General features: G+C 38.8%; 8 protein-coding genes and 1 long non-coding RNA gene across 11 annotated transcripts in view; 7 read left to right on the forward strand and 2 right to left on the reverse strand.

Annotated features, from left to right (window-relative positions):
- The window catches only part of LOC103481871 (uncharacterized), a 31,016-nt gene extending 16,654 nt beyond the window's left edge, over positions 1–14,362 (forward strand). Inside the window, exons 9-36 of the mRNA XM_008437692.2 lie at positions 2,372–2,490; positions 2,599–2,754; positions 2,877–3,091; positions 3,300–3,385; positions 3,695–3,822; positions 3,907–4,032; positions 4,114–4,304; positions 4,388–4,476; positions 5,114–5,238; positions 5,330–5,457; positions 5,548–5,665; positions 6,340–6,552; positions 6,640–6,810; positions 7,545–7,688; positions 7,790–7,854; positions 7,947–8,076; positions 8,422–8,507; positions 8,586–8,715; positions 9,698–9,888; positions 9,984–10,074; positions 10,177–10,306; positions 10,393–10,583; positions 11,314–11,469; positions 11,556–11,692; positions 11,951–12,090; positions 12,198–12,292; positions 12,374–12,590; positions 13,884–14,362. Coding sequence (XP_008435914.1) covers positions 2,372–2,490; positions 2,599–2,754; positions 2,877–3,091; positions 3,300–3,385; positions 3,695–3,822; positions 3,907–4,032; positions 4,114–4,304; positions 4,388–4,476; positions 5,114–5,238; positions 5,330–5,457; positions 5,548–5,665; positions 6,340–6,552; positions 6,640–6,810; positions 7,545–7,688; positions 7,790–7,854; positions 7,947–8,076; positions 8,422–8,507; positions 8,586–8,715; positions 9,698–9,888; positions 9,984–10,074; positions 10,177–10,306; positions 10,393–10,583; positions 11,314–11,469; positions 11,556–11,692; positions 11,951–12,090; positions 12,198–12,292; positions 12,374–12,590; positions 13,884–13,975 — 3,860 coding nt within the window. The 3' untranslated portion in view covers positions 13,976–14,362. The remainder of the gene's footprint in view (positions 1–2,371; positions 2,491–2,598; positions 2,755–2,876; positions 3,092–3,299; positions 3,386–3,694; positions 3,823–3,906; positions 4,033–4,113; positions 4,305–4,387; positions 4,477–5,113; positions 5,239–5,329; positions 5,458–5,547; positions 5,666–6,339; positions 6,553–6,639; positions 6,811–7,544; positions 7,689–7,789; positions 7,855–7,946; positions 8,077–8,421; positions 8,508–8,585; positions 8,716–9,697; positions 9,889–9,983; positions 10,075–10,176; positions 10,307–10,392; positions 10,584–11,313; positions 11,470–11,555; positions 11,693–11,950; positions 12,091–12,197; positions 12,293–12,373; positions 12,591–13,883) is intronic.
- A 381-nt stretch (positions 14,363–14,743) lies between these two features.
- Positions 14,744–16,718, reverse strand: LOC103481791 (lipopolysaccharide-induced tumor necrosis factor-alpha factor homolog). The gene is made up of 4 exons (XM_008437585.2): positions 16,604–16,718; positions 16,272–16,300; positions 16,046–16,178; positions 14,744–15,061 (listed from the first exon to the last, which is right to left on the reverse strand). Exons 2-4 carry the CDS (start codon positions 16,294–16,296, stop codon positions 14,953–14,955), a joined length of 267 nt encoding a protein of 88 aa, XP_008435807.1. The 5' UTR covers positions 16,297–16,300; positions 16,604–16,718; the 3' UTR covers positions 14,744–14,952.
- A 1,528-nt stretch (positions 16,719–18,246) lies between these two features.
- LOC103481721 (bifunctional apoptosis regulator) lies at positions 18,247–26,468 on the forward strand. Its single transcript, XM_008437469.2, has 10 exons — positions 18,247–18,404; positions 18,529–18,727; positions 20,233–20,532; positions 21,054–21,152; positions 21,500–21,593; positions 22,819–22,991; positions 23,185–23,329; positions 23,498–23,677; positions 24,190–24,386; positions 25,282–26,468. The coding sequence occupies exons 3-10, from the start codon at positions 20,240–20,242 to the stop codon at positions 25,472–25,474; spliced, it is 1,374 nt and encodes a 457-aa protein (XP_008435691.1). The 5' UTR covers positions 18,247–18,404; positions 18,529–18,727; positions 20,233–20,239; the 3' UTR covers positions 25,475–26,468.
- A 1,052-nt stretch (positions 26,469–27,520) lies between these two features.
- txndc11 (thioredoxin domain containing 11) lies at positions 27,521–40,029 on the forward strand. The gene is made up of 13 exons (XM_008437335.2): positions 27,521–27,865; positions 30,624–30,720; positions 30,867–30,986; positions 31,602–31,699; positions 32,279–32,408; positions 32,547–32,640; positions 33,754–33,866; positions 33,970–34,173; positions 34,995–35,694; positions 36,122–36,312; positions 36,672–36,784; positions 36,881–36,961; positions 37,831–40,029. Exons 1-13 carry the CDS (start codon positions 27,741–27,743, stop codon positions 38,336–38,338), a joined length of 2,574 nt encoding a protein of 857 aa, XP_008435557.1. The 5' UTR covers positions 27,521–27,740; the 3' UTR covers positions 38,339–40,029.
- Positions 40,030–41,660: 1,631 nt separating this feature from the next.
- LOC103481360 (zinc finger protein 37-like) lies at positions 41,661–55,742 on the forward strand. 2 transcript variants are annotated; one of them, XM_008436796.2, is made up of 12 exons: positions 41,661–41,887; positions 43,825–43,999; positions 44,177–44,592; positions 46,162–46,321; positions 47,161–47,213; positions 47,967–48,114; positions 48,201–48,287; positions 48,402–48,476; positions 48,909–48,995; positions 49,298–49,366; positions 54,087–54,329; positions 54,650–55,742. In XM_008436796.2, the coding sequence occupies exons 1-12, from the start codon at positions 41,879–41,881 to the stop codon at positions 55,426–55,428; spliced, it is 2,301 nt and encodes a 766-aa protein (XP_008435018.1). In that variant the 5' UTR covers positions 41,661–41,878; the 3' UTR covers positions 55,429–55,742. The 2 variants fall into 2 exon arrangements, with proteins under 2 accessions (XP_008435018.1, XP_008435099.1); XM_008436877.2 differs by lacking the exon at positions 41,661–41,887 and having other exon boundaries at positions 43,898–43,986.
- An 836-nt stretch (positions 55,743–56,578) lies between these two features.
- On the forward strand, positions 56,579–70,696 carry LOC103481484 (zinc finger protein 771-like). Of its 2 annotated transcripts, XM_008437082.2 has the most exons (7): positions 56,579–56,775; positions 58,636–58,769; positions 59,433–60,385; positions 60,471–60,654; positions 61,352–61,480; positions 62,181–62,258; positions 62,418–62,705. In XM_008437082.2, the coding sequence occupies exons 2-7, from the start codon at positions 58,652–58,654 to the stop codon at positions 62,627–62,629; spliced, it is 1,674 nt and encodes a 557-aa protein (XP_008435304.1). In that variant the 5' UTR covers positions 56,579–56,775; positions 58,636–58,651; the 3' UTR covers positions 62,630–62,705. The 2 variants fall into 2 exon arrangements, with proteins under 2 accessions (XP_008435304.1, XP_008435219.1); XM_008436997.2 differs by lacking the exons at positions 62,181–62,258; positions 62,418–62,705 and adding an exon at positions 67,681–70,696.
- LOC103481592 (uncharacterized) lies at positions 60,287–67,686 on the reverse strand. Its single transcript, XR_536326.2, has 4 exons — positions 67,584–67,686; positions 61,344–61,413; positions 60,475–60,590; positions 60,287–60,378 (listed from the first exon to the last, which is right to left on the reverse strand). It is a non-coding gene; the product is annotated as an uncharacterized LOC103481592 (long non-coding RNA).
- A 2,938-nt stretch (positions 70,697–73,634) lies between the features above and the next one.
- On the forward strand, positions 73,635–88,557 carry gaa2 (alpha glucosidase 2). Its single transcript, XM_008436697.2, has 21 exons — positions 73,635–73,795; positions 74,272–74,382; positions 74,955–75,518; positions 76,485–76,630; positions 77,558–77,723; positions 77,910–78,006; positions 79,268–79,387; positions 79,562–79,680; positions 80,672–80,803; positions 80,878–80,988; positions 81,598–81,711; positions 82,846–82,930; positions 83,005–83,122; positions 83,209–83,342; positions 84,351–84,502; positions 85,078–85,226; positions 85,312–85,453; positions 85,539–85,637; positions 86,723–86,887; positions 87,018–87,164; positions 87,461–88,557. The coding sequence occupies exons 2-21, from the start codon at positions 74,287–74,289 to the stop codon at positions 87,521–87,523; spliced, it is 2,919 nt and encodes a 972-aa protein (XP_008434919.1). The 5' UTR covers positions 73,635–73,795; positions 74,272–74,286; the 3' UTR covers positions 87,524–88,557.
- Positions 88,558–99,292: 10,735 nt separating this feature from the next.
- Positions 99,293–114,555, forward strand: micall2b (mical-like 2b). Its single transcript, XM_008436569.2, has 16 exons — positions 99,293–99,677; positions 101,577–101,625; positions 103,059–103,200; positions 103,283–103,470; positions 104,139–104,263; positions 105,042–105,722; positions 107,046–107,242; positions 109,496–109,559; positions 110,068–110,180; positions 110,286–110,350; positions 110,508–110,631; positions 110,725–110,824; positions 112,085–112,158; positions 112,239–112,353; positions 112,540–112,586; positions 113,138–114,555. Exons 1-16 carry the CDS (start codon positions 99,535–99,537, stop codon positions 113,212–113,214), a joined length of 2,304 nt encoding a protein of 767 aa, XP_008434791.1. The 5' UTR covers positions 99,293–99,534; the 3' UTR covers positions 113,215–114,555.
- Positions 114,556–124,421: the final 9,866 nt, after the last annotated feature.

Here is a 124,421-nt window from a genome sequence, read left to right on the forward strand (position 1 = left end):
AGCCTCATGACATTAACACTGACATGAAAAATAATATTGAAGAAATAAATATATCAAATCTAATTAAAAACATAACTGATCAGTTCTTTACTGTTATGGTCTGTAAGATATATTTATTCTCAGTACTAGATGTGGTCTCACCACCCCATGGCACTTTAACAATATTATTTTACCTTTTATCTGGAAATAGTGTCTGTTTATTCTTGCCATACAGTCTCTGTATTAATTATTGATCGAAAGGTCTTGCCATACCAGTTTATTCCTCTGTATTTACTTTAGTTTCTTAGTTTATTCTTGCATGTTGTTCTTCATTCATTTACATTTAGTTTCCTTTGATTAGTATTATCCTCTCGGTTTATTTCTATGTCCACTTTAGTTTCTTTCCTGTTGCTAGATTTATTTGATCGTTTATTGACGCTCAGTTATCTTCACTCATCACCTGCTGCGCCGCCTAATCGTCATGTGTTTCAYATCATGTGTTGATTTTTCACTGTTCAGCGTCGGATTCTCTGTTTTTATGCCATAATTCACATCTAGTTCGTCGCTCCGTTTTATATCCCGCTTCTCCTGTTTCAGAGTTTTGCGCAATGTGCTGCATCGGTTTTTTTTTTGGTTTTTTTTTAACCCCCTAAAGTGCAGGGCGTATCGATGGGGTAAAGGCAGACTGACATAAACCTTTTAAAACTACGGAAATAATTTCTGCATTCTGATTATTGAAATTTAAAAGTGCTGCGGTACCTTTGTTCAATCACCCCCGTTTCATACCGGACCACTTACAGCGCCGGTGTTAACGCTATAAAATGAACGCCCTCACCTATGAAGGGATTTCTTTATTTACATGGGTTCATTTTTTTCAGAGGGATACAAAGTCAGGGTATCGTGATTTTAGTAATTACATGCTTATAAGAGCGATTTTCTGTTGTCCTTCCAGGGAAGCTGGCAGCTTTCAAACGGAAATAAAACACTTTTTAATATAAGTTGCTGCTTAACATGATCACAGAACTGCCAAAACATGTGTGCAAAAATACCAGACAAAGTGAATCACAGCAGCTTCATCAGCCGGTGTAACGCTGAAATGATGAAGCTACCAGTAGCAGGAGCGGAACTGCGCCTTAAACTACTAACACTGAAGAGAAGAAGAGGAAGAGCTGCCATCGATACAGTTGCAGCCAAGCATGTTTTAATGTTACACAATACTGTTTTACCAAGTTGCTCAAAGTCTAAACTGTTATTGTGCATTTAAGGTGTAAAGTTTACCTTCAACCAAACGCCCCCGAAAGGACTCCCAGCGCCCCCCTTTTGTAAAAATGTCCGCCAGCGCCCCCTGCCGTCCTCTGAACGCACCCCCGGGGGGCTGTACCGCCCACGTTGAGAACCGCTTTTGTAAAGGAAAACCAGGAAACATATGAGTAAAATTGCAAGTGACCATAACATTCAACTGAGAAATTGTGGTCTTAGAGAAACTGGTAGAATTATTTCTGAAAGATAGCTCTATTTAGTATTGTCTTGTGACAGAACGTCTATGAAAAGTATTTATTTTAATATTTTCAGGGACAAAATTATGAAATTGTTTAAAAATGAACAGAAGCAGAGTAAAAACAATTAATTAAAGAAGCCCAACACCAATCAGATCTAAAAAAAACCATGAAAACGAAGACCAGTTTTTCAGTCCATGCAAGTAATTACACCATGAATATAAAAACTTTGTAATTCTTCTGCTTTTTAGGTAGCGTGAAGGAGGGTGGGGAGCTAAATACATTTTGAAAACAGTCAATGAGTAAAAGATTTTAAATCACTAAATTTAGCTCAACCTACTTACGAACTAAATAAGTAGGCAGATGCAAGACAAGACAATTTTCTTTGTGCAGCACATTTCCAGCAGTGATGGACCCAAAGTGATTTACATAAAGCATTGTTATGAATTCAAAGTGACTAAGATAATATCAGGTCGTTGCAGAATGGTACAGTTAATGAATTGTTAAGTATTACCGCTATATATTTTTTTCTTAAACTTTTGGAAATTAAAATTAATATGAATAACTGCTATATTATGCCATAATGACAGTTATTATTACAGTGGTAATTTTTTCCTAATTTCATCTTCAATTAAAACAATAGTTTGTTTTGTTTCAAGTAAAGTCAATAAGACCATGATTTTCATGTTTGTGAAATCATTTGTCAATTTTGTGAAACTTGTACTTTTGCCCAAGTCAAGTCCCATCAAATCTATCATTTTGCAAGTTGACACTGAAAACTTTTTGAACATCTTTCTTGTCTTACGTGATGGAATATGAGAGCATATAGAAGTAGTCGGCGTTTCCTCAGAAGGGTAACGATTAGCTTAGCATGTGTGTTTGTTTGTGTGGCTCAGATCCATCCTGCAGCTCCAACATAGTCGGCAGCAGCGACTGGCTGCAGAAGAACCTGGGAGGCTTTTCTGTTTTCATCTCCATCGAGGAACTGCAGAAGCTCTACCCCAACTTTTCACCAGTGAGTTCTGTCACATGGCTTCTTGTCGTGTTATTTCAAGGCTTTTTCGTTGCTGTCTTTATAGTCAAAACTCTGGCTGTAAACATGGATGCATTTGTTTGTGTGCAGATGGAAGCACTGGCCTCTCTGTCTGTCGGACAGCTGGTGGCCTTATCCACCATACCTGGGCTGCTCACGACTCCTGACCAGGTTGCCATGGTGATGAAATACGTCCCAGACCCAATGTTGGCCTTCTTCTTTGATGAGTTCTCAGTCGCCATTAGGGTACGTAAAACATCTTACCTTAACAGCAAAGTGTTGACTGGTGTAATTTAATCTGTATTAAAAATGTTTGTTTGTAGATAGTCCATGATTTTCAGTTTTTTTGTTTGTTTTTTTTCCTGCAGGGAAATGAACACATGATGCCCTCCGCAGTGAGGTCCGCCATGCTGGAGGTTGTGTTCGATCGTGCAAACCTGTCCCATCCCTCAGTGGAGGACTCGGTGGTATCCCAGTGGCTCAATAATCGACTGCCTCCCCTGGTCATAAGCTTGATCCCCTCCCAAGTCAACCCATACTTCCAGATACTGGCAGGAAGGAACTGCAGCATTGGACAGCAGGGGTGAGTGGAAAGGCAACAAGCACTAGCAGTTGTTTTAGTTGATAGCATAAATTACATTCAATACCATGGTTGCAACGGGAGAATGTGTAAAAAAAAAATTTTCAAGGAAGGGTACTTTCACCCATTGGTGCTGTGTTTCAGTAAAATTTTTTATTTTGATTCAAATCTTCTCCGAAAATTCTTAGAATTTTTGTTTTGTCTGTTTCAGTGTAACGCTTCTCAATTCGACAATCCCAACACTCACTGCGGATTCCCAGAAAGAAATCTACAACCACATCATTCTGGCACTGAAAGGTAAAGAAACTGCTTGTTGAAATTCAGCTGAGCAGCAAAGCTCGAGCATATATGTATGTAAAGATCTTTGTTAAATCTTTACAGTAAGCTTGCTTCATATCTGCAAAGTCAGAAGTGTTTTGTGGTCCAACACAGACTGCAAGCCGTTTATCTGAGTGCTACATTGAGGCTGCAGGGAAATAGACTTGAATAGTCAGAGTGAACAAACTACAGCGAATCATTGAAAATCAATTTATATAAATTGATATTAGACATATGTCTCCAAAAACAAAGCCTACACGTCACCTGAAAATCTTGTTTTGTTGATAGCCCCTCCAGCTCTCCGTTGCTACCGTGACAGCAGCTTCTACAGCTTCGTCGAGGACTCGTTCTTGGGATTCCAGTTCCCCAACCTGACCACCTTCCTGTCCCTCATGCCTCGTGACCAAAAGCATCTGGTGTGTTGAGATAAAAGCTTTCGGGTATTGGCAGAGCAAAGGACGACCAAATCGACTTTATTTATGTGACTTCTGATCTTCCAGCTGGTGAACTCCATGCCTCCGTCACATCTGGGGAACCTGCTGCGTCGGCCAGACGTCATCGATGACGAAGCACTGCTCTGTGGTCTCTACAGCAGCTATGTTCAGACACCAGTGTTTTTGGAAACCGTATGTAACACACTTGTTGGAATCTAAAACACAACATCGGGATGATGTGTGCAAACACAACAACCTGTTAATTCACTGCAGGAGTTCCTGCCGGTAGACGTCAGGCGTCCCACCCTGCCCTGCGTTTGGCCCATGGCCCTCAGCAGCACCAACAGGTCAGAGGTCAACGCTTGGTTTGACCGAAGCCTCCAGAACTACTTGGTCTTCCTTTCAAAGAGTCTGATCAGTCCAGCTGTTACACACAACACCGCGTGTCTGGCCTTCCAGAAACTGTATGTTTCCAAGCAGCTGTTTTCTTTCCTCTCTTTTTGAAGTTTTTGTTTCTGTGTCATGATTGAACCTTGTGCCGTTTCAGTGTCTCGGTTCTTGGTCAATACAACTACACCGGGGTGGACTTTGTGCGGGAAGATGTGTTCAACACCATCAGGGATTACCTCCAATCAGGTGAGTTCGAACGCAGCAACAAAGTAACCTTAAATTCATACTTATTTTGCTTTGTTTTTTAATCATTTCACTTTTAAATTGTCAATTTGTAATTCTGATACCTACAAAGGGTGCATGTAGGGTAGATATGAGGAATACTGTATAAGGTAACAAGTCTTCTGATAGTACAGCCAGGTCAATATTAATCACCTTATCAGTATTAAGTTTTTATATATATAGCTATGCTATAGGTATCGCCATGGATACTTGTTAAATGCAGATGGAGAAAGTTCCCTCTGTGAGAACTTGCTGAATACAAGCAAGTTCTCAGAAATGCCTGTTAGTCAAACCCAACCTGTAACTCTTGTAACAACCCTACAGACAAGCTCAATTACCCTGCAAAAATATATTCCATAAGTTTTTCCTGTAAGTACCCTTAATGTTTTTCATAAATACCCCTCTCAGTACCCAAAAAGTATAAATGTTTTTATAAACAGGTAGAACCTTGTAAGTACACACCAGTATCTCAAAAGTACCTCATAAGTATCCTGTGGGCACACACTCTTGGCACCTTGCTAGTACTCTGTCGATGAATTACTCTTCATTTGTCATAAATATAAAACCCTTGAACCTAAACATTTTTAACCTGTCACCGTAGCAACACCAAGATGTTACGACCCCAAAGACCCAGAGCTGAACTCTACGGCTTGGTTTGCTGAGTACATCGGCCCTTTCATGCCGTTCCTCACTCTTGAGATTCTTCAGACCTTCGGATCGGATCAGGTACTGAATCTGGAATTGATCTCTTAAATTAGAAATAATAAGAGACACAGATTTTTATTGTCCCTGTTTTTATTGTTCCTGCTCCTTATAGACCCTGCAGGTGTTCACGGTGAACCCCCTGAACATTGCACTCCTCAACCACTCGGTTTTGCCTCAGAACCTCACTAATTACTACACTGGACTAGTCTACAAACAAGACAGTAACTTCAACCCCCTTCTGTGCGTTTATTACCAATTACTAAGATGTTGCAAAGGTGTTTTTTTCTTTTTTTTTGTCTTTATTGTGTTATTTTGATATATTTTCTGCAGCCTTCCTATATTGTGCCGGTGCGTCGCTCCGGGCACGGCATTCACCCAGCTGACTCCAGGAGAAAGTTTGTTCGTGTTGCCGAACCTTACCGTTGTCTGCCAAGATCTCAATCCACAGGTAACAGGAATACAGAGGGAAAACAAAAACACGAGAGCCGATGTGAAGAACTTAAAAACGTGAATAGTAGTTTCATTTCCTTTACAAAGGTACTGAAAGCTTTGTGGATCTTCCACTTACGTTGAAAAAACACAATTTTGCAATTGGGGTGTTTCCATTAAATAAGTCTTTTCCGGCAGTAGAAACATCTGGTTGTTGATCACGACTCGTGTGATGCAAAAAAAAGTGTCTCCGTTGCGGTTTTGCGAAATACGCAGAAGCCAAAAATCCACTTGGCGCAAAATTGTTTTTCAAAATTGACATGTTTCTATTTAGCAAATTTATTTTGGTAATTCCAAAAGGCGCAATTATATGATTAATGGGAAGATAGCTACTGTCCAGCACTTGCTCTTTTCTATCGCAATAGTTTCTGAGAGTTTTTGTTTTTCTGAGAAATAAACGTTGCATAGTGTTTGTCTGTCTCCTCAAATGGGGATCCACATTAGTCCAATAGCTTAAAAAGTTTCTCTCGAAGGAAACCCAGCAAAATGCATTGAGTCAATTATGAATAATATTATTGTGTACCAAAATAGGAATTAAACCAGAAAAATCTACTGCACAATACAACTTTCTGTCAAAGACATGAAAAATAATACTTAAAAAGTTTTTGTTTTTCTTTTCCTTTGTATCTGTAGATTTCTGCTGCTCTGACGAGCAACTTGGGTGATAACATCGACTCCAACGCCATCTCTGCTCTCGGCAATGAGAGCACCAGCTTGTCCAAGGGGCAGATCAAGGCCATCCAGCCACAGCAGCTGGTCAACGCCCTGTTCACACTCAGCAACGTGATGGGCTGGAATGGAGGACAGGCAAAGAGCATTATCGAGTCTCTCTTGACCGTGACGCAGGTATAGATTCTCCCTTCGCCTATTTCATCTTGCTCATGACCAATTTTCATGCTTAACACTCTCCGATTGCTTCCTTTATCCCACCAGATCAACAGCTCTTCGTCACTTTTTACGCTGGGTACTCTCATCATTGGTGTGCCCTCCAGAGTTTTCAGGACAATCCAGGGCTCTGAGATTTTGGTCGCCTCCAGAAATCCCTCGCTTGTGGGACACATGATGTCTGCTCCAAAGGTTGTCCAGCAGATTTTTGTCACACAGGTATGTCTGCGTGATTTATGGTTTTCATTATTGGGGAAAAAATGAAAGGGGCAGAATTATGTAAAATGAACTTTTTTGAACTTTGCATCATGTTACATTGTTATTCTGTCATCAGTAACATACCTGGAGTATTGCCTTGATTCTTTCTGAAATTTGAATGAATGTTTGAGAAAATCCTTGAATCTCCATGGCAACAATTCAGATGTGCAAAACGCCTGGGTGTACGTAGCTCCGCCTTTGAGGATGAAGCTTCACTTTCCAAGCTTCCAAGTTTCCGCCTCACAGAGCAGCCCTCCACCACAACTCCCCCACTCAGCTCCTTCAAACTAGCCAGCAGCAATTAGCAAACATCTGGTGGAACTGTATGTCATCTCACCTCATTGTAGGAGCTACTTCTCTGCTAAAAGGGTTGTTAAAAGGGTTAATAGAGGAGCCATGTTGTGATGGCTTCCTGAAAGCGGAGTTTCTTAAAGAGACAGAGGCCCAATTTCAGTTACAAAGTCAAATTTCTTTTTAAGTCATATTTGAAATAATACAGCATTTTTTATAACAACTGAAATTAACAGAAGTACTTGATTGTGCAATGAAATGGTGTTATGTGGCTGGAAAATACATAATCTTCTCCCTTTAAATGAATATACAATGGATTAAAACAAAGTTTGATTTGAATCTTAATTTTGGATTTAGCTAAGTTTGAATAACCTACAACTGGATGCTCACCATTCTTCTGCCAGATTTTATCGATGAACAGCACCGGAGAGGCGATCATCCAGAACGTTCCGGACGAAATGGCCACTGAGATCCCTCGAGCTTTCCTGCAGAGCTTTACAGCCGACAGCGTCACAAAACTCAACAAGAAGAAATGGAAACCCCAGCAGGTAGAGGAGATCTTTCTTCGCTAAAAACCTGTAGTTTTTTTTCTCTCATTTGTATGTTACCAGAAGAACAACTCCTTGAGTTTACAACTTTGTTTCGTCAGGCTGAGCTGTTCTTTGACGTAATCGCAGTGGAAAGCTCCACGGCTGTCCTGGGAAGTGCGAACGAGTAGGTTTAAACAAACAGTCTGGTGTGAAAACATGTGGTCTTTTCTCTGCGTGTGTTAAGTGATCCCAACATGTATTTATGTGTTTGTGTAGCCTGTCTTCCTCTGTGCTGCAAGGATTCACATGCACAAGTGTGAGAACGATTCAGAAGGCGCAGGTCAAGAATCTGATCAAAGCCTGTCGGCGCAAAGGCACAGGCAAAGTCAAACTGGAGGAGTCTCAGGTGAGAGTCTGGGAGTGTAATTGTATTGATGGTGTTAAGAGAAAAACCTACTATAGTTCTGCTATTGTACAAGACTATAGCAGAAAATAATGTACAGTTATTAGAAACAGGCATATCAGACCCACAGCCCCAGGGATTTTCCAGTGGGTCAAATTATTTTTCCATAAATGTTCATATTTTTTCTAGAACTATAAGAACAGAGCATTGACAACTCTACATATCTTTGCAGACATTGTACGCAGGTGTTTAATGCTGTAATACCTCCAAATTAACTTAGTTTCTGTTTCTGGTGAAGGGAATATGCAACACGAGTTGGTAACGGGTAAATGCATTTTGTCTCATCAGTTGACCTGCATGTTCAACCACATCAGAGGAGAACCAGACATCACCAGCTTTGATCTTTTCCCTCCAGATGTCCTGCTATACTATGAGTAAGTCCTCTTGCAATATCTAATGTTGGACTCCTGATTAAATGCTGACTTGTTGATGTCCTTCTCTCTGAACACCAGCTACACTCTGGTGCCCCAGAGCAACTGCAGCCGCTACTTTGAACAGCTCAGCGACGCCGACTTCTCGGTGTTCTCCTCAGAACTCAGCTACAAGCGGACCGCTCTGTTCGAAAACGCCAAGAGTTGCCTGGTAAGGTCACCCAAAAACTATCGTTGATCACAAGAATCAATGTCTTCATAATTTATTCCTCTGTAATTCTAAAAAAAAGAAAATGGAGAGATTTAAAAGAAAATCATGTTAAAAGATATTACAAATCACAACTATATTGATTTTAAAAGCCAAAACTGTTTAAAATTGTTGTGGATTCTCAACAGGGGCGTGGCCATAGACAGTTGGGGTTGAAAAATGTGATTTTGTCCCCCACTACCACCAAAAGTCAAAAGTCATTTTTGGTTTAAAAAAAAAAACAAAACAAAGACTTTGGCCATTGTTTTAGGGGGTGATAATATCATACATACATAGATTAGCATTATGTCGACACTGCATATCTGCAGATGACAGAAATGCTCCTTTTGTTGTTTTACAGCTGCCATTAATAGAAAATTTTTTGTTCATTGTTTCAAGTTTATTTAGTCAGAAATTGGATATTATCTATCAATTGATATTTAAATCTGAATACATGATATACATGATAACAGGCAAATTGTGTGGCTAGAAAAATTAGCCTGCGTCCATGCCGTGGCCTCACAAACAACATTAGCTTCTAACTTTGCTAACGTATATAGCATTTTTTACAAATGTGTAAAAATAAACTTTTGAATAATTTTTCTCATTTTCATTCTGCACTTTCAATAATTAACAAAAATGCGGCCTCTTAACAGTTTGATGTTAATAAGCTATGCTATGCTAGCTTGAGTAGCAAAGCCTCTTGATAAAATTTACTGGCAGCCAGTCAGAAAGATGAATATGCCAAAGAACATTTCAATACATTATCTTAATTTTATAATAATGATTACAAATAGGTTGGATTTGGTGATTGAAACATTTATTAGATTACATTTATTTATTTTTCCTCATCTTCCCCCAATTTTCTGAGGCCCACCTTAGCACCCCTTGTAGGTTTATTTAATGTTCTAATTTTATTGTGCTCATGTCTGACTTTTCATCTCAGGGCATAACAACCACAAACCTGACTAAAGATCAAGTAACAGTTCTGGGAAACATGTGCTGCTACCTGAGCCCCTCTTACATCCTGAACTCTGATGAATCCATCTTGGAGAAACTGAAGACCTGCCCGGATCTGTCTGCCGCTCAGGCGACCGCAGTGGAGACCCGTCTGATCGGTGGGACCACTAGATATCGGTAAAGATCTGTCTTTGGCAGAAATTTTTGGCCTTTTTCGACCTGTAAAAAAATAACTTTTTTTTTTGGTTTTGTTTTGTTTTTTTCATAACCAGACTTGCTCCGACATGGACTGAAACAACGCTGAGGAACCTCGATACATTTCCTCTGTATATGTCTTCAGGTTTCTATGACTACTTTGACGAAGTAAGTCACTGCTTCAAAAAAATGATCTTTTGTATGCAGATGAAAGAACATGAATGATTAAATTTTTTTCTCTCTTGATTTTCCTGTTTTTCCTGCTTGCAGACCACGAAGCGCTCATTCTTAAAATACTACCTGAAAGTCCTCAAAACTGATGGAGTCAACAGAGCGAAGATAGGGGCAATGATAGAACAAATAAGACAATCAATTGGAAGGAGACTTAAGCAACAGACAGGTCAGTTGATAATCGTTTCATAAGTTTTTTTCTATGCTTGTTCATCCAGCAATGATTGATTTTCATATTTCTTCCTCTTGTTTCAGTCACTGAATGCACAGTAGGAAACATCACCCTGGTCACCATCAGTGATGACACCTTCCCCTTCGACTACAGCGACATCAATCAGTTCAACAGCTGTCTCAGTTCTGCGGTTGTCAGGGACAACCTGGAGATTATCACCCAGAAGGTGGATCAAAGGGATTACCTCAAGATTGTTCTCGCCAAGCTGCAGGAGGTGAGCACATGGAGCATGATGATGCATCCACTGGACCAGTTTACTGATGTGCTAGGCTAACATTAGCATGCTTGCTCTTCATTTTGATATGACTTGTTGAATTGCAGCATATTTCAGTGCAGTCCAGGTTAAACTGTGGCAAAAAAAAAAGTTCTAATACTTTTCTGTATTGCATATTTTCTACCCTACGTGGGTCCCAAACGAGTATTAAGAAAATAAAAATCCAATTTTTATCCACTGGGTCTATTTGAAACTCATTGATAATACCATCTGAAGTGAATTTTCCCATCCATTTCCTACTCACATGGGTCACACTGTAGATGTTTGGCAGCAATTTTTAATTTGAACAGATTCTCTTTGGTGGGGGAAGAGGAATTCAGCTAGTGGTTGTTTAGGTTACATTTTGTGTACTTTTTGATTTGTGTCTAATTTAATAACTCATCTGTTGCTCATCTATGTCTCTATACAGTGCTGAGTCTGTCATCAATATTTCCTTAACCATTTGTGCTGTTCAAAAATAAATGTTTACCATTTAAATTTTGTTCACTGTGATGAAAACTGACACACCGTGGAAACAAAACCTGAGTATTTTCATCTTAACTTTTAATAAGAGCACAATCAAAGCCATTAAGTTATATTGATTATTCAGAGACAAAGATAAACCCATCCTCAGTCTGTGTCTTAATTTAATGTTTCTCCTTTAGTTATTTGTACAACTTTCTGTATCTAGGCGTACAGCACCACCGTCCCTGAAGACCAGGTCCAGATCTTGGGCCCGGCATCGCGCGTTGCCTCGATAGATCAGATCAATACATGGACCATCACTCAGGTGGACACGCTCGCATCTCTGATGGACACAACATACGGAGCGTGGGATCCAAGCTTGGTGGGCAAACGGTTAAATATGTTGTGCTGGTATTTGCTGTAGGTACGTCTGTTTGTTCACATCAGTGCTCGTTTCTGCTGCTTCAGGCTAAAGCTATCATCTCTAAGTATCTGAGCGTGGGAGGCAACAAACTTGAGAGCGCCGAGCTTAATGCTATCGGAGGACCAAACCTGTGCTCTGTGGACGTTACGGTTCTTAGCAACATCTCTCAGCAGAGCTTGAGGTAAGTACTCTTTGTTTTGGGTTTGTTCTACTCTTAATCTCACTGGATTATCAGGGTTAGGTTGAGGTAAAACTGATATGGAAGTTCTCTTCCGCTTGCTGGTTATTCTGGCGAACAAAAAGCATTTTAAAAACATTTACCAAAATATTGTCACTCTGATTAATTTCATTTTTGGACTTGTTTAAGTCAGATTTATTGAAAATCTAATGTTTCATTGACACATTTCAAACATATTTTTTGCTTTTTTTGCTGTCTCAGAGATGCCGATGCTTTGGATGTGTCCAACTGCACCACTGACAAACTCAAAGTGCTCTTCAACATCGCCCTTCCAGGGTTTCAATCTACCTCCAGATCAAACGTTCCATTGTACTTGTACCAGCTCATAAAGCCATACCTGGGTAAGCAGACACACACGCACGCACGCACACACAAACCTGCAGCAGTAAATAGAAAAAGTCTCTTAAAGATTGAGCTAAAAGTCAGCACCATTTTTTTTGTCCTGTAGGAGGCGCACCTTATGCTTTTGTTCAAAGTTTGGCAGCCTCCAACGTCAATATGGACCTGCGGACATTTATTAACATGGACACGAGTGTGATACAGGTCAGTGTCATCTTTTTTTTTAAATGTAAGTTCCTTTTTATGTCCCAAGTATGAAATTTTGACCTGCTTTTCTCTCCATAGAGTCTGAGTGTTAGCGAAGTTAAAGCTCTTCTTGGCGACAACCTGCTTGATTTAAAGAGCTTTGAAAATACGCCGATAGTAAGAAGCTGGATCTCAAGCAAGCTACAATCAGAACTCGACACACTGGGTATTGGGCTTACAGGAGGCCGAGTAAGCAGCACCACCTCTGCTGCAAAAACAACTACAACACCCACAACAACTGTCAAAACCACCAAAGGTGAGTCTAACTCGAGGACGTTCTCAGTGGAAACAATATTCAGAACAAATGATTTAATCGACAGAAAACTGTCGTTGGCATCGATGGAAGGATGTTGCAACAAACTTAACAGTAGCTGGGTTTCCATTACAGACTAGCGCAAAGCTTTGCCAATATTCCACTAATGTAAAAAAAAAAACCCAAAAAACAGTGGAATATTGCAATTGCGGTGTCTCCATTAAGTGAGAAACGCAATTAAAATCACATGTGTCCACTTCAGTGGGATAGAAACCAACAGTAGCTATAACTACTCCTTAGCCGTACTGGAATCTCCGGAGATTGTCGCACACTATCTGCAGTTTCATTAAACATATAATTCCACAAATTCAAATTATCAAAGTAAATTTACTGAATGGACCCATAGCAATAAAAAAAGAATAAAAAATACTTTTTGATAAAGCTCTTTGTGCTAGGATGAGGTGAATTTTCGTCTGTATGAATTTTTTTTCCACGTCATACGAGTCATGATCAACAACCGGATGTTACTACTGGTGGAACAGATGAAGAAGATGGCAGGAAGTGGTGGGAGGATGATGGCGTGGCATGTTTTTTTTTTTTTTTCCAAGAATCAACATATTCACAAGTGACTTTAACTGCGTTTCTTGTCAAACGGAAACACTGCAATTGCAAAATTGTTTATTCGACATTAGCAGAATATTAACAAAGTTGTGCGCACATTGGTCAACATAAAAAATAGTAACTAATCTTTAACATTTTTATTCATATTAAATAGTGAAACACAAAATATTGCATGTCATTAAACACAAACCTTGCCACAAAAATATATACACTGCTCAAAAAAATAAAGGGAACATTTGAACATTTAAGTGAACACTGAAGTGTTCCCTTTATTTTTTTAGCAGTATATTTTTGTCAACCTATATTTCTAATAAAAAGCAAAAGCAGACTTTAGTTGCAAATCTCTAGCTATAGGCATTCCATTACTTTTTTTAAATCATGCTTTGAATCTTTTTGAGTGGTAAGTAAAAGATTTGACAAGCTGCCCAGATGTTTATTGAAAAGCATAAAGCGGTTCCCAAATGTTCAGACTGACCTTTTGAGCCCCAAAACTGGCTCAGCATTTCACCAAACGACATAGCAGATGGTTTTGTTTTTTTAATCAAACGGTTCCCAGGAAACACTTTTTATATGGGATATTTTCTGGTTAAAATGAGGCTATTAGTATTTTTTTTGTGTAACCATTAGAGGTAAATTTTAACTGTTCTGAGAGTCTAAAACCTGTTTCTGTTTTAGGTGCCGGGGCCCGGATCCATGGAGACGTCGCCGGCCTCACCTTCTTTGTTTTCCTCGCGCTCCTCGTCTCGTCCAATCGGATTGCGATCTGAAGAAACGCGCGGCTGTTTATCAAACACGGACTGTAGGCCAAAATCAATGCTTGAATTAACGGGTGAAATCATTTTTAGATTTATGTGTAATTGAAAACAAATACTGTGCTGATTACGTTGTTTATAATGAACAAAAATATTTCCTGAACAAAAATGGGTGCAAATATTGTGCTTGTGATTACTTAATACTTTGCTATAAAACCTTTTATGTCTTATCTATAATACCAGATGTACTTCTTATACTACAATTTGCTGTAGGTATTTGTGAAGGGAGAGATATTCTGTATTTTTGCTCTCCATATTTTACTTCTGATACCTCATATGAAGGATGCTTCTGTTAACACTTATTGAAATAAAATGCTTTTCTTGAGTAAACTCTCCACTTTATTCATTATGATGCTTCGTCTTTGCATTTGATATATTTAGCATTTTTATAACTGAAGTTAACATTTATTTGATCGTGCTATAAAAGGACACTATATTCCTGGTAAATGTATAACACTGCCACTTAAAAAAATCTAATCAAATGAGTTGGAAAGAAGAAAGAAGACAACTATCTGCTTGTGGCAAATGGAGATCCAAAGAAATATCAAAACTAGAATAAAAGAATGTTGAGCATAAATATGGCTGAGCAACAGCCATTTACCTCCATTCCTAATGATTTACTTAAAAAACATCAAGGTGACTAAACCACATCACACTGTCCTCAACGACACACAACTCAATGGTTCATTCTGTGATTGATAAATGAATGAATGCAGAAAACCGTTCATTGCGCCCGGTTTACTTGCGGTCGAAAGAGTGAACATTTGTAGCTATCACATTAATTGTTGCTCAGATAAGAATAAAAAAAGGACAAGCATTTAACACCATCTAAAATTCTCTGTTGATTAGAAAGAAAAAAAAAGTTGTTGCAGATTAGTTTCATTTAGGATTAGATGACGCATCAATGAGCCGCCAACGTAGAGCTGCGGCGGCTATAAGCGTCTGTAAACTCCCAGGACGGTCTTGCAGGTGGGACAGGTGTGCTTGGCATCTTTCAGTCTGTCCACGCAGAACGGGATGAGGCAGCATCCGAACACAAACCTGGAGGAGAAAGTGGACGCATTCAGAACCTCCGACTCACAGAAAATTCACAATCACCACCTGACACGGATATTTAAACCCGCTGATTTTATATCCAGGCCCAGAAACTTTTAATCATTTTATTTTTAACAATCTGTAAACCTGTAAATCCTCTGGAGCTGCAGAAGTGGCATTCAAATTATCATCGATTACTAATTTCTAAAACAAATATGAAAAATCCTATAAAATAACAACTAGGTATCAACATATAAATCTCCGAAGGAAAATGTGGCCTTGGATGTGCTCCTGTGGATTTTTCAATGTGTTGCTTGTATAGAAAAATAATTGTAAAAAATGTTAATGGCTCCTCATGGAATAAGGATGTACATATGAAAATCTGTAATTTGGAAACATTCTTTTTTTTTTTTATTCAAAGTTTTTTACAAAATAACACACACACACACACACACACACACACACACACACACACACACACACACACACACACACACACACATATATGATTTTGAAATTTGGCTTTTTATATGCGCTGAGATTGTTAATTTGAAAACTAAAAAGATACAAATGTTGGGAAAATGTGTTTTGTTTTTTTCTTCTGTGAGAAGCACTGAAAAATGAATCATTTTACACTAATTCAATCTTCCTGCAGCTTTAGCGTGATGCTCAGGAGGGGCGCGGCAAATGTCACGGCCAGACAGGGGGACAGGGATAGAGGTTGTTCCGTCATACCGCCAGTTCCAGAACCACACACAAAAAATACTAGTAAAAGCGTGCGCAGGGGCAGTGTGATCCCACCTGACTGCGCACAAGGTGAAAAACTGACCTTATCTCTTAAGACTGCAGGAAAGCTAAACTACAATTAAATAATTGCTGCTAATATTAAAGTTCCTTAAACAATCAGTATGCCCAAGTTGTGTCTCTCAGCAATTTTATACTTCAAGTCCCACCTCCCACCAACCAAAACTACAGTAGAGTTCCCCTTACCCACAGAGGAAGAGTCCTCCACAGAAAAGGTAGGTGAGTAATCCAGAGGAATATTTCACCTCAGAGACGACAGTCCGATGGCACTTTGGGCACATAATCTGAGCTGGATTCTCTGGTAAAGGGCCGACAGTCGCTGTATACAAAAAGCCATTTTAAGGACATGATGGTGTGAATAAAAAAACAATGAGACATCTTTTAGGATCTCTCAGAAAATGAACTTACTCACCAACAGCCACTTCTGGGTTTGACATGTTCCTGTATAATGTGAACACTATTAGCCACACCAAACGGTAAATATTGAAAAGCAATACAAAAACGAGATTTAACAAATGTCATAAAACTGAATAAAGAGAGAAACCATATCTCATTTTAAAACACTTTCAAATGAAATCGGTCTCATTTCAGTGAAATTAGTCTCATAAACAGTGGCATTTGTTGAATCGTCAGCATTCATGTGTTCATATCCAAAGTTGTTTTTGCAAATAAACAGAGCCCTGAAATCTAAGTGATGGGGACATCTTACAATATTATAAAATATGAATCTGATCTACTACTTACAGTCTGTGTTGGTTGACTTTTGGCTTGAGAGTGGCCGGGTTTCCCACAGAGATGACATTCTGCAGTGCAGCGCCTCGCCTCCTCTTTATTAGAATCACAAGACGCTCAGGAGGAACATGTTAAAAATTCCATTTTTTTTTTTTTTTTACACGTTTTCTTCACTAATCTCCATTCAAATGTGCATGGATTTTTTTTTTATTATCTATTGGCTGTAAAACATGTAAAACTTTTGCACATGATGGCCAACTGGTGTTTTGTGAGATGCAAAAAAATTCACTTATAGAAACAACTTTCATTAACCGGCTTGATCCTTGATTTTTATTTTTAGGGTTATTTATTATACTTTAATGTATAGAGGAAATCAAGTTGGTGATTAACATCGGTCCAGCAGCTTCTGCCCCTATACATTAAATAAAATATAAATAAATAACCCTAAACAAATTACAAAGCAATAGCTCCCAATGAGCAGTTGGCAGCAGTTGATAACAGTTAGCTACAGCATTTGTCAAATTAAACATAGCTAAAATGGACATAACAGTTAAAACCTATACAAAGTAAAAATTACTCATCCTTGTGAAAAAACCCTTTATAACTAACTCAACATTCATTTTAAAATGCAAATATACAAAATTTCTACATTTGAGGTAATAGCTTTGAGGAGTCACATACAGTCATATGAAAAAGTTTGGGCACCCCTATTAATCTTAATCATTTTTATTTCTAGATATTTGGGTGTTTGCAACAGCTATTTCAGTTTGATATATCTAATAATTGATGGACACAGTAATATTTCAGTATTGAAATGAGGTTTATTGTACTAACAGAAAATATGCAATATGCATTAAAACAAAATTTGACAGGTGCAAAAATTTGGGTACCCTTATCATTTTATTGATTTGAATACTCCTAACTACTTTTCACTGACTTACTGAAGCACAAAATTGGTTTGGTAACCTCATTAAGCTTTGAACTTCATAGCCAGGTGTAGCCAATCATGAGAAAAGGTATTTAATGTGGCCAAATCCAAGTTGTTCTCCTATTTGAATCTCCTCTGAAAAGTCATGGGCTCCTCAAAACAGCTTTCAAATGATCTGAAGGATCATTTGAAAGATAGATAGATAGATAGAGATGTGTGTAACACATAAAAACTTGTATGTACGTATAAGATGATTGGATTAAACCGAAAATAATAATAGTAATAATAATAAGAGTATGTATTTCGTGAGATTTTGAGAAACACAGGTGCGAGTGCTTACGGCTTGACGGCTTTTGTACACATATTTGGACACAAAAGTAAGAACTTATCATTTTGAAAGTCTTTTTATTTTGAAATTATACATCAGATCTAGTTGCCACTTTCTGGTTCTGTTCTAGAGGTGTCCCTCCCTCTGTCATCCAGAAGTGGTAGCACTGCAGGCCAATAAAAACTGGCCCGCGGGCCGTAGTTTGGACACCCCTGTTTTAAGGTAATGCAGTTTCATTACAATGTTGTGTGATGAAAGTCTACCAGCTGATTCTGGTTATCAAAAAGAAGGAAAACACAGCAGCACATTTCCGGTCCAACTTTCCTAAAAGCAATAGGAAGTAACCTTTTTTTTTTTTTTTTTTTTACTTAGCTCTCAAACAATAATTACGCACCTCTAGACCTGGCATAGAGCAGCAAACACTGACTTCATGCACCGTCAAGCCGTAAGCACTCCCCTGCATTATGCGGGCCTACGTGTAAGGTAATAGGTTACTTTCATTATCATCACCGAGGGAAGTAGTCACAGGTTACTCCAGGCCAGGAGCTTCACTTACGGTAACACCTGCACTTTGATCTGATCTCAGGCAACTTTTTTAAAAGCTCCAGAGATCAGATCAGATGTGACGCAAGCTTTTATCTTTGGAAAAGATACGCACGGAACTGAACTTTTCTTTTTCAGGTGCTCCACATTTGACGCTAAGAACGCAAGGGGAGGCTTTCCTCGGCAACAGGAGCTATGGCGACGGCTGTTCTCGCAGAAATATCTCTGTGCTGGCTGGACGCTGAGTTTCATTGACTACAGGAGCTCACAGGACAGTTAGCCGGGCAGTCATGTCACCCTTCAGCTGATCACCGACCCCAAGCCGAGAAAGAAGAGGGTTAGTCTTCTTAACTCCTGTAGTAAGGGGTTAGGTTACCACGTTAGCTTCGCCGTTAGCTTCTTTAAAGTTATGACAAACAGGCTAACTAACGTATCCAAACGACAGCTAATTTTGACATATTTTTTCGTGTATAATCATTTGTTGTGAGTTGTTTTGCGGGACACGACAAAATGTTATTACTAATTTACCTCGTACACAATCAGTTGTTTGCTAGCTACAACTAGCAGTACTATTAGCTAAGGAATTTAGCTAACGTGCAGTTGTGGATGTGACAGTTAACGTCACAAAGTGTAAATATTTTTGTTTAAACTGTTTTCTTTTTGAATATAGAACTCCGAACAGATAGTGTTTATTCTGCCCCACAGGTGTGCTAAGTGTGCATAACCTCACTGTAAAGACTTTCCATTTAAATTAGAACTGAACCAATTAGCTCGAATTTCTGTACATATAAATTGCTGTGACAAAGTCGCAAGTCTGTTTTTTTTCTCGTATATTTTACAAAGGTCGAACTTTATTGTCTTTTCCAAACTGGTTAGTCTATCTTAAAGACTTCAATAGTTTTATTTGGACTTGAGCTACATTTAAACTTATTTCAATTCAGTTGTAGTTTAAATAAGGTCTTTTGGTATTTTCCTTTTAGTTTAAGTTTGTTTAAAAATATCAGTGGATACCACACAATTAGAATGGTACTTTGTATGCAAAGTACCATTTGCTGTGCATTAGCTGTTGGTTAATATATTCCAAGTATTATGATCTTTCATATAAAATGCTACATAGTCTAACGGCTATGGATGCTTACACTGGACTCAAATGACATTGTCCAAAATGCTGAAGGTCACAGAGTTTAGGAAAAAAAAAATGCAGTGAATCTTTTAAGTGGTTTGAATAGATTTTGGGACCCCATACAATTTTTACTTGGGTGAACAAAAATAATAAATGTAGAAATATTTGGGTTGTATTACATATTTTCTAGGAACATAGTGCCAATCAGGTAACTATTTAAAACAACTTCAGACATAAACTGAAATTGCTGTACATATAAAAAATAAGTAAAAAAAAAAATTGGACTTTGCAGACAATTTCTGTCTTAAAGAGACAGAAATTCTCTCTCTCCATAATGCCATTCACAACCGTTCTTGGAGCTATGCTGTTGTTTGTGTGCACCGATAATTATCGACATCGACTGATGCGAAACATTTATATCATGATACGTTTTCAGCCATGTCGTCCAGCCCTACACTCCAGGAGTATGTTTGGTGAATAAATGGAATTATAACATGATATGAAACCTTTTTTTAAAGTCAATTTTATATAGTGCCTCCTCCTTCAACAGCATAGGACTGTTTCAATAGTCTGCGTGTGTAGTTGTATTTTAAAAGACAAAAAAAAATAAAAAGCAACTTTTGAAAAAAACTTTGTAACAAAGATAACAGTTCCAGTGATAAGGTTTCCATTCTACAGCAAATTCTTTCCTTCACAATCACGTGCTTGCTTTTCTCCAGTTTGGATATGTTGCCCCACATGGAGTGGGACCCAGCAGATGAAGGCCTGGAACTGCTGGCGGACGAGCCTCCTCTCGCTTTGGAATCTCTTCAGTCAAAGCCCAGAACGAGCAACATCTCAGAGAATGAGTTCTCATGTCACTGTTGCTACGACATCTTGGTCAACCCAACCACCTTGACCTGCGGCCACAACTTCTGCCGCCACTGCCTGGCCCTGTGGTGGGAGTCTTCACGCAAGAACGAATGCCCAGAGTGCCGGCAGATGTGGGAAGGCTTTCCTAAGATCAACATACTGCTAAGGTATGCTTTTAGTAGCTCAAGGCTTGCTCTGTTTGATATAGGGGCACTTTAAGCTTTGTTTTTGTGATGTTTTGGGGGTACCTGAGAGTCTGTATACTTTCGCATCACGTAGTAACCCAATGATACTAGTGGTGGAAAAGTTGAAGAAGACAGAGTGTTAGGAGGGTGATGGCGCAGCTTGTGTTTTAATGACTTAAAATCACTTATTTTCATGCGTTTGTAACAGTGTTTCTTATTCAATGGAAACACTGCAATTGCAAATGTTTTATTTTTTTTGCTCTTGACAGTTTTTTTTTCTTTTTTTTTTTCTTTTTTTGCATCATTTGTAATGGAAACACAGCTGGTGTTACTGCCATTAAAAATTAATTTATTTGAATAGTTTTTCCTCATCATTTCCAGGGAGGCCAATAACTGTTGAGGGTGTTTATACATATATTTTATATTATAAAAAAAATACTGCAGTTTAAAAAAAAAGCATCTTCCTGTTTGTGCTCGGTTTCACTATCTCTTTCTCTACTTAGGGATGCAATAGAAAAGATTTTCCGAGAGGTTGTACACAGGAGGAGAGCAGAGATCCAGGAAAACTCCCAAGTCTCCCGGAGCTTGTTGGCTTTTCAGAGGTCATTTTAGTTTTTCCTCATACAGAACTCTGTCTTTCTTTTTTTTTCTTGTATCCAAAGGATTTGTCTGTAAGTTAATTAACTCTCAAGAAGCTATAACATAATCTATACTGTTTTGACTCTTGAACTGTTGCTTTTTGTTGCATTACGTACAACTTATGTGTTTTGGTGGATTCTAGTATTTTGTGCTAGCTGTGCCTAAAAAATTAGATTTTCTGTTTGTTGGGAATTTATTTTAGACTTTAAGTCCTCACAATATTTAGGGGCTTAGCTTGACAATTATTGCTTTGTGTTTTAAATAGTAATTAAAAAAAACTTTCGTTTTTGCTTTTGCTTATCTTCCTTAGGTATGGTGACAAGTTGGGTAGACGCAGGACGAGGCAGCACAAAGGAGCAGGTTTCTTCTTCTCTGGAGTCTTAACTGCACTGACATGTGTGGCTGTAAGTACAACATGTCAACTCTTTCCTGTTTGCGTGTTTAAGGTGGCAACAAGCAAAGCATGAGGGTTTTTCTCACATTTTGCTGTTATGCATAAATATGATCTTATTTCCTACTGACTTACAACGTTAAATTCTTAAATGCATGTTATGCTATTTAACTACATTAGACATTTGTAAGCTATGCTGCTCCATCTAATACTTGAATGTTATCACAGCAGTCGCTCTAAGGATCAGCTGTTAATTTTTTTTATTTTTTTTTATTTTGCTGACAGACGAACATGTTTGTTTTGTCCATGTGGCACCTGGGAGCAATGTCACTGTGTGCCTTGCCACATGGCAGTAAAACTGTTTGTATATTTGAGTATTCACTAGTATTATGCAAATAAAGGTCCTTGTAAATAGATGACATCACAAGGACAGACTTCAGTCAGGTTATGTAGAGACAGATCAGTGTTGATGTGTATGCAGATTTTTAGGTAGTTGAGGTTTCCTTTTGTTTCCTCTATTTTTCAGTTTTCAGCTCTTTTCTGTCTTTAGTTTTGTAATTGAAAGGGAACTTTCCCTGCAAACGGTGGTGCATCTCTATCAATAATAGCACTTGACCAAGTCTTATGTTTGTTTTAATCAAGCAACTGTAATGACATTCCAGGTACAGATGCACTGAATAGATTTGTATGACTTTTCTAAACACTTTGCCTTGCCATTGTAAACTTTATGCTTCTCTGATTAGTCCTTAAAGGTATCCAATATGAAATTGCATAAAAATAATTGCATCCATAATATTTTTTTCTAGTCCTGTCTATGAACCTGCTATATTTGTTGTGTTTGTTTCTGCAAGCATATTAATGAAATCAGAAAACACAACGTGTAGATTTTAAAAAATAGTCTTTACCACACCACCATACACTGTATTTAAAACATGCAATAACAAACACGATTTCATTTTTTCATAATGGAGATTATTTGTATTGCACATTTTTAGCAACAAGGTAATTCAAACTACTTTACATGATACTGAAGAAAATAAAATGACAATCTAAACATGCTATGTTTAATGACTGCGGCATTAATTCCTTATGTTTTAAATTTGCCCTTAGTGTACAGTCTGGCTGTATTGTTTTCTGCTTTCACTTTGCTTCTTACATATTCTTTTTATTCCCCTGTGTTGAACAATAAATATTTCTGTTGTGATTCTAGTGTTTTTGTAATTTCCTATTGTGTCCAGGTGATGGTGCTGGTGTACCACTGGGGCAGCGGAGTATTGGAGCAGCACGACTTGTTGATTAGTAAGCCGGTGTCTAATTGGACACCAGAAGAGGTCGGTTCATGGCTGGAGCAGCTGGGTCCGTGGACCGAGAACTACAGAAGAGTTTTCCAGGTGGAGAATGTCAATGGAAGGTAGAAACATTGGACTGATTGGTTTTCTTTATTTATTTCAGTGTCGTAACAGTTTAACGCAGACACATTTAAACCCAGACGGCCCAGTTTGCTCCCAGCAGCTAATACTCGATATAAATGCGCATTAGAAGATTTTAGCTTGTTGTCTCCTGTCAGTTTTTTCACCGTTGTGATGCTAATTCCTGTGTTTCAGGTTACTTTTGATGCTGGGAGATGAAGATCTGGTAAAACCGCCGTTCAACATGGAGAACCAGACACACAGACGTGCTGTTTTAGCAGAACTGGAGCGAGTTAAAGCGCTGGGGGTCAAACCTCCGCAGAACCTCTGGGAGTACAAAGTAAGCTTCATGTTTGAACAACATACAGCTACATGCAAAAAAAAAAGGAAAGGAAAAAAAAGATTTGATGACATTGCAGATTGCTTCTTGCAGTAGTAGAGATGATGTTGTTTTCAGTTATTAACATGAACAACTTGTCCTCTCGCTGCTTTTCTTGGTCTCTTCCAGGCGGCCAATGCAGGAAAATCTCTGTTCTTGCTGTACGCACTGAAGCGTTCCCCACGTCTCACCATTTTTTATTTGTATTTATTCGATTATTCTGAGACCTTTCTGCCCTTCCTACACACCTGCTGTCCGGCCATCACACACATCAACAACACTGTGGAGAGCAGATTCCTCCACACACAGGTAACACACTTCATCCAGTCAGAAGTAATGAGTTTAAAAGCAGTTGGTAAACGGATGCTTGTCTGTTTACCCCTACTGTTTAATGATAGCACTGTGAATATTGATATACTATGTTGTATATAAATCAACCTAAAATAATGCATTATTGTTTTCTGTTGACACGAGATTGAACTGAAAACCGTAAACAAACGTGGTTATAATTTGAAATTAGGAATTTTGGACCCAGCGTTTGAGGCGAACGGAGAAAACTGATGTATTGTTGAGATAAAAACATTAGTTTGCTGAGTAGTTTTGGATTAAACGAACTGATCGTCTGTTTTAAGTTGTCTGAATGTCACACAATGTCAGTCAGAAGTTGACACACATTGTGTCTCTGGTCACACATTCCTCATGGGCAAGATAAACGTTATTGAAAAAAATAAATATTTAATAATATTCACTTAGTTCCACGGGTTTTATTGATGTCAAACTGCCTGTGTAGTCAGCTTCTGCCGTGTCCCTGTGTGTGTTAGGTGGAGCCCAGCTGGCAGCAGTGGGGGGAGTTTCTCGTGAAGTACTTCATGCTTCCATACCAGCTGATCGCAGAGTTCGCCTGGGACTGGTTGGCGGTCCACTACTGGACGTCCCGCTTCATCATCGTCAACGCCATGCTGCTCACTATGCTGGAGGCTTTCTCTCTGTGGAGGCTCTGGACCGCAGCCCCATTCAGGTACTGTTCTGTCTGTCTGCTCCTTGACACTTTGTTCTTACCATGGAATGGAAAAGTTTTGGTTTCATGACACCACTTGTCCTTTTTATTTATCGGTGCCAATTTCCTTAATTTTGAGAGATTGGTGATTGGCCGATTTTACATATGTAGCCAATCTTATCCACAGATCTTATCTAGCTTGGCAAAAGTCTTAAGAATCAACCTGTGTAATTTTTTGCTCTCCGGTGAGAGGTTTGACTGAGACCGACCCACCAAGTTATGTCTGCATGTTTATAATTACCACAACTTTCTTGCTATATTGAGCAACATTTCAGACAAAAAAAATTGGTATTGGCCAAAATCGGAATCGGCAGGTTAAGCTTTTTAAAAGATCGGTGATCGGCCAGAAAACTGCAATTGGTGTGCCCATACTTTTTATTGTTGGCTTGATGGCACAATTTCTCATTTCCCACATGCTTCTTCTTGGATCACGTTTGGATTTGCATGGCACGGAGCATAAATCAGGGTTGATCAGTAACGACTTTGCTCCGCCAGTGAAATGTGCTGCGCAGCAGAGCAGAGAAGTGTGTAGTGTAAATCTTGGGTGAAAGTCAAGATGCAGAAGAGAATCTGTATGAATTCTCTTCTTTTGGCACAAAAGGGGAAAGTGCTGGTTGGGTCTGCCTAATGTGATATAGTAGCAGTTCCCCACAGCTGTGTGGCTCTTCATTCATTTAGCTTTCACACACACCTGGACTGGTGCTTTGGTTGGTCACTTTATTTTTCAGATTTAGGTTACAAAGAGAACATGCTCAAAACAAAGGGGGCCTAACCACCTGCCCAGGAAAAGAAAGTTACTTTAAAAATGATGCTAGCATTCTAGCTAATTTGTACCATTTTTTGTTTTTTTTTGCAGGACTCTGCCACAGAAGATGTGGAACCACCTGTGGAAGATGCTCTCTCAGGGATTCGCCTTTGCCCTCCTGTGGCCTTTTATCCCACAGTTTGTGTGCAACTGCTTTTTTTACTGGGCCCTCTACTTCAGCCCCATCATTAACATAGACCTGGTGGTGCAGCAGCTGATGCACCCTGAGACACGGGCCCGATAACAGACTGCATATGTCAGTGCCTACGCTATGCTGTAGAGTTGACAGCAACCTAAATAAAGCCCCGTCTGAAGTCCAAGTTGCAGGACCGAAGGGTTCTTTTTGGGTTTTTTTTTTTTATCCATAATTTCAGATAAGTGTTTCTTATCTGAAGTTTGAAAGGTTTTCTGTCTTCCTGTCTTTAGTCTCTGCAGTTTGGAACAAGAGGGACTCCAAGCCGTTTTTGGAGAAACGACTGATCACTGCTGCGATATCTGGACGTCTTCTGTGTATTAAAAACCACAATGCCTATCGGATCCCAGTGACAATACCATGAAGGAAAGTCAGGACTGAACACTGATGGTATTAAAGAGTTGAGCATGACTAGCTGGATGGTCACTATTGAGGACTCAAAACAAGATTTTTTTTTTCATTATGATTCTTTGACTTCTGTAGTCAAAGGCTTTTGTTGGCGAGCTTCTAATCATTGAGGAAATGCACAGCTACTTCATCAAGATCAAAATATTTTATTTGAAGTTTGAGTTACTCTGGTCCACTTGCTACAAATCTATTCCAAAACTCCATATTATGAGATTTGGTGAAATTACGTGGTGTTAACTATTGCAGTTTATAGTTTAGCATTCGCTCTGTTCAGAGTTTTCAACAATCCGTTGAAGGCTTCTTTAACAGATTGCTTTGCTGCAAGATGTGTAACACTGAATTTAAAGATAAAATCTTGAAATTTGTTGAGATGTTGATAGAAATTGATATTTTAAAATGTTTAATATGCTTTTTTTAGTTGCCTATACTGCTGATAAATACAGTTGCACATCTTTTATTGTTCAGAGGTTCAGAGAAAAGCTGTTGCAGTGTCTTTCCATTTCTTTTTACTGTTGGACCAAGCCAATTGAATAATTTAGTTGTTTTTTTTTTACTATGTTTATTTGCACTTAAAATTTGACACTGTGACTGAGCTCTTTTATGTTCTTGAATGAATAAAATAGTTTTTTTTAAGGCATTCAATTGTTTTCAGTTTTTTTTCTGATCTTATGAAAAATATCCCAGGAATACAAACATTTGATATTTTCACTCCCACAAGAATAGGTTAGGTAAAGAAAAATAGAGGGTTGATTAAAAATATTTAAAGCTCAAGCCCTTATATAATATGTATCATTATTTTTTTATAATTTACTGCATTTAGGCCAGTTAACTCCTAACCTGTTTTAAAGGCATCTGTCTTTGCCCCCCATTTTTTAGCATTTCAGGATCATTTTCAGACGCATATTTTTTTTCTTTAAGACCGTAAACTTTGTTTATGTTTTTCGTATAGTTGCCTTCTTTTATATTTTTGCTCTACCTGATTATTTTCAGATATCTTGTTTGTTTGAGTCCATTAACTTTTGAAGGCAAATGCAATTTTAACTATTCTTATGAGGGAATTTCTCGGCCATAAGCATACATTTTCAGTCTGAAAGCAGGATTTCATATCTTTTGTATGGGGAAAATTCCCCCGTATATTCTGTCAAGCAGGAATTTGCTGTAAAACAGTAAATTATGCCGAGCCATGTCCAATTTCTTTTAATCTTTTCCTGTTAAAAAAATAAAATATTTTTTAGTTACTCTTCTTTTATAGATCTTTATTTTTTGTTTGGGTAAACCAGTTAAATCTGAATCTGAAGCATTCAGACATGAAGCTTCTAAAGAAATTAAGAGTGGATTTAAAAAAATTCAAACTGCCACTGTCTGTTAAATTCCATATCATAAATTGCTGATTTTAATCTGGTTTTAAAACCACCGCCCCCTAGTGGTTAAACATTTTAGCGAGCATAGCAGCAACGTCACTGACGTCAAAACCATTGAAGGGACTTTCATAAAGAAACAGATTCGAGCTTTTACGCAAAAAATACACAAACGTGCTTACGCAGAAGGGATAAAAATAATTTTGTTCATAAAATGGTCGACATATCTTCGACGTTTTTTGTCGTGAGTTTTGATGTCGCTTTTAATCCGTAATAAAAAAAAACCTTCAGGGTATTTCACGTTTTATCCAACGTAATGAGCTTTGTAGACTCTCCCTGACACCTTTGTCGCGGAAGTAAAAAGTCTACGTGGGGAAGAAAGGTTGGACTGGCTGTGTTTGAATACCTTAAACACTAACAGCACCAATGTCCAATCCAGCTCCACTCTGTCCCTGGTCGAACCAGTCACCCTCCTACCCTGGGAGGCAAATGAACGATTTGAGCGGCATCCGGGGAGTATAAATGGTGCGGAGAGCAGACCTGAGGCGGTAATGCTGCGCCGGGTGCGGCAGTCTCTCCGGCAGGTGCTGTTACTGATGGCCCGGAGACCAGACATTCTCTGCGGGGCCGTCGTGCTCAGCGTCCTGCTTATACTGGCGGTCAAGTTCACATGCAGGTACTCGAAACTTTCTGCTTCTGTGGAGGAGGTTTGTGCTTTGTGCTAATTTCAGCCCAAACTCCGAACAGCAGAGATAGGGACGTCTTTGTTTAGCTGAGTTGTGATACAGTTTGCTTGTAATGAGCTACTATTATCCGGTGTTATTGCAGCTAATCTGACGTGTGCTGACAGACAAAAGGATTAACCATCGAGTTTATCCATTTTAAACAGCTGGTGTCTCTGGTTCTTTTGTTCATAACTTCATTTGTTTGGGATTATTATTCCTTGTTTGTGTTATTCATCTGATTCGAGCAGAGCCGAATATTAAAGCTTTGGCTGTTTTGTAAGACAGTTTCTTTTTCATTCTGCTGTAAAACGCCAGTAACTTAAGATAAAATCTGACCGGTAAAAACAAGCGTTAAGAGGTCGTGAGTTCAAATCCCCATCAGGTTCATTCTGCATAATCTCTTCTCGAATGAACGACTTCTCACCGGGTACTACTCTGGTGTTCTGTCTGTGTAAATTCGTATCTTTGTCATTTATCGCGATAAATGTCTTAGTATTATAACAATTCTGATTTATTGTTGTCACAATAAATTCCAGCTAATCATGTTTACTTCCCGAAATAAAACTACCGGGATTATTAGTTTGATTATTTTCTCCACTGTTTGTTCAGTGAGAGCATCAATGTGTATTCATCTGAAAACATAATTATATGCAGGGTCTCTGTGTAGTTTAGTGATACAAAAAGACAATACTTTTTGTGACTAGTGTTCTAAAGAAGTGTATTCCAGTTGGGAATGTTTTCTAAAGTAGTATTTGTGTTTTTGTGGGGCTATGATTGGTGTGTCATGCAATCACAGCTATAGAGTAATCTAAAACAGCAATAAGAAATGGTTATTATAGTCACTTTTATTATTACTACAATATTGCCACAAAAAAAAAAATATTGTGATAAATCTTTAAGTTGTGTGTGTGTGTGTGTGTGTGTGTGTGTGTGTGTGTGTGTGTGTGTGTGTGTGTGTGTGTGTGAGAGGGACTGGCGACCTGTCTGTGGTATACTCTGCCTCTGTCCCATTGACTGCTTAAGATGGACACAAGCACTGCTAGTTTATCATGGCTTGGGGGTGACAGAATCCAAACCGTGAGATTGGACACCTTGTAACTAAAGTCCACCCTGAGGTCTGCAGAATTCGTAGAAAACTCTTGGAACGTTCTCATATAATTGCTTACCTGTGCTCTATAATTCATTTCTTTGTGAATCAGCACAGATATTTGTATTCCCAGCCCAGTATGGAGTAATTCCTGTCATTTCCTGATCAGTTGATGCCGTACTGACCGACTGGAACATGGGGAGCCGAAGTTGTCAGGCTTTTCTTGGTCTGATGGTGAAAGATAACAGGATAAATGTTCAGAAAGAGAATGCCAAAATAATAATAATTTAAAAAAAAAAGAATAACAACGTTTCCTCTAGTACAGGGTTGTCCAGACACAGTTCTGGATTTACTGCTGTCTCCCAGCTTTTAGCTCCATCTTGGGCTGGGCAGCACGGCTAAAAAAAATACAATCTCAGATTTTTTATTTATTTATATTTTCTACAATAGTTATCAGGATCTGATTCAACTAACTGGATTTGTTTGGTTCTTTTTTTTTGTTCAAAGTCTTGCTATGATAATTTGATGTTGATATGTTAAAAGATTAGGTAATTCTATAAAAGTGTAAAACTTATACCAAACGTGTCACTTCACAAGAGGCTCAACATTCCTCATTTTGATGTTTTAAATATTTTTCGTGGAGAGGCTCTCATGAAGTTATGACTTCATTGTCCTAATATTGCAACTCTATTGTAACTTTATCACTTTATTCTCGTAATTTAAAAAATAAATAAATAAATATATATATATCTTATCGTGGCTCTAATGCAAGGTTCAGGTGGTAGAAGTGACCTGAAGGGTTGTGTCATAAACCGTGGTGGTCTGTGCTCTTTCATTTCTAGAATTGCAGTGAGTTTGTTACCATTTATCTACAAATTCCATGTTCTTGTACATCTTGATGGAGACATTACCGCACACGGCTACCAGAAGAAAGACCTGAGTATAAGACAAGTCAAGTAATTATTCTTATTAATAATGATGACAATGAGGCCAATCTTCACTCGTTGTGTTCAAGAAAGGGTGCTCTGATGGGTTTTTTGGTCTTGTATTACCAATATTTCGTGTGATGTTATGTGGCTGCATATAACTAATGATGGAACAAAGAAATATTTAAATTGAAGCAAAAAAATGCAAGAAATGTAATTAATGCCAGATGATTAGTTGCAATAAGATTTCCAAAGAAAATATGTTTGTATTAAATTGTGTTTTTTTTACAATACCAAAGACGAGAGTGACTTGCTAACATTGCTGAGATCCTTTTACAAGCATAACGTTAAAAAACAATTTACGTTGAACTGCAGGTGAAAAACCATTTTTTTCATTTTGTTTTTAATGTTAAAGACATAAAAACTGAAAATCCTCACTTTTTCTAGTCTGTAAATGCATCAATGAATAGCATATTATTTATGCACTTTGTTTTCAATTTAATAAAGTCTACAAATTAACCCGCAGTGTACTTTCTGCTGGTCAATGTTTACATTTATATATTGAATTAAACCCAGTTGCTATGTGCCACTGACCAATTCTGACCTATGCAGATTTGCTGTGTTACTAATAAAGAACTACAACCAGTTATTGATCATCATTCCTCACACTCCTCCTTTCATTATTTCCATGTGTAGCCGCGCTAAGGATGTGGTGGCGGCGGCGCGGCCTCCAGTCCGGTTCTTCTCTGCCGATGCCCCAGTAGTGGACCTCTACTTGGGTCAGCTAGACCAGGTGAGGATCAGTAACGCCGTGTGGCGACTGGAGCACAAAAATAAGGCTCGCTTTATTAAATATATCGGATCCTGCTCCGTGTTTAGATTTGAGACTAGCATCACGTGATAAATTCCTTAGATAAATTCCTGCCTTATTTTCTGCAGGTGGAACGTCTCAAGAGCATGGCCGAGGTCTCTTTTATTTTCTTCTATGCTCCCTGGTGTGCTCACTCCATGGCTGCTCGACAGGAAGTGACACAGGTTGCTAAGAAGCTGGCCAGACAGGTATGGAGGCACAAACCACTGAAAGCAGGAGGGTTTAAGTAGGAACCAGCTGTTAAAACAGCCAGTGGAGGGGCAGCTTCAAGCTGTGGCCCTTTCTGTCATAATGTACTGTCAGCATCTACAGGGATAAATATATCTGTAAAGATATAAATATACCAATATATCTAAAAAAATATGAAGGCGGAGTATCAGAAAGAGCAGGAGTTTCTTAAGGAGACAGAGGCCCAATTTCATAGTCAATTTTTTTTTTGAAGTCATATTCGATACATACATCGTTTGTATAAAAACTGAAGGCACCATAGTTACTTGATTGTGCCTTTACTTTATGCCTGGAAAATATATAATTGCCATTTTAAATTTGACCTGATCACCCTGTATAGCAACTTAGACACAGTGTAATTTGCCATCATAAAAGAAAAGCAGTAAAGTTTGTAAAGAATATAAATTTGCCAGTCTCAAAACGTTTGGCAGTGGCTGCGCATTAGAAAAAAATTCAGACTCCTTCATTTGGTGAACCAAGTGAAGGAGTCCTTTCAGCACGACTGGAGAAATTTGCATCAAAAACTTCATTTGGTTTAGTTTCTCTGGTGCAGTTTGTTGGTTTCTGTGCTGCAGGTGCAGTTTGTGGCTGTTAACTGCTGGTGGAGTCAAGGGAAATGCAGGAGGCAGAAACGTTTCTATCACTACCCCATCATCTATCTGTTCTACAGAAAGTAAGGAAGAACCCTGGTTTGGGATGTGAAAACACAAACTAGTGATGAGAGCGAATGACTAGTTTGTGTTTTCACATCACAAACTAGTGATGAGAGCGAATGACTTAAACATTTTTTATCTAAACAACTTTTATTGCATTATTTTTATGTATGTCAATTAACTAAGTACTTGATATTTTGATGAAACAAAGATGTTTGAAACATCATTAGACAAAAACAATTATGGCCTAATTCTATTTTTTTATTTTTTTTGTCAAAATATTTTTTGTGTGAATTTTCTTTAACTAGAACAGGATATGGGACAGTCTTTCTCCAAAACCTCTTCCTTTAATTAGCCACGTTTAATGGTCGGAGCGCCTGTTTGTAAGCGAAGCATGTCATTAGTTTGTGTTTCCCATTTTAGGAAGATTTTAATTGTATTCGTTTTCAAAAAGCCAAGCCAAGCTCTTTAATTGTAGGCTAGGAACACTTTGGACACTCCGTCCTTGGCAATAGAAATAAATGACCAATAAGGTATATTTTATTTAACTGTCCAAATTGTACCTGTGAGTTGTTCATGTGTTGCTTCTGTTGCTGCAGGTTTGGGCCAATCGAGTACAGAGGACCGTTTGTGGCTCCATATATTGAAAGTTTCACCCTCAGAGTCATCACACCACTGACTTACCTCCCGACCAGAGCGCACCTCAAAAACTTCCTGACCAAGCATGAGGTATCCTATGGCTATAGGTTTAGTCTCTGCAAACATGGGAGCTTCAGCAATGCTGTTGACTATTGTATTAAACCTTCTGTTTGTCCAGTTGTACATTGGCTCCTGTTCTCTAACCGGCTGTGTCTTGTGTTTTGGCAGTCTGGTGTGGTGGGTTTCTTCCAGTTCAATTCCTCTCCACAGCCTCCAGGGTACGTCACCTACCTGTCCTCTGCCCTGCAGACCCTAAGGAGAGGTAAAGGTTTTACGATCAATATCACATTTCGTAGACATTTTCTGTACAGTCACAAGGAAAAAGCAAAGTTTAAATGATTGTCAACACAGTAAAGTGAAAGCTTCAGAGCTGGGTGGGCCACCTTCAGAAGCAATAATTTATCAACTGTTTTACAAACTGAATGTCTTTATCAATAACAAAACATTATTGCGGTTATTGGAGGCTCATGACAAAACCACTGTTTCTACAGTCATTTACAAACTGTTTTTTGTTGATTCCCTCTAATTGAAGTTGGTCCTTGAATGCTAACATTTAGCATATTAACAGACCTCTAGCGACTCTGCATTGTACAGCCTGACTTTGGGAGGGATTTGCCGAGTCCTTTACGCCTGGGAATATAAGCACCTGTCTTTTTATTCTACTTCTGACTTTCTCAGATAGTTTAGAAGAAGCCCTCTAACTCTTCCTATGTGAATAAATAACTTGGTCATTAGTCATGTCTTTGCACCTCCTCATTATGTTAAACACTTGTATGCTCCAGAGTTTCTTCAGTTGACGAGCAGTAAATCAAGTGTATTTGTTCAGCAGTGCCTGGAAAAAGTAGCTGTAAAAACATCACTTTGTGAATTTACCTGTGTTAGATAAATTAACTTGTTCAATTGACGTTTTCAACAAATTTAAGTCAAAAATAACCAATCAGAGCCTTGAGGAGTGTCTTGGCGCTCTCAGTCATTCTAGGGTATGTGCTGCTCAGTGTGTTAATGGTGGAAAAACAACTCACCATTACAGAACCGCCATCATTGGTGGTCATGCTAACTACTTAGCATTCATGACGGGCTCCTTTGTGGTGAACGAGAAAACAGGAGGACTTGAGCGGGCGCGTACATGAGGGTCATTGACAGCGCTAATCCCCTCCTCCTGGCTCTGATTGGTTGTTTCTGATTTAGCTCTGTGTTGGGTCAGATGGCAGCAGGAATTTAGAGAAAAGACAGCGAAGCTTTTTTTTCTCCTCACAGATTATCTGTCTCATGTTACATAGTAATAATTTTAACAAATATGTAAAAAATAAAAATAAAAAAAAAAACGTTTTGTAAAAGTTGCAGACTGTGGCTTTAGCGGTTTTACTCTGTGCAGATTTCCATGGTGTTGTGCGGTTTGGAGTTGTGACCAGCAAACACGTGGCAGAGGCCGTCTCACTCGGAGAGGATGAAACGGTTTACCTGCACAGAAGATTCAACTCTTCTTTGGTAGGCAGCGTCACTGGGCCAGCAGAATCTTGTTTGAAACACAAACATTGAATGTTGATCATGTTCACAGTTGTTCACACTGGGGGTATGTTTTCCCACCCAGATTTTTCCAAGAAAGAAGCTAAACTTCACATCGGAGGCCGTCTGTAAGTGGGTGTTTGAGCACTACGAGACGGTCGTCCAGTGGCTGGTGCCTCCGGGGACGAAGTCCCGCCTGCTGGAGGACGAGTTGACGAAAGGCCCTGCACTGCTTCTGTTTATGCCTCATGACCCCCTGCAGTCTGAGCCAAGTGCCATACTGCAGCAGGTGAACACTCATGCAGCAAATGAATTCAGTAGGAGTTGGCATGCTTTCTGCAATGAAACGGTTTCCCAGACTAGATGCAGTGGGTAGTCACCTAGCAGTCTAAAACTTGTTGGTTTAATTCCAGCTTCATGTTTGTGTGTGGGTGAATGTGACCCTTGTGTGAAGTGCTTTGAGTGGTTGCTATGACTAATGAAACATCCTATATGATTTCAGTCCATTTACCATTCTGTATCACCTGTGTTATACAGGATTCACTGTTGGTTACCTTCTGATTAGATTTTTTGGTTTCAAGTTTTAACCTCGTCTCTTTCAAAGACAGCTGTGATAGAGACATTCTAGTGTATTTTAAACCATGGATCAGTTTTGACTGGTTTTCAAAGAATTATGTTCTTGGTTTCTAAACAATATTGCAGTTAATTTAGGATGTTTGTTTTGTTTTTTGTTAATTTTTTCTCTACGTTTTCCCCTCCATGTAGAAACAAGTAGTTAGGGTTGTTAATTAAAGGGCCGGGACATAATGCGCGTTTTCCAGCCAGACAGTGACATTTTATATCCTAATCAAGTAACTGTCATCTTCAGATGTTATGTTATGAAAATGCTGTATATTTCAATGATTATGGATAATTTCAGAATCATCAAAATTTGAAAGGGGTGTACAAATTACTACTTTTTTTAGGTTACTGAATGGTTGCAACAGAGTGGCAGAGCATTCGTACCTCCACAACACCGATACTGCTCTTGAAAAACACACCACCATAAATAATTGTGATTTTATCACGATTCAGTTCATGATTAACTTCTTCTTTCTTTTTGTATTTCAGTTTGCAGACATTGCTGTACGTTATCATTCCTGCGAGCGTTCCAGCGTAGACGACCGTCTCCCCTTCTACACCTCGCTGTGCTGCCGATCCGTTTCCGTTCCGGAGTCCAGAACCAGCGCGTGCGAGGTCTGCCTCAGGCTGTCCGGGCCGAGCCTCCCCGTCTCCTCAGCTCGCTGCTCGTTTCCCTCCGCTTCGCGAGAAGGAGACCGATTCGGGACTTATCTGAACCACTGCTGCCTTCACCAGCCACCCTCTCCCATATCCATGAAAAGCGCGACCTCACAGGGCTGCAGCCACTACGTGAGCAGCTACAGTCCCTTTACTCAGTTCAGTGCCTGCTGTAAAACAGTAGAACCTCAGCTTAATGAATCACAAGCCAAAGAAGAGCCAGGACTTCCTCCTCCTCTGTCTGTCCCTCCATCCTCTGCTCCCATCCAGGAGGAGGAGAACGACGGCATCACGGGGCTCCATTGTCGGACTAACAGGACTCTCAGGTTTTATGTGCTGGACATTGGCCTCAACTGGCCTCTGGCAGAGCGGCTTGGAGCGTCGAGCCAAAAAAACTCTTCTGTTCACAAAGGGGCTTCCACAGAGGGCGACGGCAACCGGGACTGGTCGTTTGTGGCCATCGTCAACCTGAAATACGAGGTTCATTACGTTCTTCAGCACAACCCAGACGCCACGCTGACAGAGTCTCTAGGTAAGGCTGATTGTTGGCTGTAGCTTTTTGATGTCTTAAAAACGGGTCAGGTGGAGTTTTAACAAAACAAAAAGCAAAAGCGATGAAGAAGTGCCTTGAAGAGGCTCAGTTATTCTCTTTTTCAGGGCTGCGCAATAAATCAATAGCGATGTATATCGTGATTAGACAGGTGATCAATATCAATAGAGAACACATCCAGTTCTGGGGGATGTAGGCCAAGGAAAGACTTTAGCTGCTCAATCTCTCACAGCTAGCTTAGCAAGGCTAACTCACTTTATGGTAGCCTAGCAACAGCCTGTTGAGTCATTTGTGGAGCAGCATTTTCAGGTTTCGCCTCATAACTGCTGAAAAATAAACAGTAATTTGTTGTCTTTTTATTTTGTGTTTTTAATAAGACCCAATGTGTAATTCTTTTGTCACACCGAAGAGACGTTCATCAGGAACTTCAGCTCACCGCACAGCCATCTGCAGAGACATTTGGTCGGAGAGGATGACAGGAAGGAGGGCGGAGGCGGAGGTGGAGCCGATCCTTTGGAGGAACAGCACCAGAAGCAGCGCCGCCTCATCACCGAGTTGACCACTTCCTCTTTCGTGTCTTCCATCATGGACCATCAAAAGGTTTAAAAAATTAAATACTCGGATTGCCTGGAATAATTTTTTGTTATGGAACTTGAGCCATCCGCACAGTGGAATATTATTTTTTGCTCTAAACTTAAATCAAAATATCAAGGGAGAGAAGTTGGATCATTAGCTGCATTTCCTTTTTCTATATAATTGCACAATTTGACATTTTGAAAATAAATTTGCTTGATGGAAACAAGTCAGTTTCAAAAACTTTGTCCTGGAAATGCAAGAATAAAGCAAGAAATTTAAAAAAAATGGCAACTCTCGAAGAAACAACTGAGACGTTAAATAAACAAATAAAGATCAAGGTTTTTTTTTTTTGTAAATGTGGTGATGTGAGCTTGTCCTTGCAGGATGTGTTGCTGTTCTACTACACTCACTGGTGCGGCTTCTGCTCCGTTCTCAACCACGTCCTCATCCAGCTGGCCCGACTGCTGCAGGGGAACCACACCATCACGGTGGCCAGGTGCCCTTTCTCTGACCGTTTCCCTGTCAGCGCTGCTGTCAGAGGCTCGTTCCACGTGGAAATGAAAACACTGTAAGCTCCCTGTTCTGTGTCCAGGGTGAATGTGGCTCGTAACGACCTTCCGTGGGAGTTCATGGTGGATCACGTCCCTTCCATCCTGCTGTTCCCCAGACACAGGTGAGGGTCTAAAATAAACAACAATATTTAATTTCTGCTGAATGCAGGTTGTCCCTTTCAGAGTGGGAGAGTTGTGACCTTTTGTTTCTGGTAGTAAATCTGTGTTTTAATAATCAAAAGGATGGTATGATGTGTTTTCCAACCACAAAGTGCCATTTTACAGCAGAATGAAGTAACAATATCAAGTTAAGTTGGTATAAACTGCTGCATGTATTAAATATGACTTAAGAAAAATTTTACTTTGTAATTTAACATCTTCAAATTGTGTGTCTGCCTTTTTAAAAACTCCTATTTATGAAACTCCACCTTCAGGAAGTCATCACAACATGGCTCCTCTATTAGCCCTTTAACAATGTTTTTACTGAGCAGTAGCTCCTATAATGAGCTCAGCAGATGTTCAGTCCCACCAGCTGTTTGCTAATTGCTCCTGGCTAGTCTGAAGGAGCTGAGTGGTGGGTTATGAAAGGGGCACTTTGTGAAGCGGAAGCTTGGAATCTGTAGTTCTCAAGTGGAGCTGCGTCTTGAAGGCGGAGCTAAGGCCTCCCAGGCATTTTGTACAGCTGAATGGTTGCCACGGGAGATTAAAGGATTTGTCAAACATGCATGAAAGAGTCTAAACAACATTCCAGGTGTGTTTTTGATGAGGGAATAACATAATATAAAGCTCAAAAAAGTTGATTTTACATAATTCTGCCCCTTGAACAGAAAATTTGTGATTTGGCATTAGTCAATCTCTCTATCTGTGGCATGTTTTAGGAAAGATGGGAGGAAAATAAATAAAATTACTTAAATGAAAATGTAAAGTAAAATGTAAAGTGACCCCTTGTCTCCAACAGAGGTCATTAACTAGCTTTCTATTTCTCTATTAGGAAGCACCTCAGTATGAAATATCCCACCGACCTTCCCATCACCTTGCCAAACCTCCTCCGCTTCATCATGCAGCACTCCGACTCTCTGCGTCAGGCCAACGGGTCATCCGCCGCCGTGCCAGGATCCGCCTCCGGGTCCGGCTCCAGCTCCAGCGCCGTCCTCCACGCAGAGTTCCTGGCCCTCCAGCACGAAGTCCAGGCCCTGCACCACGCCCGCCAGCGGCTCTCGCAACAGCTTGCACAACTGTGGCGCGAGAACCGCCAGCTGAAGTTCGACATCCGCGGCATCGAGCAGAGCCTGGAGAGGCAGATGCAGGAGAAGAGCCGGCAGCTGGCCGAGGCGCTGAAGCGTCTGCAGGAGCTGGCGGACGCCTCGGAGACCCTGCTGAACGAGAACGTGCTGCTCAAAGTCCTGCTGAGGGCGCTGAGGGACCAGACGGAGGCCGGCGAGCAGGCCGAGGCGGACGGAGAGGAGGCGGGACAGGAAGACGGCCGCAGAGCTTCCTGATGACAGAGCTGCGACTCAGGAAGAGGACATGAAGGACAGACTGAAGGCGGAGGGAGTAAAAGCTGTGATTAGACTTTAAAAAAGTGCAGAAAGAAGAGGAATGTACGCTTCTACAAACAGGATGTCATGTTTAACCTAAACTTAAAAAAAGGTTATTGGTATGTTGTTAACACTGAGATTAACCTGGACTCTTTAAAAAGAAAAGAGGAAAAGATGGAAACATGATGTGAGGAGCAGGACAAGTTTTACAAAGTGCTTTGAATTCAGCCATTTGTGGAAACACCAGTTTATTTCTGATGAATTGTTCTCAGCCAAATCTGTCATTTTTGATTCCTGTACAATTTAAAGCGGTAGTAGGTAACTTTTATTTAAAACAAAAAACAAATGTCTTTTGTTTGCACATTTGTTAAAACTTTCACCATTTCATGAATTTAGTTTGAGACATAAAACCTCAGAAAATCAGGAAAAACTGATCTACTCTGGTGTCTCCAATACTAATTGTAAAAATACACCACTCAGTCAGAAACAACCAATCAGAGCTTGGAGGAGTGTCTTGGCGCTGTCAATCACGCTCATGTAGGATTGTGATGACAACAGAGCCAGTTGTGAATGTGAAGGCTTGTTAGTGTTGCCACTGATGATGGAAGATAAAGGGTGTGAATTTTTTCAGCTATTTAGCAGCATGTACACAGCATTGATTGACATCGCTAACACCTGGCTCTGATTGGTTGTTTTTGAACGGGGAACACAGCTTTTTTTTACTACACAGCAATAGCAAATTATCTGTCTTTTATATTACAACGTGGTGACAATTTTAACAAATGTTATATATATATATATATATATATTTTTTTTTTATCAAAGTTACACACTGCAGCTTTAATGATGGCATTAAAGCTAAACACTAGTACCCAACAATAACTACATGTGTGGAAATGGACATCAAAGGTTTGGCTGAGATGGGAAAGAACCAGCTTGTTGGCTCCGATAAAACCAGTCCAACTGGGATGAATTCCAGTTGCTTCCTTTCACCTTTCACAATAAAAGCCATGTTATAAACAAAGACTGTTAATTTCTATTAAAAGGATTAGAGGAGCTGTCATGGTTCAGTCGTGGAGGACTTTTCTTTAGTCTTGCTGATGGAGGAATGATCTGTGAGATTAATGAAGGGCCTTTTGTTTTCCACCTCTGCTGTGTGAACTCATCTGCTATCCAAGTGTCAAATGTAAAATCATCTTTTACTTCAGTTTGTGTTGAAGTGTGAACTTTTTAACTTTTTCATGAGGAATTGCAACCTAAATATAATTAATAATATAAAAACTTTATTTTTCTACAAATTTTCCAGCTTTTTTTTTTTTTTTGCATTAATTCGATACTTCCATGTTTCTTACACAATCAAGTGTGTTTTCTTAAAATCCACAGATTATGAGCAAAGCGTTGCTGTATTTACCAGAGGAGAGAAATTCCTTGTCTCATCCTACCTATCTTTTCTTTTTTTTTTTTTTTATAATTTAATTTGAATGGTGGTTGTAATGATGGGTTTGCTACACTGATTTATTTTTACAGAAATCTTTGACTCGCTAAGATATTTCTACGTAACTATTCAGGTATTCAGAATGAGATGCTGCAGTTGTTTACATGTGAAAATATTGCACCGGTTTTTACTGATTAAACGTCTCGGTCTTTCTTGCTCTGCTGTTTGTGCTTCATTTTTGATCGGGCATCACTAAAGACAATCCTCATTCCTGACCTGTTTGTCTGTCAGAAGACTACAAATTAAACGTTATCTGGTACAGATTTATTTAAAGAAATAATCCACATTTGTGAAAAAGTATTTTACCTTTGCAGGTGTTTTGTCAGGATGAGTACAGCATAAACGGTTTTCCTGGACTTTTTTGTGCCCGGAGAAAGAATTAGATGCCTCCTCGTCTAATATGGGTCAGCAGGAACATGCACTGCTAATTCCAGACCAAATAAAGCTGCTTCTGTCTTTTCTAAGAGTCACAAGCCTGTCAGAAACAGAGTGAGCCTAAACTTAATGACATTTCCACTCTGGCCTTATTTGTGGGTGATGTTAATAGATTATCTTTGTTTGATACAGAAGATCAAAATGTTATCCTGTTGTGTATTTCTGATTATTTCTTTGCTGAACTCTCTGAGTGGCTTCTATATTTTGGGCTGTGGTGAGTTTTTTTTTTCTTGGACAAATTGAATTGAATCATTTAATTTCACAGGCTTCTGATAGATAAGCAGCAGGCCTGTTTTCTCCTACGATGAAAGCGTTATTATGGAATCATGCTATCCTTGATTTCATGCTATATTGTTTCGTTATCTCCAGAACCTCCAGAAAGTGTGTCAATCAGTTTAAACCCCTCTGGACCTCCTACTGAGGGCTCAGAGGTCACCCTGCAGTGGGTTGTACTGAACGTCGCTTCTGCTGAAAACCTCACTGTGACCTTTTACAGAGGTCAGATGCCTCTGGGTCACGTGAAAGGCAACCATAACTGAAACGAACCAGTTTAGTGAGACATTTTCTTTGAGACAATGCAGCCCAGTTCTGGTGTGAAGCAAAGCTGGAATTGGTAGTTGAAGGACCACAGCCCCCTCTAGTGGTGAAATCAGATAATCTCTGCTACAATTTATTGTAAATTCAGAGATACAAATGCTGTACATGTTACTGAAACGTTTGTTTATTTCAGGAACCCAATTCATTAAGTGACACAATATATCGGTTAATTACACACAGACCGATTATTCAAGTTTTGGTTAATTATGATAATTTTCTTTTCAGTTAATGAAAACAACACATTTAGTAGAATATTACATCAGACTAATAAAAAAGAAAACCTTTGCAATACTAACCTTAGCTTGATCAAAACTACTAAGGTTTTAAGTATTAAAAATACTTTTAATCTGACAAATCACTTCAAAACAATTTGCAATTTGTTAAATATAACGGCATTATTTGTCTTCAGATAACTTCAGTTAAAACATCCAAATAGAATTATGTTTTTTTCAGTCTTTGGGTACATGGCAAATTTTTAATCGGAAGAAATCCACTCATAATGTTGATTCTTAAAGTCTTAAAATACATTTTAACCAAAAACAGCCAACTTTTTAACAAACGCCAAAAAATAAGAGATATTTTTAAAACAAATATTAATAATTTCATTGACTTCATTACATGGACCTAAATTTACTTCTTCACGTGTAGAACAAAGGAGACAGGTGACTAAATCTGCCAGACAGAAGGATGCAAATCTGGCTGAAATGATGCGTTCAAACAAACCTCGGAAGACTAAAAGCAGGAGGCAGTAAGCAGTGATAAAGATACCTAAAGCCTCGAAGAAGAGGAGGGAGCTGAAGAGGAAGGCCGACTTAAAATAAATAAATAAATAAAAAAGCAAGCAGCACAGACTAGTTCATGGGACCTGACAGCTGCTGCTTACATCTGACACACCGCTCCAATCTGGCTCTAACCCCCGTTTATATCCCGGGTTTTCCTATGACGTCCTCCGTCGCTGACTCCCACAGCGCAGCATGTTCGAGGTAACGTCGCGAGCGGAGCTGTGGTTTGTTTGGAATTAGCCAAACAGTTACAGTTAACTAGCTTGGTTAACCATGTAGAAAGATGAGAAATATGTTGCTTCTGTTGTCAACCTGGATTCATTCATTCAGCAGAGTTAAACAGTAAGCTTCAAAGTGATAATTAGTGTTATTTAGGAAGTCCAGGCTGCAGGCGAACTAATGAGGCCGTAAAGAATGTCGCTAATTTAATCTAAATCCGATGTAAATGTAACACCTGAAGCAATATAGTCACAGAATAAAGCTCGGTCACTTTGTAAATGGTATCTAGATTATGATTAGTGAGTAATTCGCATGTCATATTATAAGACAAATATTTATTTTACTTCACTTTTTTTCAATATACAAGTGCACATTTTCATCACTTCACCCAAACTAAAAATATGCCAGACGTTTAGACTTATAAGACTTAAACTTTGTCAGGGACGGTAATGATTATAGAGGCTAAGGCCATACTTCCAGAAACCGTAACTTTTTTTTTTGGCACTGCCCTTTCACACAGCAGGTTTTGGAAGGAGGTTAACAGGTTTGTTCATAATAATTTCAGGGATGTATTTTTTTTTTAATGGGAAAATATTTTGTATAACTAAATTCCCCAGAAAGAATGCTAAATGTTTATTTGTAATAATAAATGTGATAATTTTTTTAACAAATTTTTTTCTCATAAATGTATTGATGAAATGCCATGTTTTCTTCACTTTGTTAAAGATATGGAACTATATGTTAAATCAATAACAAACTCTACCTCACGACAATTTCCATAAGTAAATATTTGCAAGTATTTGTCTAATTGACTCACCTGGTTATTCATGTAAATGCTGTGTTCTTGTTTACTTATTTATTTTGTGTGTTGTGTACTTGCCATTGGTTTAAATAAAGCCAAAAAAAGATTAAAATGAAAATGTTAGTGTATCAGTTCTGAGAAATATTGCAACTCAGTTAACTGATATTTATTGTAACCCCTGACAAACGTAGAATATTCATAGAAGAAAAATTGCAAAATGCTTAATGGCAATATCTAAATATGAAATTATGCTGTTTGTGATTTTTTGTGAAAGTTGTTCATGTTTTAATGCAAACCCAGAATTATAAAGTTCTTCAATATTTGAGGTTTTAAAATTCTGTTCCTCTTCATAATTTCCTACACAATCTTGGTTTGTGTTAAGTTTTTTTTATTATGTAAAAACAGCTTTCATGTTATGTTATTCTCTCATCAAAACATACCTGGAGTGTATTCTTTGCTCTTTCATGAAAGTCTCAGAAATCCTTTAATCTCCAGCTCTGTAAAACACCAAGGTAGACATAGCTCCGCCTTCAAGGAAGAACCTCCTCCTTCAAACTAGTTTCCAAGCTTCTGCCTCAGACCAGGCTTCCTCCACAACTCCCTATTTAGCTCCTTCAGACAAGCCAGCAGCAATTGGCAAATACCTGGTGGAACTGCGCCTCTGTTGAGCTCATTATAAGAGTTATTTCTCAGTTCAACGCTGGTAAAAATGTGATATAAGGATTAATAGATGAGCCATGTTCTGATGACTTCCTCAAAAAAGAGGTTTTTAAAAGACGCAGGCCCAATTTCAAGGGGTTAAATTACAATGTAAAATTTCTTTAGTCATATTTGATATGTAGAATTTGTTATATAAAAACTGCAGTAAACATAGTTGCTTGACTGCTATAAAAAAGTCAGTATGTGGCTGGAAAACACGATGCACATGATGCTGCCTCTTTAATGCACTTTGAAATGAAATCCTTGGTTTTGACATGAATCTCTTGAAAATGTTGCTAACATCTCTATTTGCAATAGCAGTATTACTCCTTTCTGTCCACCAATAGGTGGACAGAAACATTTGATTGAAAAATGTTTTTTTTTTCTTTTCAATAATTGTTTTTCCTGGTTCAATTAGGATCCTGGACTTCAAGATCCATTGTCGCTCGGCCTGAATGAAAACCGTTGTGGGCAGACGGCTAGGCAGCAGCAGGAGAGAGAAGCGGCAGGAAGCCCCGGCTACACTTGTAACACGCCAGAGATCCAAGTCATCATCAAAGAGGAAGAGGACAGCTGGACTGTGAGTGAAAACTGTGAGTGGGAAAGCCAGAAATGTATATATTCTTATTTAAGCGGGGTGCTATGGAGAAGGCATTAGCTGTCGACATCTTATCATCTTCCTTTTGATTAGCTAAGCTAAAGTCTTTACTCTGAACACGCAGTTGCTTACTGTTACTTTTTCTTCTTCTGATGCCCTTTATGAAATCCAGATGAGAGCCTCGGTTCAGAGGAAGGGAAGAATAGAAACTCTCCAAGCGCTGGTTTTCCTCACCTTATGGCACTTGGGAAGGAGAGTCGTGCTCCATACGGAGTAAAGGCGCATCAGAGTGAACATCCAGACCAGCTGGACAATCAGAGTCCTGAGCCACATGACGGAGAGCAGAGACGCACGTTCACAGCCTCTAACCAGAAACTCTGTCGTTCTGATGGGGATGAAGGAGAAAATGTCTGTCGGTGCCAAAACGCCAGAGAGAAGCCGTTCTGCCGCCTAGTACGGGACGTCTCGCAGAGTTCCAAACCCGACATGAAATCCAGCCTGAGAACATCTGAGGAAGAGGAGGGTAGCACGTCTTCAAATGCGACAGAAGAACTACATCGTCCAGAAAAATCAGCACCTTACCAAACTGTATGAAACCAGATTTTTAGAATAATTTAACACTGGGCCTCATTCAATTTATACATTTATTGTTTTAGAATGATAGTTTTATAGCACTGGTTTGAGTTTATAGAAACAATAACATTTAAACAGGATGTGATAAGATCCACCACTGCAGTTATATATTCACAGTAATCTTAGAAAACTTGGGAGTCACAGAGTGCAAAAAAAACCTAAGTATTCAATCTTTTTTTTTTTTCTTCCTTTGTCAAACATTCTCATACTACTTTTTTAGGAATGGATGATATGGCTGAAAAAACATCACGATATAAGTGTTTCACATCAGTCGTTATCAATATTTATCAATTAGTTTTTTCTTTTAAATATCTGAAATGCTACCAAATGGGTAAATGGGTGGTGTGTCATTTCATGTTTTATCCATAGTTTTCTCTCCAAGCTGTTTTTTTTTAAATTTTTTTAAGCACTTATGAAGCATAGTGACAAAACCTGAAACTGCTGCTGCGCAAGTTACTCAACAGATTGTTGCTAGGTAACCAGAGAGCAAGTGAAATGATGCCATCAATCTAGCTTAGCTGGTCCGGAGAGGTTGAGTGGCCTTTCCTCTGCCTACATGTCCCAGAATGCTGTGCGGTTCCAGTGCAGAGTTCAGAGAAATGATTGAAAATTCAATCAGGTGTAATATCTATAGATACTGATCACCTGTCTATTGTGATAAATATTGAATTATTGTGCAGCTATACCCTTTTTATAGAAAGAATATATTAAAATGCTTAATTATCTGAACATCACCTTTGTTCAGATAATTTTATAAAAAGTCTTACATGTTCTGTACAGCACAAAATGTAAAATATCCCAATGTTAGTTTCTCCACTGGTTGTAGGTTGAAATCAATCCTCATTGAGTGCTGAAATGTTTTTTATTTTTAAGCTGCTCTGGGATGTATTTAGTTTGATACAAGCAGAGCAAAATATTATTTGACAAAGTCATGACTTCATTTAAAATGTCATTTGTATTTCCAGTGTTTGACTGTGTGTCACGGTTTACTAGAAAAGTCCAGGCCTGCAACCGTTTTTTATAACGTCACAGTAACATAAAGACTGAGTTTGGATTGTTTGCAGCCTCACAAGGGAGTTTTATTTTTGCTTTCAGTGTCTGATAAGGACAAATTAAAGTATCATTATATCAAAGTGTATGAAAGAATATCTGTAGTTATAGACGATTTTATTTTCATATAAAACTCCCAAGTAATTGATGGATTGGGAGTTATATAGTCAATATTTTGCAAATTATTGACTATTTTCTAACTGAAGTTTTTAGTATCAGGAACAAAACGTAAAAGTCAAGTTTCAGTGATTACATTAATGATAGTAAAGCTCTATCGTCTTGAGTAGCTGCCAATATAAAAGCATTTTACAAAGAAGAGTGTTGAAATCATTTCATAGCTAAATAAAACATGACATACAAATATAAAAATAACTTTCTGCAGAAGTCCCGTTGATGAATTGCATTAAGTTTTGTAATTGTCTAAAGATGACATTTTGGCTTCACTTCTTGATGCTACATGTGTTCTGTGCTCAGTATTCCTCTGACCCGAAGATGGCCTCTGCAAGACTGAATGACCGAACACTCCACTTCACAGTCAGGCTTCAGACCGGACCAAAGGAGGATGAGCAGGAGCCGGCAGAAGAAATCGGAGGCTTAATTAACTCGGACGGAGAAGAGGTGACATGGGATGGAAGTAAGTTGATTTGCAAGTTCGCTACACACATAGCACCCAGTTTGCTGCGTATGTGAATTTTCTGAAACATTTTGAAAGTCGCAGTGGACGTCTGTTGGTACCAAACGTGGAAAACACCCCCAATATTCTCCCAATATTCTGTGGACCCACATCTGGGGCCGTCACAGAGCAGCTGGATTTGTAGCGGGATCAGATTACACACAGGTGGACTCTGTGTGTCGTCATTAGCAGTCATCAGGCGACTTCTGAATGCTGTTGGTTGTACGCGGAGAAAAGGGGGATGAATACTTTTGCACACCACACTTTTTAGTTTTTTATTTTGTAGAAAATGTTTTGAGTCGTATAATTTTCTTTCTACTTCACAATTGTATACCACCTTATGTGGGTCTTTCATATTGAATTCCAATGAAATATATTTATTGGAATTTAATATGAATTCAAAAAGATAAAAGATCAGTCGATTTTTTATCTTTTTAGTTCCTTCCTTCATAGAAAATGTTGATGCAGTTGACATACTATTCTGCAGTATATTCAGAATCGTATAATAGTGATGAGCTTCCCTGTCGCCACAATAACCACTATAAACAATAGTGGTTATTTTTTATTATGGAACTAGTTAGTTTCACTTTAGTTTTAAGTTTCTTCTAAAAGACGCAACATTTAACACCAGTTAGTTTCACCAACTAACTTTCATGCTGAGGACTTCCTGTTTGGTAAACTGTTTACCAAAGCGATCCCTCTTATTCCAACACAAAAGGCCAGGACCCAGGGTTAATCTCGCAAATACTTTAGTTTTCCTCTAAATCCCTTGTATGTCTCTTCTTTATCCATCTTTGCAGGAAACGTTTCTGACCAAGAGTCTGATTGCACAGAGGTTTCTCAGTCTGAGAAGGTAACTTTTTAACACCAGAACGTCCAGGGCTGCATGGACAGACAGACAGACAGACATAATGTGAAGTTAGTGAAAAGAATCATTTCACCAACTGTTCTGGCTTTTCATAAAACTAAACGACCTAAATTGAGAAGCATCCAGTCTGATTTAAAGAGGCGGTATTATGTATTTTCCAGTCATATAGGATCATTTTATTGCACAATCAAGCAACAATATTACTACCTTTGGTTGTTATGAAAATGCTATATATCAAATATCACTTAAAAGAAATTTGGGTATCTAATTTATCGACTTGAAATTGGGCCTGTCTCTTTAAGAAACCCCTGCTCTTTCTGAATCTCCGCCCTCAGGACGTTATCACAACATGGCTGCCCAATTAACCCTTTAATAACGTTTTTACCAGCGTTAAGTATAATGAGCTCAGCAGATGCAGCTCCACCAGCTAATTTCTGCTGACTAGTTTGAAGAAACAAAGAACACTCCAGGTATGTTTTTGATTAGGGAATACAATTATAACATGATGTAGAGCTCAAAAAAAGACTGACATACTTTTACATAATGCTTCTCCTATAATGTCAGAGAGGAAGGAAAAAAGTTTTGTTTTTTTTATAACTGAGGATGTAGATATTTGGTTTCAACTGCCACTTGTCTTCCACCATCATAATTTAATATTGTGTTCAGACAAATATAAAATGCACTTTTGTGCTCTGATAACAAACTGTGATGTTTTTTTTTAATGATTGTGCCAAACAGGAAGTCATCCTGGTGGATTCTCTAAACTCCAGGGACTGCGGCAGTCCAACTCTCATCATGGAAGTTGTTGGAGACGAGGAAGAAAACGAGGAAGAGGAGCAGAAAGAGGGAAGCATGAGGACGACAAAGATCTCTACTTCACATCCCGGTAAACACGACATTAGGTCAAAATGCATAAACGTGCCGAAAGAAAACTTGATTTGGCTTTGATGTTGTTCTCTTCTTAATTTTTAGCAAGAACGCGACGGAGACGAGCAAAAAAGGTCAGAGGGCGACCTTTGGCTAACCCAGACAAAGCAGAGCGTGTTCCTTTTAACTGTGGTAGGTGATTGGAAACAGGAAAGTGGCACAAGTGCAAATGGATGTTGAGATACTGTTTTATTTAAATTGACATGCAGTGTAAAAGTGTGTGATTTTTGTCTGTCTTTGTTACAGCGAGGAGAAGAGTCCGAAGACAGGTTTCTCAATCTCCACTGCTGTGTGAGGGACACTCAGAGACGCGTGAAGGAGGTGAATCTTTATGACAGTTCCTATCATAAACATACGCACACCAATCAAGGACATGCATTTTAGAATACATTTGGACTTTTAAAGATGACTCGGAACCGTTCCCTTTTTTATTTTTAGCTATCACTTTTAAACAAATATCTTTAAATATCTTAATTTCTAGGTTTGAATCCAGATTTTCTCTACTTCACACACGGTTCAAGCTAAACTAAATATTTATATACTGATATTTGGTGTTCCTTAATTAGAGAGAGAACATTGATTTAAAAGAAAAAGACATCTTAAAAAGGAAACCTGTTTAAAAACAGCATGAGAATTACTTTCATTTCCATTTTAAGTGTACATAAACTTCTCCCTGACACTTTGTGGGCAAGTCTAATTCAAAATATCATTATTGCATGTGTTTTGTTATAGTCTCTCTATTTTATCTTACAGTATCAAGACGTAGCCGAAGAAGGAGAAACATTTGTACCTATGCCGAACCAGAAGAAATAAACTCCGACACTCCCCTCTGTGTCACCGGTGAGTCCACAAAACTTTTAATCTTGATTTATCGCAGAGTACATGAAAACAAAAGAAATAATTGTGATATAAATGTACTTTATGGGGGTTTTAGAAGAACCAGTGAAATATTAATCAGAGGAGTTCCGGATGTCTGATTCATCAACCAGTCCTCTTTATCCATTAATTTGCAGAGGAATTAAAACCCTTCCCAGTTTTTGCTTTACTCTGTTGATAATTTTCTCATAAACAGAAGTTATAAAACGGTTTATGCTAGTATTGTTCATGATTTCTTTACAGCAGGATCTCTTTTCTTGTTACAGCAAAGCAACCCTTACAGAAAAAAGATGCCAAACACTCTGCTGAAGGAGAAAATGAAAATGTTTCTACTGGTAAGAGAAGTAAATATATTCATGCTGGCAAAGTGTTCTGATTTGTTCCCTGAGGGGAAAAGAAAGTGTGTACATTTACTATACGGTTGTCCAGTTTCTATTTTTTTAATAATTTATTTTATCTTTTATCTGCCACTAATGGCAGATGTTGTGACTATAAAATGTCAAATAATCATCAAGTACCTTTTTAAAACAATAATGGCTTGGGTAGGTGCTCAAGTAGGGCAAAAAAAAAAAAAAAATTTCTAAATTTGAGTTTGAAAAGTTGAAAATTTGCTAGAAATTCCTTTTAGAAATTTGAAAGAAAAAGAAAATGGACAAATTTCCAAAAGTCAAAAATGTTTGACTATTGAAACTCAGAAATATCCAAGATTTTTTTTCTCAAAATTTTCTAAGATAAATCTCAATTTCAGGTTCTGAAACTTTTTTCTTCTTCTTTTCCTTACTAGAAAATTCCTGAGTTTTTTGACCTTTCAAACTGTTTTTTTTTATTGTTTTTTTTTAATTATGGCAAATAACTGGAAACCGACGGTTAAAAAAAACTGCATTTACAAAAGTAAACATTTAGTTTCATCTTAGGTAGAAAACCATGTTATTTTTATGCTAACCACGACGCATCAAAAATATTTGCCATGTGAAATAATCAAAAATGATGTTGCATAGATGTTTGGAGGTTAATTAATCTGTCTAAAAGAGAGTACACATTTTATTCTCATTGTCATAAATCATATTCTAGGATCGATCTGTTTTTGATTTCAAAACTCATAGTGAATAATGTGCAGAGCTGTGATATTAAAAATATTGCACTCACTGACCATGCAGCTACGGAATTATGCATAAGATTGGGACTGGGGAATATAAGAGGTTCAAGATGGAGAATGAATGTCTCGATCTTACAGGACAAACCCTTTAAAGAACAGTTGGGGCAGGACCTGAGATACTTTTTTGAAATAAATATTGGCAGTACAGAGCATGTTCAATCTGCAATGGAGACCTCTAAGGCGTTCCTGAAGGGTAAACTTGTAGCATATACTTCATGGAAGTAAAAAGAGAGTATATGTAAAATTCATAAATTGGAAAGAGAAATCAAACTTAAAGAAAACTATTTGGCTAGGTGTTATGATGATTTACTTTATCAAGATATTTGTGGGCTTAAGTTTCAGTTAATTCCTTTTGGTATCTGGAGAGGACATTTAAGGCTTTTCAATGATACCACATGTGAAGGGGTGGGACTTTTGTACCCACCTTTTTCTAATTCATAAAAATGGCATTTATCAGTAATAACACATTTTTTGGGAAGAGACAAAGTAAGTGCATAAAACCTTTTATTACCTTACAAAGACTGTGGGATTTAAAAAAAATGGTGATTGGACAATATTTTTTTTCCTGGTAGTCAGGAGGATGTAAAGTACTCGGGGACCACTTCTTTACAAATGTGGATGTGTAATAATAGAGTACGGAACAAAGTGGCAACCCAAACTGAAGCGTCTATTCTATGCGCCTTATATATGAATAAAGTTTTAAAATAGGTCATTCATTGAAGGTGCACCTTATAATCCGGTGCGCCTTATAGTGCGGAAAATATGGTACATCTTCAGTGTTTAACGAGACAAACCAAAGAGAAAGTGATGCTTTTCTCTCTAAACTCAATCTACCAAGGTTATCTCAGGAGCATGTAGAGCGGTTGGAAGCACCAATTACAGAAGAGGAGATTAGGAAGGCAATTTCAGGGATGAAGGTGGGGAAATCCCCCGGTCGTGGTGGTATTCCATCAGAATACTACACGGAGTATATAGATATTCTTGCTCCAGTGTTACAAAAGGTGTATCAAGACAGCTGCCTCCTACTTTTAATGAAGCTCTGATATCCTTGATTCCAAAAAGAGATAGGGATAGCACAGACCTGGCAAATTATAGGCCAATTAGTTTATTAAATATGGACTGTAAAATATTAACTAAGGTGTTGGCTGTGCGCTTACAACAAGTCCTTCCTAGTATTATTCATCAGAATCAGACAGGCTTTATGAAAACCCGCTCCTCCTCTGATAACATTAGAAAATTGTTATACCTGATGTGGCTGAGTCAGTCAAAGGAGGAGCCAGTCGTTGCCATCTCCTTAGATGCAGAGAAGGCGTTTGATAAAGTGGAATGGAGCTTTCTCTTTTCGGCTCTCTCAAATTTTGGATTTGGACCATTTTTTATTAAATGGGTCAAAAAAGGGTATAAGGAACCAAAGGCTGCTGTCATAACTAATGGCAATATTTTTTTTATTTATCACGTGGGACCCGTCAGGGTTGTTCTCTTAGTCCATTGTTATTCATTATGTTTATTGAAACTTTGGCAGTGAGCATTAGGATAAATAAGGACATCAAAGGGATATTATGGGGACAACAAGAACACAAACTGCTTTTATATGCGGACAATATTTTGTCACTTATAACACATCCACTTACATCTTTGCCGCACGTAATGGACACTATACAGATGTATTAGAAGGTTTCAGGGTACTCAATAAATTGGCCTAAATCTGAAGCCATGCCATTATTCTCTTTATGTAATTCACACATGGTCAAAGATTTTAAATTCAAATGGGTACCTGAAGGCATGGAGTATCTTGGGATTAGACTCAGCAGGGAGTTGGAAGCGTTACCTTCACTAAATTTTAATCCGGTGCTTTCAAAAATGAAAACAAACTTTAAAAAGTAGGAGAAGATAAAAATAACACTATGGGGTAAGATTAATGTTATAAAAATTATTACCGCCACCCAGTTTAATTATGTGCTTATGATGCTTCCTATTACAATTCCACTCAATATTTTTAAAACGTATGAAAATGTAATTAAACATTTCTTGTGGGAAGGTAAAAGAGCGAGAATAAAACTAGAAAAATTGTATGCTCCTAAGGAAAAGGGCAGCCTAGGACTTCCGGATCCTAAACTCTATTGCTTGTCATTTGAGATGGCAAAATTAGTTTAACACTGGGAAGGTAAGAACGGGCAGGAATGGTTACATATTGAAAGTAATATTTGTTTGCCGTTTGACCCTAAACACTAATTATCTCAAAAGGTCGACACAACAAACCCAGTTTATGTTCATTCTTGTAAAGTTTGGTCAAAGGTACACAAACTGTTAAAGCTTCCACATCAGTCAGAGAAATATGCGCCTCTCTGGAATAATCCTGCTATATGTATTGGTAAAACACCTGTGTTTTGGAGACAGTGGCATTCACATGGCATATGCGCCATTGGTGATATGTACATGTCCTTCAATGAACTTACTCACATTTAATTTGGAAGGTAGAGCAAATTTTTAGAAATATCTACAAATGAGACATTGTGTTACCTCAAAATTTAAAAAAATTGTAGAAAATGATATATTGAATTATATTAAGATGCCGCGTGAACGACACACTGCCTCTCAATTTTATAAGCTGCTAAGTTATAATTTGAGTAGCGAATCGTCAAATATTAAACTTCTATGGCAGAAAGATTTGAGAAAAGAGTATACAAAAGAAAGATGGTTGAGTGTACTGTCAGAGAGTGGTAAATATGTGAAAGAGGCCAGAAGTAAATTTATACAGTATAAGGTGCTACATAGATATTATCATACGCCTACTAGGTTACATAGAATTAAAATAATGTCAAACAATATGTGCTGGAAATGTAAGAAAGAGGTGGACACATATCTGTATTGTTTTTGGGACTGCTCTCTGGTTTCACCATTTTGGATTAAAATCTTGGAGGCTCTGAGTGCATGGCTTGGCACAGAGATCCCTCAGACTCCAGAACTGTGTTTACTGGGAGACAGATCTCAAATGCCAAACACCCAAAAGGAGCTTTTACAGTTGTGGTGGTCGGTCTGGTGACAGCCTGCAGGATCATCTTAAGACATTGGAAGACCACAAAGTGTCCCGAGCTAAATGAGTGGATTGAATCAATGACGGATACAGGGACATGGAATGGGATAGCTTTTGGGACTCATTGAAAAGAACTACGCCTTTGAGTAGTTCTGGATGAAGCTTGATTTTCACGTACAACTAACTTTCTCCCAACTACTGAATGTTTTTGAATTAACACTGTAACATACATATGATATATGGCTGTACACTGTGTATTGATGTGGGTGAGGGGTGTGCACCAGCCTTTTGGTTTGTGTTTTATGCGAGACAATATTCAGAAAATCAATAACATTTTCATTACAAAAAAAAATGATGTTGCACTCTGGATTTAAGTGTATTCGCATGAATTATTCAAGTTTATTATTAAATATATCCTAATTAACAGAAATAAAGGCCGGAAAACATCAGTTTCTGTGTAATTAATTCATATAATGTTTCACTTAGTAAACTGAGTTAAATTAAGTTTTCAGTAACGTTCTAGGTTACTGAATAATATTGTATTTCTGTCTATTTTAAACAGTAATGCAAGGACATGCTCACTGAAACAGATGGTGTGTGTGTGTGTGTCATTGGTTTATTGTAAAACAAACTGTGGGAACAGCAGATGAACAGGTAGCTCCTGCAATTGTCTGTTTTATGAGTTAGTCGTGTTAAATCTGAAACGAGTTGGAATTCTGACTTCAGGGAATGAACCAGCTGGTTTTTCAGGTTTGGAACGCACACTGAGGCGAAATGGCACAATAAGCACTTGTTGGAGAAGGTCTGGTTGGCATTTCTTTGTTTTTTTTACCAACTTTACTTGACCATTATTCCTTCCTTACAGGGAAGAGGCGTCCTCGGAGGAAGGCGCCGCGTGTGCCGATAGAAATCCCACCGGAGCTCCTGAAACAGCCCAGGGAGAAAATCGAGTACCGCTGCTCCGTTTGCAGCAAACAGTTTCCCCACGCATACAAACTGGAGCGGCACGAGCTGATCCACACGGGAGAAAAACCGTACTGCTGCTCCATCTGTGGGCGTGGCTTCAACCAGAAGGGGAATCTCAAAACGCACTACAAAGTCCACCTTGGTGAGAGATTTAACAGTTCTTTGCAGGCGCATATCAATCCATTGGAAGATCATCAGAAAGCTTATTTTTGTAATCATATTCAAAAGGTGAAACTCATTAATGATAGAGCCATTACACACACCCTCTGTGTGTATATTTAAAGTGTTTATATCAGTGATTTTGATCGTTAGGTCTTAAAGGTGCAGTATGTAATGTTTATTTACATACCTGTTAAAACTGTCACCATATAGTAAGTATTTTATGAGATTTTACTAGTGTATAGAGTCTATATAAAACTTTATGATGAATGATGGGTGTTTGTTTGCTTTTTCCTTCCCAAGTTCGAAAAGACGCTGTGGACTTCGAGGACGAGGTGAATCTCTCCTCGTCCGAACTCTCAGAATATCTGAAGTCCCTGCCAGGAGAATCAAAGATCCGTTCGTCCCTCCACTGCCTGGAATGCGGGAAGGACTGCGAAAGCCAGTCGGCTTTGCAGGCGCACCATGTCACGACGCACGGTGAGGCCGAGTCGGAGACGGCCGAGCGTGGAGCGTCCCGGTTCCTCTTCTGCCGCCGCTGCTGCATTCAGTTCGACGACAAAGACAAACTGGAGACGCACATGAAAAGCCACGTCAAGGAGAAGCGCTACTCCTGCCCAGACTGCGGCAAGATGTTCATCAATGAGAGCTACATCCAGATTCATCAGCGCATCCACACAGGCGAGCGGCCCTTCCTCTGCTCGCTCTGCGGCCGGGGTTTCCACACGGCATCTTCCCTCAAGCTACACGAGATGCAGCACTCTGGAGAGAGGCCGTATGCCTGCTCCATCTGCGGGAAGACGTTTCAGATCAACTCCTACCTGAACGCGCACTACCAGACCCACATCAAAGACAGGCCATTCGTCTGCAGCATCTGCGGGAAAGGCTACTCTCGAGCCGAGGAGCTGAAGGTCCACCACAGGCTCCACACCGGGGAGAGACCCTACAAGTGCGGGGAGTGCGAGAAGAGTTTCATTTACCGCCAGGGGCTTCGGCAGCACCAGCGGACGCACGCCGGCAGGCGAATGGGACCAACCAGGCAGCTTGGCAGACCCAAACAGCAGAACAAGCTGGAAATCTGACAATACTTCTGTTCACGCATTCCTATTAGCGGTGTCACAGTAAACTGCTCTTTACTCTTCTATCTTCTAGAATGGAGGTGGTATCTGAGCTGGGGGACAGTTTGGAGGCTTACTGTGTTTTCTATGTCGTGTTTATGTTCTGTGCCTACGTCTTAATGCTTCCTCTTCGCTGGTAGCTCTTCTGTTCTATTTTAGTGCCTTTTGTAAACTGCATGCCAAATAACAATACACTACATGTTTATAAAAAAAATGCACTACATCGATGTTATTTTAAACTCCTCATTGTTGAAATACAAACTTTTGTTAGAAACACATCTGTGATTTTGTTTTCTTCATATACAGTAATACAGTGTTTATAAAAGATGGAGACAAATATAGCCTTTTTAAGGTTTTAGTCCTGTTTTACAAATTTTAAGCAGTTTTTTTTAGATATTGAAGGGTCTCTGCTGTGTTTTAGAAGGTCACATAGGTCGCTTCTGTCAGACTGCCCCCGGGCAGATGGTCCTGCAATGTAGTTTGCAGTGGATGAATGGGTGAATAACTGAACATAGTGTAAAGCACTTTGGAGTCCTCTGGACTAGATAAAATGCTATACAAGTATACAAGTTTTAAGGCCTTATTTTTAGGTCTTAAAAAGTCATCAGTACAGTATTTATAGATATATTATTTTAGTAATAGTTAAGACTGGTATTATTACCTCTGGCAGATTAAGATGTAAAGTCATTCTTCTACGTTGACCTAAAGATTAGGGTGATGGCAAGGAAGCTTTCCAACCTCAATTTTGAAACCCATCATCAAAGAGAAACATCAGCACACATCAAAAAGATTGCATTAAAATACAATCATTGAATTTTAATTGTTAAAATTTTGATTCTGAGAATGCAAATGTATTTCTCTTATTTCTGTCTGTATAGTATGCAGTTAGTTTAGCAGTAGTTATTTAAAATAACTTTTTTGATAGATTTGAGACAAATAAACGTTTTATAAATGAAGATAGAAAGACCTCTAATACAAACATTATGAAGCCGTCTTTTCATTTGCTCCATTTACTTGCCCACATTTGCCTACAATCCGCTACAGAGCTTTAGGAATAAACGCATTGTTGTGCCGTTTGGGGCTTTTATTGTGATAACCGGAAGTTTCGAGGGTCTCTAACACCAACTCAAGCTGAAAGTGTTGTCATCAGTCGTTTTTCTAACGTGACTCATTTGTTTGTTTACAATCATTTGACGCACCGTTTTAACACCCTGAGCACGGACCTGACGCGTTAACACACTTATTGCCGCTTCGTCGCATTAAATTATTTCCAAGCGACTCCTTTTACCCGAGGGAACAATCTATGCAGAGGTTGGTCAACATGTCCATTGTCTGTCGTTAGCTAGTCGAGTTAGCGGGTGCTATTCACATCTTAGAGGGGGGTCTTGTAGAAATCTGGTGAATTTCTAGCGGGCTGTGATGATTAATGTCACTTAATTTTTTTGTCAAAATGTAAGTCATTATTAGCTGCTTGTTAAGATAAATGATGCCGTGAAACTCCACCCATGTCTCCGATAGCTGGCTATCAGCGGTCCCCCCCAGAGCAGGAGGTGGTCGCTGACCAGCTTGGTGGTGACCGCCGCTGTCACGATTAAAACAACTTATTTACAGGTCAATTACTGTCTGCTCAGCTCACTACGTCTGCTGAGGGTGTTGTGTATTTATCCCTCTTATTCCATTATTGAGTTTTGTACTCTAACAGGTTAGTCATTTAATTTATTGAAAACAGTAGAAATGAGGCAGCAGATATGCAGAATTAGCAACCTGGAGCTAATGCTACTGGGCTAGCTGCTCGCTTTACGTTGAATTATCAAAGTCCCAGAAAATACAGGTGACACCTTTCCATCAGATTTGTGACGCGAGGAAGGTTGCGTGTGTCGTTTCGAGTCACTCTTCCATCCACAACACCTCCTGCTCCCTGTCTGGCTGCCCTTGAGCAGGACCGTGGATGTCCTCCAGGGTGGAGAAAACAACAGTGCCTCACTAAACTACATTCTGTACCTTTACAGTCACGAGCTTCAATGTGTTTGAGTAGGATTTGTGACGTTGAAAGGAAAATGATAGTTTTTAAAATTAATTTAATTTTTGTTTTACAAAGAGACATCTGAAAAGTGTGGCTTGCCTATAAATTTAACATTCATGTTTATAATTTGTCAAAATACCCTCAACTGCAATTGCAACAATACTTATTTTGATTTATGTTTCTACAAGCTTTAAAACTTTTGTCCATTCTTTTTAATAATTTCAACTCAATCAGTTTAGATGGAAAATATAAATTTCCAATTCTTGATATGGAATGCCGGTGAATTTTTGTGATTTCATATGGTTTTATCAAAACCATTGGTCTGCAACCTTTATAATCCAATGAAACAATTTTGCCCTAAATGCGTCTGATTAAAACTCATTTAGAGGCGCAAATGTAACCCGATATAAAAAAAAAAAAGATTATAGCTTGCCTATACTTTCTCAAAAAATAGATTACAGGAAATTTATATATTTTTAATACCTTTTATTTCTATTTTTCATGTTTTAAATAAAAAAAAACATGAAACGAAACCTCTACAGAAAAGGATAAGGTACTAGGGATGCTCCAATCAGGTTTTTTGCTGCCGATTCCGATACCGATCACCCATAAGGCCGATCTTTGCCGATCACCTGAATTGGCTGTTAATTTTTTGCTTTAGGTATAAATGCTGCTATGTGATCTGGCAAAATGGAAAAATGATCTGGCAATAAATTCACCAAAATTAGACATAAATTACAAAATATTTGCAGGCCAATACAGCAGCTATTCAGTCAAAAGGACAACTGAAAAACTTGCTATCAGTAAAATAATATTTAACAGTAGGTCCTCAGTACCATAATTTATGCATAAGTCAAATAACTCTCACAACACTGCCTATATCAAATTATGCAAAGAAAAAAGAAATATTCATTCAGAGTCAAATGCAGGTTGCATCAAAATAAGCAATACTGAGTTAACTGAATTAAAACTTCCTGATTTTAATTTTCGTCTTAAAAATGTTATTTTACTGGCACCTGACTTCAAAATATCTACCTAGTTGTACTTGAACAGTATTGACACAAAAATATTGTCCTCTTATTCTTCACCTTCACAATGAGCTATGTGCCCATATTGTTACAGTCAAACATGGATTTCTCTTTTGTTAGATTGTATATTTGAGAGATGGGTTCAGAGAACTCTGACCACTTTGGACCAGCGGTGGTCCTTGTTGACGAAGATGAGCAAGAAGTAGGTGGTCTAATCAACTCAGACGGGGAAGAAGTGGAGTTCTCCGAAGTCAGTAAGTAAATAAAGATCTTAAAGTTAAGTTGGCTGTCAATAGATTAATATTTGTGGGGTATTTCTGTTCTGTTACTTGAAGTTTAAAACACCCTGAATAGTAGAAATCAGCATGCACCATTGGCAGGACCAATAAAACTGGCCATTAACAAAACAGGACTCAACTTTTTTGAAAATAGAGGAGCATCGATTGTAGTTTTCTGGCCGACAGCGAAGCTTTTAAAAAAGCCTGACCTACCGATTTCAAATTAGACCAATAACAATTTTTTATTTATTTTTTTTACTGAAAGCTTACTAAGTACAGCAACAAAGTTGCTAAATTGCCGACACTGGGGTGACTGTTGTTAATAGTGAAAGTGCAGATATGATCTGGTGGGTGGGTTTGTCAGTCAGTCCTCTCTCACCACAGAACTAAAGGGAACAGTAGCTGATTTTTAGCATTAAACAAGATCGGTTTCACTGGTAAGTATCAGCCAATCATCGCTCTCCCAAAATTTAGGAAATTGTGGCCGACGTATCTGTGTACTCACAATTGAAAATGTAAAAGAATTATTTTTTTATTTGTATGTCATGAAAATTATGTGGAATAGTTGATGCAAAGAAACACTGGGATCCACTGAATGTTCCTGAAAATTGTGCTAATCCTTAACTTGTGTTCACACAGGAGTGAATCCCATCTCAGGCGTTGTACCTGCAGAGACTCCCTCCAAGAAATTGATTCAGAGCGAGAGTGAAAAGCTAGCATCCCTCCACAGCTGCTCGGTTTGTGGGAAAGACTTTCCTTACGCCTCTAAGCTTCAGCGGCATCTGCGCACTCACTCGGGAGAAAGGCCCTTCCCTTGCTCCATGTGCGAAAAGAGATTTCCAGAGAAAGGGCTCCTCATGATCCATGAAAGGGTCCACACGGGCGAAAAGCCGTTCCCGTGCACTTTCTGCGCCAAGAGGTTTGCCAGTCAGGGAGAGCTGCGGCTCCATCGGCGGACTCACACGGGCGAGAGGCCTTACCACTGCTCCATCTGTCTGAAGAGTTTTTCTCGGCACTGGCACTTGAAGACGCACCTGGAGGCGATGCACTGCGAGGTAGTTGCGGGCTTCACGAGGAAGAAATTTCCATGCTCTGACTGCGAGAAGAGCTGCAACTCGGCGGCCGAGTTGAGGGACCACCAGCGGACTCACACTGGGGAAAGGCCCTTCCAGTGCTCATTCTGTGACAAACGGTTCGCCTTGTCTGGAACACTGGTGAGGCACGAGCGCCTCCACACCGGTATCACCCCCTACCACTGCTCCGACTGCGGCAAGACCTTTGCACAGCAGTGGACGCTCACCACACACATGAGGACTCACACGGGAGAGAAGCCATATAGCTGCTCTCAGTGCGACAAGTCGTTTGTCGCTCCTGGGGAGCTCCGGAGGCACACCAGGATCCACACAGGAGAGAAACCATACACCTGCTGTGACTGCGGACGGCACTTCTCATTAGCGGGAACTCTAAGAAACCACCGGCGGTCGTGTACGCAGAGCAAGAGCGAGTTCGTCCCTGATGTCGTCTTGGGAGTGAGCCGAGCATCGGCAGATGAGTCGTACCTGGAGGGCCAGGCTAACTCCATTGTCTGCGAGGTAGTAACAGGACACAGCATTGTGAAACTTGTTTCTTTAGTTTACTCAGTCATAAAAAAATTTTTTAACGAAACTGTATTTTAAGGTACCTGAAAGCGAGACCTCTCCAAATGCTGCTGAGTCTACTTCCTCAGAGCGTCTTAACTGTGTCACATCGCCTCAGCCAGAAGTTATCCCGACGACAATGGAAAACCTGTCAGAGAGCCTAATTTCCACTCCCCATGTGAACGTTATAGTGAAACAGGAAGAAGAGGAGGAACCCTTATACGGTACTTCAAAGTATTCTCGATATTCTTCTCATTAATTGCTGTATTAAAAGGGTGAGTATTATGTAAAATGCACTTTTTTTTAGCTTTACATTATGTTATAATGTTATTACCTCATCAAAAATATACCTGGAGTGTCGCTTTGATTCTTTCATGCATGTTTGAGAAACCCTTTAATCTCCCATGGCAAATGTTAAGCTGTGCCAAACGCCTGGTGGACCTAGAGCTGCCTTGAAGGACAAAGCTCTTCCACTGAGCAGCAGTTTCCAAGCTTCCGCCTCACAGAGCAGCCCTCCCCACTCAGCTCCTTCAGACTTGCCAGCAGCAATTAACAAACACCTGGTGGATCTGAGCATCTACTAAGCTCATTATACGAGCTACTTCTCAATCCAAAGCTGGTAAAAATGTTGTTAAAGGGTTAATAGAAGAGCAATGTTGTGATGATTTCCTGGAGGCGGAGTTTCAGAAAGAGCAGGAGTTCCTTAAGGGCACCAAACCCCAATTTCAAAGCGTTAAATTACAACGTCAAATTTCTATATGTGCAGCATTCTTATTACAACTGAAGGTTACATTGTTACTTGGTTGTGCTATAAAGTGGCATTATGTGCCTGAAAAATACATAATACTACCCCTTTAAATGTACATCTAACTTTAGTGATAATATGTAATGTTCATACGGGTGGTGTCCTTACATTGATAGAGGAAACTCCTGACCAGGCATCAGATGGGGAGAATTGTGAGACTCCGGAAGAAAATGAAGAGCTGCGTCAGCAAAGCAACAAAGAGATTAGGATTACAGTAAAAGATGAAGAGGAGGGGTCAGTAAACGGTAAGGAGACACCAATCCTGATGTAGCACTTTGTCACTCTATGCAAAAGATACACATATAAAGCTAGAGATGCACAAATCAGGCTGATCTCCAGTTTATCTCTGGGGTCTGCCATGCCAAGGCCAACTTTCTTTCTAAGGACGGTAATGCATAGGCAAAAAACCTGATTGGGACGAGACGGATCAGAACCCCTCCAATCTTGTAGATATGTAGATATGCTCATGGCCCAGTAAGTCATTAAAGAAACCTGTGCATTTAAACAATGCAAGTTTACAGAGCCCCCCAAAAAACTGCCATTCATCTAAGAAAAAAAATAAGGATGAATTTTTAGGTACATCCTGCCATTGTTGATGGCAGTAGTTTTGTCTGTAAAACCATGGATTAATTAAAATGCGATGAATTAATCGCAATTTAATCAAAGACAAAAATAAGCAAGATTTTCAATTAAAACTCCTGAAATTGGTTTTTAATCTGTTATTTAAGTTCTTCAACCATCAGATTGGTACTTAGTGCAGTTCTACCCATTCAGCTTTCCAGTGTTTCAGGACTCTGTAATCACTCATGGAACTTCTTTAAAGAAAATTGTTCTTTAGAAATGTGGGCTGACTTTAATGTTGGGGACGTCTGTGGTGCTACAACATGTTTAGAATTGAGATGCTATTTCAGGTGTGAATAACGTCTGTAATAAAACTTCATTTAGCACAACTTGGACACAACAGTAGTCTTTTCCAGCATTCCATCAGATTGTTTTTCGAAGCAAAAATGGACATCCAGTCAGGCAAGAAAGTTTCTTTGTTGTCTATCGTCAGGTTTTTTTTGGTTTTGTGTAAATTGGATGAACTTCATTTAAACGTGTAGTTAAGCAATGACAGTACCCGCTGCTGTGTTGAACTAAGTTTGGGTTGTTGTGAGTTATGAAAAATAACTTTTATTTTAGGAGACAGACTGTTCAGAGCCAGGGAGAGTGGTGGCAGGGACGGAGCCTTCAAGTGCCGGCGCCAGCAACAGGGGCAGGACAGGATGGCCTTGTTGCCAGCACAAGTGCAGGATGTTAAAGTTCAAACCCCAGTGACTGTACAACGCCTTAACAGCTTGGAAACCAAGCTTGTGGACTTGCTTTCCACTAGCAAGTCCACAAATACTTGCTAGTGGAGAGTCATTGTCTTTCCAAGAGAAATGGTTCGACAGTTTTCCTTGGTTACATTACAGTCCAACATTGACAGGAGTCTTGTGATTTTGTTGCACCAAAGGATTTTCAAATCAGTCTACTGGGACGAAAACCAGATGCTACTTTCATTAGTGTAGCATTCAGAAAGGCATTCAGAAAGCCATTCAGAAATATACAATGCACCAAAACTCCCAAGTCCATCATCAATTTGTGACTATAAGTGGACAATGGACATTGCCTCAATCCAATTGATGTCCAGTTATCCAGCAAATGGCGTAAAAAGCAGGAGATGGCAAGACATTGCTTACAAAAATTAGTTGTGTTAGATGAGGCAAGATGGGGACAAGCCGTTAGTGACCCCACTAATAAAAGTGGCTATTTGTATCAACTTCTCTCATATAGGACTGATTAGGATTACCACAGTTTGCTAAAGAGGTTTACAAACCATTAAGTACACAAGCCTCAAAGCACAGAATGAAATTCTAAGTGACCTGACCATTACAATAATTCAAGGCATTGCAAATTAACAGTTTTCAATAATAGGTGATGGATCACAGGATGTTTATGGCACAGAACAAGAAAGTATCTTCGCTTTGTGGACCATGACTATTTCCCAAATGAGGCGTGTGTTGGACCTTACAAGATATCTGACACAACAGGCTATGGTATTGCAAAGGTGGTGATAGATGTGTTGTTGGGGCTCAATCTGCCCATGTCTGGCTTTCGTGGGCAGATTCTTGATGGTGCCTCAAACATGGCTTGCAAATGGTTAGGCATCCTGTTTGGTCAGCCAGTAAAATTCAAGGCCATGCTTGAAAACATTGTCACCAATAACCAACATGAAAGCCTATGCCCAACAAAGGTGCACTATGCGTCATTCTGCAGTAGTAGCTGTGTTAGGGCAGTATGAGTGGATATTCTACAGGTTAGAGGAGATGGCAAAATACACTGCAACTGCCAAGTGGCCGGGGAGATGGAAGTCTGGGCCTCCCTACTTAGGCTCTCCGCGACCTGACTCCGGATAAGCGGAAGAAGATGGATGCCTTCTTTGAGGATTTCAGCAAAGGAAAGACTATGTTGGGCCTCACACCTGTGTCAGCTGTTGTTGGAGAGCTTGAATGCCTTAATATTTCACTTCAGAAAAATCTCAGACTGTATCTGGTATGTAGGCTACAGTCGTCTCTTTAGAAAAGATAAATGACGGGAGCTACCTTGCACTGTATGACAAAGTACCAACATTGGTCGACTCTCGATTCCATTGACTCCACTGAAAAACAAGATTGAAGATGCCTTTTTGCAAAACGGATTACAACCAGATAGCGGTGTTTAAATTTTTTGATGCTAGAGGTTCAGTTTGGGGAGCATTTTGAAGAGGACAGCATCAAAACTTAGCTAAAATTGGAGTATGCACTCCTGACTAAAGACATAGATTATTACCCCACACCTTATCCTGAGCAAAGCATGAGCTCCTTTCCTTCAGAGTTCCCCTTGTTCACAGCAATCACCTCTGCAGCACAATTGGAGAGGCGGTAGAGGTTTTTATGTGACCAAGTTGCGACCAGTGAAGACATTGGCACAGGGTAAAGACATGGCTACGTGCTAATATGACCCAAGGCAGACTCAACAATGCAGTTGTTTGTAATATCCTTAAAGAGAGACTGGGCAAGCTGGACATGAAAATAATCTGCCAGGAATTTGTTGGATCCATTGGAAACATCTTTGGTCTTTTTTGTCTGAACCTTTTGGCTAAATGGTAAAATATTTTCCCTGATGCAAGGTAGAATTCAATCTTGTTCTAGTCGTTGTGCTATAGTTAATTATTGTTATGTTGTACAATACAGTGTAGTTCAGGGGTCTCTAACATTTTCCTGTGAGGGCCACATAACTTTTCCCTTCTCTGGTGGGGACTATAAGCCACAACTCCAAATTTGTTTTTTTTTTAAACCAGTAAACATACACATATAAACCGCAGATATCTCTGCCACTCCAGGTTTTTCACAACGATGCAGCAGCAGCAGAGGGGGGTGGACACCCAAAATTTGAGTCATAACAGGTCAATTGAATATCACATTTATTACGGTTGAAAAAGAAAAAGTTGCCAAGATTAGATTTAACAGAACTGATTACGGCAGTTTCCGAACGGTAACTGTAACAGTAAAGTGCTGATCCTTCGTGTCTGCTACTAGTATGTGCTAAATCAGTGGTCCCCAACCTTTTTATTACCGCGGACCGGTCAAGACTTGGAAATTTTGTTGCGGCCCAGGGGAGGGCTGAGGGGGGATGAACAGTCAGATGAGGCTTCTGCATGTTGGTACTAAATACTGAATATGCCCTATTTGGGTTGTCTTGGCCCTTTTATCGCAGCCTGTGGGGTTTTTCCTGACTTGGAATGAGAATACAACCTGTTGAATGTGACGGGTAGCCAATCAGAAAGCGCGGTGACATAAGAACAGAGGGGAATCCCAAACAGCTGACATATCGCGCAACTGAGAGTCCGGTGGATATCGGAGATGATATGTGGAAATGTTTATTATTAAATCTAAAGGTCATTATTATGTTTATTCAGTTAAAAATGTTAACTATGCAAAAACATTCACCTCCAAATCATAGTGCAGCAAATAGAGCGGCTGCTCCCGTCGTCTTTTATCCACCGCCTTTTCTTTTTGTTACGTCTTTTATCTCTTAAAATGACTCCACAAACTATCACTATTGCTTCTACATCGTCACCTGTGTTTGGTTATTCTAAATTCCAGTTATGTTGGGGGTTTTACTGGATTATCCTCTGGAATCGGGATGTTTGTGACTGGAATCGGTTCGTGTTGCTCCTGCCTTGGACTCACGAACCGATCGAACCTGTTGGACTTTTATCAGCTCTGTGGTCACAGAGGTTTGGAGAATTGGCCGATGATTCTTAAATCTTTCCGTCTAAACCAGACTTAAGACTCACAAGCTCTACTCATCTCCTCTTGACCACTGCCCAAACGCTCTGACTCTGGTCGCTATGGTAACGTTTACATATCCCTTTAAAATAACAGAAGCACCACAAAAACGAACATTTTACTTTTGTGAAAATTTTAACTCACGGTACCGACTAACAGGAGCCCTGAGCTTGTTTCTCTGCAACGAGACGGTCCCATCTGGGAGTGATGAGAGACAATGACACCCGAGCTGTGTTGCTTGAGCATAGCGTGCTTGGTCTCTACATGGCGAAGAAGCTTGAAGCTTCATTGCCTCATTAGCAGCCGGTCGCTGCATGTTACGCAGAGCCAGCTTGTAATGTGGGACTCACCTACCGGTCCGGGATAAATCCATTCTCCTGTCTCTTCTCTGGGCCTTTTCCCCTTTGCAAAGAAACTTTCCAAAGACATCTAATCTGTTTCTTACTCATTTTGCTGCTTGTGGGCTCAATGTTGCCGCGCAAGTAACCAAGACTTCCAACGATTCACTTCCTGCTAAAGAGCCCCCTGGTGGTTGAAGAAAAATCCACATATAAACGGCTTATAGTCTGGAAAACACGGTAAATGAAAAAAAATCTGAATGCTCTCTGGTATTGTTCAGGGGGCCGGACCAAATGTGGAGGCGGGCCGGATCCGGCCTGTGGGCCATAGTTTGGGGACCCCTGGTGTAGTTAATGTATATTCCATTTATTAACTTTCATTTTATGTTTAGATTATAATTTAAATTACTCCTAACTTGTATTGAAAGACACTACAACAAATCAGTGAGGTTACTCAATAAAGTATTTCTTCTGCTTGAAAAGTTGTTTCTGTTGAATTTTTGTAAAGGTATGAGAGCAGAGATTAAATCAGTGACATTGACCACAGGAATTTTTAATACAAGCCAAACTGAAATATAAATAATTTTAATTAGAGTATGGCTTCCCTGGGTCTTAACACATAATGACCATCATGTGACTTTGAACTTTTGGAGACCGTTTTTTTTCTTTCTTTTCTTTTTTTTCTTATTTTCAAAAACTGCAGATCTTTACAAGATAATTTTTTTTTTCCATTTTTGGCATATTATGGAAATTCAGTTTTAAACTGCTGATTCCAAGGATTCAACATTGGCACATTTAACTAAACACATCAGATTTGCCTGTATTCGATCTGTTAAGAGGTCAGAGCCAATTAGGGAGCAAATGGATATTGATCACTGTCTGATTGATTGGTGCATTGTGCTGGAAGGTAATTTATCTTAAAACAATGTTTGGATTGTTTCAATGTAGTGTATGTAATATTTGTTATTCTAATGGATCAATGACCTATGTGTAATTGAAATAAAGGTTAGCTTATATTCTATACGTTAAACAACGTTATTGAAATTGGGGGACTTTCTGTTAAATTAAAGTTTCGTTCTTGTACCAGTTAGGTGTGTGTGAGATATTTAATAATTTAAAATGCTTATTTTAAATTACAATAATTTATAATGAACACAGTTTATTTTGCCTGTGTTTCCATTGACCATATAATTACTCAATTTGGATTTTCGAAAAATACATTTGCTTATCAAAAACATGGCAATTTTAAAAAAAAAATCACGTTATTCGATAAACTGTTCTTGCGGTAGAATTAATTGGTTTTTCAGCCGTATAACAATTAGTTTTTCTAACTGCAATGGAAACACTTTCTTATCGCATGTGATCAAAAACGAAATGTCACTACTGGAGGAAAACATGAAGACAAGAAGTGATAGGAGGATGATGGCATTGCGTGTTTTCTAATAACGTCTCACGTGAACAAACTTTTTCACATGTGATTTTAATTGTTTCTTATTTAATGGAAACACCACAATTGGGAAATTGTTTGTTTTTTTTTGAGAGCAGTGGAATACAGTAATAAATTGTTGTAATAAATTATATACAATAGTGAATTGAAACTGTCATTTTATAATTCATTTGTATTGTTAGTGTGGTGCTGGAAGAGTATGAAAACTTACCTTAAAAATGCTTGAATTTTACTGCAAGTAAAATGTGCAAACCCTGTTTGCGCTCCTACGCTCAGTTTTAAGGTCTTTCCATCCAAATTGTCTACAGAAAATCCGGATGCTGACGAAGACGTTGAAAAACGTGGTCTTCCAACGTCGCCTGAGGAAAAGCAAAGTCGAAGCAACTCGAAGAGTTCCTACTGCTGTGGGCTCTGTGGAAGAGACTGCCACAAGATGTCGGCGTTGCAGATCCACATGCGCATTCACTCAGGCGAGAAACCCTACCAGTGCTCCCTCTGCGGAAAACAGTTCACACAAAAGGGTCAGCTAAAAGGTCACTTTAAAGTCCACACGGGAGAAAAGCCATATTCCTGTCCGGACTGCGGCAAGAGCTTTGCCCACTCGGGCGCCATGAACCGACACCGGCTCACCCACACGGGTGAGAAGCCGTACCACTGCTCCGTGTGCGACCGCAGCTTCAACCAGTCCGGCCGACTGAGGGAACACGAAAAAATCCACCTGGGGGAGAAGTTCGACTGTCCCGAGTGCGACAAGAGCTTCACGCGCGCTTCCAGCCTCAAAAACCACGTGAGGCTGCACACCGGTGAGAGGCCGTACGGTTGCGACGTCTGTGGGCGGGGCTTCAGCCGCTCGCAGAGCCTCAGGCTCCACAGGAGGAAACACTTCGAGACCGAGGGAACGTCTCCGGCCGCCAAGAAGAATGACGACTTCTACGAGAGCGACAATAACTCCCCCATTAATATGTGCATAACGGAGAAAAATGACTGAAAAAAACTCTATTTATTTAACCAGATATATATTGGTAGTGTTTAGTACGAGATAAAAGTCTGTAAAACTGAGAAAGTGGAAAGGAGTGGCTTACCTCTGAATTTATTGTTGCCTATCTGTGATGCTTCTATATAAAAAGTGTTAAAAACTAAAATATTTATCTCTGAAGTGTACAAACAGCCTTATGAACAGAAACACAGCTGTGGTCTGTGCTACCAAGCAGGAGTACCTGCTCATCAAGAAGCCCGAAGCTGGGTTACTCCGTACCTGGGTTCAGCACTATTTATTTATTTTTAACCTTTTTTTAGTATATAAGGAAATTTATACTGAAACAAGTTCTAGTCAACGCCATTTGAAAATTAAAAATAAAAAAAAAACAGTACTACTTTCCTCTGGTTTTCTGAGATGCACCATTTCACTTCGTTATCGTGTAAAATAAATTTTTTTGAGTTTCACATCATGTTATAATATTCGTTCATCAAAGACATACCTGGAGAAAGAGGCCCAATTGTGAGTAGTTAAGTTGCGAAGTCAAATTTCTTTTAAGTCATGATCGATATATAGACATGTTGCAACGTAACGTCACGTTGTACATGCACAAGATCCCTGCTGGGGGACAAAAAAGCTGCTTGCAACCGATGACTATCGTTGGTTTTACTGTCAACATGATGAGCTAAACCTTAAATGTACGCTTGATATATAAAAGAAAAAGTGACGCGGTGCTTTGCGACTAATTGTCAACACTATGACCACGACATAATAAGGTCCAAGGATATCACATTTCACAAGTTAGTAAAAAGTATTAATTGAAAAAGAAAAGTGAGGGAGAGGAAATTAGTTCATTTATGCTAGCTTGACTTTGACACGTCTGCTTAGTAAAAGCCGGGATTTTTCACCATTAATACTTCAACTCATTAATCTGTAACAGTAACTACACTGTGCTCTTTATGTAAAGTGGTTTCATGATTACAGCAGCTGTACTTTGTGATTTTTTTTTTAGAACAGTTGAAATGGTAAAAATAATTTTATTCTGAAACATGTTAAAAAGAAATTGCAGATATTTAATAAATACGCACAATTTTGCAGAGGTGTCCAAAGTACGGCACAGCTGGACTGATTGGGGCCCCAAGCTCAGGTGGTTGATGCAAATGGAGGCTTTTTATGTTTAATTAGTGCAAAATTATTAGACAAATTAGAATCTTCTTTAGCACCCACACAAAGAATTTGTCTTTTGATAATTATACTTTTTGCTTTCTCTTTAATTTCAGCAACATTTCCATTACAAATGTTCAGAAGTCTTTCTAGCTATTCTGCTAACGTAAAAAAAACAACACACAAAACACATTTAGTTTATGTATTTTTTAAAATTCAGTTTGTACAATTCAGTGGTTAAAGGAATCACATAGTAAAACAAACCACATCACGATTTTGGCTCGTGACTTTTACCCTGAAAGCAACTGTTGTGCAACTAAATTTTTACTTGGCTAAATACAACTAGCTTGTTTAAAGTAAGAGTGACTTCAGTTCTGTTTTTATTACTGAGACTTGGACAATTTAGTATCCAAAAGAATGTTCAAATTGGATTCCTTACTTATCATGAAAAACCCTTTTTAAGTTCTGGATGTACACTGATTTAAACTTTCCTCTGAAAAATTCAACCCCTTTATTTAAATAATTTTTTTGGTGATTTAAATGTTTTTAAAAATGATTTTCTTTTTTTTTTTTTGTCCTGCAAGAACTTTTGCCTTGATGATTTTGGCTCGTGACAAAAACTTCAGACACTCTCGCCCTAGTGTGCTTTCTCTTTCAAACTCAAAACCTCCCAGTGATACACACTCTTCTGGACTGGAATTTTTATTATTTGTGCCTCAGAACGTAGCTGCTGTAAGATGATAATGGTTTAAAACCTAAAATACTAACTTTAACGAAGCATTTACACCTTCTGTCTTCAGCAACTTCCACAAACCGCTACCAGTACAGTTCAAACCCCCAAATCCCACCTCCATTGTAGGACTGAAGTAAATTTCTAACTAGGTTGTCTGTTTTTATTTGTTGTTTAAGTCAAGAGAAAAAGAGACTAATAATAAATTGATATCAGCATTGTTACAGCTGATTAAAACAGAGTTCTTAAAGAAACCTCTGCTATATCAAACCTGCCTCAGTTGTGTTCAAAGTTTTAAAAATATGTGTTTAATAAATGGAGTAAAGCTCATAACAGCTCATATTTACACACGGAAATGCATTGAGAACGCTGCATGTGCTATTCAGAGTCAAAACCTTAGGAAAATAATATCTCAATACACAAAGTAAAGAAAATGGATTATTAGTAAGTTTTTTAAAAAATTAACTGTTTACATATTTCCTTCTACGCAAAAGTTTTCTGAAGATTCAGTTTTCCTCTAAATCTGGACGAATGTTTCGTATTAATATTTATTTGTATAACTGCCGTCTCTTAGGAAGGCTTCAGACTGGAGTCGAAATGACTTCATCCTGAACAGGTGACCACGATCGGACACATTCCAGAGTTCCTTTTGCCTCAGCAGCAGCGCGTTTAGAGTCAGCCCACATGTTTTCATCTGGATTAAGCTACAGAATCTGGGCTGGCGTTTTCATAACCTTAATTTGGTTAGTTTGGGACTAAGACGAGGCTTTACCGCTGCGTTTGGGATGTTGTTGAAACTTCTGCTTTAAGGGAATTTTCTCTTTCCTCTTTGCCTAAAGTAACATGACGTCTTCGGTTCTTCCAGTGTTTTTAAACTGATCGGTAACGTCTGGTATTTGATGACTAGGTCTGACGACATAGAATAAGAAACATGACCACAGCATGATACCTGAGTCACTGTGCTTTAATGTATGGTAACCAAAACTAATTGTTTGAGGACTTAGATCCAAAGGGAGGAATCTTGTTATTGTTCAACAAAATGTGGCACCAATTCACTTTAGGACAGTCAGTCAGTTTGTTCTTTGGCAAATTGTAACCTGCTCGCTTTTTTTTTCTTTCAATAATTTGACTTTGTGACAGCTTCTTGCCATAAACTTCTTCACATCTTGGTCTTGTCAATTTTATATATGTGAACTCTGGAGTTTTCCAAAGTCTTCGCCATTTTGGCAATTCTTTGATCCATTCAAATGGCATCTCTCCGTTTTCTTCCTGGTCTTTTATGTCACAGCATATTAGGGTCACTGGAAAAAAGGAGTAAATATTTACCAAAAAACTCTGTACTTTTCTAGAAAAAAAGAAAACAAAAGTAGGAAATGTCCTAGTTTGAAAAGTCAAAAATGTTCAAACTTTTGAAATTCATACATTTTTGATTTTAATTTTTTAATTAAACTCAAAATTTCAGTGTTTTTTCTAGCAAACTTTTGGCTTTTCTATTTGAGAAATGTCCTTGTTATATCGAAAATTTCTGAGTTTTTTGGCGGAAATGTACTCCTTTATTTTCTACACAGTGAATGAAAAATCAGTACTGTGTCGTACTTTTAGGCTCTAGTTTTCCTTTTTCACTTCTTTATATGCCTTCACTTCTCCAGTCAGCTTTTTATTCCAAGGCTGGTGTTTGATTCACAGGGATTACCCTATTACCAACATGTGCTGCCTCACTTTGAATTAATGATTTTAATTAGACAAAATGAGCAACATACATGCCATGTTGCTGTGTTGGTCTACTACTACTCTACTGCGCCTGCAACTGCATTATTTTCCATGCAGAATACTGCTGTCTAGTTTGTGATGTTGGACTGATGTTATTTTGAACACGTCTGTAATTTTCTACAACTAACACGCTCAAAATCAGCTCTCACCGCAAACGCAGTTTCATGTTGCAAAGTCTCATTGATTCTAATTTACTGTCTTCTTGTGTTCAGATTAGTCGGTGATTCCACTTTGTCCAAACAATGCTTCTCATATCATTAATTTTGAATGTGAACATGGAACAGATAAGTATATTTGTTGGGTCTTACAGTGGACATTAGCTCATTTAGTTTTTAAAATGAAAAATTAATACATTTTTTAAATGTTGTTTTTAAAAAGAATAAGCTCGAATGTTTTCAATACAATAAGGACCAAACATGTATGTGACATGAAACGTGTTCTTTTATTCTTATTTAATTAATTTCATCTGTATAAGAAAATGCGTCATTATTACGTGTGTCTTTAAAATTATGAAACATGGAGAGAGCACACTCTCCATGTTCAGACTGGAGTCGAAATGATATCCAGATAACGTATCTGGATATCAAGAATCCAGATATGTTTGTGTTAAGAAGGCAAACGATTGTCCTGTGTGTCACATACTCTTTCTAACAGTTAAACAATTTTGTGAAATGCTTCAAATTTGCTCTGTAACGTTGATTCGCGTCTATCAAAACAGCCAACCAACCATTAACAGAATACTATCACCAAAAGGATGCATTATCCAAAGAGGAAAGGATTTTTATGCTGTGTTGATGGTGGATATATTTACTGATGTAGCTGTATCAGATGTGTTGCCTTACAATAAAAGTATTTAAAATTGCATTGTGCTCCTGTTTGACTGTGTAAAGTACTATAGTCAAATGTGAAAGAATCAGATGAAAACATTAAAAATACTTGCACAAACACTTAGTATTTTGGACACATTGAGAAATGTAACATTTTTAGGCAGGTTTGCAGGGTGAGAACACGTCATTTACTATTTTGTATTCTGGGTTTTCTTTGTAATCTCAAAACTACTTATTTTTTGTTTTTGTTTAACTTTGTTGACTTATTAAAAAGCTGCTCATTGACAAATAGTAGTAATAGTAATAGTAAATCATTATTTCTAGGATATTTTAACACAAATACATTACCAGAGGTGTCAAACTCCAGTCCTCAAGTGCTTCTGTCCTACAGTTTTTAGATGTGCCACAGGTACAAAACGCTGGAATGAAATGGCTTAATTACCTCCTCCTTGTGTAGAGGCCTGCTAATGACCTAATTATTCTATTCAGGTGTGGTGCAGAAGCGGCAAATCTAAAAGTTGCAGGGCAGTGGCCCTCCAGGACTGGAGTGTGACACCTGTGCATTAAACAATACTTAATTATTTGGTGGGTATTTGAATGAAGTGTACAAGTTGCATCTGAACGCACCACGGTCTTAAAATGCCACCATGAGCTACATAGAACATTTTTATACAGACAAAATTCCCTTTAAAATTATGAACTATTCGTCACTATGTAAACGGAAATAACAATGTCGACCTAAACATGATATTCTCTTTTTTAAGTTAACAACCATAAACCGGAAGTTAAAAATATTCCGAGGGATATTGAATGCAGCTTCCAGATAAACAGACGTGCAACATGCAGACAGGGGACGAGTCTGTGAGTGCAGGGAAACACTTTGTAATGCTGACATTTGTTTAAAGCAGAAGCTGCTTTGGCTGCTGTATTTTGTGCCTGAGAAGTTCAAAGTTCAGGTAAGAACCTAATAATACGACGCTACTTCCAGCTAAAGCTACAATATTAGCTAAAATGATTCTGCTGCTGAAGTTAGCCAACATTAAAATACACCGAAAGCTACCTATTGGCACACTTTAGTCTTCGGTATCTGTTTGCTGCGTTTATAGCGGTAATGCTTGAACATTCCTGGCTATTAGTATCAGTAGCGACATTTCTCTTTGTTTTTTAACCTCCATAACAACAGCTACTAGACATGAGAAAGTATACGCAGTACATGAAAGCAATTTTACACTTGTCTTTTTACTTCACATATTACATTCGCTTTTAACAAATTATGCAATTTATTAATCACAAGAAAGGGACCAGCTGTAAATAAAAGTTTGAATAAGTAGTTTTAAAGCATTAGGTTTTCGACAATGCTTCATTTTTGTTGGCTGTCGGATCATGTGACCATCCTAAACGGCATTTGTTTTTGTCCAACTCTGTGTGACAGACTAACATTATAGCAATGGTGTCTTATAAGAGGCTGAATCCAGAAAACGTTCAGTTTTCTGGTGCACTTTTATCAGAAGAGCATCATCGTCCAGCTCAGGAAGATGTGGCCGTGAGTTCATTTTTTACTTGCATTTTTGTGATTATTTGCTTGGACTCCCTGTTAAGTGTAAACTCCGAAAACAGAAGTTGGTCTCTTTCTTTGTTGTGTTTATCTACACGTAGACGAGTTCTGTTTGCAAATATGAATTTTTAAGGAGCAGATATTGCCAGGGCTATTGCACAAACAAGCATTATTTTAAATGACAGCTTGGTGTAGTAATTTAAATGTTTTATTTTTGAACTTATCCTGTCTGGCAGTTTGTCATTCAGAACTGTTGTCTGAGGGTTAAGGTGAGCCCCAACAGATTTACTGTCTCAAGAGAAGCTTTACAGCTTTTACCAAGATGCTCCACTTGCTATAGATATGTAAAACTTAACAAGAACTTTGAGTTCATTTTAAATGCAACAGACAGAGATGAAAAAGAAGGCGAAAAAGGCAAGGAATAGGTTCAAAAGTAGAGGAGAGAACAGAAGTCACCACTCTTGAAGTCTGCCTCTAAACCTGAGGAAAGGGAGAAAACGAAACTGAAAAACCACAACAACAAGCCACTGGATTAACTTATTTTCTTGAACTCTTCTCAGGTGCCACAGCCAGACAGCACCTCTCTGCTCCCCAGAAGGCTGTCATGCTCAATCACCAAAGTTGTGCTGATACTCGGCAGCCTGCTGCTGGTCCTGTTCGGGGGCTGGTTGCTGCACACCATATACTGGCTGCGCACCACATCCGTCCAGGCGCACAGGCCACCGCCGCCAGCGCCAGGGCAGGCTCTAGGCCCCGTGTTACAAGCGGACATGAATGACACTGTGGCCGCTGCACGTTCCAAAGCTTGCAGTGCTATCCCAGAGGCGTGGAGGTTCGATTGCTACCCCGAGAAAGCGGTGGTTGTGACCCGGGAGCTGTGTGAGGCCAGGAGCTGCTGCTTCATCCCTGCTTCTGGTTCAACTAGAGGCAGATCTAGGAAAAACGGTATCCCGTGGTGTTTCTATCCTCCTGACTTCCCCTCATACTCCTTGGTGTCATCAAAAAACGCGTCGATGGGACTCAAAGGTACCCTGGTAAAAGATGTGAAGACTTACTACCCTGGAGACATTCTCACTCTAGAGATGGAGATAAGACACGAAACGGACACACGCCTGCGTGTCAGGGTGAGTACAGGAGCAGTTTTAGTCTTCCAAACCTGCTCTGGTGATTCCTGGGTAGTGGAACATGTCGTATAAGATCTAGGGATCTTTGTTCTGGAGGAGATCCTGAGAAGTTTTTGGGACATCGTTGGTTTTATGAAGGCAAAGCTTGAAGAGATGAAGAACATGTTAAAGGAGGAGGTCATTAAGTTTGCCTCTTTTTGTATTGCAAAACAATATCTGTTTGACTTTCTAAATCAATGTAGACTTTGTTCTGAACTGCAGTTGATGGAGCAAACTTTAGGTATCACGCAGACTGATACTCACCATTTATCTAAAAGAGGTTGCAAAGATGGTTCAAAGTTTGAACGATGCCCTGTGATGCTACTGTGTCTGTTCCTTGTGTAATAAGATAATCAGCTTAAAGTAGATAATACCCCAGCGTCACTTTTGATACGCACGTCATGATGCTGTAACGTGATTTGATCTCTGGCTAATAGCAGCTGACCTGAATTCATTTGGACAAGTCAAAAAATGTTATGCCACGAGCTTCACAACACAAAGATGGCTAACGGAGGCGCCACAGAATTTATTTATTTTTACCGATGATGGTTCCCTTGCTTGTAGTAGAAAGATGTCATTTGACTGAGCTTGTTGGAAAAGGAAGTTTGTGAAGCTAGCAAGCTAAACAGCTAGCAAGCCACAGAGCTAGCAAGCTAAACAGCTAGCAACAGCCTGTTGATATTTGCTCATAGTGATGTAAACGTTTTTCAGTTGCATTAAATGGCTACATTAGATTAATCGGATTAAGTAAAAGTACTACAACCAATATTAATGTAACAGAGCCTCAATGTAAAAAATAATCCAAACTAACTCTGTCCCCACAGCCACCATCTGTGCTATTCAGATGCTCTGTCTGCAATAATGAAGAATCAATATTTTTCTACAAACTTATGTGAACTTTTTTTTTTTTTTTTTACTGAATTGCAGATAACAGACCCCTCCAGCTCACGCTTTGAGGTCCCACTCTCTGTCCCCACTGCCACCAAGAAAGCAGAAAACCCCGAATACGTCGTAGAGTTTTCAAAGCAGCCTTTTGGCCTCGTGGTGAAGAGGAAGTCTACAGGAACTGTGCTGTGAGTCTGACCTTAAAATATTTCTTTTTTTTTTTTTTTTTTCCTTTCATTTTTATTTATCAACACCTTTGTTTTGCTAGGTTATCATGAATTCCCTCCATCTTGTGCTGAGAACGTGAACTAAACAAAATAGGTTTTGTTTTTGCAAGATTTAAATCCAGGATGCATTCTTGGTTTGCTTCTATTAAGAGTGTTGGTCTAGCCACTGGCCTCATGGATATTGCAACAATAAATTTTTAGGATATTTTAAATGACATTATGCAGACATTCAACAATAAAAACAGCGTAAACACTTAGGTGTTTTTTTGTTGTTTTTTTTTAATTAAAGTTTTGATATGTTTCAACATGCTAGATGTATATGAATGCACCATTAAAGCACTGCTGGTGGGAAACCGCTTCCTGTTAGTGTTATCACATCTCATGTTCATATTCTGCTTGACTTCGTTTCAAGTAGGGCTGAAACATTAAAAGAAAATTGAATTAATGATTAACTAATTTAGTTGCTGATTAATCAGTAACTGGGGTATAAAGACTAAAATAAAGGCAATTTGCTGAAACCGCCCCCAACATATTCAGAGCAGTAATTAAGGCAAAACTGTATAAAAAAGTATATATTTAGTATTTAAGATAAAAACGCATATGTACGAGTGGCCTAGTTTTAGCTTTACCTACTTCAGATTTCTTGAAGGAATGCTACATCATTGCATTTTAGGCAAAAACGTGTTTTTTTTTTTTTATATTAAAAAATATTAATTGAAGAATCTTTAGAACGTGCCATTTTTAAAAAGTGGATTGATCATCAGAATAACTGATTAATCTATTACTAAAATAATAGTTAGTTGCAACCCCTTCTACAAGATCTCTATGCTTTTATAAAATCAACCTCCACCAAGTAATGAATGTTGTTTTTTTTTTTTCCTCCATTAGCCTGAACACCACAGTGGCGCCGCTCTTCTACGCTGATCAGTTCCTCCAGTTCTCCACCGCCCTGCCCAGTCAGTTCATTTATGGCCTGGGTGAACACCGCTCCACCTTTCTGCACAACATCCAGTGGAACACACTCACCATGTGGGCCAGGGATGTTCCTCCCATGGTAAACATGCTAATCGTTGCTTTGTTTGTTTCTCATCACTACGGCAGCCTAGTCTTTGATCAAGGTAGCACAAATAATGATTTATGGGCTTTGTTTTATTATTCTAACGATGCCTCCATGAGTTTGGCTCTTGTTTAAATGATGAGGCTGAAGTTGTTGTTTTTTTTTTTTTCCCCTGGTTTGTAGGAACAGACGAACCTCTACGGTGTTCATCCATTTTATCTGGCGATGGAGGACGATGGGGATGCACACGGCTTCTTCCTCCTGAACAGCAACGCCATGGGTCAGATATACCCACACTTAGATCTACAGTACTACTTGCAGTACACACAGCAGTGAAAAGCAGAGTTTTGCAACAGTGTGAATGATTCCTGCTGACAAAATTAAATCCTAGAAAAGCGGAAGTTTGTTTTTCATGTGATTCAACCTCAACTTCCCAGTGTTGTTAAAAAGCATCGCCTCTAAATTTGACATGTAATCATTTATTTGTTTGGGATCATTCCAATTACTGCAAAGCAGGCATAAAATTGAAAATGATTCAAATTGTTCTTCAGGCAGATTTTTTATGTCTATTCCTCTTCTAAATATGAGCCATTGCTCAGAGTAATAATCACATTATTTCAATTATTACTTTACAAAAAAATGGCTACCGGTTCCAAGTTGACATGTTGATGCACAAATCTTATTAGGAATGGCTAATAATAATACTTGTTGGACTTTTACCAATGGATTTTAACTGTTTTCTAATTAATTTATGATTAAAATTAAGCGCACAAGCTCAAATATCTACGGACACAAGCCAACATGCGAGGAAATTTAAATGAACTGCTTTAAATTGGCTTGTGTCCATTTCAAAGTTGCATAAATAATTATGTAACTTTTACAAATTTTATTTCAAAAAAAAAAAAAATTGTGGCTCTTTGACAGTGAAATCTGTGGAAAAAATAGAACTGCTCCGCCTTCTTGCAGTGCTACAGTTGACTTTTTTTTTTTTATTCCACCGCTCACAACCAATCAGAGGCAGGGGAGGGTCTCGGCGCTGTCAATCAACCTCTTGTAGTCGCTACTAAATGTGCTAATGGCAGAGAAACGACTTGACGGTCTAAGAAAACGGTTGACGTCAATCATCAGTGGCTATGCTAACTAGCATTAGCATTCATGGAAAACTAGTTGTCCTCCTTCATTAATTCAACCACCTTGTACAATTTCTACTATGTTTAAAGTTGCCAGGATTTCTAGCCATAGAATTAAGTCTGCCAGTTCAGCAGATGAGTGGTCAAATTTTTCCATCTGAGGGACGTGTGCATCCAGTTCTTGTTTTTAAAATTCAGTCTTATTTGTTGTCCATTGATCACCCTATTAGAACAAAAAACAATTCAGATGTATAATTAAGAGCCTAAAAATAATGACATTTAAGTTCATTTTGAGGTTATGACTGTGCAGTTGCAGCTTGTTATATTTGCTGCAGATTTGTAAACAAAGGCTTTGTTTTCAGCTTCAAGCTGCTTTTTTTTTTTCTTTTTTTTTTGTTTTTGTTTGATCAGATGTGGCCCTCCAGCCAGGCCCTGCCCTCACCTGGCGTACCATCGGAGGAATCCTGGACTTCTACGTGTTCCTCGGTCCGGATCCTGGGTCAGTCGTTCAGCAGTACGTGGAGGTCATAGGTCAGTGAGTGTGCTTTGATGAAGACTGAAACGACATGTAGCTGGTCGTCTGGAACACTGAAAGAAAAAGATGGAACGGCGACGACTTGCAAAAACTGAAAGAAATGGTGAAATGTATCACTTTGAGATCCGTTTGTTTTCTGATATCTCTTCCCTCAACTGATTTTCTCACAGGACAGCCAGCCATGCCAATCTACTGGGCCTTAGGGTACCACCTCTGTCGCTGGGGCTACAAGACCAGCAATGCCACCTGGGAAGTTGTCAGGAGAATGAGGAATTATGGGATACCGCAGGTGAATATTCATTGATACCAGTCATTACTTTTTGCTGCTGCTGTTGAAATTGTTACGCAACAACAAAGGCCAAAAGTAATTCTCAAACACAAGCCTTCTTTGTACTGTCAGATGTCCTTTGTTTTGTTTTTTTACATAAAGCTCAGACTGTTTCTATAAAACACAAAATAGAAAATTTCTAGTTTCTCTTAATTTCAGTTATAGTAATTTAAAACTTTTTTGGAAGATTTAAAATCTACTGTTCAGCATATTTGTCCATTGTGTTTTTTTTTTTTTTTTTTAGGTAAAATTTTCAGTTATTTATGTCACGAATTTGACATTTCCTTTCTCAGTGTGCAAGAAAGCACAACAAAATCTAAAATTGCAGCTCTTGAAATTAGAGCTAAATAAAAATATGGTAAAAACAAATAGAAACAGTAGGGATGTTATGTTCAAGATATTGGAAACATTGCAGTTGATATGTATTGTTATTGTACTAAGAATATTGTGATTATTCAGGATATAGATGAAGCTGCAGTGGTCAGAGCGGTTAATTGAAATGAACATGTTAAAGTCCAGGCCAAAAATGATTTATTAATTCATTCGTGGCATGCTCACTGCAAAGTGTGGTGGAGGATCTCTAATGCTGTGGGACTTTTTCTCCAACAGCTGTGGGAGATTTGTAGGAGTTCATCATGAACTCTCCTTTTTTATACCTGCATCAGAAATGGTGTGTGTGTGTGTGTGTGTGTGTGTATGTATGTATATATATATATATATATATAAAGTGTGCATATATAGTCACACTTCTCAGTATTTTTTTTCTGTGTTCTTCAGTTGCCAATTGTTGCCAAATTCACTGTTGAATCACCAGGGCATTTTGAATAAAGACCTTTGTTGGGTCACCAGCATAATGATCCAAAACAGCTGATTATGGTGCATTGGACACATAATCTTCAGAGTTGTATATTATTCATAACCACTCGAGTTTGTTTGGGCTGTCTGTTTCCAGGACGTCCAGTGGAATGACATCGACTACATGGACCAAGCCAAAGACTTCACCTTTGACCCGATGAACTTCAACACTCTTCCGGACTTGGTGCTGGACCTCCACGCTCACAACCAGACCTACGTTATGATAATGGTCCGTAGAAGAGCTCATTCGCCATGGATCCGATTGGAAGCGTGTGTCTAACCGGGTTCTTTTTCCGCCTGCAGGACCCAGGAATCAGCAGCACACAGCCGGAGGGCTCCTACTGGCCCTTCGACGAGGGACTAAAGCGAGGAGTCTTCATCAAGGACGCTGAAGGGAAGACTCTAATTGGGAAGGTGAGAGAGGAGCCGCATTGCGACATCAGCTGGTCACGTCTCCACTCGTGGTTCTCACAAGACCGGATCACACGCTCACACCGTTTCTGCAAGATGAGAAGCTGTCGCTGGAGGTTTAGACACGCGGTTTAATGCCGTGATGGCTGTTCCTCCAAGATTAGATTTAGGTGTGTGAGACTTCCAGTGCGTTACATTAGGACAGCAGCATCAGTTTTAAATACCGGGCTTGATGAGAGGTGTTTGTTTAAAGGGGCAGTATTATGTAAAGTCAACTTTTTGAGCTTTACATCATGTTATAATGTTGTTCCCTAACCAAAAAGACACCTGGAGTGTTGTTTTGATTCTTTTCATGTTTGAAAAATCCTTTAATCTCCCGTGGCAACCATTCAGCTGTGCAAAACGCCTGGGTGGACCTAGCTCCGCCTTCGAGGATGAAGCCCCTCCTCAGAGCCGCAGATTCCAAGTTTACAATCAGTGACCTGATGGACCTGCTCTACTCATCATAGAGCAGTTATTTCCTTAGTTGTGGTCTGGTTGGCATGATTTTTGTTGTTTTTTTTTTTATTTTTAATCCCTACAGATGTTTCTTCTTCTCTGCTTTCCTTGTAGGTGTGGCCTGGTCTGACAGCATTTCCAGACTTCTCAGATGAGGCGACGTATGAATGGTGGTATGAAAACCTGCAAAGGTTTCATGAGAAGGTCCCATTTGATGGATTGTGGATTGTAAGTAAAACCAACCAATATGTCATTTTAAATTGAAACATTATATTAATGGGTTTGTAGTTATACTGTTTGAACTTGTTCATATTTTGTAATGTTTTAGCAAAGGCCATTTGCTCCTTGTAAGCATTTTTTTCTACCCTACTAATAATTGGTTAATCCAAATAGTAATCCACAGATCAGACCTACACTATACTGATAAGTCTATCAGAAAGAGCTAAGCTTGTTAGCAATATTACTTCAGCTGCAGATGCATCCTTGGTCTCGAACAATCAAGCGTACACTAAAGGAATATTATGTTACTGCATTCTAGGGGTGCGTTCACACTGCAGTCTGAAGTGACCCAATTCCGTTTTTTTTAAAAATGTAATTTGACCTGTATCTGATCTTTTCATGGCAGTGTGAACAGCACAGGTCGGATTCTTTTTCAAATGTGACCCATATCCAACACGTATCCGATTCAAATGTGAACTAACGTTCAGGTCTCATTCATCTGACCTGAATGTCACTGATTCTCAACAAATCTCACTATTCTGCATCCTGATGCGCACAAGCGGGAAGAAAAACAACTATGACAGATTATAATGAGGATTAAATTGTTAATATGCTGCTCCGGTTGGACAACAACTTCAAATATGTAAGCTAAGCTCCACCGTTAGCCTCCATGTTTGCTTCAGCAAACACTGAGCACTTCTTTTTATGGCGGTTGGCAGAACGCTGACGCTATTGCGCCCTCTACTGCGCATGCGAGACACTTTCAGGCCGTTTGCCTGTTCACACTGGAGAACGCATATAGGTCGCATTTACTGGCGGTGAGAACGACCCCGGCAAAAAATCGGAACTGGGTCACTTCAGGTTGCAGTGTGAACGTACCCTAGGAATTAAAATGTTTGTTTATTTTTTCTTATTTGTCTGTTTGCATTTTTAAACTGATTTCTAATATTCTGTAAAAATAAGCTCAAATGGTTAAATAAAAAAAAAACTTGTAGATTGTCAGTTGTTTTTTTTTATCTGATTGTCATAACAATTGATTACTAAAATAATTAGTTGCAACCCTACTCTGTTACAGAGATTCACAATAAAATATGATAGTCTGAGGTTCTATTGTGACTAAACATTGTTCTTGTTTTGCTTTAGGACATGAACGAGCCATCAAACTTCCTGGACGGATCTACTGTTGGCTGTCCGTCAAACAGTCTGGAAAATCCTCCTTACACACCAGGTAGAAGACGACAAACAAACGTCCTCCAGCATACGAGCCGTCCATACACCGTTGTACAATCTGTTTTGTTTCAGGTGTGCTGGGAGGTTTGCTCAGATCTAAAACTGTATGCGCCTCTGCACAGCAGAAACTGTCAACACATTATAACCTGCACAGTCTCTATGGACTCATGGAAGCTAAAGCCACTGCAAGGTCTGGACTTAACATTCGGAGCAGGGAAGTTACAACATACACTTTTCATCTCTTGATCTCTTGTTTTCTTTTTGCATCTTGTTCAGTGCTCTGAAGAGGATTTTGGCAAAGAGACCGTTTGTGATCTCTCGCTCCACGTTCCCCAGTCATGGCTCATATTCAGGTCACTGGCTAGGAGACAACAGGAGCCACTGGAAGGACCTTTACACCTCCATCGCTGGTTAGTCGCATTTCCTTACATTTACAAGAGTATCATGATGTGTTGCTGTAAAGGACAAACGTCTTCCTCACCTTCACTGTCAGCCATATTACTGCATATTTCTGGTGAATAATTAAAACGGAAGTTCATTTTTCCTTCAAAATTTGAAACTTGCACCATTGGGTCATGTGAATGACGACATATTAGGGGAATTATAGATATAAAAATTTTTAAAAAGGAGTAAGTTCCCACCAAAAATTTCAGAAAGTTTGAGATAAATCTCAGAAATGTTCTAGAAAAAGCTTGGATTGTTTCTGAGCTTGAAAAGTCAAAGATTTGCTTGAAAGATGATCAGAAATTTATTAGAAAGATGGTGGAAATTTCTGAGCTTTGGAACTCAAATTTCTGAGATTATTCTAAAAATTTGAGTTTTTTTTTTTTTTTTTTTTTTTTTTTTTGCAGAAATTTACTTTTTTTTTAATCTACCACAGCCCTGACACGCAGCATGTTTTGAAAATGCAATTTCACCACCAGATGGCACTAAATTCCACACTCCTTTTTCTATCAATAAAATTTTTTCTATGGCACATTTCAGCAGAAAGGCATTTCAAAGTGCTTTACATAATTACAATAAAATCGGCATGTGACTGTGAATAAACGGTTAGAAAGACAAAGAATTATTTTTTCTTTTAAACAGAAAAAAAAAAGATAAAAACATTAAAACCCGCACCCCTTGTAGGACTTCAGTTAAACGTCTCACACCCCAGAGTTTTAGTTAAGATGTCATTTAACAAGGATTTTCACACCCCTAGATATAGATTCGTTTAACTGGGACGTTTTCTGGGGGAGGGGGTTTACATAGACGGTATGAAAGAGAAATAAAAAGAAGTTAATAACTAGATGAAAAGTAAAGACATCATCAACCTGCACTCTAAACCTAATTTAGCCATAAGCAACAGGTGGGTTTTAAGTTGAGATTTCTTCGTTGTTCCTTTTGTACTTATTTTTATTTCTCTTCATTTACACCAGGTATGTTGACGTTTAACCTTCTGGGCATCCCGTTGGTAGGAGCAGACATCTGCGGCTTCAGCGAGGAGCCACAGGAGGAGCTGTGTGTCCGCTGGACTCAGCTGGGAGCTTTTTATCCCTTCGCACGAAACCACAACTCTCTTGACATGACTGTAAGGATGAATGAAGCTGGCTTTGCTTTGGTAAAAATCAGGTGTATAATGATGGATATCTAAACAGAATTTTAGCAAAACACTCAATGCTCCAGATAATATTTCAGCGATTAAATTTAACAATAAATTGGTTTAACAGGCTATATTTATTGTTATGCAACGAAAGCAAAGTTTTCATTTCAGATAGGAAAAAAAAAAGCGTGTGGTTGGTTAAAATGACAGATGGCCTTCAAATCTGAGTCTGTAGAATAGAGAAGTCGAGTTACTTCTGGTTGATGGCATTGCAACAGTTTAATCTTCCTGGGTGTCCAGTTTGCATCTGCTGGGTGTGTTTACTCATCCATCTAATGAAACATAACACAATACGAGAAACTGTAGAAAAAAACATTGTCTGCTTCTTTGTTTTTCTTCTTGCTTCTTTCTTTTCCTGTTTCTACTTCTATTTTTTTCTTTTTCCTCATTTTTCTTCTCTTGAATTTTATTTTTTTCCATTTTCTTTGTTTCCATCCTTTTCTCATTTATGTATATATTTTTGTAAAAGTGACAAATATATGAATAACGTTTTGTTTTTTCAGCCTCAGGATCCGACCGCTTTCAGCCCGTCGGCCCGTACGGCCATGAAACAGGCTCTGCTGCTGCGTTACTCCTTCTTTCCGTTCCTCTACACCCTCTTTCATCACGCTCACGTTAAAGGGCACACTGTAGCTCGGCCGCTCATGTTTGAGTGAGAACAACTTTTCGCTTTTCTTAATATTTACCTTACCCGTGTACTGAACTCTGATTGACCCGTGGCCCTGTGCAACCACCAGGTTTCCCAAAGACGTAAAAACTTACGGCATCGACAGTCAGTTTCTCTGGGGGAGGAGCTTGTTGGTGACTCCAGTGTTGGAGCCTGGAGTGGACTACGTGGTCGGGTACTTCCCAGAAGGCCTGTGGTATGACTTCTACACTGTAAGTCTGCTTATCATAAACATTAGTAAACGGTGATTACATAAAGGGTAATAACTCGCCTCTGCTCATCCCGTTTTACTTCCAGGGCGACTCTGTGAGCAGCAAAGGGGAAGAACTTCGCCTCAGTGCACCAATGGATAAAATCAACCTGCATCTGCGTCAGGGCTCCATTATTCCAACACAGGTGAGGCTCTTTAGTTGGACTTACTGTGTTTTCCTCACCGTTTAGGGCAGGGGTCCCCAAACTTTTTCCTGTGAGGGCCACATAACTTTTCCCTTCTCTGGTGGGGGGCCGGAGTCAGTTTGTAACAGAAAGTGTGACGATTGCAGGAGTGCCTAAATGTATTGTTTTCCAGAAAGCACAATCAAATAACCTTCTCTGGGTTCTTCACAGAAAAAAATCAAGGAAATAACACTATTTATGAAATAAATACCATATTTTCCAGACTATAAGCCGTCTAGGTTTTCCACAACGATGCAGCAGCAGCAGAGGGGGGCGGACACTCAAAATTTGAGTCATAACGGGTCAATTAATATCACATTTATTACGTTTGAAAAAGAAAAAGTTGCCAAGTTTAGATTTAACTGAACTAATTACGGTAGTTTCCGAACGGTAACTAACAGTAAAAGTGCTGATCCTTCGTGTTGCTACTAGCATGTGCTAAATGAAAATGGGTGCTTTCTTCTCTAGATTTAAACAGCAGCTTGCATCCATTATAGTTGCACTACTGCCATCTATTGGATCCTAATATCTATTCCTCAAATTCTCATAACGATCCCAGTATTTTAAAAAAAATTAATTTTCCCCTTAATGCTATTTAACTGATCGACATTCTCAAATTTCAATTCCCTATTAAAACCTAATTCCGTTTTTATGGGCACTTTGATTTCCAATTTTGACTTTCAATGATTCACTTCCCACTAAAGAGCCCCCTGGTGGTTGAAGAAAAATCTACATATAAGCCGCATGGTTCAAAGCCTAGGAAAAAAGTAGCGGCTTATAGTCTGGAAATGTGGTGTATTGGGGGAGGGGGGGGAATCTAAACGCTCTCTAGTATTGTTCAGGAGGGGGCCGGACTAAATGTGGAGGTGGGCCGGATCCGGCCCGCGGGCCATAGTTTGGGGACCACTGGTCTAAAAGATCTTCCCATTTGTCCTATTAGTCTCTGTCGCTCAGTCCGTTCATCCATTCACCCTATAAACATGTGAGAAAGTTGCAGAAACCTTCCTCTGATCATATTTCTGTTTCTTTTTAAATCTTCTGCTCAGGAGCCCAATGTGACTCTGTGGATCAGTAGCGGTCAGCCGCTGCACCTGGTCTCTGCTCTGTCTGACGACGGTTCGGCCAGCGGCGATCTGTTCTGGGACGACGGTGAAACCATCGACACCTACGAGACGGAGCGGTACACATACGTTGTGTTCAGCGTCTCTCAGGTGCAGAGTTTTTCCACCACTTTGGTCTAACTTTGTCAGAAGTTTCATTTGCATGACATTGTCCAGGTTTGATTTAAAGGAAGTGAATCGGCTGCAGTGAGTCTTAGTTGTCGCTGATTTCGTTTTCTAGAACACGATGACGTCCAGCGTGCTGCACAGCGACCAGGAAGGCTCGTTCCTCAGCATCGACTCGGCCTCGTTCTATGGGGTGAAGCAGAAGCCGAGCGCGGTGCTGGTGAATTCCCACAAGTTTCCCTTCATCTACAGAGACAACCAGGTGAACTCTGGGGTTACGGGGAAGGTCATGTTGATGCCTGCGGCTGTTTAGGGATATGTGGCCAACGTTTACTTCAGCATTCTCATTTATGATCCTGATTAGACTCTCAATTTACTTTGGAAACCATCTCAACCACTTGATAAATTTCAAGTAGAAATGCTCAATTTAAACTAAGCTCGCAAAACAATGAAGCGCACTCCACAGACTGAGTTTCTTAAAATAATACATGCTCTTTTTGATTTGAAATCCTGTTGAGTTATTTTTCATATTTGTCTCTGTTTTCACTCCCCCTGCAGGTCTTGTCAGTAGCGAGCCTGGGTCTCAGACTCACCCAGAACTTCACCATCAGCTGGATGTAACGATCAGATCCAGGAGTTTAACACAGTACTGTGATTCATCCATTTAAATCGAAGACACTGGACATGTATATAATAAAAAAACTAAACATGCCTGTAACTGACACTTCATTGTATGGGGTTTGATTTTTGCTTGATGCTTGTAAACTACTCACCCAGCTCTGAGGGTCAGCCACTGGAGGGCAGTCTTTTCAAACATAACAAGCCTGTTTTTTGGATGTGGTCCCAAATGTTCAGGTCAGACCCCAACTTTGGGTTATAAAACGGAATGCGGGGATCCTAGAAATGATTGCACGTGTCATAATTTACTAACATTCTCAGAATAGATTTAAAAACTTGTCATAAATGGGTAAAAAAAAAAAAAAATCAGGCTGTTTTTTGCTGTATTTATGCTTTTCACAGAATTGTATGAAGTCGGAAACCAAAAGTTTGGAATTTGCTGATGCAAAAATGTTTTTTTTTTTTTTTTTTTTTGTGATAGTCGGAGGTGAAATTGACATGAGTTACTGTGCGCTTTGATTTAAACAAGTTTTAGCTCAAAGCATTTATGTTTTACACACCAATCTACAAACTAGTTTGTGAACACTGTTTTTATTAAAACTATTCTAAATTATAGCTTAATCTAAACTAAGAGGAACTTTTTGGGAACGAAATGTGCAATAAAAACTGGAGGATCATCTTACAATGTGATGAATCTCCATATAGTTAAGATTTTCAGTGCAAATGAAGTTGCATGAGGATTTATATTTTTGCACTGTTGCAGCTGCAGTATTTTAAAGTTAGGAAAGAGGTGCCTTATAATGAATGTGTTTTTTTTTTTCTTAAGTTTTATCAGTTTTTACCACTTGCTAGAAGCCGGAGTGCGGTCGAGCAGAAAGTTGATTTGAAAAATGTTTTTTCTTGACTGGATGCAGTTTGAGATTCAAATTCAGCGACGCTAATTGACATTTAAGTGACTTTAATGCTCATCTGAGTTTTGGTCTCACATTTCCGTGTTTTAGTTTTGCAACGGCATCAATTAAAAGTATTTTACGAAATTGTTTTGTTTTCATTTCCTTTCTCTTCTCGGAAACCAGAAATTAAATGGTTTAAAACAGAAAAAGCCATAAAAGATAAACAAATGGAACTCTTACTTTAGCTTCAAAAGGCTGCTTTTTTTTCTTTAGTAAATGTTATGAATTTATTCTATCAAGGCCTTTCTAAATATGGAAGGGTTCGACTTGGATTGTCGTTTTAATTCTTTTCTTGCATTTCTGTTTTTAGAAATGCATTATTTAACTACAACCAAAGTGGGTTGTTTGTTTTTTTTTTTTGGATTAAGAGATGTTTGGACTAAAAATGTTTTTTCCTTTAACAAAACATATTTGTGTGGAACAGCAGGTCAAAAGAACAATTCAAGGTGAAAATTCATGTTATTTTACTTCACAGGTAATGTCAAGCAACAATTTTATTTTAATTTTTATTTTAAAATCTGCATTTAAAATTTGTGATTTGTTGCTTCTGGTGTTGTGTGTAAATGTGTTGGATCATTTGCCTTTACACACGTCTTTTGACATTCCAATCTTAATCCAATGGAAAGTCTTTTGCGCTATAATGAGTTTTTCAAATATTTTGCAAAACTGCAATGGAAACACTTTTTCACATCACGAGTCACGTGAGCAACAGCCAAATATTACTACTGGCAAAAATGAAGTGGTAGGAGGATGATGGTTTGTTTTGGGTGGTTTTTCAGACTGTAACTGTTCACAGGTCATAAAAAGTTTTGTTATTCCAACTTGTTGAATCCATAGCTTTTCTGTAAAATGGCCAACTATAATTTCCCCCAAAACGCCGCACACGTAGCCGCTCCCAAGTATAAGGGGCTTTTTGCTCCAACGCCTGAATGAGATGCTGACGTCTCCTCTGATTGGCTGATGGGCGCCAACACCATGACTGGATTATGAATACATCTCCTGAGCAAGCTTATTCACGCAGGGTTTTAATTTCACTACTAATTTAATGGAAACGCCACAATTTTAAAATTGTGGGTTTTTTTACACTAGCAGAAAATGGCTTTAATTTATCCCATTTGTCTGACGGGTTAAGGTCAAAATTGTGCAAAAATATTGAAATTCTTCTGCACCAAATTTAACACATTAATAGCTGTTTTTCTGGCAACTACCAAACACTCATTTATGTGATTGGCAGAAAAAAAAAGTGTAGGATTTATCACACCAGAGATGCATTTATCTATGGAGTGTGTATCATTTTTATCCTTCCATTTATGGTTTTGATTGGGGGGAAAAATGTGTTCTTTCATGGTACTGAAATCTGACACAAGAGGGCACAATTTATAATGATTATTGTTTGGTTTATTTTTTTCTATGACTTTTTTTCCCCTCAACATTTTTTGCATGTTTCTGAGGAGCTGTTGTGAATCTAAATCCACAACTCCCTGAAACAATGCCAAACTCTTACTTTAGAATCTAATTGCTGCTTTATATCTATCTGGACATAGATGTTCTAGTTAATGTTTATCTTTTTTATATATGTCACCACAGTCACTCTTGCAGTCATTAACAGTGTTGATTCCCTGCTGAGATCTGGTATAAAGTATACAATGGCTTTCTCTTCATTATTTCCTTCCTCGGTTGTCCTCAGATAAACCTTCCACCACTTTCCCTCTTTATGACCTTTTCCTTTTGTCTATTGTTTTGCTTGTCGCTGCAAAGATACTGTTTTCCAGATAATTAGGCATGTCCTTTCCTCTTCACACGGAGCTGATTCATCTCAGTATTTTCCTTTTAAAATCCTGAACAATTCTCCAGGGCCTAATAAATGCCATCAAACCAGGAAGAGTTAAAAAAAAAAAAAACAAGAGGGGGACATGATGCAGAATTTTCTGAAAGGTTTCATGAGTCTTGACTCAAAAGCACAGAATGCACACGGCTCTTCTTAAAAAGTGAAAGCTGACATCTCATGTTCTCCTCTCCTCCACAAATGGCGTATTATGACCATTGTAGATGGGGGGGGGGATTTTGTAAATTTCCACCAAACAAATCTCAGAAGTTTTGTAGAAATAGAGGAAATTTGAGTTTGAAAAGTTTAACATTTTTAAAGTTTTTTTTTCTTGAAAATTTCTGAGATTAATTAAAAATGTTAGGGGGGTTTTTGGCAGAAGTGTACTCCCTTCTTTTCTCTCTGCAATAGCCTTAATGCGGCGTCGTATTCCTCTGATAGCTGGCTTTAAGGTACACTCCACAACTGATAAACTAGACCTGCTGCAGACATGTTGTTATTGGCAGCGTGTGACTTTTCTCAGGCTAAATGTTTCCAGATGGGCGTTTTGAAGGGGGCACATAGATCATTCAGCCAGGGGGGAGGAGAGAGAGAGAGAAAAAAGGAGCAGAGGGGGTCTGTCGAAAGCATTGTGCTCCACTGACGAGGACATTTCCTGTCTGGATTTGGGAGGATTAAGTATTTGTGGGGGAGTGTAAGCATGGACGGCATGTGGAAAAGAGAAGTGAAGAACAAGACATGTAGATGTTCACAACCAGGCCTGCGATGTGCATTTATTAAACGTGTGAAAGAAGTTCTTTTCAAGTTGATCTTAAAGTGAAGCATCATTTTTGACATGTGGCTGTTGTGTGGGCGAGTTTTAGGAGTCATAAAAGAAAAGCTAAAAGCAGTTTCATTGTTTTGTTCTTTTTTTCCCTCTGAAAGTTTTTCTTTTTTTTTAGCATTAGCTGTTGGGTGGATTCCTCACGCCAACAACACACTTGTGCTTTTAGCTTGTTGTGTCTGTGAACGTAGAAAAGCACGAGGTTTTTTGTGGTTCCAACGTTTATGATGTACAGGTATATGTAATAAATTAAATACGTGTTCTGATGAGACTCATCTCTGATTAAAAAGAACCCTTTGAAAATGAACTTTTCATATATTATGTTTTCTGTGCTAGTATCATTTTACAACACAAATAAAATGACTTGAGTTATTATAAAAATGCTTTATACAACAAATATGACTTTGCAATTTGACGCCTGTGTTGCTTTAGGAAGCTCCTGTTCTTTAGCACGTCACTGCAACAACGCTCTTCCATTATTATTTATTGCCTTTATTAACATGCACTCCATTTTGATGCTAGTTATAAAACAAATGCAGTCAAGGTTAGTTTATTATTCAGATAGGTAGGAAGTTTTCTATCTTAGCAAAACCAACCAACAGCGTCGCTCGTCCACTTTCCCCGAATAACAAGGAAAGAGTGCTCACTGTCCACTTGCTGTCACTAAGCGTCCATTTGACAAATTCCTCTTAAAGAGGCCTTTTTTAGTCAAGAGAACAAACCATTGTTGTATTCACAGCAATAGTTAGTCACGCTCTGCGGCTCCAAACATGCATGTTGACCTTCCTCCAAAGATTCTCACATCAGAAAAGTCCATTTAAAAATATGTGTTTGGAAAAATGAGTGAATAAGAAAATGTTTAGTAGGACAGGTGTGAAGGATTTGTAGCTCAATAATCTGATAAGCTATTGTCTTTAATATTGCATAACTGTTAGCTCTGTCTGTCTTCTGTCTCGTTTTAACACATGCAGTCTTATAGTCACATAGAGTCTTTCTTCTGAAATTAGAATGTTTTCCATTTCTGGATCACTTTTGGAATATTGTCCACTGATATACAGACGATGTAAAAGTAATTAAATGCTTAGTTGAAGTTGAGTTGGTAAAAAAGTGTGTTCACTTTTTGCTCTATGTGATGATAAAGCTGGATGAATGCAGAGCTTAAAGCCTTGAGTTTGCTTAGTTACTTGGAAATGATATAAACATTTAACTTAAATAATATATAAATGTAAAATGTGTCCCTGAGCAAACTTTTATTGAGAAGGATTACTCCATCCGGCTTGAAACTCAGCTCAATGATATTTCTGCCATCAGCTGAACTGTTTTCCTTTGTGTTTCACTCTGGAGACAAAACAGAAACTTAACATTCACATCTTGTCTTCAGAGAAACTAAATTTAGTTTAAAACTCCCCTCCGGTTGGCAGCGTCCCAAAGATGCCAGAGACTTGAAATGAGTTTGATGATCCGTGTGACGTCCATTTAACTTGTAATTCTTTCCATCTAGCAGGAACTTCTGACTGTGACTAGGAGGACAGTCATATGACCAGATGAAATATGATGTTTTCTAGTTTGACATTTTCTTTAAGGAGGAATACATGAAGATGAAGTGGTAGAGCATGACTCAAACATGCCAAAAGTCATCTTGTAACCAGAGTTGGGGAGAAACTAACTACATTTACTTGAGTAACTTTTTTTGGGGGAAAAAATTTTACTTTTAGCAATATTGTTGTAACACTGTATTTTTCCTTTTATTGGAGTAAAGTTACGATAAAGCATTATGACTCTCACTTGAATAAAATTTCTGGATCTATATCCACTGTGAATAACTTCATTGAACTAAAATTTAAATGTTTTAACAAAAAAAAAATCACCAGACAAACACACACCTACAGTCTTTGCTAAAGTTTCATCAGGTTTATACTGAAAGAAAGTGATTTGGAAAACTGTTTCTTTTGCATTTATTGTGTTTGTTTCTACATTTTCATAAATATTTTTGCTCATTAAAATACCAAAACTTCCACAAAGTTTTATACTTTGGTCCATCTGATGATGTAACTTTCCAAGTATTAAATGATTGATGTTTTGATCAGTTACTCAGTACTTCAGTAACCCTCTTTTACCAAATACTTTTTTACTCTTACTTTAGTAATATCTTGGATGTCTACTCTTTACTTTTACTGGAGTGAAAATATGAGATTGAAAATAATACACTTTCTACTCACATCCACTTTACAGGCAAACATTTTCTAATACTGTTTTCTAACAGACCAAGAATAAGAAACTCTAGGTTTCCTCTTCCACTTCAACTCGTTTATCTCGTTTCCTGGCTTGCACTGCTGTGTCTGTTGAAGACTATTAAAAAATACCAATATGTTTCAACATACTCGAGGCTGAGGAAAAACAAGAAAGAGGAGTTTTGCTTAATTACCCAGATTCTGAGGGTTAAAACAAAACCCCATGCTCCTCCCATGTTAAAGTATCCCTGTTGCCTCTGTGTGTGAGAATGGTTTACAATCACCACCCAAGTGCATTATGTTGACTTTAAGAGCCCAAGTTTGAAACTGTTAACCCTCACAGCTTGTTCTTGTTAGGTTTTTGACCAATGCTTTGAAGGAACACGTGACTCTTTAGCTGCTACGTATTTCCTCTTTTTGTGTTTTTCCACTCTGTGCTAAAAGACCGGCTCTACTTACGTAATAACAGGTGGTAAGGCTACAGGTGCATTTCCACTTCTGCTGAACATCGATGTGTAATAGGTTGTGTATAAACTGATCAAATATGAGAAAATGTGTTCACACAGTCGGTGAGAATAGAAGTTAAAATTCTCCCCCTCACACAAGCTCCATCGTACTCCTTCCTGGAGGAGGCCATCCACTGAGAATATGATGCAATCAATTAATTGTTCTGCTTTTTGACTCTTCATTGATATACAACATACTCCTACATCGGTTCTTCCGTTTCTTCTCAAACCCCAAGTTGCTTGTACTGAGCTGTAGGTTCTGGTTCTGGTCGTTCTTCCTGTTAAAGGTGAGTTTTTCCTCTTCACTGCTGCTACATGCATGTTCTGTATGAGGGATTGCTATAAAGGCAATGACACAATGCAAGCAATTGTCACTAGTCAGTGACTCTATGCAATCTGCAGGGTTTCCTTAGACACAAAACCTTTTAAAGTAATTTGAATAATGAACTGAGGTCAATTGAAATGGGATCTGTGATGTGAGGTTTGTGCTTTAAATAGACACATATCCCTGATCAGCTTTGGTTCACAGTATTTACACAAACACATCTGACCTGAGCTAAAATGAACAGTGGAAAATCTACTTATGTTTACTATCAACTCGCCTACTTTTCCTGCCATTTAGATGCTGCGTAGGAGACAGCTCCAGTCCCAGTCTGTCCACTGAAAAAATTTATTTCTGCTCAGTTGCAGAAGGGAAAATCAGAACAACTGGAGTTGTTCACATTATGAACGTTTTTTTTTCATTTATTAAGTTTGAAAGCAAATGTTTTTCTCCTGTCACAAACTTTAAAAAATATGCAACACTTTGTACATGGCCCCTAGATTGAAAATACTTTTTTTTTTTGGAGAAAGTGCTTAAGAGCTAGAGAGAAGATTTTCAGTTCATGACTGCCTCTCCTTATCTACAAAGAATTTCACATTCTTCCCTGATTGTCTCTTACAAGGTGAAACTCCTGCTTTTTGCAAATTCTTCAAGGCTAAATAATTCATCTTAATTCAGGAGAAAAAACAAAACAAAACAAAAAAATACTCCCTTGGCATAACTATGTCCGGAGTTTTATGTTCATGCTTTAAAAAAGTACTTTTAGCTTTTATCCAAAGCTGAAACTGACAAGTTTCAAACCTAAAATGATTCATTATTATTTGTGATAGAATGCACACAAAAAAAAGAAAACCTGAATAAAAGAAAAACTTGCAAAGACATCAATAACATTGTAAGAAATCTCAGCCACTAGAAAGTGAGTTTAATTTCCCTTTGGGATTAATAAAGTATTTTTGAATTTGAATGCAGGAACAATGAAGCCCACACAGCATTTATCCTGACTGGTTTATCCACTGATTTTTTTTTATTATGTCTGCCTAAAATTTCCATGAGTTTAGTAGATGATATGAAAGGACCTTACCAAGCTCCACCCAGAAACGCCCCTCGAAAGTCCCATGTGCTGCATGTCTCACAAACAAAGGCTCACGGTACTTAGCTTCTATGTGTAAACATGGCGTCTTTCACTTCGACTGACTCTCTGCAGGAGCTGTGGACAAGATCACTGATGGCTATTGTTCTTGCAAGGCTGGGTAAGTCGGGCATTAGTGGTTTTGAGAGTTACTTTTGAAACCAGTGATTTCTGTTGTTGGAAAATGTTTGAGTGTGCCTAGGCCTGATACACGGAACTCGGTGCTAGCGTGGTTAACACAATTACAATTTAGTAAAAAGCCTTTTCAGGTAAAATAAAATCTTTAATGTATGTCAGATATGGTACACATTGCATATTGATCTGTTCAGCTAATGTAAGACTGTGTAACAGACAGGCTTCAAGGTGTAGAAGTTGTATCGGTACTGCCATGGCTAAAAGGTTTTCATAATGGATGTGTTTATTATTGACTTTCATTTTGTCATTCACTAAACACAAAGAAAGCAAAGCAAAGCAATAATACTTACACCAGCAGACACTCCTTTGTTCTTATTGATCCTACAATAGTTGAGCTGCAAATGCAGTTGTGCACAAGCTTTGATCCAAGCAAAGCTTTCCGATTCAGATTTTGGAAATCTGTGAATTTTAGTTCCACAAACAYGATCAGGATACCTGACATCGCCTGTACAGATACCCCACTGACAGTGGAGAACCATTCTTTTTTGAGTCCTGACGCAAAAACTTTCTGCCGGTCTGCTAGTCCACAATGTACATTAGCATGAGTTTACTACTGTAGCTTGTGTTTGTGAGACGGTCAAGCATGTGGTAGCTGCGCTGTGACGTAAAATGGGTATTAGCCAATGAAACGCGGCCCCTGTGGTAAGGTCCATTCTCTAATCTCTCACACAGTGATAATGTTTTTTATAATCACTAATTAAAATGTCTGCCCTATACTAAGCTAACTGTCACTGACGGATGTCAAGGAAGTATTAGTCACAACAGACTGACTTAGTAACTAAACAGCACAAATAAATATCCTTACTAAGAAATTCTATGTTGCTTTATTGACAATTTATCAAATAAGAAAACGATTTTACCTTACTTCCGGCTCTACGGACAGTTGACTTTTTTTCCCCGTGGAAAGTTCGAGAATTCCAAGATGTGACGTGATTGGTCGATGCATAAGTCTAGGAAACAACAGAATTTGGGAACAATATTTGGGGTTTTTTAAGAGTGTATGAACATATTAAAGATTATACCCTGTAAATCAGCTGCGATGAAAAGAAAGAGCTCTGAAGACACAACAAAAAGTTGGGCTACGATACAGTAAACCTGCTACATTTCTATTAATGTCTGAGACGTTTGATTTCAAGATTGATCTTAAGAAATGCAATAATTTGTGACAAAGTGAGCGTCATATCTGCACTTTTTGAAGGAATTGGGCATTAAAATTAGTCAAGTAGCAATTCATCAGACAGTAGTTCAGTTTAGTTTTTTAATATATAGCTAAGTTAGAATTTAAGGAAATACACTCCAATTAGATCATATTCAAAATATAGTGCACTCAAATTCAGCTCATAAAGTTTTACGGCCAGGCAACTGCAAAACCTGAATTTCCGGTTTCCTATAATTCGTTATTAAATGCTTTAACGGCTCAAATATTTATTCCATCATGTGAATAAAAAATATTGTTAAAACCAAAGCTGGAGCCTTTAGAAAGTCAATCTAAAAAATGTAATTTAGAAACTGTTTAACTTGCATAGTGGTTCTGAACTCTTCTAACCATTGTCATTTTAATGCATTTCCTTACAGTGAGATGATTCCTAAAGGAGGGAGTAACTTCTGAAAGTTTGACAAAGGAAAATTGAGCCATCTTCATAAAGTTCATGTATTTTTCTGTAGCTTGTCAGGAACCAGTTTAAGTTTAGATGCAAATATTTCCTGTCAGTTTGCCTAGATTCTGTACACTCTTCCTCATAGTCATAATGTGCTTTAACAGTTAATTAGCATAAGTTTTGACTAGCCAACCATTTCAAAACAGGAATTTGTTGATGTAAACCTTTTGTTTGCTTGTTTGGTGTTTTTTTTTTTGTTTGTTTTTTTACCAAATTATATTTAATTGACATGAAATTCGATCAAGATCCCAGCAAATAAGGTCAACTTATAGAACTGGAGCCATCATTTGTCTTCCTTAGTAAAAAAAAAAGTATTAATGTTTTACATTTACTGTGTTACCTGAGACATAAAGGCTACATGAGATTAAGCAGCTGAAAATGTAAGACATTTTGAAGGCTGGATGTGTTGAGAAAAACAGAAGTGGCCAGCCTTTTGAATAACTTGAGACTTGTGATGTTTTACAAAGTATGAACTTTGTGGTCCGGTTTGCACCACTGTAACATTTCCTCTGTTATTGATTAACAATAATTCCCCATTGGACTGACCGTCACGACATTTTGCTGTCATAAGAAGTGGGCAGATGAGGAGAACTGTGGAGAAGCTGCTAAGGTTGCAGGTATCCACATGTCTGCATTACCTAAACAAAGCCTCCGCCTCCTCTTTGTTATTGATCTGATGAACACAGAAGGTGTCAGGTGACTTTAGCGAGCTGACGCCGCCCACCGCCTTTAACACACCCACCTGAGCAGAACCGGACAAGCTGGATCTCACCCGCTCAACCACACCTGGTTAACTGTTTTCACTTTTTATCCCAGGGCTAAAAAAAATACCAGCACAATGCATATTATAAAGTATTGTGCACATGAGATGACCTTGATAGCTAATAATAGATTACTGTGAGGCATATAAGATGACTACAAACTAAGAGCAGGAAGATGTTAATTTAAAAAAATGAATTGGGAACATTCTCATATGTTGAGATGAACGTCAGACCAGAGCCAGCTCTTTTCAGTCCATCGCTCGTCACATCTTTTCAACTCTGTGATATAATTTTCTGCGGGTCTGACTGACACCCAGGCTTTATGATTCCCACCTCAAAACAACAAATTTCTTGCCATTTATAATTTTAAAATAGTGTATTTAAAAAATATTTAATTGCATGACCCTATTGTCATTTGAGGGCAGAACCAAGAATGAAATATTGAAAATGCACTATGAACGACGGGAGGAAAAAAAAATAGGATTAATTTGAAATAAAACAGACGTTGCAAGTTTTTGACGCCTGTGCTCTTCTGTTCTTAATACAATTAAACTAATAAGACTGTCCATCTGAGTGGGTTTATATTTGATGTAACTTTTATAAAAAACTTTTTTTTTTACATATTTGTTGAGACGGAATAGTATGAGACAGATAATGTGTGAAAAAATCTGCCTTTTCCTACTGCTAATTAGAAAAAAAAACAATCAGAGCCAGGAGGGGGTCTTAGCGCTGTCAATCGTGCCAGTGTGTGCTACTTCAATGTTGCCAGATAAACTGTTTTTCTGTAACAGTGAGCTGTTTCTCCACCATTAGTGCATTCCGCAGCGTGTTCACAAGGTTGATTGATAGCGTTAAGACCCTCCTCTTTGCTCTGATTGGCTGCTTTTGGTCAGGAGCGGTGCACTTCTTCAGACAACAAAGCAGCAGGGAGAAGGTGGAGGAGCTGAATTTTATTACAGATTATCTGTCTCATATTATTTTGTCACTAAATAGTGAAAGTATTAACAAACATGTAAAAAAACATGTTTTTATTTATTTATTTTTTAAAATATAAGTTACATACATCAACTTGTACACCTCTGTACACCTCTTCCCCCCAGGCCTCCCTCACCCCTTGGTGGCGCCACTGTCGGCCCCATGCAACCTTGCTCCGCCCCTGCTGTATTCCATGTACAAATACAAGGAGTTTTATTTGAAAAAAAAAAAAAAAAATCTGAATTATGCATTTAATCTTGTGTGGTTTCTGTGTTTTCAACTTCGGGACTGGCCCACTCAAAAAACACCTAAAGAAGCTCCGTGGGGCTCCGTGGGGCTCCACCCACACACGTCAGACCAGACCTTCCACAGGTGTCACAACCTGGTTATTTCCACTGTATCAGCTGAGGGAGAACAGGGTGATTCCCAAAACGACGCGCTTGTCTGAATCAACTTCTTATTAGATCCAGCGTGTCGGTGGAGCCGCGGAAAGTTCCCTGAAGTTCGCCGGGAAGAGAGAGAGGGAGACAGGGAGAGAGGCGGGGGAAGCGGAGGAGTGAGCGAGGAGGAGCTCCGGGACTTCCACCGCCGATCTGCGGGCTCCGTGCGGACTCTGTGCGGGCTCTGAGGTCTGGGATGTCGGCCGTGAAGGCTCTGCAGCAGTGGTGCCGGATCCAGTGTGAGGGCTACCGGGATGTGTCCATCACCAACATGACCACGTCCTTCAGGGACGGCTTGGCTTTCTGCGCCCTCATCCACAAACACAGACCAGACCTGATGTAAGTATAGCGGCTGTGAAAGCAGGAACCGCGGCGAGGTCTGCCGTGTGAGTCCGGAGCTTTAAAACGCAGGGGAGGATCTGTTTGCGCTTTGTTTTATTATCTTTTTACTGCTCAGGCTCTATCAGCGGTTTTATTTTCATTCAGTTTTATGATGGATTCAATAAGAAGGCATGTGCGAGAGAACAAACCTCATCCGCGTGGGTCTGTGGAGGAGAAGTTTGGAGAAAAAGTTGAGCCGTGGACTCCGTGGAGCTCATGGTTGAACGGGACTGATCTGGTGAAAGAGCCGATGAAAACTTCACTATCAGTATAACTTTGTGAGAGTAATAGTTAGATATTACAAATGTTAAATGTTTAACAAAAATGCACATCAGTAGAATATAAATGAAAAGCTGATTTCAGTAATTCGATTCAAACACTGGAATATGCCAAACTTAAATTCTTTACAGTGATATAAGTCTATTTTTATTCATTTTGATGATTTGGATTATTTCTAATTGTAATTGTCAGTCAATTTGAATACCACATGAAACCAAAACTAAATCACTGATGGGTAGTTGACAAGAAGCAAAGGCCAGGGTGCTGCATCTAAGCATATTATTGGAAAGTTGAGTGAAAGGAAGAAAGTATGGTGAAGGGAAACTCAGGATTCAGGGAGATCAAAATGGTGTAGACTGCAGTTGTGGCCACTACTTAAAGAGTCATTTGTGCAAAACAAGGACCAGTCAAGTAGAGTTCATGTACTGTACAGTACATAGTAATACTTTTCAATTACTGACAAATCTGTAGTAAAATGATGTTTTTTTTGTTGGTTTTCCTTGTCATGAAAACGTAGATCTTTAGATGCACAAGAACTCTTGATGCTGTTCAGAATAGAAATATTTGTGGATAAACTTGGTGTTGAACTTTGTCAGCAAAATGATCAGATTACATGTATATGTATGTTTTTTTTAAAACCTATGTGTAAGAATAAGTCATTTGTTCCCATTTTACTCAACTTTACAGTTCCATTGTCTGTTCTTATCAGTGCTTCATCTGTAAAAGTTGCTTTTTAGACCAAGTAAAAGCTTCTGTGAAATGTTCGAGAAGGGGTTGAGAAATGCAGGATCATTTCTCAACAGTTCCAGAAAGCAGGAAGAAGATTTATTTATAAATCTGCCTTAGTGGAAGCAAAATGTAACTTCTGTAGTGTCTCTCTCTCGCATTCTTTTCTCATGTTTATCTTTGGAGAAGAAGGGGGAAAAAAAAAGTCAGCTCTTGCTTCTGAAGACATTTTTCAAAACAAGCAGCTTTCATTAGGGCAGAAATATGTAAATATTGTCCTTGGTGATGCCAGAGTATCGCCGGGACATGAGTAAACTCGATATGAGCTCATTCTCTGATTAATTACTTAGCTATTACAAAGCCTTTACTTATCACATATTGAACCTTGGCCGGCTTCCACCTTCGTTTTTTCTTCCTTGACGTGTTTCTTTTACGGCAGCGTCGTATCAGACGGAGATAAAAACTGCTCTCAGTGTGTTCTCCATCCCAGCCTCCACCAGCCGCCAGACCGCAGAATTGCAGCACGTTTTAATTTTAGTCGTGTTTCTGGAGCTCTAAGCGGTGGTTAAATGCGCTGCTGGAGTTGCTCAACAACGGGGCCGTATGATTTCTGCAGACTGAGCCTTGTGTTGGTTTCAGTTTTGGATGCATGGGATCAGTGACAGAGCAGACATACATCTAGTCTGACTCACTCGTACTGTCATGTCATGGCGAAGAGAGGGAACTATGCATGACTAAAGAACACATGCCACTGCTCCAAAACTAATAAAGGTAGCTGGGGAAGTTTGAGCTCATGTTTCTTTCTTCTTCTCCTTTTTTAAAAAATGTTTTTTTTTTATTTCTCTGTTGCAGCAATTTTGATTCGCTGAAGAAGGAAGATGTCTACGACAACAACAAGCTGGTAAGATGTTATAAGGTTTTTTAGCTCTGGCTAACAAGTTTTTATCATAAATATTCTGTCTTGTTTTTCATTACATTTGGGTGAGTCCCAGCAAGTGCTGTTGCAGCACAATAATGGTTTTGTTTTGGAAGTCCAAGCTGAGAACAATTGTGGGAAGAAATGATCTACTGCGTGTCATAAAGGATGGCCCAATGTTTCGTACACAAAGGGAGATAATAAAGGAAGCACTGTAGCTCTCAGACTGTTTCAACAGCTCTTATCCAGGCTGCCTGTTTGATACTTTTCCTGTCATTTCACTCACTTAGGAACATACTTAGCAAAAACGACTGTCAGAAAATTCCTAGAAGAATTATTTGGGTTTCTAAATAGGGAGTCTGGCTCAGTATCGGAGGATGGATGTGTGGCACAGATTCTCCTGTTCAAAGATATTTTTACTCTTTGTTTTGGACCAACAGTCTGTTAGGTTTTTTTTTTAGTCACTTATCATTGTGTTTTGTTTTTCTTTGTGTTCCTATTGAAACATTGTTGCCTGATTTAACTTCTCCAGTTGATTTAATTTTAGCTGACTCACTGCTAATCCTGGTGTTCTGTCGCATCGCTAACAATTTCTTAAAGGGGCAGCATTACGTAAACCTTTTTGAGCTTTACGTTATTGTGATACGTTGTTTTAGCCATATAGTCCAGTCCAAATCTGGACGATGTCTGGACGACAAATGGATGATGAAACAAAGGTGTGTGTTTTGTTGAGTGACTCTGCCCACATTAAAATGTACAGTTTTGTCAATCTGATTCCAGCTGCATTTATTTGTTTAATTATGAATGAGGGGAAAAAAACGGGAAATGTAGAAAGGCATGCATTATGAGAAACGTCTGCTATACTCGGAGTGAAGCGGAGTCATTGCAAGGTTTTTCCAGAAACTCGGTAACCAGTTTGGTGAAAGACTGACTCCACTGAGCATTTTTAGAAAGTGGCAGGGCAAGTAAACGACAAAGTGAGTTTTGAAAGGCTCTGCTAATGATCTGATTTCTGATTAAGTCATGTATCTGGTGGTCACTGGCAGGCCTCGGCTCGTTTTGTTTCCATTGAACTGCTGAGTGAGAGTCAACGCTGGAGTTGCCAAACTGCTCCCCGCCGCCTTTCGTTCTGCATGAGCTGTGAAAAAACAGGCTCTGAGATGTTTTCAATACCAGGCGTGCAAGAACAAATTTCTGAAGATGAGAAAGCATGATCACTTTTCTACTGATATTTAAACTTATAATAATATTTTTTGCCGCACCGAGGCCTAAGAAAGCCAAAAACTCTTACACAAAGCCAGATAGCCACCTCTTTATTACTTTATCAGTTGTCTGGTTTTGTTTAGCAACAAAAAATGACATCGTTTTTGATGTTTTGTTGATTAAACATCTTTTTTTTTCCTCTTTTCCATTTCCAGGCCTTTAAAGTTGCAGAAGAACAACTGGGCATTCCGGCTCTGCTGGATGCGGAAGACATGGTGGCTCTCAGGGTTCCTGACCGCCTCAGTATCTTGACGTATGTCTCTCAGTACTACAACTACTTCCATGGACGCTCCCCTAGTGAGTTCTAACCCTGCTTCATTACCTCAATCTACGTTTTTGTCCGGCTTTTCTCATGTAATTCGTTTACTTCTGCGTTCAGTTGGCGGCATGGCGGGTATAAAGCGTCCGGCGGAGGGCACCAACGACGAACCTTCAGGGAAGAAGAACCAGGCGGTGACTGCCATGGTGTTTCCAGGCTCTAAACCCAGCAGGGAGAACAGTCCTCCCCGCTCTGCCAATGTTACGAAGCCGTCTCCGTCGCCTAAACAGATCAGAAATTCAACGCAGGTAAAGACACTTTCAGGCTGCATTTGGAACTCGCAGGCTGGATGATTTTTTTTTTCGCTTATTTTGAGAAGTATTCACTCACAAAATGCGAAATTGTATGTGAAATCTATTGTAACAATGACATAAACGACTGCAGATGAAAGATTCTTCATGTTGCCGTTGTCATCAGAAGGCCTGTCACAATAACCAATTTTGCCAGACGATAGACTGTCCCAGTCGTTATCGCGATTAATGATTATATTGTTGACCATTTTCATGTAATATGGAGGTAATAATGGCATGATAACAATGCATTTTCAGAGATCAATGAACTTTAGATTCTGATGAACATTTAAACTGGAAGACATTTTGAAATATTCAATATAAACAAAACAACAGAAACAACAACTAAAAAATAAGTTGTAACGCCACTGTAAACAAATTTGACTTTAACAAATGGCTAGTACCAGAATGAAGACTTTTAACATCCAGTTTTTATTAGAAAGAGAGAAACAATAAATCATGCAGATGGAAATGATTGAGCTTGTTTTATCATGCAATTTATTTATTTATTGCGACAAGCCTAATCGTCATCTAGAACAAAAATGAATTTCCCCCAAAAAAGTAGATGTCCTCATTGCTGTCTTCAAAGAAGTTCCTCAGTAACTATTGTCTTCTTTGTCTTTCAGGAGCGTCATGTTGAGAAATCTCAAGCAGGAACTTTAAGCAACAAATGTGTGTTGTGTAACAAACACGTTCACCTGGTGCAGCGACAGCTAGTGGAGGGAAAGCTCTATCACAGGAACTGTGCGAGGTAAGGACACCAATGGGAGAATGGATTCCTGCAATAAATAATATAATAATATAAAGCTTGATGAAATGGAAGAAATAATTTGGAAGTCTGGAAATGAGGTTGAATTGCTGTGCATTTTAAGTGTAGATTAGGAAAATTCTTCAACATATTTAATTATCTGCAGTGCCAGATGTATTTGATTGGACTCAGAAGACACATTGAAGTTGAAGTTCCTCATTTCGGTTTCAAAACCTCTGGGATTTTCTCATATTTGTTTTTAGCAAAGAACGATGCTACAAACTTATTTTAATTCAACTTTAATGTCTTCATTGAATTTAAGTCCAGTCTTTGACTAGGCCAGTTGAAAACCTTCATTTATTTTTATTTTTATTTTGTGCCATTCAGAGGTGGAGCTGTCTGGATCATTGTCCAGACTGCAAACCTCAAGTATGTTTGAACTATTCTCTTTTGAAATGCTGTGTTAGTTTGACTTCAGAAATAACTGGCTTGGTGTTTGGGAACATTTTTATCCAGTCGTTTAAAACTTCAACAGAGTCCATGTCTGGAGGAAATAATTGCTTCACAATAGCCGAAGGTCCAGGCGCTCTGCACCTATCTGTACAAAGCAAAGTGTAGAGGGTTGTTTTTTTTAACCACGCTAATTTGCATTTTTTGATGTTAAAATTTGATGCTCTGAAGCATTTATTTGTGACCACAAAAGTAAAAACAGAAGAATTTTGCACGACCAGTTAAAAAAAATATCATCTATTAAAACCACGTTTTCTTTCCTGCATTTCAGGTCTCTTTCGACGAACACGAGCTCCCTGTTTCGCGATCTTCCCACAAACACCCACATTTCCAAATTCAGTCCCCAACCCGAACCCGTTAAACCCGCCACAGTGGCTCCTGCTAAAACACCGTCCAGACTTGGGCCGACGTGGGCGACGGAGAAGCCCGGCTCTCCTCCGAACGGCTCCAGCTCGTTTTCTGCTTCACCTGTCTCAGCTCCTGCTTCTGTTGTTAAGGAAACCCCGAAGGTACCCGTGTCCAAACCGTCTACCTTTACGACAGGCGTCAGCACCAACCCCACGGCCGCTCCCCGGACCTCCGTCACCGCGGCCAAAACGTTTGAGTCAAAGATGAAGTTTTTACAATCGGATGACAGTGCCAACCACGAGGAGAAAAAGACGTCAGTCTTTCGTACAACTGTGAATAAAGGCCAGACCACAAACGGCAAGGGGCAGGATGTGTTGCCGGGTCAGACTGTAACCATGGTTGTCAATGTTAAAGATGTGGACAAAGGGGGTGCAGCTAAAACAACTGCCGCGGGTAGCAAGGCGAGTACAAATGCTAAAGAGTACGACGATAAGACGAGAGCAACAGCAGCAGCTTTCATCTCCAAGAAACTTCCTGAGGAGAACAACAACAACAACAGCAGCAAGCCATCGTGGACAAACGTAGCGCTCCGAAAAACTGACAAGTAAGCCTGATCAGAACGGAAGAATTATCCTTAACGCTACAGTATGTAACTTTGTCTAAAACATGTCTTTTACATATTTGTTAAAACTAGCAAAGTTTGCATTAGCAGTAAAATTGCGCAATTGAAATTAGGAAAATAAATCCACCCTATGGAAACAAGACAATTTTGGAAAAAAAAAACTCACGATTTTCAATAAAAAGTTTTTGGACTACGATGAGGTGAATTTTCAGCCGTATAAAAAACATTTTTCTCATTACAAGTCACATGATCAACAGCCAGATGTCACTACTGGCGAAAACCACAAAGAAGAAGACAGGAAGTAGAAACTGGATGATGGTTTGTTTTTGCTCTCACAGCATCACACAGTTTATAGAAAGGTTGTGTGTCATTCCAACCTGTTGAAGCCATAACTCCTCTGTAAAATGGCTGTCTACAATTTCCCAAAACTTTGCATATGTAAACGCTCCCAAGTTTAAAGAGCTTGTTGCTTCAACGATTGAATAAGACGCCGACATCTCCTCTGATTGGCTGAATTATGAATACATCTGATGTATTCATAATTCTCGTGTAACTGTCTACATCCGTCGCTGACATGATTTAGTGTGAATAAGCTTATTCATGTTTGATTTTAATAGTATTTCTTATTTTAATGGAAACACCTCAATTGCAAAATTGTGTTTTTTTTTTACATTAGCAGAAAATAGACAAAGGTTTGCACACATTTGTAATGGAAACAGCTCCTGTCAGTATAACATGAGACGAACTGTGAAAAGTTTGCCTTCTGCTCAAGGTACTATTGCCATCTGAAGAAATGCACAGCTCCCAGTCACAAACAACCAAACAGAGCTTGGAGGAGGGTGTTGGTGCTGTCAATCATGATCGTGTACCTGCTGCTCAATGTTCTAACGGAACTGTAACTCACCGTTAAAGGAAAACCGTTTATCCACGTCATCGGTGGCCATGCTACCTAGCTTTAGCATTCATGGCAGGCTCCGTTGTGGTGAACCAGCTTTAACGTAGCAAAGAGAGGAGGAAGTTGTAAGCGGCTTGTAGGCAAGGTTGATCGACAGCACTAAGACCCTCCTCCTGCTTCTGATTGGCTGTTTCTGACAGAGTGGTGTATTTCTTCAGATGGCAGAGGAGCTCTCGTTCTTTTTTTCACAGATTATCTGTCTTATACTTTACTGTCACAATTTAGTGACAATTTTAACAAATATGTAAAACAAACTTTTTTTAAAAAAAGTTGCAAACTTTAACTCTTTGCCATGTCTGACTTCTTGTGATAAAGAGTGAATTTGAGTGAGTTTAATTTGTTGTGTTCAGACCTCTGGAGGAGACGCCAAAGAAGACTGAAACGGGGGGTGTCCGGGGGAAGGTGAAGCTGAAAGCAGACCTGTCTCTCCTGGCGGATCTGCAGACTCCAGAGCCTGACAAGTCTTCAGCCGGTCGGTGCGGAGGAGCAGACAAGACTCCAGACAGGGGAGGCCTGAAACCTCCCCAAACCTCCCACAACACATCAGGTCAAACACACTCTTTCAAGGAGTTATTATCTCATCTGACATGGCAGTCTGAAGGTTTTATTCAGGTGTGGAATGTATCTTATTCATTTAATATCACAATGTAAATAATTAAATCTTTGAGAGGGGATTTTTTTGTGACAGAAATATAAAGGGAGTAAAGTGACACTTAGACTCAGCAATGTCTCTAGTTGAAGAGTTTTCTGCAGCATTACTTTCTACGACGGAGTATTAGGGCCAGGATAAGAAAATAAAAATAAATGAAATTATAAAATTAAGTCAAAAAATTGTGAGAATAAAGTCCTAGTATTATAGTACTGTTGCTGAACTTGAAATAAGATGAAACAAATTTACAAGTATGTTTTCAGCATGATACAGGAGCTTCCATCCATCCATCCATTTTCTTTACACCCTTGTCCCTTACTGGGGTCAGGAGAGAGGCGGGATATACCCTGGACAGGTCGCCAGTCTGTTGCAGGATACAGGAGCTTGTTTGTAGTAAATAATTCTTATTATTGATGAAAAAGTCCTTGTTCCACTGGCAGATTATTTCACTTATGGGGAGACATTTTTCCAGTGTTATAAGTGAAATAATCCTTCAGTGGAACTAGTACTTTTTCATCAATATTAAGGAATTATTGACTTAATACAGGGTCCTATATCTTGCTGAAAAGTTACTTGTAAGTTAGTTTTGTCTTTTTTTCAAAAGAAGTTAGTTTTAAAACCAACTTACAATTTTCAAAGTTTGACCAAGAATACTTGATCTGATTTTGTGTTCCTGCACTGTAGACACAGTGAACATTTTTATTTTTTTAATAAGGCAAGCAAAAAAAAAAAAGGAAAACTTAACCGGCTGAAGTGTCTCCAATTAGTTGCCTACAGGGCCATCTGCTGGTTACATTTGGATAAGGCACCATATTTCATGCCCTACCTCTCAGCCACTAACCAGTGTACATGCATGTCATTGAAACAAAAATCAATTAATTTAGAAAAGAATAAATATAATGCATAAGTAAATCCATTGCACTGACCTAAGGCAAGATGAGAATCCAAATAATAACCAATAAAATGATTAACTTGTCAGGGGGACGTTGGTTGGTCATGTGTGAAATCATCCACTTAGTACTTTTTTCCCCCTCTAGGCTACATGATTTTAAGCCCATGAAGTGGCTGCATCATTAACCTGGCTGTGAGTAAAACGAAGCTTCAGACGCTTCATTGGTCCATTAAAAAATAAATAAATAAAATTTGTTGAGTTCTGGATTTATTCCAGAAGGTTTAACGTCCTTTATCTCAGAGCAGCTTTAAATGCCTGCTTGTGACGGCTGTTCTGTCAGAACAGACGGCTACATCAACGTTTCAAATGTCTGGAGTTTTATTTTGAAGAACCTTTATCCCTCTGGTAACTAAATCAGCCTTACACCACACAATGTGTGATAGTTACAACACTGCTCTTGATTCTGGAATTATTTGGACTCCAAATTTACTTCTTTTGATTGCTGGCACCAAGTTTAATTACTTGTTTCCTGACTATTACCCAGAATGCATTTTTTTCCCCTTTTCTTCAAGATCGCATTAGTGTCAAAATATTTGTTTTAAATTCAAAAATGTATTACTGACAGAATAAGTGATTCTTTATTTATTTTGGTTTTTTGTTATACATTTTACATAAATTCCAAATATTCTGTGTATGTACAGGCCCTAAACATTTTTAAATGATATTATGGACTTGAAACCTTCATATACTGGCAAATGACATGTTTACACTGCAAAAATACAAAATATTATCAAGTATTTTTGGTGTAGTTTCTAGTAAAAATATGTTGGGGTTCACCCAACCCTTAGACAAAACTGAATAATAAGTAACTTTTCGGTGAAATATAAGAGCTTGTTTTAAGTCAGTGATTCCTTAATAATCTGGCAATGGAAAAGTACCAGTTCCACTGGCAGATTGTTTATTAGTATAAGATGGGAAAAAAAATTTTATTATAAGGGAAATAATCTGCCAGTGGAACTGGTACTGATATTTGGGAATTACTGACTTAAAATAAGCTCCTATATTTTGCTTGTAAGTCAATTTTGTCTTATTTCAAGTATTCAAAGATATTTGTACCAGAAACTAGACCAGAATTACTTGGTAAATTTTTTATTTTTTTTTGCAGTTTAGTGAAGGAAGATGACCAGAGGAGTTAAAATAAAACACATATTTGATGTTTTTTGTTTGTTTGTTTTTATACTTTTTTTTTTTTTTTGCAGCATCAGAAAAGGAGTCTCCTGGAGCCTGGAGGTCAAAGCTGAAGCCTATCTCCAAAGAAGCAAAGTAAGCCATTCTATTAACTAACATTTAAATTATTATTTTTTAATTGGCTTGTTTTTATCTTTTTGTTAACATCTGTCCACTAGTGACTCCCTTCCTTTCTGTTCGAACAGCAGGGAGTGCTTGTACATAGGTGTCCTCTCAGCATACTGACATGGAGCCTTAATTGTTGGAGATCTTTCTTCCCTCCTCATGTCTTGTCCGTCCCTCCTGTCCCTCCATCCGTCCTCCTGCAGGACGCCTGAACCCGCTGCTCGGCCAAATGGCCCAGCCGTCATTTGTGGTCGCCGCGCTCCGTCTCTCCCCTTCCGCCCCAAATGGCGTCAGGACGGAGCGGAGTTCTCCGCGGTGCAGCATATGCTCCTTCCAAAGAATTCTCTCTCCTTTTCCTTCACCTTTCATAAATCAAAACTCAGAAATCCTGTGGCAGAATCGGGGTGGATTGAAGGAGATGAAATGAGGTTGATTAAATGCTCGGTTTCTTTGCCTAATTTTAATCTTGTCTGTTCAGACCAGCAGGTCTTCCTCAGTCTTCGCCTAAACCGTACAGCAATGGAGCGACGAGGACTTCAGAGCCCTCTGCTGGGCCTCCGGCGGTCAGCGCCATCATTTCTGTGTCAAAGGGTAACGGCGACATCAGCTGCACTGGGATTTCAGTTTTTTTCGTTTGTTAAAGAAGTTGAGAATAATCAATGTTGCATTCACATTTTGAATTTGATCTCTAATCAGAATCTCAGAACGGGCCGAAAGAGCAAATTCCCAACGCCGCCAAGTCCGAGTCAAAGAATGCTAAGGTATGAGGCTTAAGAATTAGGCCTGTCACAGTAATTAGTAAATCACTTCATCGCATGACAAATTAAAACAAACTCAATCATATCCATTTGCATGATTTATTGTTTTTCTCCTTTCTCTCTTTCTATCAAAAACGCTCACGTATGCGAACATCTGCAGACGAAGCCTGGCTACATCCCCAAAGAGGACATGATCCGGGAGCTGAAGGAGATTGAAGAAAACCTAAACGAACTGGAGAGGAGAGGAGTGGAGCTGGAGTTGAGGCTGCGCAAGAGTGAGGAAGGTGAGCCAGCGACTCCCAGAATGCTCGTCTGGAAGGGAAATGTAAGGGGAGGGAGTGCGCCTCTGATCGGACGTGTGTCTGTTGTGCCGACAGAGGGCAGCGACGACGACGAAGACGAGCTCATGGTCGAGTGGTTCACCTTGATCAGAAACAAGCAGGTAGCCATGCGTCGTGAGTCAGAGCTCGTGTATATGTGAGTACACTCACACAGACACGTGTGCATGCACACACACACGCACACGGGTTAGGAAAAAGGGGTTTTCAGTAATTAGCGGAACAGACTTGTGGCCAGAAGGTCGACAGTTTGAGGTCCCAGTGTCCTCCCTCCACTATCCCACAGCGAGGAACAAGGCAGCTGAAGCCCCCCACTGGCCACGCTGAACAAACAGTAGCTGGAATCAGGATGTCGTTCAGAAAAACAAATTTACGACCTTGGACGTACTGGGTGTCATCGAAAACTCTATAAACTAAAAAGTACTTTGTTGTAATCTCTTAAAAAACAAAAAACACATCAAACAATTGTTGATAGCAGATCCAAAATCCACATTTAACACAGTCTGTTGTATCGTAGCTTTGAAAGGATCATAGTAGAGGAATATATTTTTACCAGGGTGTCGACACATCCTTAAAGGGGCAGTACGTAACTTACAGAAACATGTTTCTTCCATATTAAAACTGTTGCCATGTCATCACAGTGTAAGAGATAATCTGTGGAAAAAAAGAATAAACTCCTCCACCACTTCAGTCTGCAAAACTGTACCACAAACCTGGTCAAAACAAGGGGGAGGGTCTTAGCGCTGTCAACCAACCTCAGTATACAAATGGCGGAGAAACAACCTACTGTTCCAGGAAAACCGTTTATCCACCGACATCGGTGGTCGTGCTAACTAGCATTTGTAGCAGTCTGTGTAGATAGTGCAGCAGAGAGGGAGTGACCAGGTGCAGATTCATCACAGACCCCAGAAATTTAACCTGTTGCAAAGTTTGATAGCAGGAACATTTTTCAACTTGCCTATAGGGGCAATTTGGAGGTGTGTGCGGTTCTCCCCAGGTCATGGTGCATGGTGGAAATTTTTTTTTCTTTGATAAAGAGTGTTAATTACATGCTACATTAAGCATTATTATGCTTGGTTAGATGGTTTTTGTTGTGGACAGATGATAAACCATCCACATTTGGCTAATTTATGACATCATGATGCATTTTCACTGTCGTGCAGGGAGGCTAACTGTTTGAATCCAAGATAACCCAGTAAATGTTGCCATACCGACTTAATATAAAAATGAAGTAGGTAAGGCAGAACTTATCTACAACAAACTAACTAAATTAAGGTTGTTTAAATTACAGCAGTTCATAATAGCTTCTGATTCAAGGCAGATCAAGCTAGAAATTCTTTGCAATTTGTTTTAAATGAGCTTGTTTATTTTTGTTTGTTTCCTTTTCTTGTGTCTGCAGAGGACGAACTCAGGATCTGGAAGAAGAGCAGCCCAGTGTGGAGCAGGAGCTCAGGAGGCTGATGGATAAACCAGGTGAGTTCTGTAGAGGAGCAATCTCAGCGAAAAAAAACCCAGAGTTCTGCGGCGCGACTGAAATACTGTTGTGTTTCCAGAACATTTAAAAACGTTCCGGGACAGACAGAGGGAAAAGCAGCTCATGGACAAACTCATAGAGATCGTCAACGATAGAAACGCCATCATAGAAGGTCTGGATGAGGACAGGCTCAGGTATGTGCTCCTTTTATCTTTTTCTTTTTTAAAGCTACGGTATGGATCTGATGTAAACCACAGAGCTCTGAATATGATAATCATGTAGAATCCTCATATTTCTCCTTACACTACACAAACGGAGTGTTTCCACACACACTCATTCTAAACTTGTTTGCTCTTTGTGCTTGTTTTTTTTTTCTACAGGGAGGAAGAGGAGGATGAGGAGCTAAACAAGATGATGATGAATTTCAGTGAGTGTCTCCACCACCCCCTCTCTCCATTATGCTCATTATTAATCGAAACCTCGTTGTCGCTGTGATTTTAGTTGGCGTCAGAGTGAACAGATTTCAGGTTTAGCTGAAGTGGATAGAACTTGGGGAAAAGTTTGTCTTCGTGAACTTACGGTGCATTTTTAACTAGTGTTGCCTGGTGATGTTTTCAGCTAATTTGATTTAATGTCTGCTAATGGAAAATGGAATCAAACGTTAGAAAAGAAAAAAGAAAAAAAAAAAAGCTTTTCCCGCATCTTTGTTAGACAAAATGGTTAATGCGGCCGGTTAATTTGACCCTTTTGAAAACACTGTTGGTCATTTGCAATTCATGATCGGGAACCCGGAGCGGAATGTTGTGAAGATTTATTGAAACTCGGTGAAAGGTCGGCAACTAAACGTGGAACGTGGGCTAAAGATTAGCCATTTTGCTTTAATGTATTCATAAAGTTCATGACAAACTTTCAGTAGTTTTTTTTTCTTTACTCTGTTTAAAGGCCTGTTTTGATTTTGTTTTTCTCTTTCCCTCCCAGATATAAAGAAGGACAAAATCAAGAGAAAGTCTCAGAAATTCAGACTGTTCAGCTGGGGAAGCAAGAAGGACGCATGAAACCGACACCACCTTGTTTTCACAAGCTGCTTTCTCTGATCACTGTCAATTCCTGGGGTGACATCGATACTGTGTGTGTGTGTGTGTGTGTGTGTGTGTGTGTGTGTGTGTGTGTGCGTAGAAAAGAGAGAAAGACCCACCGTTGTCAGTGATGAGATTTACTTCAGTACTCCAGTTGTTTAGTTTTAATCTTGTTCTTGTCTTCTCCTGTTCACTTTATGCCCCAACATTCTCAGCTAGCAGATGTTAGCTAACATCTAACAAGTATTTCCTTACTTGCATAATGTATTCAATACTGTATGTATTCTCTAATGCATAATGGGTGGGTAAAAAACAAAAAAACCAAACCAAGATTTAATTCTGAGTTATTTTGCTCAGACTCTACAAAAAGATTGTCATTAGAAGAAATTATGACCAGGAATTTCTGTGCTTTATCTTTAGGAACGCCACAGTTACTGGCACCCTGGTGAAAATGTTTACGAACAACTTATGCTAGCATGTTCACATCAAGACACACCTTGTTGCAGTTCCCTTAGCACTAGCGCTGGAGATTGAGCATGAATTTTGAGATTTCTCATTTACCTAATGTGCGAGTTTTGGTCAGCTGCTGTTTTCATTTGGCTGTTTCCTGCCTTTCCTAAATCGCGTTTTCACTTATATTTCCCATTTTTAACAATGGCAAATAGAAATTGGGGGTCATATTTACAGTCCACTTAACGTATGCTGGACAATCTGATCAATTTAACCAATGGTACTATTATTAAAAGAGTGCTTCAGTTAAATTTGTGTTTTTAAACAGGTAAAAGTGCTAAATATTATGGCAAATCCTAATGTTTGATTTGGCATGGTTTGAATAAATGTTCTCAAATGAGTTGTTTTAGTTTTAAGGTGGATTTTTTTAAAATCTTGTGTGCCAGTAGTTCTGTGTATCTTTCGGTTTCAGGATAAAGACAACTTTTTTTTTCTTCCACCGGTTCAATTAAATCTTAATCAAGTTCAGATTTTTTTTTTTTGTCATAAGTTTATTCCTGCACAGGGGTCATCAGCAGATAACTAATTTGCCGTAATTACACAGATTTGTTTCATCTTAAAACTATTCCAATCCCCAGAACAACCTATAGTGTTTCATGCCTTTTCTGAGGATTTAGCCTTTTGTCACGTTTCAGTTTGGTTGTTGTTGCTGTTGTACAAGTGCAAAGTAGATGACAGGATGTGCAGTGCTGTCTGCTGAATGGAAATGTTTAGTTTTGCTGGATAGTGCTTGAATGAAGTTTGATTTGTGGCAGAAGACTGCATGTGCTTTAGTTCAGCTAGCTGTTAGCTCTGAAACAGCTAGCAGATGTTAGCCAACTTCCTGTTAGATGTTAGCTACCAGCATGCAGATAGCTGATAACAGCCGACATCTGCCGTTAGTGCCCACAGAGGCACTAGCTAACATCTGCTGTTAGCTATTAGCAGCTGGTAGCTAACACGCAACACACATCTGCTATTAGCAGATGTTACGTGTTACCTAACAGCTAACATCTGCTGCTAGCTAACATCTAACAGCGTGTTAGATCTGCTTCTAGCAGATGTTAGCCTTCAAAGGGAAGGCACTAAGAGAGCTAGCTCCTGCGTTTTAAGTTATTGACTTTTCGTAGTTTCTACTTTGTTGAACTTATAATGGTATGTAAAGGCTGGTCATGTGGAAAATCATCCGGTTTGTTGTTAAATTCCTCTATAAATGAAATATTTATAATCTTTTTGGAATGATAGCCATCCAAATAACAGTATAATCTAAAAATTTTCTTGCCATGTAAAAAGAAAATGAATAAAAATTCAGTCTGTCTGCTACGTTATTGCTGCTGCATTAAGAAAATGACTGGTTTGTCTCATGTGACCTTTATGTGTAATTACATGTATTTCATTAATGAGTCAGGAGAGCACCAGATGTGGTTCACATTGGACCTCAATATGTGTATGTTTGTAATATTTTTATTCTGTATTAAATGTATATGGCCATAAATAATGTTTTTGTTTGTTTTATTTTTAAAACAGCAAACATTGGTTTATTTCTTCAGGTCGACCAAACTAAATTAGATGTTAAGCTAAATTGATGTTTAAAAAATTGACTTGGACATTTTTAAAATAATGTTCATTTCATTTGTATAATGTATAATATTATAAGTATAATATTGAGTTGAATAACACACTGTGAAGTATAAATATAAACAACCAGGATAAGTTTCAAAAAATTTATTTTTTTAAAGTTTTAAATACATGAATATATAATATCAGACACTATATTTATCCCGATTTTGCCTGTCCTGTAAATTACAAGTAAAAAGATAACTTGAACATAAATCGTAATCTATTATGTTAATTTGGTTTTGATTTTATTTTCCCAAATTTTGAAAGAGGAAGATAAATGTCTGTGCAGCGCATGCAGTGTCTCCAACCACTAGGAGGCAGCATGTGACTTTATGAAACCAATACAGTCAGAGCGCTGACACTTTGGTTAAAGAACAGACTGGTGGTCAATCTCATAATCTGAGTGACGAAGTGTTTTTGGGATTAGTAGTGAATTCATTTTGGATTTTGTTTTTATTCCCTAGACACACTTCCTAGCGTTCAAATATTCCCATATATTTCAAAATATAAAAATTGAAATATAGAAGGAAAACAATGATAAAATAATATTGTATTATTGGGAAAATCTTAAAATCCTCCATTAAATCTCACTCAAACAATAATCAGAATGTTATTATTGGTGTACTCTTAAAAAAAGGTTGCCGTGCACTTTTATTAAAACAGATCCAATCATCTTATCTCACACACTCAAAAATATAATGAACAGCATGAAACCACACACTGCAGAAACAAAACCTTACCAGGTATTTTTGGCCTAGTTTCTACTGCAAATATCTTAGTACACTTGAAGCAATACACAGCTAACTTTCAAATAGCCTTTCAACAAGATATAGGAACTTGCTGTAAGTCAGTAATTCATGTTATTTTACTTATGGAGAAAAAATGCCTTATTATAAATGAATTCATCTGCCAATGAAACTAGTAATTTTTCATCAATATTACGGAATTTTTGACGTAAAACAAGCTCCTATGTCATGCTGAAAAGTTACTTGTAAGTTATTTTTGTCTTATTTCAAGTGTAACAAGAAAATGCACTAGAAACCAGACCAAAAATACTTGGTAAGTTATTGCTTTGTTGCAGTGCAGACAGTACACCGGTTGGATGTTACTGTGTTTTAGGGTTGTAGCTGTAAGTTCTGGATCCTTTTTTGTCTCTTCTCAAAAACTTTGCATCAAGCTCGTCCTCGTCAAAATTCAAAAAGCCACAGGTGAAGTTTTGCAGGTGTTAAACAAACACTGCATTGCAAAGCTGACGGCAACCAGACGCAGCAATGAATCATTTTCTGCTAAAGTTGAGTTATTCTCCAACAGGAGAGGGGGTCCGGGGTGGGGGGAGAATGCAACAAAATCGGGGAAAAAAGAGCAAGGAAATGGGCTTTTAGGTTCTCCTTGACTTGTTTCATTTTTTTTAGTGTGAAAACACAAAACAGTGTAATCTTCCTCTAAAGGCAACATCTGTTCCTGTTGTTATGTGTGAAAATGTTTGTTGATTCCTCCCTCAAAGCGTGATAAAATGTTCCATCGCTGCGCAGCTGTGTGTCTGAATCAATCATGTCTCAGTTTAACTTGGGAACATGTTTATCTTTGAGGGGAGAAAATGTGCCTTGAAGTCGACTCAGTGAGGTACAGTCGTAATGTCGGGAGACTCCCGTTTAAACTCAGAGCAGCGTGCTTTTAAAGTGCAGCGCTGGGAAATTGGAGAGTAAACGGCTCTCTGCACGTGTAGAGGAGTCCTGGTTAAACTGGAAAAAGAGTCTGCTGGTGTGAAAAAAGAGGCTTCACCAAGCTAGAGTTGTATATTTTAAATAACTAATAGAGAAGGAGAAAAATGAGTTTTTCTTGTTTTTTTTTAATTTTTTTAGTACAATTGCCAAACTTACACAAAGCAGAGGCTCTGTGGAGCCATCAGTTTCTAAAGCTCTCAGCAGTAATGACCTTATAAAGTTGAGTGTGATAAAAAAATAAAAATTGTTGGCAATCCTCCTGAATGTGATTCCTTCACACAGAAGGTGGATCATGATCTGTGTTTATATTGTTGTGATTCAGTCGAACTTTCAGAGTTATCAAAAACATTAGCTTCATCTTAATCTTTATCTTGCATGTTAGACCCGGACCCAACCTCTCGGCTGAAGGAAGTGTACCGTTTGATTATTTCCCAAATATTAGACATCCTTCTAAAATAATAGCGTAAGTCTCTTTTTATATTACCAAAAGATGATTTAGGTAAAAAAAAAAAAAAAAAAAAACTTTAAGCAAAGACGAATATAAACAGTTTCGCACCATGAGCTTTCTAAGGTAGCTGTAGGTAAATCTTTACTTCAACCGTCTCTTGATCAACATTTTTTTTCTCATTTATTTATTTCGAATATGATAGAAGTATAAAATCAAACACAAGAATGAGGAATACAAAAGACATATTTTTGTACCACAATAATCTTAACATGGTTGAAAAGGAGCAGGAATAAATAAGAAACTTACAAACTTCTACCCCATAAACTCAAACAATTTTTTCAGATGGACCGTCATTATTAAATACTACTACTACTAATAATTAAAAAAAAACAAACAGGTTAATTAATTGTCCATTTTATCTGGGTTTACACATCTAAATATATACATCCATACCAACACACTCATATGCGTTAGCCTCAATTTACATGTACACATTGGTGCTATCTCTCACTTATATTTCTATGTTTTGTGAAAATGACCTCCTAATATTTCCTTTTAAATTGTATTAAATTTTGATTTTGTTTTAACTCCTCACTTAACTTGTTCCGTAATTTTACACCATGAATTGAAACACAAGCTAATAAATTAACTCATGTTAATAAAGATTAAATAATATATTTAATCTTCTCTTCCTATTTAAAATTCTTGAGAAATTAGTTGTTAATCAAGTGCGTGAGGATCTAAAAGCTGAAGACCTGCGTGAACCATCAGAGCTTCGCTCAGTTTCCAGAGCTCATCGTAGCACCGAATCAGCACTTCTGAAAGTTTCAAATGCTGCTCTCTTGGGTTCAGATAATGTCTGTTCTTGTCCTGCTGGAGCTCAGTGCTGCTTTTGACACAAGTTTAAATCAGGAAACGATCAAAGTTCTGTCGTCTTCTAATCACGTCATTTTGTGAAATGTTACCCTATTTCAAAAACGTTCTCGCAGAGAAATCATAAATGTTTCGTTTGATGACTACAAATTGGAAATAAAATGATTTTTTTCTTTGACGGACAACAAAAAAACTCCAACCCAACCTCTGCTCCAAACTAGAACATTGTCGACCCTCTTCGGTTTTTTCTCTTTTTTGCGGAGGATCAATAAATAACTTATTGGTGTTTTACCATCACCACCAGGTATGAAGTGCTTTAGCCTTTGAGTTGCACCACAGCAGCACAACTGAAACACCCAGGAGAAGAATATCAGCTTGTTATGAGTATAAAGGAGGCTGGTATCGCGCCTGATATAAATCTATTTATTTATGTCACATGGACTTATATAAAGTTTTATGCATTTTCTTTTCATATATTTGTTTTTCTTCTTTAGATATTAGGTTGACTTAGAATGATTCCAAATAATGTACAGGAATAACCCGGTGATGTTACATGTCAATCATCTGGGAGGGCCAATCAGATGACAAGGGGGGTACTGCCCCCCCGAGCCCCCCTCTGGCTCCGCCACTGAGGATTACACAACAGTTTAACACATTTCCTGCAGATATATTTGGTATTTTCCACGCTTAATGCCACTCAGCAGAGGTTCGCTGGTTAACGAATTCAACATGAAGACAGGCGAATATTACACAAGCCTAGTTTATGAACTTTACCCAGTGCTAACATTAGCTAGCACAATATGCTACCGGGGATYGYGGCAGACAAAATACGTCRTAAGTTGTGTAAGATTTCTTCTTTGAAACAGRSAGGACACTTTAGTAGCTGCTAAACGGTGTAATGTTGTGAAGATTACTTACCTTCACATTCTGTGTCCCGTCACTGAAGCCCTGCAGTTCGGGACACAGTTCTGAGAGTCATCCGCTTTAGTCAGCGCCAACCAATCAGAACACGTTTTACACTGCTCGTCCTCAAGCCCCGCCCCGGATGTTCATGTGAGATTCCCAAGCAGCGCATAGAACAGACGCTCCAGTTCGGGTTGCCGCCGGTCCGTGTTGAACCGACGGGACGCGATTTGTTCCGTCCTCTACTAATGTGGATGTGTAACAATAAAGAAGGTCCCCAGTACTTTATACAGTAATCTGCCCCAGTCATTGTTTCACTCACCGTGTTGGTGTTGCCATATTGTGCCCAACTGCTTTCTGGGTAACAGACCAACCGCCTCTGCGGCCATGAGGCGTCTATCCTGAGCCGATTGGAAGATGGCGACCGGACCAGTCGCTGTGTGATACAGCCGAGTCACAGATTTCAACTTTCACTCCTTCTTGCCAACACAGTGCTCTCTTTTGATCCGGGAATGTCTGTTACTTTACTTCTATTTTTTTGTTCTGTGTTCAACCTGATCAGGAGTGCTAGGACTGCGATCAAGGTCGAGAAAAGGCTGACAGTTAGCTAGCTAACCTCTGAGTTCAACGGTCATCTTCCAGATCCTASCGTGGATCTGCGATGCAACGGTCGGAGCACGGCTTTAAAAGGAAAGAAAAGGGGRAATCTAAAAYTAWAGCTACAGACTTGCACAAAGACACGATGTCATCRGCTGCAGCTAGTGGTCCCYGAATTTGCTCCCCATCTGATCCAGCTGCAGGTTTCCCTGCCTCCGATCACAGCTATGTTGGTTCCCTGGACCGACAGAGCCCCGATCTGTCTCCTCTACTGGATTCTGACCCAGACACTCCTGCTAAACCAGAGGAGAAGAAACTAAACGGTGACTTGTCTCTCTGTCAATTGCAAGACAACATCGCTAAGATAATYAATGATCGCTCTGATAAATTAGAAAATATGGTCAGCCGCAACACCGTTAGCATCGATAATTAATAACAATTTCTCTAGAAATTGGGAACTCTTTAAATTTGAAGTTACAGAATATTTCAGAGAGTTTGGTGCCTCTCTGTCTAAATCCAGGAGAGACGAAGAAACAAATGTCATATCCAGAATAACGGAAATTACTCAAATTTTACCTGGAAATTTAACTGAAAATGACTTAAAAGGAGTTAGCCATTCAACAAAATAAATTAAATGAAATATACAGAAGGAAAGCAGAGGGGGCTTTTGTGAGATCGAGAAGGAAATGGCTGGAGGAACAAAACACTTCGTATTTCTTTCAATTAGAAGAACTGTGGTCGATTCAATTCAGTTCAAAAACTTAACAACTTTATCACTGATGATCCCCGAACAATAGCAAAGTATTGCTCTGCTTTTTACAGTGAGTTGTATGAATCACGATATAATAAATCTGAATCTGAACATTTCTTTGCACATCTTAGTGAAACTAAATCAACTATTGATGACCAAAGGAATATCTGTGATCGTCCCTCATCTCCTGCTGAAGTCCTGTCTGCCATCAAGCACCTAAAACTCAACAAACCTCCAGGAGTTGATAACTTCAGAGTTCTGCATCTGAAGTTATCAGAACAACTGGCCTCGTTCCTCCACCGGCTGTTTGCAGGATGCATCCATAACCAAACTCTTCCTCTGTGTCAAGGCCTTCTGACATTAATGCCCAAACCTAAAAAAGACCCTTCTGATTGATAATTGGCGTCCAATCTGCCTTCTTAATAACGACTATAAAATACTAGCTCCAATTTTTGCGACGAGGATGAAAAGTGTTCTTAACTTTATAATTGATGAAACTCAAAATGGTTTCATGACACAAAGACATTTAGCTAACAACATCAGGCTGGTGTTGGATCTGATTGACTGCAGATTTGTGCCATGATGATTTGTGCCTTATATTATTTTTAGATTTCCSTAAAGCCTTTGACACCATTGAACATAATTTTATTTTTCAATCATTAGAGAAATTTGGTTTTGGCCCTTACTTTTGTGCTGCAATCCAAACCATGTATAAAATGCTAATTGTTCAGTCAAGCTTCATACTGGTACGTCTCCCAGATCGGATCTAAAGCCAGGAGTCATGCAAGGTTGCCCAGTTTCCCCAAACCTCTTTGTGATCTGCTCTCAATTACTTTCAGATTTCATTAAACTCAACCATTTGAAAGGTATCAATGTTGCTGATAAAAAGATTGTAATTAGTCAACTAGCCGACGATGCCACTTTATTTTTAAAAGATGCTTCTCAGGTTCTTTAGCAATTGATATAGTTGAGAAATGTTCCAGAGYCTCTGGACCTTAACATTAATAAATGTGAACTTTTAGCCCTTAAAAATTGTAACACATCCTCCATTTATAATATTCCTGTAAAAGAATCGGTCACCTATCTCGGCATAATGATCAACAAAGATCAAAATTCTAGAAGTGCTCTGAGCTTAAACCCTTTTATAGAAAATGTACAAAAGAAACTAAATTCTTAGCTTCAAAGAGAGATTTATCAATTCAAGGAAGAATTTTGTTAGCAAAAGCAGAAGGCATCTCCCGTTTAACTTATCCAGCTTTGTCTCTTTCTGTAAATAAACAAACAACTGACATCATTGATAAAATGCTTTATAGATTTATATGGAAAAATAGGATTCATTATATCAGGAAGTCAGTCTTGATGAACTCATTTGAACTTGGTGGCATCAATTTTCTTGATTGTACCTTAAATAATACATTCAAAATAAACTGGATTAAACAGTTTCTTAAAAATCCATCCTCAATCTGGAATTTTATACCTAACTTTTTATTCTCAGAACTTGGTGGCCTTAAATTTATTCTCCTTTGCAACTACAAAATTGAGAAACTACCCATAAAACTATCTAACTTCCACAAACAAATGCTTCTTTCCTGGTCTCTAATTTACAAGCAGAATTTTTCACCCCATCGATATTATATTTGGAACAATGGAGACATTCTGTACAAACATAAATCTTTATTCTTGGAATATTGGTTTGAACATGGAATCGTCTTGGTTCAGCAGCTTTTTGGTCCTGATGGTGTCTTAATGTCTTTTTCTGAACTTCTAGAAAGGTTTGGTTTCCGTACCACCAAAGGAATATGCGCTTGTTTTTGATGCCATCCCGTCTGGTGTTATAATGCTTCTTAAATATTCTGTAACTTCTGTTCCGACTCCACCAGGTCTAGACCCTGCTGTCACTAATGTTGGTCAAATCTGAACAACCGTGATGTTCCAGCCTTATTCCAGAAGGACTCTGTTCCTAATGTTTTATCTCTTATTGGAATAACTTTGCCCCCAACCTGACCTGGAAAAAATCTGGTTTATTCCATCTAAATATTTCATTATTAATGAGATCAAAGAAGTGTCTTTTAAGATAATCCATCGTTTTTATCCCTGCAAGTTTTTCCTTCAACGATACAAAAAAGACACAAATTGTTCATTCTGAAAACTCTATGAAGAAGATCTGCCACTTATTCTGGTCGTGCTATTTCTCATGTATTTTCTGGAAAAATATTTGTACATTTAATTTCTCAAACTATTCTTGGTGACTTTTCCCTCACTTATGTAAATATGTTGTTTGGATTCTTCTCTTATCCCACTAACAAAATAAAACATTTTTATATTATCAACCGAATTTTATTAGTCGCAAAATATCATATACATAAATCTAAATTCTCGAATCAGAAACCTGATTTTCAGCCTTTAAAGAGGAATTAAAACAAAATATTATATCTCTCCAGTCTTCAAAAAATAGAAAAGCCATTAAGATGATGGACATATGGTCTCACTTTAACATCTTTCTGAGTTAACTTTTTATTTGTATATTTGCTTTTCATTTTGTTTGTGCTTCATATGCAACACCCTGGCATTATTATCCTCTGTTTTGTTACTTATTTGTATTAATTTTTGCTATTTTGTAAACAACCTTATTTTCAATAAAAAAATAAATAGAAAGAGCCTCAATTTGTTGTCGGAGCGACTGAAGGGGATTCCTTTTTCTTTTAATGAGCGGTGGAGGAGGGCGGCGGTCCAGCCTTTGAGGAGCTGGAGAGTTAGGAGGCCTGGAGAGGGTCGCGGAGACGAAGCCGGGTTGGTATTCTGGAGCGTTTGGGAATGGCGTCTGGGACCGGGAGAACGAAGTCGACGACTGGGCCCGCGGCTTGTCCCTGTGACGTCGGTGGATGGACCGTGGTTGGACGAGGTGCTGCTGACGGCGAGGAGTGGAGCTGGGTTTGAGGGTCGAAGGTCACGGAGCGGAGGCTTGTTTTGTGGCCTGGCGAGGAGAGGTTGAGGCAGCTGGGGATGGGTCGAAGAGGTCATCCGAGTCGGAGTGGTCGGGCTGGACAGAAAGAGCATCTTCCGTTGTGAGTAGAACTTTTTTGTTGACAAGCAACGTAGTCGGTTGACAAACGATGCAACAGGCGTGGAACGGCTCTGGAGCGGGGTATATATGGGCCGTTTAGGAAACTGGAGGTGTGGTTTGAGTCCTGGTTCTGCTCCTGAACCTAAATTAACACGTTAACTCCAGGTTGTTTTACCTTCGTTTACCTTTAATGTGGCTCATCACAGCCGCTGTAGTTTCTGAACGTTCAATAAACGACAAACTTGGACTAATTTTCTCGATCTTTGTGAGTTTACGTCATTTACAACAAACACGGTAAATATTTTTCATTAAGTATTTAACAAACAAATGGCTTCTACCGCCATAATTATGTGACATTAAATTATCTAATATAAAAAATAGTTTGGTTCTTTGAGCTCAGASTCTGAAAAACTTTTCCTTTATCAAACTTTTTTTTGCCTCTTATTTAGTGGGTTAAATATTTATTTAGACTTTCTCCAGAAATGAACCTTTTTCAACCTTTATAGCTCCACTGTTGAAAATGAGGCTCTGTATATATCTATATATATTGTTGTCCATTACAGTTTAGGTCAGGAGTTTAGTGAACACAATCAGAGCAACGCCTGCTGCCGCTCCAAAGCCCAGGCCAAAACTCAACCCGCTCACAAAAGACTCTCCACAGTTGGTTAAAAAGCCCCACACACTCCAGCTCGGACGCTGCCGCTCTCGATTCAAATG

Source organism: Poecilia reticulata, linkage group LG1 (assembly GCF_000633615.1).
Source record: "Poecilia reticulata strain Guanapo linkage group LG1, Guppy_female_1.0+MT, whole genome shotgun sequence".
NCBI lineage: Eukaryota > Metazoa > Chordata > Actinopteri > Cyprinodontiformes > Poeciliidae > Poecilia > Poecilia reticulata.

Excerpts from the sequence above, each read along its gene's own strand:
- LOC103481791 (XM_008437585.2), bottom strand. The coding sequence starts at position 16,296 with ATGTCAAACCCAGAAGTGGCTGTTG. Across the intron at positions 16,179-16,271 it reads AAACCCAGAAGTGGCTGTTG|CGACTGTCGGCCCTTTACCA; the intron begins GTGAGTAAGTTC and ends TTTTGTATACAG. Across the intron at positions 15,062-16,045 it reads GGAGGACTCTTCCTCTGTGG|GTTTGTGTTCGGATGCTGCC; the intron begins GTAAGGGGAACT and ends TTTCTCCTCCAG.
- gaa2 (XM_008436697.2), top strand. The coding sequence starts at position 74,287 with ATGGTGTCTTATAAGAGGCTGAATCCAGAAAACGTTCAGTTTTCTGGT. Across the intron at positions 82,931-83,004 it reads AAATCCTCCTTACACACCAG|GTGTGCTGGGAGGTTTGCTC; the intron begins GTAGAAGACGAC and ends GTTTTGTTTCAG. Across the intron at positions 86,888-87,017 it reads TTGTGTTCAGCGTCTCTCAG|AACACGATGACGTCCAGCGT; the intron begins GTGCAGAGTTTT and ends TTCGTTTTCTAG.
- micall2b (XM_008436569.2), top strand. The coding sequence starts at position 99,535 with ATGTCGGCCGTGAAGGCTCTGCAGCAGTGGTGCCGGATCCAGTGTGAG. Across the intron at positions 103,201-103,282 it reads CTTCCATGGACGCTCCCCTA|TTGGCGGCATGGCGGGTATA; the intron begins GTGAGTTCTAAC and ends TTCTGCGTTCAG. Across the intron at positions 112,587-113,137 it reads CAAGATGATGATGAATTTCA|ATATAAAGAAGGACAAAATC; the intron begins GTGAGTGTCTCC and ends TTTCCCTCCCAG.
- LOC103481484 (XM_008436997.2), top strand. The coding sequence starts at position 58,652 with ATGGGTTCAGAGAACTCTGACCACTTTGGACCAGCGGTGGTCCTTGTT. Across the intron at positions 58,770-59,432 it reads AGTGGAGTTCTCCGAAGTCA|GAGTGAATCCCATCTCAGGC; the intron begins GTAAGTAAATAA and ends GTGTTCACACAG. Across the intron at positions 61,481-67,680 it reads AGAGGAGGGGTCAGTAAACG|AAAATCCGGATGCTGACGAA; the intron begins GTAAGGAGACAC and ends AATTGTCTACAG.
- LOC103481360 (XM_008436796.2), top strand. Across the intron at positions 44,000-44,176 it reads CTGGACTGTGAGTGAAAACT|ATGAGAGCCTCGGTTCAGAG; the intron begins GTGAGTGGGAAA and ends TATGAAATCCAG. Across the intron at positions 49,367-54,086 it reads AAATGAAAATGTTTCTACTG|GGAAGAGGCGTCCTCGGAGG; the intron begins GTAAGAGAAGTA and ends CCTTCCTTACAG.
- LOC103481721 (XM_008437469.2), top strand. The coding sequence starts at position 20,240 with ATGTTGCCCCACATGGAGTGGGACCCAGCAGATGAAGGCCTGGAACTG. Across the intron at positions 20,533-21,053 it reads AAGATCAACATACTGCTAAG|GGATGCAATAGAAAAGATTT; the intron begins GTATGCTTTTAG and ends TTCTCTACTTAG. Across the intron at positions 23,330-23,497 it reads AGAACCTCTGGGAGTACAAA|GCGGCCAATGCAGGAAAATC; the intron begins GTAAGCTTCATG and ends GGTCTCTTCCAG.
- txndc11 (XM_008437335.2), top strand. The coding sequence starts at position 27,741 with ATGCTGCGCCGGGTGCGGCAGTCTCTCCGGCAGGTGCTGTTACTGATG. Across the intron at positions 30,987-31,601 it reads CTAAGAAGCTGGCCAGACAG|GTGCAGTTTGTGGCTGTTAA; the intron begins GTATGGAGGCAC and ends TCTGTGCTGCAG. Across the intron at positions 34,174-34,994 it reads CAAGTGCCATACTGCAGCAG|TTTGCAGACATTGCTGTACG; the intron begins GTGAACACTCAT and ends TTTGTATTTCAG.